The 103,715-nt window shown below is 35.8% G+C and overlaps 2 protein-coding genes across 13 annotated transcripts; one reads left to right on the forward strand and one right to left on the reverse strand.

The window, feature by feature from the left end:
* The first annotated feature begins 3,179 nt into the window (after nucleotides 1-3,179).
* On the forward strand, nucleotides 3,180-41,404 carry LOC129257118 (peregrin-like). 8 transcript variants are annotated; one of them, XM_064097225.1, is made up of 12 exons: nucleotides 3,180-3,614; nucleotides 11,721-13,371; nucleotides 15,675-15,837; nucleotides 16,738-16,866; nucleotides 18,099-18,227; nucleotides 19,557-19,745; nucleotides 20,951-21,071; nucleotides 22,146-22,400; nucleotides 24,109-25,002; nucleotides 31,957-32,063; nucleotides 34,637-34,779; nucleotides 37,905-41,404. In XM_064097225.1, the coding sequence occupies exons 2-12, from the start codon at nucleotides 11,822-11,824 to the stop codon at nucleotides 38,107-38,109; spliced, it is 3,885 nt and encodes a 1,294-aa protein (XP_063953295.1). In that variant the 5' UTR covers nucleotides 3,180-3,614; nucleotides 11,721-11,821; the 3' UTR covers nucleotides 38,110-41,404. The 8 variants fall into 8 exon arrangements, with proteins under 8 accessions (XP_063953295.1, XP_063953292.1, XP_063953293.1 ...); XM_064097222.1 differs by having other exon boundaries at nucleotides 3,181-3,614; nucleotides 24,109-25,035; XM_064097223.1 differs by having other exon boundaries at nucleotides 3,181-3,614; nucleotides 15,675-15,831; nucleotides 24,109-25,035.
* Nucleotides 41,405-45,134: 3,730 nt separating this feature from the next.
* LOC129257117 (hepatocyte growth factor receptor-like) lies at nucleotides 45,135-96,240 on the reverse strand. Of its 5 annotated transcripts, none has more exons than XM_064097218.1 (19): nucleotides 95,708-96,240; nucleotides 78,422-79,322; nucleotides 75,188-75,519; nucleotides 74,770-74,958; nucleotides 66,819-66,971; nucleotides 66,254-66,475; nucleotides 65,589-65,746; nucleotides 64,463-64,601; nucleotides 63,277-63,413; nucleotides 55,751-55,915; nucleotides 53,966-54,074; nucleotides 53,120-53,416; nucleotides 52,393-52,551; nucleotides 51,614-51,887; nucleotides 50,682-50,834; nucleotides 50,023-50,282; nucleotides 48,891-49,163; nucleotides 48,166-48,302; nucleotides 45,135-47,277 (listed from the first exon to the last, which is right to left on the reverse strand). In XM_064097218.1, the coding sequence occupies exons 2-19, from the start codon at nucleotides 79,266-79,268 to the stop codon at nucleotides 47,115-47,117; spliced, it is 4,167 nt and encodes a 1,388-aa protein (XP_063953288.1). In that variant the 5' UTR covers nucleotides 79,269-79,322; nucleotides 95,708-96,240; the 3' UTR covers nucleotides 45,135-47,114. The 5 variants fall into 5 exon arrangements, with proteins under 5 accessions (XP_063953288.1, XP_063953289.1, XP_063953290.1 ...); XM_064097219.1 differs by lacking the exon at nucleotides 95,708-96,240 and adding an exon at nucleotides 79,686-79,932; XM_064097220.1 differs by lacking the exon at nucleotides 95,708-96,240 and adding an exon at nucleotides 79,730-79,914.
* Nucleotides 96,241-103,715: the final 7,475 nt, after the last annotated feature.

Raw genomic sequence — 103,715 nt, forward strand, 5'->3', positions numbered from 1 at the left:
TCCGCCAAGAAGAGGGGGGGGGGCGGGCCCCTCACCCCCCCTGGTCCGCCTAAGGGGCGGAAAAATTTGACAAGCAAAAAAAAAGGTTATCATCCCAAAAGTAAGGTCATCTCGTCCCATACTCGTCCCCAAATACATGTTTTATTTCGATTTAGAATGATGTATTTCTTACCATCATAAAAGACCAAAAATAGTAGGGGGGACATTTGATATTGTGTCCCCCCTACTATTTTGAGTAGGGGGGACACGTCCCCCCTGTCCCCCCTGGGATTTCCGCCCATGGGGTGAAGGATGGGTTATTTCTCTGTAGTCGCTCGTATACCGTATGTTTGAGACATATTTAGAAAATGATATTATATTTCACTTTCTCTCTTCCATTTTCAAGCGCCCCCAATCCCCCATCATAATGCCACTGATTATCGTGGTCAGGCAGAACACGTTGATTTGGGATCGTTCGGGCCGATAGGCAGTGACGTGTGGGGTAATAGCAACGTTTTTTAATTAATAAAAACGTATTCCTGGTTGAAACACTTACACTTGCGGCTTTACAGAGGTATTGTTACATTCGCTTAATTTAGTTTAATGTGGACTTATTGGCAAAAATCGAACGATATTCAAAGCCTGCAGTATACCCCTTTTCAATGGTGTTTATTTTCTTTCCATACCTGTGCTCACTGGATCTCAGCGTGTATTCGTTTTAATACAGAATATTAAGACAGGGGTGGATCCAGCTTTCGCCAATGGGGGGGGGGGGGGGGGGCGAATTTTTTCACTCAATTCCCTGATCGGCCGCCCAAATTGATTTTGAAGGGTTAGTCCTAACAGTCAACAGCTTTATTAATTAAAAACAACAATAATCTCATAAGCCCTATTTAAATAGTGCGAGCGCGAAGCGCGAGCTAAGATTTTTGCAAATTTCATGCATTTTCCCCTGAAAATTGAACATTCTGGGTAATGTTTGTGATCCTGACCATTTGCGTATATGTAAACTATATAATACTGCTAGCGCGAAGAAAACTTTCTGCTCGCGCTTCGGGAGCAGAAAGTTTTAATATACTGTACATTCAGCCTGATCGAAAGGGGACCAGTTAAGGACTGTTTGCAGTTAGCCATGAAGACAAGAAATATTTCAACAATAAAAAAATGCGAGGGCGAAGCGTAAGCTGATTTTTTTATTATGTTCTGACCTACAATTGGAACTGTAAGCACTTTTTTATAATCATGAACAGGATAGGTATATTTAACTACACGATTGATGCGAGCGTGAAGCGCGAGCGGAAAAAAAAGAGATTTAGACATAAAAACGGGACACTTTATTCATGCTTTGTAAATATTGAAAACTGGTGGGCAATTGGGTATTTTCCTATGGCCAACATACATGTACATAATGCGAGCGCGAAGAGCGAGCAGAAAGTTTTTGATATTCTGATCTGAAACTTGATACCATGTTTTAAATAAAGAACAAGTAGCGTATCTCAATAAACATGCGTGCCCGTGTTCTACATTATAGACCTAGAATCTGCATGGGCATTCTAAATACATTATTTATCATGAAAATCAATAATGCGAGCGCGAAGCAAGAGCTGAAAACATTTAATATTCCGATTTGAATAAGGGTCAATTTAATCACTATTTCAAGAACGGTGTATGAAAATTGTGAAGTGGATATGGATTGCACTTAATAAATGATGTGAGCGCGAAGTGCGAGCTGATATTTTTTCATTATTATGAAACTTTTCCATTCTGAAAAAGACACTTAATTATATAGGAGTTAATAAAAATATTATTATCTTATTCATGAATCTAATAAGCATAATGAGAGCGCGAAATTTGTTGATAATAAGGCCTGAAAAGTGGACATTTTAAACACTTTTGTAATTATGAATAGGATGCATGGGTAAAAATATATTTCCATCAATTAATGCAAGCGCAAAATCACGAGCCGAAATTATTTATTGATAAGCTAGCTGTCATGAAAAGGTGATTTTAAGAAGTTTGTTATAGAATTATAAAGATATACATAACTCAATCAAAAGAGCGCGCAGCGCTAGCTAATACGTTTTGACAATCAGACCTGAAAAGGGATATTGCTTTATGGAATCGAAGAGGATATGTACTTGACAAATCAAATAATGCGAGCGCGCAGCGCGAGCTGAAAATGTTAATATTCAGACCGTATAAACCGACATTTTACAAAGCACTTTTTTCAAATTAATTTGTAAATCAAACAAAATAATGAAAGTTTGATGTCCGAGTTGAAATATGTTTTTATATATTGACTTCAAACTTTATATTTTAAGCCCTATATCAGCCCATTTAGCAAGATTTGTATCTTCGATCAGGCAATGCGAGTGCGAAGCGAGAGCGAAAATTTTTTAAAGTGACAATGAAGATTTTCCAAGTCTTCCCCTCATCTTATTTCATTCACTGGTCTTCCTCCTCTTATTTTCTTTTCCCCTCTCTTTTACCCCCTTTATATACCCTTTCCCCCCTTTTTTTTTCTTTCTCCTTTTTTTTTTCCCCTGGTATTTGATTATACAAAAATTCACCTATACTGTAATACGCATATACATAGAATGCTATTTTTATCTCTCGCTGTGGTTGCCTTCGTTCACATAAATCTGCAGACAATCTTAAAATAGATGTGTAGCAATGTAGCATAGTTTCGAAAGCAAACAAATGCAATTAGTGAGATGACCGAAAAATATCTAGGCCTTCTGGAAGACAATCATGAATATAAGACAAATATAGACTAGGTCTACACCCCCGTCTCTTCATAGATTGATTAATTGATAATGATCAATTATTACTAATAAAACAATTTTCATCAGAAAAGTATTTTTATATGCCATAACAAAATGTGGTTTATTTGCTCGCTCACAAATATATCATTTATTTTCATTAAAACTTCATTCCCACTAGGTCATGGTGAATAAATGGTCTATTTAGTGTGCACGAGGGGAATGGGTTAGAGAGTTCACAACATGCAGAATAATTTTCGGCACCAGCGATAATGAATTGTGAGCAAATTAAGGACAAACATCGCTATTTACACCCTCTATCTAAACATCCTCACAACTCTCCGGTCAAAATCTTTTGAAAAAAAAAAAAACATTTCCACATTTTCTCGAATTCCAACTAAAGATGGCGTTAGAGCATAGCGTAATTTTTGAAAAGCTAGGGGGGCGCTTTTCGTACCTTCGAAAAGATGTCTGAAAATGAGCGGAGGGTAGCCCGTCGAGTGCGTATCAGGACAGTACAATCGTCAAAATTTGGCTTCGAATATCTCGTTAAATGCGTAACTTTTTGCACCATTGTCTTCTGGAATATATCAAGCAGAGTCTGGACTATCATACTGTGAATTTTCATGACGCGCTTTGGACGAATTCATGGTTTAAATTAAGCAAGGCATTGTTCGTGCGTCTTTGTTCGGACAGATATTTTCGAAAAGCCTTGCTATGTGCTGTATGTATGAGAGCACAAGTGATTTGAGCTAAGCTGTGTGTTCAACGGGACATAACCGTGTCTTCTCCGCTCCCCGCCTACAACACTGCATATAGCATGGAGCGTGCGTACAACTGGCTCAGCTCAGCAGCCGATTGCAGCTAGAACAGGTCGGTAATGTGATAAGTTAGCTTTCGATTTGTACCTTGCTCAGTCCGGATTTAGCTTTTTTTTTTTACCCCAACATACGTCATTTAAATACTTTGGGGGAAATTTTAGTCATGAAAGTGCTATGAAATTCTATTTTAAAGAGGTGGGCCCATTTTTACAGGGCGTGCACAATTTTTTTTCGAGTTCGTCACGTTGGGCATGAGCATGAATATTCATGAGTCACTAAAACATTTGAACGAGCGCGGCTAGCTTGCTAGAAAGATCTCTATCAAGCCGGATATGTCTCCTTTGTTATGTACTTGTATTTTGTAGTTCAGTATGCTATCTTTCTTGTGTCTTGGAAGTTGGAACTTTGGAAGGTCCAATGAAATTGTATTTTCAAATAAAGCAAAGGAAACTATTTTGTAGAGATTTTTACTCGCACTATTCATCTGGGCACTTGACAAGCACAACGAGTACGATAATATGCCAAGGCCATAGGAAGAAGAACTATGCTTGTTGAGAGAATGAATGTGTAACTGTAAAATGTGACGTGTGTCTGTCAATACTTTTGCATTTTTTAAAATATGAAATGAAGACTGAAAATGAAGTTGATATTCTTCTGTCTAACTTTGACTTGAGTTTGATTGAGTCTTATTTTAATCATTATTTTAAAATACAAGTTTGTGAAAAGGGTAGAATCTACAGTCTTAGATCCAAGTCTATTTATGGTGGTCAAAACTACTGTACATGTACCTGTACTACCTGTAGCCACTTCCTTGATCACTGCAACCACTCTGCCTTAGCTGTTACTAGTGTTAGCTGTGGGGAATTGGAAACTACATACAGAGACCTACATGTATGCAGTAGACCTCTACAAACACATTAAAAAAAAATCATTAAAATATCACTTTTGAAACCAATGATACTGATTTCAATACAGTTGCAATTTATTTTTTATTAGTAACTTCGGGATTATTTTTGTATTCACCAGAGCGCTCAAAAACTTGAATTTTGGGCATATTTTTGTGTAGGCCCTCTATTGGTGGAAAGTAAAATTGCAAGAAAATTGTCATTCAACAATCTATTTTTAATTTAGAAAAAATAATAATTGAAATCATTTAAGTTGCCTAAGAGCCAAGTTATATGGTGAATAGATCTAGTTGTAATGGAGGAAACTGACAATAAAATCAAGCATTTGTCCCAAAGAAGAAGAGAAAATTACGCCAAACATTGCCAACGTTATTTCCCCCACCCAGTGACTACATGTATCATAACCTTGTTCATTAGATGAGTGCCTGTAGCCTACTTCTTAAAGTTCATGTCTACCCAAAGTGTAATACTGTGTTTTAGGGGCCTGCCAATGATGATCACTTTTTCCATTTTATAATGTGGTACTTTTTATGGTAGTGATTTCATGATACAAAATCAGATTAAAGAAAAAAAAAAGGAATTGATATTTCATATTAATTAATTATTTACATGTAGAGTACAAACTTAAAAAATAGTGCATTGCATATGGTCGCATGTCATAAGGTGGTCCAATTTCGCGAACAGGGTAAAAATGGTCCAAAAAATTATTTTTTGGATGTTACAGGTATTACCATTCTTAGTGAAAAAGTGTTAAGTCTCAAATACCTTTTTTTTTCTTAAAATGACTAATTAACAACTAATTATTACATAGACCTCAATGTAACAGGGCCCTGTCCACGTAGGATTATATTATTGTTACTGGGGGTGCTGAGCATTGTCACAGCACCACCAGTAACAATAGATAATCCTCTGTGGAAAGGGTTTATGCAATGTAAATATGAATTTTGAAATGTGTTTGGTGTCAAAAGTTAATGCAACATTGGATCACCCTAGTATTTAGCAGTATTAATCTTGTAACATCAATAATTAAATCTGTAACAAAAAATGAATAATTATCTGTTATTGTATGCATATTAAAGGTCAAGTCCACCACAGGAAAATGTTTTTATTTTATTAGAATAAATAGAGAAAAGTCAAACTACATGTACTGTAGCATAACACTGACAATTTCATCAAAATCGGATGTAAAATAACAAAGCTATGACATTTTTAAGTTTCGCTTATTAAAAAAAAACACCCATGCATAACTCAGTGACATGCAAATGAGACAGTTGATGATGTCCCTCACTCACTATTTGTTTGGTTTTTTTTATTGTTTGAATTATACAATATTTTTTTTTTTTTTTAATGTGACAATATGGACCAACTTGACTAAACCATACAGTATTAAACAATGCTAATTCCATATGTTCAGGGAGGAATTATTGTTGTTTCACTTGACAATGAGGAGGAAATTAGAATATTTCATATAATAAAATACTAAAGAAATAGTGAGTGGATGACGTCATCAGTCTCCTCATTTGCATACCAAACAGGATGTGCATATAACTGTTTTGTGAAATTAAGCGAAACTTTAAAATGTCATAACTTTTTTGTTTCACATCCGATTTTGATGAAATTTTCAGTTTTATGCTTGTTGGATTTTTCTCTTTTTATTCAAATCAACTTTTGTTGGGGTGGACTTGTCCTTTAATTACACTAATTAACAATATTCAATTTCACATTTTTGCCCCCAAAATGCCTGTCGCTGTTTATAAGCTTGGCAAAATGACTACATCATGAATAGAAATGTTTGTTGCAATGATATACAACATTTGTACGAAAAAATAAGATTACAAATGAGATAATTCTCCAGTTTACTAATTGATTGGGTTGGAGATCATTGCTGACATACTCATGTATTTCATTCCTGCATATTTTCAAAATTGTCAAATTTTTATAACATTTATTTGTTCCCTGCTTTTAAACTGCCTAGAACTATGAGGCCAAAATTCATATCACAGTTTGTAGTAAGTTGTTAATTAAGTTTAATTAACATTTTATCATTCACCGCATCCACCGGCTCCGCCACACCTGTGACTTCAAACTTAATGTGCTATAGTTTTAGTTCCTGATATTGTATTGATATACTTTATAGTAATATATTTAGCCTATAGTTCTAGCTTCAAAATGAGATCTTACTCAATAAATTTGGTCAAGATGCTGTGATGTAGCAACAATTTATCAATGGCACCATGTGGAAAATTGTTATCCGCCACCCTTTGCATACCCAACTTATGAAATGCAACCATATACAATGTATGTGTAATCCATCTCAAATTGCAAACTGACCTACATGATGTAGAATTAGATACCTTGCGCATAGTCATTTATCTGAGTTAAAAGCCTGTTCAATAGGAAGATCTTTAAAATCTGACATCAACAACATGAAAAGTAGCCTAAATTTACCTTATTTACATTAATTAATGTAAATTTCTTTTGGATGAAATCATAATTCATGAAAATATTGGTAAAATATAAACAAATTTGTCACCATTTGTGCCCATTCGGCATTCTGAATAAAAATGACACTTTCTAGCAAGCCTCAGGAAATAACTATTTTGAGCTTGATTTTTTTGTTTAAACCTTCACAAAACTTTTGTGCACGAAATAAAGTCATGCTTTTTCAGAACAGTTTTCCAGCACAGCTTGCAATTGTTGATACAGGTACATGTAGGTATAGAATTTGGGGACAGTGAGATCTGCGAAACCCCTTGACCTACAGTACATGTACATTTTTGTCAATGTCATGTCAAGTCATCCCATGCAATGCAATCATCCCTTCTTCAGTTCGGGAGCTATAATTTGGATTGGTGTTACAAAGTTGGCCTACATATTTTGTGAATGAATTTCAGCCCAATGAATATTTTTAGAATAATAATAATAATATTAGTAATAATGTTGGCTATGTACTTAGTACATATACTTACGTGTATATAGTGCACAGGTCCACCTTTCGGTGCTCATGGCGCTTTAAAAAAGGCCCTGCTATTATCATTACCCCGGCTAAGCTAGGCAACCGATTAAGGCGCAACTTTTTTAAGGAATTCCTGCCAGTACCCATTTACATCACCTGGGTCGAGTGCAGCACACAGTGGATGAATTCCTTGCTGAAGGAAATAACGCCATGGCTGGGATATCAACCCATGATCCTCTGTTTCAAAGTCTGGAGACTAATCCACTGGGCCACAACGCTCCACTACGCAAATGTTTGCAAACTTTGGACACCCCATCATGAGTTATTAAGTTAAAGTTAAACCATTATGCTTTTCACACTGCATTTCCTGTTCCCCATTCTATCCTTAAACCCGGACTATATGTATCCTTAACCCATTCTATCTTTTTTTCGATTCACACTGTCTTTCTTAACCCCATACTAATAGCTTAGCCGGGGTTAACGCCTTAACCCTGGACTATCACACAGCTCATGAATATTGATGATTATGTCATACAAAGCGTGATTACATGTAACGTGCAATTTCAACATCTGTGATTGGCTAATGCTTAGCCCCACTTTTCCTTAGCCCTGTTTCGTTTCACACTGCATCTCTTAGCACCGCAATTGTGGTGCTACATGTAAGCCGGCTAACCCTGCTTTCTTGCAGGGCCAGGTACTATTTACCGTGCTATAACGTGTGAAAACGAAGTGGGCTATAAGCTTTACCCCGGGAAATAGGTGGGGCCAAGACCCCCCCTTAGCCCCACCAATTTCTTGGGGTTAAGGACAAAAAGTGCAGTGTGAAAAGCATACAGTTAAACCCTTTGAAATGTACAGTGCGATGATGACCCATACCCTGAATTATTTGCACGTATCAACCACATCCACAAACTGCCATGATTCGGGCCCAACGGCATCTTCCCCCTGCTAGTACCCTGACCAGGCAGGCTGAAGTTGTTTAGCTTCTCATAGACCTAGTCTACATGTACAAACATCGCAAACAGAAATATCAACTCAACTTTAGTGTCTGTTTTGACTAAAGTCAGATTTATCAATAGCTTCCCCATAGTCAGCACGTGCCTCGCCGCGCATTACACCGTGTATTACCGCACATGCCACACGAGCCACTGCTGTAGAGTGGCATATACTGGCCATTTTTTAGGCTAAAATCTTCCGAAATCAATACCAATCTTGACAGAAATGATCGACTAAATATCCCGTACCAGAAAGATGACGTCATCTTGATGATGTTATCTTTAAAAGATCACCTGATATTTATTATTTTATAACCTATGTTTTTTAAGTCACATGGCTTCAGGCCTATCGGGTATACATGTATGTGCATTCACTGGTAGGCTGGAATACCGGTTCAAAGGGTTAAAGATGCTATTTTATTGGATTTTGATGGAATTTTCAGCACTATACTAATTGCTTTTCTGATTCCCCCCCCCTACTTGTTTAAAACAACTTGTTTGTGTGGACCAAAAGCCTTGTCCAGGGCCCATTTCATAGAGAGTTGCAACTATGGTACTGGTAACTTTGCCATCATTGCAACTAGTTTGGTAACTTGGCTTAGCAGTCAGCAGCCAATCAAAATCAAGAGTGTCTCACAAATATGTGCTCAAAAATTAGTGCTCAGGGGAATGAGAAAATAATAGCCAAGGTAATTCAAGTACATACAGTAGGGGGTTGGGGTGGACATGTCCTTTTAATGGGGGCCTTTCGGAGAATAATTCGAATTAAATCCTGTGAAACTCGTTCAGTGATTGTATCAAACCAACTGAACTATTTTTACTTTGAATATAGTGACACAAACTAGTTTTTAATCAAAGGGCCTCATTTGCCCCACTTTGATGGGGCAAATAAGGCCACCTACATGTAACAACAATGTTTAATGGTCATTGATATGCAAATGAGGTTGATTACATGTAGTTTTCATATTTCTGTTGGATATTGTTGGTCTACTGTAGACCTCACATTAGACATCTATTCACATTTCTGCGGGTATGCTTTAAAAAAGATATGAATGGGATTATGAAAAAGGTGGCCTTATTTTACCCCACTCGTCCTTACATGTACAGTATAAGATGAAGAAAAAACGGGAAAAGCTGTCATGTGGTTAGGTGTTTTTGGAACAAGTAACTACATGTAATGCTGATTTTGAGACTTTGATTTTGAAACTTATCTGTTTTGTGTTTCATAGAGTTGATACAGACTTGTTCAATACGGATGCTAGTAGAAAGGACTTAGCCTAAACTAACACGTACATGTAAGCCAACAAGCATTATCTTGCTTCATTGAGCATTGAAGGTGCTGTGGTCAAGTGGTCTAAGGCGCCTGCTAGACACAAGAAAGTCCTGGGTTCGATCCCAGCCACGGCACTAATGCCTTTGAGCTGCAAGACATTAATCCACATTGCTATTTTATCCTATATTCATATAAACGGAAATGCTGTTAACAGTCTTTTTAACGATGTGTGGACCTTTTTTCAATTACAGAGCCATATTGACAAGGGTCAAATTCCCTTTTTGGTCATAAGTCCTCTGCCCAGATGTTCTCAAACTTGGAATGGTTTCATAGTGCAAATTCTAGTTTTAGTTTGAACTGAAACAAAACTTGTATTGAAATTCATTTAATTGATGGAAACACCTTGCATTTGGATGTTAATTTTTGGCAGCTAAAGGAATGTTGATAAAAGGGGAAACAATATAATTTTCATGCATGCTGCAGACAGGTGTCAATGGGGGTATCTCCAGACTGATCAATTGAAAAAATTGAAAATTATCTCACATGTCAATTGTGCAGGTGTTCATTTTGGACATGCTGTGGAATTATGTGTATTCTTAAATATTTTTTTACTTTATTTTTTTTATTTATTTATTCATTTATTTATTCATTTATTTATTTGTTATAAATAAATCAATCAATCAAAAAATAAGAAAAAAATAAAAATGAAAATAAAAACAAAAACAAATTTATTTATTCATATACATGTATATATATTTTTTAAATAATTATTTTATGATTGATTGATTGATTCCTTTTTTGGGGTTGGGGTGGGGTTCTAGTCATCCTAGTGGTGATGCTGCACAGTATTAGTGTTAGTTTTTTGTTTGTCTTTAAAATAGTATGTAATGTTTCCCATTAACCATAATATCCATCATAATAATCTGAACAGGTGATTGGTCTACTCTAAACCCAGTCATGTGACCAAAATACATGTAGTTCCAACCAATGTCACGAAATTGGCAAAAATACCATGAATCTCTACATCTGACATCACTAAATGTACCAGGGAATAGTACAGTACCTCGAGCCATGATATCAAACATAAATGATTAAAAATCTATTAAGGGGTATGGGCAGGGCTTAAACAAATTATGCTTTAAGCACCAAATGCACGAGCGAGTACAAATGTATAATGCACATACATGTATGTGATCAAGGGGATCAATTATCTCCATGGCAAAGCTGATGAATGAATAAATGAATTTTTCTCTCAAAGACTGTTATTCAATTAGTTCTACCTTTCTATCTGATGTATATAATTCTGATGAGGGATTTATACATGTAAACAAAATATATACATGTAAATGTACAGCCTTCAGTCAGAGGTTTGGTGAAAATACATGTATGATCCCCAAGCAGTGACCTTTGGGGCTGCACCCATCATGCGCCCCTCAGGGAAACATTGGGGTGTCACTTTGGGAACCATACTGTACATGTAGTTCCAACCACCTCCTCTGGCAGCCGTACATGTATTTTTTGTTCATTAACCCATGAATTTCCCCTACATTATACAGTGTACATGTAGAGTATTTTTTTCAGCATTTCATTTGTAGCCGCCATATACATGTATATGTATTCAGTCAATGTTTGAAAAATCAAATATTTTTTTTTGAAAAATCGTTTCTTGAAGGCCATTAAAAAAGGGAAGCTGTACATGTACATACATTTTTAATTGAACTACATGTACATGTTAAATGTACATGTAGTATGTTGGCGTCCTGGCGATCTTACATGTAAGTGTGAGCGTTTTTCAAATTAAATTAAAATTGATTTTATTATTTTACTCCTGGTTGCTTTAACCTTACATACATCTTTGTGTTTGAAATTTGTTGTTCATACATGTGATATGTACATGTATAAATTCTGAAATTTCTATTCATTTCTTTTTTGTTATTTTTTTTCTTCCTATAACATGTACATGTACTTCTACCACTCTGTATCTTACCATGTTCTTCTCTTTCTTATCTTTCTATAACAAATACTGCAGGTCTGGTGAAAGGCAATAGACATGTGATTCATGTGTTTCTTCTGTGCAATAGCTTCAACTCATTCAATTTACCCTAAGCTGACATGCCAAAGTGAGCTTTCATGAGACCTTTACTGATAAAACCTAGGACAATGCCCGCTCTAAATTTTGATGTGAAGACGTTCTGTCACAATCTTCGGGCAACCAAGCCTCCTTATGAGTGCCCAGTTAATGATTGTGGCAAAGTCTACAAATCTCTAAATGGAATAGAATTTCACCTGTTTCACTATGACCATGACAATCCTAATGGTAATGGCTATGCAACACCTGTCAAGAAAGGTGGCTGGAGAAAATCAAGAGTGAATAACCGGCCAAATCAGCGTGCTCCATCACCCCAGTTGATTCGTTCTCCGGCCAGAGAGGGCCTCACCTATGCCCAGGCCCAACGCCTTGTGGAGGTCGACCTGGATGGACAGACAATGAGGCTTAATATTTATGAAAACATTGATGTAATGACAGAAGACGAGTTTGAGAGTGAGACGAGTGAAGAGGAAAAGATTGAGAAGGCCCCAGTAAATAAAGGAACTAAAGCTGTGGACCAAGGACAGAAGCCTCAGAAAGAGAAGCCAGCCGTTGGTGCTTCACTCAAGTTACCTGAGGCTTCTTTCACAGTTTTGACTGATTATGAGGAGCCCCCTGATATTCCTAACAGACCAAATTCTTACTTCAGGTACATTGAAAAGACAGCTGAGGAGCTGGATGATGATGTTGAGTATGACATGGATGAAGAAGACTATGTATGGCTAGATGTAATCAATAAAAAGAGAGAAAGTGCAAACATGAATCCAGTTCCACAAGAGATATTTGAGTTGTTGATGGACAGACTGGAGAAAGAGTCACATTTTCAGAGTCAATCTTCTGGGAAACCAGACAATCATCAGTTCATTGACGAAGATGCAGTTTGTTGCATATGCAATGATGGAGAATGCCAAAACAGTAATGTTATATTATTCTGTGATATGTGTAATCTAGCCGTGCACCAAGAATGCTATGGGGTGCCGTACATTCCAGAGGGGCAATGGTTGTGCCGTCGCTGCCTCCAATCGCCCTCCAGAGCAGTTGACTGTGCCCTTTGTCCAAATAAAGGTGGGGCCTTTAAGCAAACTGATGATGGGAGGTGGGCCCATGTCGTGTGTGCTTTGTGGATCCCAGAAGTAGGTTTTGCCAACACAGTATTCCTTGAGCCTATAGACAGTATAGCCCATATTCCTCCAGCCAGATGGAAACTGACATGTTATATCTGCAAGCAGCGAGGTGTGGGGGCTTGCATTCAGTGTCACAAAACAAACTGCTACACAGCTTTCCATGTCACATGTGCCCAACAGGCTACCCTTTTCATGAAAATGGAACCAATTCGAGAAACGGGTATCAATGGGACGTCCATTAGCATCCGAAAGACTGCATTCTGTGACATTCATACTCCAGCTGAAGCAGAGAAGAAACCCCTTATGAAGAATGACAAGGTGATCGAGATGGATGCTGCTGAGAAGGGCTGGTCAGCAAAGAAGGCCAAGGCAATATCCAGGAAAAACATGAGGAAAGCTCGTAAGATTCTAGCCGAAAAGAGAGCAGCCGTGCCAGTGGTATCCATTCCATGCATTCCACAACAAAGGTAAACACATATAGTGTTTCAGGGACTCAGTTTTATAATTGTGAGGGGAGCAATAAAAAGCTCTCCTAGAACTTTTAAGGAGAGCGGTAGAGGAGCACTGCAAAAAGCTCTTCTTCAACATACAAGGGGAGCTTTTTGTCCAATTAACAAAACAGATGGAGGAAATATATGTATTAAGTTACAATCAACAACCAAAGGAAGGAAACAATCGAATATGCAAGCAATATTTATAATTGTTTTACAATGTATTGTAATTAGATTGTAAAACCTGTTTGAGTGAGGTTTTGACTTTGGCTAAAAGTTAAGTCACTGACAATTTTTTTTTTTCGGGGGCTCCATTTTTTTATCTTTTGGTAAAATTTTGGGGCTAATTTTGCATTTCGGGGGCTCTTTTTAAATGCTACTTTTTTGTATTTTCAGGAATACCTGTTCACCTATTATTTATTAATGAATTATTACTTTTTGTTAAATATTGTATGATTTTTAAAGTTATTTTTTCATGCTTAGAATCTTGGATGTGGGTGTGTGTGGGTGTGTGGCACTGTGCGTGTGTGTGTGACTGTGAGTTGGACTTGGATATAAATGAATTCAATATCTAATTTCTACTCCGTCTATTCCAGTACAATACCCTGTACTCGGCCATGTACATGTTTCATGCTTAGAATCTTGGATGTGGGTGTGTGTGGGTGTGTGGCACTGTGTGTGTGTGTGTGACTGTGAGTTGGACTTGGATATAAATGAATTCAATATCTAATTTCTACTCCGTCTATTCCAGTACAATACCCTGTACTCGGCCATGTACATGTAATAAAGGCCCACATACCCTAACTTTTCCTGAAGTTCTTTGAAAACGCAGATCTCCACGAAAATTGCATTTCTCTATGGGGGAGTCTAAATTCGGTGAGAATGTATTCATTAAGAACTTAAATATACATGACAATGAAGAAATCATCAAACTTTATTGGCAGTTTTGAATAATATACCTGAAATGTAAACTCTGTCTGAAACAGAAAATCACCATCATTGAGGCCTTTACTGAGCGAATTGTCCCCCAGAGCTCTGGCAGAGAGACAGAGCTCCGACTGGCTACATGCGCCAATGCGTTCGTGCGTGAGCCTGCCGCCGGCCTTGTAAAATAGATGGAGCTTTGCCTTTGTTTGATGATTTATTTTCTGATATTTACCTCATCCCCTAGAAAAAGAAAATAAATGATTTTTTAGTTATAATTAATAAATAAGGTACTTATTTTGGATGTTAATAGGCCGTTTTGAAAAGCAAAGCCGAATGACAACTCACCAATGCTAGGTTACTAGACTCTGAATTGTGATATCTGTAGGGGAAACATGTGCATTAGAAATTGCACATGGTGCGTGGTAGTCATAATGGACCCTATATACATGCAACTGTTTCCCGACCGTTGCGTTGATTTTTTTTTTCCATACCTGGTATGGTACCATGTGTATGGAAATACGTGGTACAGAAAAAAAGACGCAACTTCGGAATTTGAAACTGCGCTCCTCGCTATTTTCAAGGCTTATTCATGAATTTGAGTGTGGATATTGGATGATTTTTAAATGGTAAGCGGATCTCGAACATGGCCGTTGAGTTGTTATCACTCGGCAATGATTTTGGGTGATTTCGAGGGGGACTTTAGGCATTTCTGCGCAGCTCAGCGATCGCGAGGCGCGCTATTAATCGCGCTACCTAAAATGGATTAAGGCGCGCATGTAGCGCGCGATCGCTCTCGCGCGCCTTAAAATCGAGTCCCTGGTGTTTTGTAAGCATTTCAGTTTTCAGCATCATACTTTTCACATTTACGCTATACAGTGTGCGATTTGACTATGAATCTTTTCATTTCCAGTGAGATTGTATTATATAATGTAATACTCTTTTACACATCTCCCAAACTGACTAAATTTGATTCAAAGGTAAAAAGAGATAATTTTGTAATGAGTTATACATGTATTGTGAAGAACATAAAAATAAATAAAAACAGTAACATGGACAATGACATAAATATACATGTAATTGTACAGTATAATGTACACACTTTTTAATACAATTGTGCTCTGTGAATAACCTCCATGTTTAGCATCAATATAAGAGATGATGCTACATTAAATTAATGTATTATTTCATAATTTCTCTTCTTTTTCTGTCAGTTTATAGAAGTACCGGTATGTGCTACAGTACATGTACATGTTGTACACTGTAAATCTTTGAGATGGACAAAATTTCAACCTTTTTGTAATGTTTATTAACTATCTTTCTTGTGCATTCATTACTAACCTGCATCCTATCAGGATATCCAAGATACTAAAAAAGGTATCTCTGCAGAAGAAACAGCACTTCATGCAAAGACTTGTCAGCTATTGGACACTCAAACGACAGTCTCGGCATGGGGTGCCTCTACTGAGGCGATTGCAAGCGCACCACCAATCACAGCGCAACAAGGATTCGGTTAGTGTAAGCATTGTAACCAGTTTCACGTATAGTATTGCACTTTCATTATCCTTCTGTAGTTACCTAGCACGTAGAAAGTAGAGTACCGACATGTATCTAGTGGTGTACTTCTGACATGTTTAATAGTTGCATGGTTCCACAAGTATCATTAGTCAGCATGTTAAATGCTTCCATGATGCCTCTACTACACTACATGTATACCTTCTTGTTGATGATATTTGTATTCATGTATGGTTGTGTTTATTTTGTAAATTAGAATGCAGTATTTGTTATTTTGCTCTTTTTTGCATGTTTATCGAACATGTTGATGTACAATTCATCATTTTTGCATAATTGCTGTTTGTCACCATAAATTGGAAAAAGTAATTCACTACTGCTAATTTTAGATTTAGAACATTCAAAAGAAGGTAAAAGGCTCAAAAGCTTGTTAATTGTAATTTTGTTTTTATCCAGAGCTATGGTATGATATATATATTTAGTTTAGTCAGATACAGAAATTTATGCTTATTTAATCTTAATTATACATTTCAGTTAGAGAATGCACTAAAGATAACTTCCAGAAATGATGCAAGTACATGTAACTCTAAAAGCTTGCTCAGATAAAACAGTATTGTTTGCACCATTAATTAATTGCAAAAGTCTACATGAAGAGTAATAACTTTCAAACATTATTACTTGTGTATTTATGGATGTCATATAAGTCTTTATTACCGGTATATGTGTTTGATACAAAAAAGAGAAATATAAGACCTCTCAATTTCTATGATGTGAAAATCCAGCTTCAGTTTACATTGTACATGTAGTCATAACCAATTATTAGTTTGGAGAAACATTGTTTTAGAATTCAATTCATATGATCTTATCTTTTAATGATATTTGTGTTTTATTTTTTGGGGGGTATAGCGTGAGAGCCAGAAGGCTAACAGACTCAAAGAGCAGCTGAAGTACTGGCAGAGGTTACGGCATGACTTGGAACGTGCAAGGCTACTGGTGGAACTCATACGCAAGAGAGAAAAGTTGAAGAGAGAGCAGGTAATGAGATGACCTGTACAAGTTTTACATGTACCATGCAAACATTTCATGTATTCAAGTTGTGATTTTAGATGTTCATGAAGTCCTAAGGCCCAAATTCACAAGTGGTTTTGAAATCATGGTGTATGCTTATTTCAAATATTGATTACCGTACATGTATTTCATCTTGTACATACTGTATATCTAAAGAAAAAGAATGCATAAAAGCATGCATTCATTATTGCACTCTTGATATACATGCACATGATGAAATAAGCTATGCTTTAAACTCATCTTTTTATGTGCCCGTCTAGACAGGACGTATTATGGTATCACGCTCGGTGTCCGTCCGTCTGTCTGTCCCTCCGTCCGTTAACTTTTCCTTGTAAACGCGATAACTTCAGTTTACATGTAAGTTAACCTAGGCTCATATAATTTGATGTGTATGATACTAGCATGGATCCCAGGAAGCCTATTGATTTTGAGGTCAAAAGTTCAAGGTCACAATGACATGTTTTCATCTTACCTTTCTGAAGTCCTTGTTAACGCGATAACTTTAGTTTAACTTAACCTATAGGCTCATATAATTTGATGTGTATGATACTAGCATAAATCCCAGGAATTCTTAACTGCTTAGAGGCAATTTGTGAATTTGCAGTATATAAAATTCTTATTATTATTATTATTATACAGGTAATTATTTAATGATATCTGCATAAACCATGGTTCAAAACCTCTGATTTGAAGTCACCTTTGGGAATTTTTGCCGAAAATGTAACACGATGAATGATTTCTTGAAATTATTGCTTTACTTTGGTAGGGGCTGCGGAATGGTTTTGAAAGTGGGGGGGGGGCAGACCATGCAAAAAATTGAAATCAAATGGTAATTTTTATGTTTGTGTACGCGATTTGGGGGGAAAAATGGGGGGCTGAAGCCCACCCAGTCCCCCCCTGTTTCTTGGGCCCCTGTTTGGCACATTCTTACATGGTATCCATTCATAAATATCAAGTTTTCAACTTTTTAAGTAAAAAATGATTTATGTTGGTATTCTAGGAATATTGATGATAAAGTCTCGAATATAAAATTTCTAATTCTGTAAATAATTAGATATGTCCCTTGAATATGCTTGGATTGGTTTGAGAGTGTTTTTAGTCTTGATATCCTCCATTTTTTCCCCACATAATGTTATAACTTGACATAAAGTTATTACTTTACATAAATTTATTACTTTATTTCTTCCCTAACCTGTCAGCTCAAACTGAGCCAGAAGGCAACTGATATGCAGCTACAGCCATTCAACATCTTGCTCCAGAGAACACTAGCCAAACTAGAGGAAAAGGACCCCTTGAACATCTTTTCAGAACCTGTGTCTGTTGAGGAGGTAATGTACTGTTTTGTAATAATAATAACAATCAGATCTTGTATACCACATATCACAATACATTTGATTGCTCTATGTACTTCCAAAGGGACTGGGATATCATTACCTTGGCTTTAGCCTTGAAAGCCCTTTTACAGTGCACAATTATTTAAAGGAGTAAATTCCTGCCAGATACTCATTTACCTCACCTGGGTTGAGTGCAGCATGATGTGGATCAATTTCTTGCTGATGGACATTTCACCATGGCTGGGATTCAAACTTCTGTTCGAAGTCGCGAGACTAATCCACTGGTCCACAATGCTCCTCTCCATTCATTCTTGTTACGAGTTTTAAAAAAAATTATCAAAATTAACTGCAAACCTTTGAATTAGATAGAGTCATTTCAATGTACACTGTATGCCTAACAGCCTTGGGGGGGGGGGGGGGGTCAACCCACTTACCCTCAGTCAATGAAAGGAACAAGTACAATAGTTGAAAGAAGCTGTTTGATAATTAGCATTCAATAGAGAATCTGGGATTTCATACTTTATGTTTACCATAGATCCTAGACAACTCGGCCTGCTTAAAAAATTGTGGTTAAGTTTTCCAAAAGGGTGTGAATCAACCAGATAACATGTCCCAAGCATGGAATGTACTGAAATACAACTACATGTTTGTAAGTCACACTAATAGAATAGCTCCAAATATCACTCTTTACATTCTACAAGAAAATTCTAAAAGAAAATGATTTAAGTTAATATAACTCTCATTTAACAAAACCACACTCCATAAGTGAGATTTATTGAGAGTCTACATGCAATACAAACATTGCTAAAAACTTTGATTCATACCCTTTGGACAATTGGTTTCTGATTTTATAGCAGTTGGGTGAAAATTAAAGCTGTTCGTAAGTTAAGAGTGACTTTAAGAACAATGAGTGAACCTTTCTTATGCGCTGAATAATCACCAATGAACATCTAATGGTGAATTTTATTTACCACAAGAAGGGATCACCAGTCATTGTTAAAGTCACTTTTAACTTACAAATGACTTTATGTAACGGCCCCCATGGCTGCTTTGTTTTTTTTGTTGTCGCCTGTATTCCAAATAGTTTTAAATGTGTAACAGTAAATGATCAAACATGTAGGAGCATGGAGCTCATCAAGGTTCCCTTTCTTTTTTCCTTTTGATTCCTGAACATGTAATACCGAATAACCTTACACTGTATTTCATATTTAAGCAAGTTCATAGAAGAGACATCTGCATGTTTTTTTTATTTGCCAGAAAAATTGGAAAAATGATGTGACTTAAATCATTTATGATCAGATATCGCTATGTCTATTTCTACAGGCTCCTGACTATTATGAAGTCATCAAGAAACCTATGGACTTCTCTACCATGAGTAATAAAGTGGAGGGTCACAAGTACAAGGGGCTGGACCAGATGGAAGAGGACTTCAACCAAATGATAGAGAATTGTATGAACTACAATAGTAAGGACACCAAGTACTACAGGGCAGCTGTCAAGATCAGAGATCTGGTAAGACTGATATGTTTCAAAATTTGCAACATAATAGAAGGGGACGATTAGGGTTCAATAATAATAGTCCATAAAAATGTTACAATGGATTCAGATTATTCACTACTTTGAGATTGATCCTCACTGTGTTATAAAGATATTGAGATCAGGTAAACCTCAAATTTGTGATCAATCTGATTACTGGTTGATTGCTACTTCATTAAATGGTTCCATCGGATTGATTTTATTTTATTCATATATATATATATATATATATATACATCATTTTCAACATTACATAACATTCATATTAGTATAATCATTCATATTATATATATATATACATGAGTGGAGCATCATAAGCTCTATGAGCTTGAGAACCTAAATTTTTATAAACTTCCCATATTTTAGGAAAGTTGATTTTAACCAGTATGTGGGCAATAATTGTCTGCTTCCAAGCAAAAATAGTAATAGTATCCTTGGAGTGTCATGTATTTGAAATGTTTGGTAGGCCTAATGAGTGTTTTAATCCGAAAAGGACTGGGCTACTAAGTATTTGAGATGTATTGATGACGGGGGGGGCATGATGGTTCCCCCTTCTGATCTCGGCCGCCATTTGCGCGATTGCTTCAAAATTTTGCATGCACATTTTTTACCACATAAACTACAAGCCAGTATAATAAAAAATCTGAAAATAATTTTTTTTATTTTTATTATGAATAAAATATGCAAATTTATTTGTGAAAAACATTTGCATATTCATCACCCAATTTCTATTGGCTAATGTGATTTGCCTTTTATCAACAATGAGATTACTGTACTTTCATACGATAGATCCTTGCACATTTAAATTGTATCAGCAGAATGCAATATGAGAAATTATTGTGTCTAAGGCACACCTTTTCCCCTATGCAGAGTCATGCAGCTTGCCCTAAGTAAGAACCTCATTAACACTCAAAAAGTACAAACATGTAGTGGTTACACAAACTACATGTTTCATTCAGGAATCCTCTTGATAACTTTTCACATCTTCAAGTTAATTGTTATTAATGTACAAATATAATCCTGGAAGCAACTATTTTCTTAAGATTCAAATGTTGAAAATTAATATTTTTACTAAAAAGGTATTGATAAATCTTTCCAATGCATGTACATGTAATTGTAATCAATTGTTAAATGTTGTTTGGCAGTATATCTGAATAAGGTTTAATTTGTATTTTTTTCAGGGAGGTGCTATTCTTAGACATGCAAAGAGGCAATCAGAGAAGGCAGGCTATGATCCTGAGACAGGACTACATCTAGAGAAAGCTCCTAACTATGAAGAAACACAAATCAAACTAGGAGACAGTAAGTTGATTGGTATTGATATGACTGCCTTTTATTTGCTTCATCAACATGTCATTATTCTTTGGATCAGCCATGCCGTAATTAGGGTTGGATGATTGTTTCACCCTTTATTAATGCATCTGCTCCAAAGAGTTCTGGTTGCTGGGGTTCCTTGTCAATTTGTACAAATATATATATTGATCAGTGGATCATGTTGTGAAGGTATCTCATGAATTCCTGAAAATGGCTTGTTCTCATGACATTTAGCCTTTAAACCAGGTGGAGGCTGCAGCCATATCTTTGCTGTTACATTAAACACAAGTGATGTGTCTGATGCAGCAAGACTACATACAGAGGATGCTTCATACAGAGGATGCGTAAATATTCATATCTGAATGACACGCGCCTCTAAACCCAAGATAACAACAACATAACAACATTCACCGCTCACACCCTCTTGTCTTGTTTACATTTTTGACTGATTCTGTGAGGGTTTTCCTACAAAAATCTGCATACAGATTTTCATCAGAAATCAACGACTAAAGCAAGGAGAGAGAGTATGAAGTCTCGCTGCATCAGACGCGTTGTTTGCATTTAGCATTACAGCCAAGATTGAGTTTTATAGATAATAGGCTATATGATTCTGTGATGGATCGACTTCAAACTTAACTCTTTAGGTGTATGGAATCAACATTACCCTTAAAAATAGATTTAGGCATAAGATTGAAATTAAACTTTGATATTATTTGAATAACTTCATATCGATTGGCAGGCAAGAATTAATATGCAAATTAAAACACAAAATCTGCAGCGGTTCTGATAGGGAACTGATACAGCTGGGGTTTAAATTTAACTTCGAAGTTTAATAAAAATAAACAAATATGCATAAATGCATAAATCATCAGTAAAGAAATAACAAGGGTATACATGAAAGTTTGATAGGACCTCTATGAGGGAAGGCTTGTGAGTTAGGCCTTTCCAACAACAAAAAGAAAGAGAGCAATTGTTACGTGTATATAATGTTGGCCTGTTGTCTCCCAAGAGAATATTCCATTGGATGCATAGAATTGATTGTTTTATACCCTTCTCCCCCAGTTGACTCAGTACTTCAAGCAGAGAATAGAGCAGATATGACGTTGGAGGACCAATTACATGAACTCCTTGAGAAGCTGGATGCGACTTGTGGCATCAAGCATAGTGCTGCACGCTCCAAACGTTCAAAGCAGCTGAAGCGGGAGATAAACGTTATTCGACGGCGACTGGCCATTCAGAAAGGCAAAGACAAACAACAGAATGGTGGAGATGCCAGTTCTCACAATGTTGAATTGACTACTGAGGATTCTTCATCAAGTATGTATTCATTGTTGCTCTTTCTTTTTGGTGTATATATATAGAATTACAAACTGTTATTTCAAAATAGCCTGCATGAATGTCCTTTACCGGTGAATAAATTACGTCTCTATGATCAAATATCGCTACTAGGTTGGCAAAACCTTTAATTACAAAAATCTAAATGTTAGGTGAATGAAAAATATGGCTGTCATAAGACTTTCACATGGCATAGCAGCTTTTCGTTTTTAGATTGAAAACTTGAATTGGACAGGACATTATTGCATTCTTCCTCTTCTCGGGTCACTACACAACCCTGTCCAGTGGAGGGTTCAAGATCTAGCTTTGGGGTTACAAGGCTCCTGATCTTTGGCAGTGCACAGCTCTGGTAGGAGGGGGCAAACCAAAAGGTGTTGCATCGTCTATACTCCCCGCAGTCGCAGGCAGTGTCTCCATCCCTGCCCTAGCCCCATTTCTGCATAAGGACTTTGCACCGTTCTGTTCCAGTCCGTAGGCAATTAAGACATTACTGCATAGCTTACCTGCTCATTTAAACAGTCCCCCAAAACTGAGATATAAGGCCTTAATACCCTAGCAACAATATGAGGCATAGTGACTGGGTGTGACACAAAATTGCATGTATCTTGAAAATACAGATATCTTAAAGGACAAGTCCACCCCAACAAACTACTGATTTGAATAAAAAGATAAAAATTTAACAAGCATAACACTGCAAATTTCATCAAAAGCACCAAAATCGTAAAATAAGAAAGTTATGACCCACTCACTATTTCTTTTGTATTCTATTATATGAAATATGAAATATTCTGATTTTCTCCCCTTTGTCATGTGAAATTGAGTTTTATTTCTGTATTTCTGTAATGTCCTTTTGTTCAATTTACCGCAGGCTCAGTTACATAAGCTTCAGAATGCAGCTGCTCGCATTGTCACTTTGTCAAATAAACGCTCTCATATCACTCCCATCTTGAATTTGCTGCACTGGCTCCCTATAAAAAATCTGATTATTTTAAAGATTTTGTTGCTGGCTTTTCATAGTATTCTTGGATCAGCACCACAATACAGTCTTTCATTTATCAATTACTACAGACCAAGCAGGTCTTTGCGCTCATCCACTTCTGGCCTCCTTGTTATTCCTAAAGTTTCGAAAACTTGGGGGGAAAGATAGATCATTTGCTTTTGCATGCCCCACTTTGTGGAATAGCCTTCCTGAAGACATAAAAATATGTACCTCTGTCGAAACTTTTAAAAATCTTCTAAAAACTTTTTTATTTAACTCTTAGCTCTTTATGCGCCTTGAGCACTCTACAGAGTGGATTTGGCGCTTTATAAGTCACATTATTATTATTATTCCTCCCTGAACATGTGGAATTAACATTTTTTAACATTGTGTGGTTCAGTCAAGTTTTACTTTATTGTCAATTCTGTAAAATTGAAAAATTGTGAGTGATGGACATTACAGACTCTCATTTGAATATAACTGAGTTGTGCCTATAACTGTTTTGAGAAAAATAAGCGAAACTTTAAAATGTCATAACTTTCTTATTTTACATCCAATTTTGATGACATTTTTAGTGTGATGCTTGTTAGATTTTTTTTCTACTGATTCAAATCAACATTTTCTGGGGTGGACTTTACCTTTAACAAGTGCTTGATCATTATCTTCTTCTTATAGTGTTACTATTATCTTCTCCTTATGTTCCTTGCCCAGGTGAATCAAGTGAAATCACATCCCAGAGTGACTCAGCCCCACCAAAGCTTTCACCAGCTAGGCCTCTGCCTATAACAAGTCGAAGCAGGTCATCTCCATCCAGACCCTCTCCAGGAAAAGCCATGGGCTCTCCAGGTAGAGGGCGAGGAAGAGGGAGGGGACGTGGCCGATCTGTACGAACTATGTCTGATCCTCAGCCTGGTGCTTCTGTGGATTCCATTCCCACCCTTTCAGCAAATGATACCGCAGAAACCCCAAAGACAAAGAGTCCAACACAGGCAGATAAGACTGCATCTCCTTCTGGCGTTGGTAGGAGAACATCAGTACTGTTCAGTAGTAAAGGAGGAAAGCAGGGCAATCCGAGCCCCAGGAAACCTGGCAGACCTCCAAAGAGGTCATTATCAGTAGATCAATCAAGTTCACCCAATAAACCTGCACATCGGGTCAGCCAGAGTGGAAGCCTTCATGTAGAAACTGAATACGAAGGCAACGTCCCAGCCCCCAACAATGACTCTGGTGCAAGCCCTCCTGCTAAGCGAGCTCGTAGTGTGAGCATGAGCACAATTGGACAGCGTAGCCCAAGTAGGAGGATGACATCCCCATCAAAGGACCTTCCAAATGGTTTTGAGAGTGGAACCCCGAACAATGAAAGCTTTTCTAAATACCGTTCAGGCCATGTACGACCAAGGACCAGTTCCGAATCAGACAGCAGCAGTTCATCTACAAGCACTTCCAATGAATCCATATCGGAGATGAGCTCATCCATGGGGGAGAACGGAGGACCAGGTGGGCGTAGCCTGCTTCAGGCTAACAGGAATCCATTCACTGATGACAGCAGTGGAGACACTTCTTGTGGAGAGAGTACCAGTACTACCAGCAGACCCATTCCTACAGGTGCGACTGGGCCTGTGCTCAGGGACAGGAGAGGTAGGGTGACTGTGCACACAACACTTTTATCCTCTACATTACACAAAAAAAAGGATAAGAAACCAAAAAGTCAATTCTAAAATAAAAACCTTGGGCTCATCTGCAGAGTTGCTTTTCCTATGAACTTTCATTTTGTTTTGCTTGTTTCTGTAAATTAAGGAAGTCATGTTCTTTTTCATCATTTTATTTTTTATCTTTATCAAAATCATTTTGCTTTCTTTCTGATGGGTTTGCTCTTTCAGTTGGTCCTTTCTCTTTCCTTCTAAAAACATTTCTTATGTTTGTTCAAGCTTGACTTGTTTGTTCTTTCTTCTAACTAGTATCCATTCTTGTTCATATTTGTTATTTTTGCTTTCATTTTGATTGGGCTTCAAAGAAAAAAAATCTAGCAACCTGACATCCATATCTGTTTTTACATGCAGATTGATCATTAAAGTGATTTCATCATGGGAAAGATTTGAAATGAAACATTTAAAAACTTGGAAGAAAAAAGAGTGGCACTGTCTCCCTATCTCTTTGATGTTCATATTGAGACCAGGTGTACATGTTGATGTAATGTGATGTTGACTTTTTTTTTCTGTGTGTGTGTTATGTGCGTGAACATACCATCCACTTGCATGTCTGTACCTGTTGCATGATTACTAACACATTTGTAATGCATGTCTAATTCTCATGGAAATATCCATTCTATTTTCATTTTCACCACATTGGGCAAAGCCTCCTGAATATTATCTGTCCAGCAAAATATTTCATATGCTAATCAATTTAAAAAACTTAAGATGTAGGCTGCAACAGAAATTTCTGAAAGTAAGGTATAGGCAGTAAAACATGTCCTTCTTTACTGTAGATTGAACTCATCATTACTGACAAAAAGACCTAAAATCCCCTCATGTTATTGACTGAGGCATGAACCGAATAACAGGAAAATTGTCAGTCTGGGAATGGGACTAACATTGCAGTAAATGGAGATTATATGATATTGTAGGATGCGTAAAATATACCTACAGTATAGGTTTGAGACAAAGCAGGTACTGGTAATCAGATTTTCCAAATGGATTTAAACACATCAGTGGCAGAACACCAATTTCCAAAAGACATAAGAATATGTAAAAAATAACAAAAAATTCTATATCACAGCAGGTGGTGATTTTTTGTTTGAATTGACCACCCATTTCCTTTAAAAGGAAAGAAGTTACCAATATCCTTTGATCTCAGTCAAAGACAAGATGATGTAAATGAGACACTGCTTTGAGGAAATCAATGCAAGTTTCATATCCATGGCCCCATGGTAGACCAACATATTGTTGAATTGACCTTAGAATAAATAAATACATGTAGATGTCTGTCTTTCACTGTGATCCAGTCATATTGCTGAATGGAAGCACTGCTTTGGTTACTGCACTTGTTATCTACATAAAATGTATGTTGAAGGTTGCAGAGAACCCACCCACCCCCTTCCCGTGATGTACAGTTTATATTGTACATATACATGTTTAGTACACAAACATAGTTGATAGAATCGTGCACTCATTGTTATCCATTCTAATAGAGAATTGTTCCCATATCATGCATGAGTATCGTGGCTTGCAACAAAAAGTTGTTAATTTCTGATGCATTTTTCATTTTTGATGGTAGGCAGTTGTTATGATGATTTTGGTTAACTTGTTGAAAGAAAATATATGTGTGATTACCTGTGAACAAAGCTCACAGTGTACTCACAATGTTTGTTTTTGTGTTGTAAACTATGTGTTGAAAATAAGGTAACGTACTGAATAAAAACCCAGTTGTAAACTATTACTATACATAATATCCCATTTTTATTTATTATTTTTTTATATAATCATATAGAAATTTTGACACTGGTCAAACGATAAAGAAGCAGTTATTTTGTTGATTTCTCACATTGATACTAATCCTAATTACAAGCCATCCCTTTCAACTGCAATTTATAAGCTTTCACTACATAACAATCTTTTTAATATTGTTTCATTCTCATGCTAACCATGTAACCCACTGACGCATTTCCCTTTTTAGCCATTTTGCAAAAAACAAAACTTTTAAAGGCTATGCACAGATATCACTTTGATGAAAGAGAATGAATTAATCCACTCTATACATATATATATATGAAAGAAAAAAAAATAAGAGGGAAAACAAAATATTGTCATGATGATTGCTTAAGAAGTGCATCATATACATGTACATGTATATGATGCATAACAAGTGTGTTTTTGTGTGTTACCCTATGCAGATGTGTATCATATATTATGGAAATGGCTTCCCAAAAGCCATGATCAACCTTTAGTCTCTGATTGCTTTCAAAGCCATAATCTCCACTTTACATTGAATTTAGCGGTGTATGTATAAGTCACATTCAAAATTAGAGAAACGGTTTAGTCATGGTAGAAAAATGAAAATTGACATGAAAATTATTAGAAATGTTCTCATATTGTCAGACTTCCCTTGAAACATCTGTGTCAGAGATTCAATAATTCACTTTGTGTATTCTGGTGTTTTAGTGAAAAAAAAATACATGCCTGTATCAACTATGACTACAAATGTATGTACACACACCATAAACATGCGTGCAGCTCTCTGCACAAATGTACAGAGCTGCACGCATAGAAAGGATATCACATTGGTTTTACTGTTCATTAAGATGACTGTCAAAATGTCATCGCAAACTACTCAGTGCTTATATATTTTAGCCATCTTTACCAAATGTGCTCCAATATATCTATCATCTAAATTTATCATGTATGGAATTCAACATACATGTACGTAGTAATTTTCATTCCAGCTGATTAAATACAGTTAAGTCATTTCTTTTATTTTGTATTTCTATCAACTTTCAATAATATTACATACAAACAAGCGTAAAGATTATCATATTTATGCAGATTGTGTTACTGATTGTTACAAAATATTACTCATATGACATATCACCTCTTCTAGACATTGATCAAATCAAAGCAGCACCACATAAGATTAAAGGGGAATCCAACCCAAATAAAAACTTTTTTTTTATAAGGAAAAGAAAAATCAGACAAGTTGAAAGGTGAAAGTTTGAACAATATTGGACAAACAACAAGAAAGTTATGAATTTTTAAAAGTTTTAAATATTGGTAATCACTATACCCATGGAGACTTCAAATTGGCCGCATATGGGATGTCATAGTGATGTAAGGCAAGGACTACTCTTCCATGTATTCCAATACATATTATGGCTAAAATATCATTTTCCCCAAAAGTTTTATTTCAAATTATATTTTTCTTTCATGAGGACATAAAACAATATACTACTTGGGTTATGTTTAGATTATTGCCCCAGGGGAATGGGTACTTAGGAGAAAACCACAAATCCTTGATAATAAAGTACATGGCCTATGGGAAAGTTGTCCTTGCCCCTTGTCATAATTTACTTACCCAGTTGCCAATTTGAAATCTACATAGTATTAGTGATCTCAATTTTAAAGCAGCTATAACTTTCTTATTGCTTGTCCGATTTCTTTCAAACTTTCACCATTCTGTTTAATTTATTTTTCTCCTTCCCAACACAACATTTGTGGCCAAGGCTGGTTTCGCCTTTAAAGATCACAAACATTAATTTACACTTAAAAAAAACCTCAGCATTATTTTGTGTTGCCTTATACATAGCATTAGTTTTATTTTGTCGCTTTATGACACCTGTAATACCACTTATCACTCTAAAATTCACTGCAATTGATATTTGAACCTTCATGAGTTCTATTGCTCATAACCCGGTTAATGGCTCTGTATTTAAAGGACAAGTCCAATCCAACAAAAAGGTGATTTGAATAAAAAGAGAAAAAAATCCAACAAGCATAACACTGAAAAGGTCATCAAAATCGGATGTAAAATAAGAAAGTGATGACATTTTAAAGTTTCACTTCACAAAACAGTTATATGCACATCCTGGTCAGTATGCAAATGAGGAGACTGATGACATCATCCACTCACAATTTCTTTAGTATTTCATTATATGAAAATATTCTAATTTTCTCCTCATTGTCGAGTGAAACAACAATTAATTCCTCCCTGAACATGTGGAATTAGCATTGTTTGTTACAAACTTACTATATGGTTCAATCAAGTGGTTCTTTTTGTCAAATTGGTAAAAAATGAAATATTGTTTAATTTAAACAATAAAAAACAAAAGAAACAGTGAGGGACATCATCGAATGTCTCATTTGCATGTCACTGAGTTATGCATATCACTGTTTTGTAAAAAATTAGCAAAACTTCAAAATGTCATTACTTATTTTACGTCTGATTTTAATGAAATTTTCAGCGTTAGGCTAGTTAGATTTTTCTCTTTATTTAAAAAAACATTTTTCTGGGGTGGACTTGACCTTTAAGCACATACAGATCACTTTACAACTGCACGTTTTTATTCCCTAAAAATGTGGGGGGGGGGAACAATGATTTTTTTTTTTGGGGGGGGGTGAAACTGAAATAAAAATGAGACTAGTTTAAATAATTATCTTATTGATAAAGCATTTTGGCATCTATGTTTAGTTCAATGTGCTACTCAACAATTTATTTAATAACAGTGGCTTGGACATGACTTTTAGTTTGATAGTTACTCTCATGTGCACAATTTGTTAATATTTTGTAATGCTTAAGATTTTATTTTGCTGAAGTACTAAAAAAAGCTGTTCAGCTGTGGCCCAGTGGATTAGTCTCTGGACTTTGAAACAGAGGGTCATGGGTTCGAATCTCAGCAATGGCGTAATTTCCTTCGGCAAGAAATTTATCCACATTGTGCTGCACTCGACCCAGGTGAGATGACTGGGTACCCAGTAGGATTTATTCCTTGAACACTTTAGCGCCTATTGATATGGCGGCTCAGCTACAGCCGGGGTAATAATATGATACCAAGTATCAAAGCGCAGTTGAGTATATGCACATATATAGTAATTGCGCTATTTAAATGGACATATTATTATTATTAATATCAGGTCAGCCAGTGAGCAGAACAAATGAGTTCAAAAGATACAAAAATATAAGTCTGGAAGAAGGTTATTTAATTTGAATTACCAGTAAAAAACAAAATCAAGATTACAATTAGTCTTTTATGAATGGAGCAATTGCACACCATCAACAACCAATTGCTATACTTCTATGGATACTCGCTTTATACAAGCTGCAAGATATCAATGTGTATGCTGACCAAAGTAATACAAATACAAACTTAATCTAAACTGAATTATAATCATGGTTTTGAATATTAAGTGGTAACTATTTCTACATATTACAAATGTCATTAATTCAGTAAAAATATTTCTTGAATAATGAAAAGTAATATAATTTTAATAGTCTTATTAGTGTGACAAAGGACAACTAGCTTTGCACTTAATACAAATCCCACAATTTGCCACTCTATTTCAATGCACACAACATATGATTCCATCAACAATACATACTATCCCAAATAATTTTTTTATAGCTAAAGTTTATGTACATGTAAGTGTATGTGCGTATCACATGTGACGTGCGTTCTTCTAACAATGTGTTCAAGAGCACTTTCATGCCATCACTTTCAATGTTGTTAAACTAACAATTATTTACACTCATCTCTATAAAGCATGGTACCAGTCGCAGATGATAATAAAGCTGTCTTCCATAAGAAGCCATTATTTGAAACCATGAAACATTACTTTTTGTATTGATGCTAATTTTTCACATTTATGATTTCAAATTCCACAGTTTATATATAAATTGAAGCAGTCACCTAATTAAGTATCGTAAATAAGTCATCTGAAGTAATATTGTAAAGATGAAACACAAAGAGGTTGGATTCCAGATTTTCAATCTCTATTTATCTTTGCATACATAGTCCAAATTTAATTTTTTTTTTTCAAACTTGACTTATAATAACAATTTAAAGACACAGTGACTTTACTCCCTGTATGAGAAGATCTCTTCTCATAATAAAGTTAGGTTGTTCATGAGCGAGCCAAGCTTTGTCATGCATTATGTCCAGTCATGTAGGTTAATTCTAAACTACATGTACATGGCCTTTTCCCTGTATGGACTGATAATAACAATCTACGATGTACACTTTGTACAATATCCTTTCTAAATCACAAAATGTCATTTTTTACCAAGAAAAAGAAAGAAACCGGCAAAAGAAAGGCATTCAGTCATGAACCAGATTTTTAAGGATAAAATTGAAGATGTATTTGCACTTCTTTTGTAAATTTGATATTCCAATATATTAGTCTTAATATCGAATATGTTGCCCCAAAATAAGCTGATTTGCTTACTAGTATTATATCATTTTTACCTTGCATACTTGAAATTCACATTTGTACAGAATTAATTGTGAGGTGTGCAACTGGAAAAAAAAAATCAGTGGGACATTAAATTGATTATTCAATTGATTATAAAATCAGATCTATTCAGGACAAACATGGAAAAGAAAAACAAATGGAAGTTTACTTTAGAATCACTAATTTGCTATGATCATTAATGTAAAATTGCATCCGAGTACTTTCTTGTATTCATTGTCTATGCTTTTCATAAAAAGAAAATAGATTCCTGCTGCTATGATTTGACCTAGTAAATTTTATGCAACGCAAAATGCTTGAAACCACGTGACTTGACTTCACTGCAATTCTGTTTTATTTGCAATTAATATGCTTAAGGGAAAAGGGGCTACTGATATTAGCAGTTGGAAATGAAGGATAGCTTTCTAGCAGTCAAGTATATGTACATGCAGGAAATATTCAACAGGATTTTACAGATCTGACCTCACTTTTACAACCGTGTCAAGAGAGAAAATACAGAAATGTGATGTATAATTATTTGAGGAGATTTGTAAGGCAGTAGAAGATATTGGAGTTAGTGATTACTTGGGGCACCCCTAACGTACCCACCCCCATGTGTGTCGTGCAGGCAAGCTAAGGAGCCACCACTGGGGTTCTGATGAAGAGGAGATCCCACTCAATCCATTGGACATGGTCTGGGCCAAGTGCAGAGGCTATCCATCCTATCCTGCTTTGGTACGTACTTCACCTGTCATCACATTCCAAGATCTTCAACCGCGGGTGTCCAACCTATTCACCTTAACCAACCATAGTTGGAAGAAATCTCAAGATCAACAGCAGCTCCTCTCTCTCTCTCTCTCTTGTCTATCACGCACCTCTCTCTGTACCAGCTTGGCCTGGACTGCATCAGAGACAACAGCACAGGTTGTAGCTCTTAAGAGTAGTATTAAGTCAAAAGAGCTGCCTAAATATGGAGTAGGTGTAGTTCTCTAGCTGTGTTTCATCATTCATCTCCAGTTACTGCTTTGAACATCACTTTCTTTTTGAGATGAGAGGATCGTGTTGCATCTGTGCATTCTCCAATTCTATGGCCAGTTGGGTGATAGGTTGGACACCCCCGATTCAATATTCAATCCAGAATAATTGTGAGAAATATCCATGTGAATGTAGTTTTTTAGTCGAGGAGTTCTGAATTCAACACATTACATAACAATCTACACTAGATAGCCAAATGACAGCACATGCAATCATCACCAATCAATATTTACATGTAGGAGTAGCCAAACCATGTATTTCATTTCATTACAGAAATTTAGGAGATTAGTGGTAGAATTCATGATTTCATTCCTATTTCATCGCTTTCATGCTTCACTTACCTTCCCTCTCACGCTTCTTCCTTAACAAATATTAGAATCATCCCCTTCCATTCTGTATTTAGTTATCAATTTTTTAATTTATATATTCATAATTTGTCATCATATTTATTTAATTTTTGGAAAATTATGATGCAGTTGTGAACATAATGGGTATGCTGCTTCATGTTCATAGGGAACCATATTTTTTCAATTGAATATTTTGCAGCTTTCGTTCTGTGTTGCTTTTAACGCTTCCATATATGGTATATCAAAGGACAAAATGTAATACTAAACAGATACTTTGAAAAAAAAATCAGTATTCTTTATATATTCTATTTTGGATTACTTTTAAAATCAATTGTTGATATTATAATGATTAATTATTTAGTACTATTAGTTCATATGTTTGTTTGTGATATATTTGGCATGTTTTCTTAACCTACCCAGTAGTTGCATGGTAATGCTTTCAACAATTATGAAATATAACAACATAACATGTATAATGGCTTCCAAAAATGTACAGGAATAGAGGAAATTGATTTTCTAGATACTAATCATACTATACATGCTTTTTTTCACTCTTTTATTGACGGTAACTTATTTAGAGATTCATGAATACTAAATGCAAAATAGATCTAATGAAATTCTATAAATTAGGTATGTACTTTTCAAAATCAGTGAATTTTGATTGTACTGTAAATGATGGAAAATTCTCGAATGAGTGAAATGAAAATTCAGCAATCTGGAGTTCTCAACATAAATCAATTACACCTTGATATACATATAAATACTACTTAATATGTTGATTTATATATGATTATATATACCTCTTGCTTTGTACTTTGTTATTTGAATTTTTCATACCAAATTACCATATTCATAAGGAGGGGAACTTATTAGGTAAAGGTACACTTGGTAGATTATGTATTTCATAAGGTGCTATTAATAAATATTTTCTGCTTCATAACCCACTGCAGCTCTATTCTTGCTATGAATTCATCTTTCTTATTTGTTGTCATGTTATACCAGCTTAATCATAATGGTCATCATTGAGACAAAGAGAAAGGGAGTGAAATACATTTATATTTGAACAAAGATAGCTAAGTTAGACTTTAAGCCTTTTTTGGACACATAGATATGTTAGCACTCTGTTGCACACAGTGAAATGGTTTATTATTGTATCACATCTACAGACCTTCACCCTATCACTGGTAGCTATTGTGGCATGATATTAGGTATACAATTAGTGAATGTTTTCCACATATTAAGAAGATATGATTAAATTTTACTAATTTACTTGCATGTTGTCTCACCTGATAACTGAAGTCATAAACGCTTTGATCAAGAGCACAACATTGATGTTTATTTTGAGACTACATAATGACCCTGCTGAAGAATGAATGACATAGACTCTGTTGCATAAATATAGTGATGAATACTTATGATATAGTAATTGGCTAATTGGATTTGTGGTTTAATGAGCATTTTGTTTGCCATTTTTGCAATCACCAAATCAGAATTGAGATTTTGAAATTTGCAAATAAATGCGAATCTTTGTTATTTATTGTTTTTGTTTTACAGAGCCCAAATCTATTCTCAAACAAAGCCTGTCCTTCAGTGTACCCCTTTGATCTTATGTAAAATATTTGTCACATATTCATGATGAATGAATTTGTGAAGGGTTTGTCTCATAAATTGTCAGTCCTATCAGACCATGTAAATAACCACAGCAATATTCTCTGCTTTATGATTTTAAGATTTGCTATGTATTTTCCATCAATTTTTATAATGTGATAAAATGATAATATGGACTCCATCAGAAATATTTCAACTATTAAATCACGTTAATTCTCAAGTGATCTCGAAACATGTACTGTAAATTGCGTGCCAGTCTGTCAATCTGTCTATTCTTTTGTTTTATTTTATTCATGTCTTTTCTTTGACTGTTTGTAGATTATCGACCCCAAGATGCCACGGTCTGGAACGTTCCACAACGGCGTGCCCATCCCAGTGCCCACCACGGAGGTGCTCAACCAACGTCTCAACTCGGATGACATGCTCTATCTCGTTCTTTTCTTTGACAACAAACGCACATGGTTAGTTGGAGTGACTACTTTTTTTCCTTCACAGTTTTTCTCAGAGTGGTTTCCTCAATATTAAATACTGATTTAATCCTTTTATAATAGATTAATAGTATGCACTAAATTCCAGATTCTTTTCTACTCCAGGTTATTTCGTCAGTGATCTTACAAAACAGCTCTAATCTCGGTTGGTCTCCAAAACATGATTTTGAGATAATTCAAAGTTTGGATGTTTTTCAGCTGCACATAACTTCGCACTTTGAAAGAAACCAGATCAATTATTTATACCAATTTAACCCTAATTCTGTCGAGGGGGGGGGGGTGAATCTACCCCCCTCAACATTTTCCGCGACCATTTTGCTGCGCGAAATTTTTCTACTGCACCACTCACTGACTTTACTGTCGAGTCTTAGGGTTATAGCATAAAATACAAAATTTTGTCCGCAATTCGTATTCATTCTTTCAATATTTGAAATGAAGCCCATGTATGCATTTCAGAAGCTAGTATTTAAAAAAAGAAACAGGGGGTTTGAGTCACTTCATAAAATCATGCGCATGTTTTTTAGAAGCACAAACCACATACGCGCAGCATCTAGGTTGGGTCTTTGACCTTTGCGCGCCATCCCAGAGACTTTACAGTACACAAAGTATGGTTTGAGCCAGTTTGTAAAATCAAAGGAGGGTTTTAGCCAGTTCGTAAGAAATTTAAATATGCTCTTATTCTTTAAATAGTATGGATTTTTATCTTAAATTAAGCAAATCAATAGAGTGAATCACAGGCTTTAAGAATATGCAACAAATTTTTTAAATTTTTAATTTGACCGAAAATTAGGTTTGAGCCGGTTCGTAAAATCACTGACAATTTGAATAACCCAACATAGTAAAAACAAGGGGGGGGGGTAAGGAAGAGGTTGGAGCAATAAAAATAAAGATGAGATGAGGTAGGGGCAGTGGCAGCTTATGTTAAATGGTTTGTCTAAGTTCAGTACTTAGATGTGCAATTCAAAAGAATTTGTACATGTATGCAGTTAAACAATAAAATGATGCCATATTGGGTGCGTATCTTGACTAGTATAGAATGTATACTTGAAATGATATCTGAATATGCTTTAGAGTGTAAACACCTCATAGAATGAATATAATGGTATTCGTGTAATTCTCAAACCTGGCAAAGTTTATGTTACCTGTTACCTATCCAAATGCCTAGTGGCACATAGGGCCTCCACCAAACGTCTCCACCTTTGCCTATCAGAGGTTACAGCTCTGGCTTCTGTCCACGTCTTCCATCCAGCCGGGGTCCTTTCTTTTTCTACTGTTCGCCGCCAAGTTGTTTTGGTCCTGTCCCTTTTCCTTTTCCCTTCTGGTGCCCAGGGGCGGTATTCTGAGGTCATTTTATCTTTAAAATATTTTATTTTTTGGTATTCTGAGATGACATTTTATTTCTCAGATAAAATTCAAAATTTTATCTTGCGTATCTATGTTGACACGCAACAGAGCAGTGGCTGCGTAGACATACCCATCACGTATCTGGCCATTGCAACGCGGGTGACGTGCTTGCGCCCAAGTTACTTTGAAGAAAAAATTAAACAAACTTAAAAGAGGGTAGGGGCTATTTTATTTCCGCGACGTTGATTTCGTCAATATTTGTAGGTGAATTAACTCCAACTGTTGACATGAAAATGAAGAAAAAAGATATTATATTTATTGAGATCAACACCTTAACGTTATTCCTGTACAATCAGGAAGTATTTCATAAGACTTTTTTTGACTAATATTGTCTTTGAAATGATGCTTGAAAAGATGTGATATAGACTTCGAAAAAAGATGAGAGTATTGTCATTTTTGTTAAAGGTCAAGTCCACCCCAGAAAATGTAGATTTGAATAAATAAAGAAAAATCAAACTAGCATAATTTCGAAAATTTTATCAAACTCGGACATAAAATAAGAAAGTTATGAAATTTTAAAGTTTCGCTTATTTTTCGCAAAACAGTGATATGCACAACTCAGTGACATGCAAATGAGACGGATGATGATGTCCCTCATTCACTATTTCTTTTGTTTTTTATTGTTTGAATTATACAATATTTCGTTTTTTACAGATTTGAAAATAAGGACCATCTTGACTGAAGCATATAGTATTAAACAATGCTAATTCCACATGTTTAGGGAGAAATTAATTGTTGTTTCACTTGACAATAAGGATAAAATTAGAATATTTCATATTTCATATAATAAAATACAAAAGAGAAAGTCAAAAAGGGGCCTAAGCTTTCGATCCTAGCAGAATCTTCGTCGGAGGCAAAATACAAAAGAAATAGTGAGTGGATGACGTCATCAGTCTCCTCGTTTGCATACCGACCAGGATGTGCATAAAACTGTTTTGTTAAATTAAGCAAAACTTTGAAATGTCTTAACTTTCTTATTTTACATCCGATTTCGATGAAATTTTCAGTGTTGTGCTTGTTGGATTTTTCTCTTTTTATTCAAATATACTTTATGTTTGGGTGGACTTGTCCTTTAAAAAGAAATCTCTGTAAGACGCGCAAGCTACAGTGCAAGCGTATTTGAAGTCAATACATCGACGCAATCTCACTCCTTCGCCACTCCTCCTAGCGGAATGGATTTCCATTGGTTGAGTTATATGAGAGAGCTATAAAAGCGCGTTTCTAATTGGATATTGATTAAAAAAATAGGTGTGTCTTACAGAGATAAAATGAAGATAAAATTGTTCTCAGAATACCGATTCGGAGAGATTTTAAGGGTATTTTATCTCACTGATTTTAATGGAGATAAAATATTTTATTTTCTGAGATAAAATGGATCTCAGAATACCACCCCAGGTCAATGCTGTGTTGCAGATGCTTGCAGGTTCCCCCCTTAGTGTGTGCCCAATAAATTTCCTCCATCTCATTATTGTCGTGCTCAGTTTCTCCATTTAGGTCTTATTTATGGAGTTTAATGAAAAATCTAAATCATAAGTCAAACTTATCTATTCCATTATGGTAATAAATAATATTAATGTTCTGTTTTTAGCATTTATATCACGTTAGTGCTTGATATTATTCATTACTGAGGTTATCAGTTTTTGGTTTGTCAAGACCTCTACTCCTATATCTTTAAATACCTGTTGATTTTGTAGGCAATGGCTTCCAAGGACCAAACTGGAACCCCTCGGTGTTGACTCTGGCTTGGACAATGTCAAGCTCATGGAGGGACGCAAGTCAACTGTCCGCAAGAACGTGCAAATTGCATACGATCGTGCTCTCCATCACCGACGCAGAGTGACAGGCGAGGGCACTGAACCATTTACAAGCGATACAAGCGAGGCCCATGATACTGCATGAGGCTCGATGTGTTTGTCTTTCTCGTTTTCATTTTTTCACTCATTTTCTCTTCATCTATTGTGTTCTGTTTGCACTACTTTATTGTCTGTGTATTTCTCATACATTATCTCTCCAACTCCTGACCTCACTCATACATTTCTTAATTTTTCCTCATTTTCCATCATTTTCTCTTGTGCACTTCTGTTTAATGCATTTTTAATGTGTGGTGATAAAATACAACTGGAATCAATTTGGTTGGTGTATTATATAGAGACTCTAAGAGGAAGAAATTATATTAAGTTTTAACAGTACATGAATGTAGCACTACTTCAACATGTTCATCATTTTCTTTTCCATAATCATTCTTTGAACCATTTTTTGTCAATTAAAGATTATCAATAACTTTAGGGACTTACTCAATCTAACAGGATGACACTTATCAGATAAGTGCATGTATCACTCTTCACTTAAGAAATATAACAATGTTTTAACTTATCTTATGTATACAATTTGTATTTGAGGAGCCAAGATTGGAATAAGGATTTTAATATTCTTTGTGATTGATGGTGCAAACCTATGTCAAATGCTATCAAGGACAGAGAATTCAGATTTTACATTACTCTTATTATGACATCATTCAATTTTGCCCCCGAGGCATCTAAATTTTGTCTTGTTAGGGGACTGGTCAACTAAGCTCAGCATCTTTTTTGTGTACATGGCATCAAATTATATGTTGGTGAAGCAAGGAATTTGCTCTGTAATACAATAACCTTTGGACCGTTCAAATAAAAAAAAAGAGAAATAAGCACAAAATAATTTTCTGGAGTTGGACAGAATACTCAAGATATATCATAGCATGACAGGGCATTGAATGTGATGTCTTAATCAAATAATTAAAACTTTGATTCGAGAGTTGATAATATGACGTACAAAAATAACTTTAGTGTTTTGTCTCGTATTTGAACGCAAGAAATGTGGTTAAGCTTTTAGGGTCTCGTGTGAAGATTGCTGCTAAATATCGTAAACTGTGACAATGTATACAAATCGAGCCTTTGTAACATGAACGACCTCCTCTAGGAAATTCCTGAAACACAGATTAAAGGTCAAGTCCACCCCAGAAAGATGTTGATTTGAATAAATAGAGAAATATCAAACTAGCATAATGCTGAAAATTTCTTCAAAATCGGATGTAAAATAAGAAGTTATGACATTTTAAAGTTTCGCTTATTTTTCATAAAACAGTTATATACACAAATCGGTGACATGCAAATGTGACAGTTGATGATGCCCCTTACTATTTATTTTGTTTTTTATTATTTGAATTAAATAATATTTCTATTTTTACAGATTTGACAATAAGGATAAAACTGACTGAACCATATGGTATTAACACGATGCTAATTCCACTTGTTCAGGGAGGAAATAATCTTTGTTTCACTTGACAATGAGGAGAAAATAAGAATATTTCATATAATGAAATACAAAAGAAATAGTGAGTGGATGACATCATTCTCCTCATTTGCATACCGACCAGGTTGTGCATTAAACTTTTTTGTGAAATTGAGCGTTACTTTAAAATGTCATAACTTTTTTTATTTTACATCTGATTTTGATGAAATTTTCAAAGTTATTCTTGTTGGGTTTTCTCTTTTTATTCAAATCAACTTTTTGTTGGGGTGGACTAGTCCTTTAAAGTAATGAACTTGGGAGATAATCTCAGTCACACATTTTCTGTACCTGAAGTACATTTTGTGATTTTTTTTAAAATCGACCCTTCGGAAAAGAAAATCTGCAAACAGGCCGATTTAATGATCGGTTGATTATATTATATTGTCTGCTTTGTCATAGGGTGTGTAGACCAGTTAATTGAGCAATGAAATTTATGGTACTTAAAATAAAGTGTTATAGCAGTAAGGGATTAAGCTATAATTCTTAATGTACACTTGCAGTGTTCAGGGTATATTCGAGCATTTCTTTTTCTAAAATAATACATTAGCCCCCTGCTTCAGTATGTCAGTTGCTTGTGAATATGTTTTTATTTCTTCTATAATTTACATACAATTCCATTCTTTTATCTTTATCTCACAAATCATTTTCTCTTCTTTTTCTCTATTTAGAAAAGATTCCTCATTCCATGTTATTATTATTTTTTTTTGTTAATACATGTCATATTGTGCAGCAAGTTAGCTTTCAATACAGAGTCTGTAATTTTTAATTAAAAATAATTGAATTTGATAATATCCTGAAGGTATCCATATAGATGTTGATGATTATTATTATTTGTTTGGTGTCACCTGTGCCTGGGAGGCGAAAAGCGAACTGAATCACTATGACCCACATGTCTCTCTTCCCGATATAACTGATTGGGTGGAGTGCAGGTTGACCACTACACCGGGTTTCCCCCTACTCTTATACGAATAGTGCAGTGGGTTCTTAACGTGCAAAGGTGATGACTCTCCTCTACACGGGACCTCCATTTAACGTCCTATCCGAGGGACGGAGTGTTTTCCACTGTAACAACCTGCATCTATGGAACAGTCTCCAGTCATCCGACGGGGTTGGACTCGAACACATGACCTTTGGTTCGACAGGCAGACGCTTTGTTATAAAACAAAGCTCTTTTTAAACTTAAATTTTGTTAGGTCTTTGTCCTTAATTGGTACACCTTTTTTCGGTAGGCTATCACTCATTGAATTAAATTGAAAAAATCCTGGATTGAAAATGAGCTAATTGTGTTATCAATTTGGTTTTAAAAAATTTATTTCACAAATAGAAGGGATATGCATTACATTTTTGCCAGTCCTGATTACCGGTATCTGTCATATTAGGGATTGTTGAAAGAATATATACTTACGAGAATTTCTATTTGAAATGAAATTTCTTGGATTTGCCTGTAAATATGATTGAAAACTATGGCAGTTAATGTGAACTAGAGGAGTATTGATGAGTAAAAGGTAAATGAAATATTTTAAATTATATACTCTGATTATTCTGAGGAGAGAATTAAATTTGTCTAGGCTATATATTCTTGGTTATTATTGATTTGGAATAGATTTTAATATGAATGTATATAGTGTAAAGTAGCAATCAATTGTAAATTTACATGTTCATATCTTCTAGTTTGGTAGGGCTAATTGATATGGAGGACTATTTATATGTAGATCTCTGTTGCCTTAATACAAAGAAAGTACATTGTTTTATTTGTCCAGTTGCATGCCGAAAGAGTTGATTTTTTTCTTTTCTTTTCTTAAAGACTTGGAAATGTTGTATTGTAACTGTTTGTTTCCAATCAATAAATTGTTAGTAAAAATGCAAATTCATACAATTTTTTTTTTGTGGTGGTGTAAAGTCCCCCCCCCCTTTCAGGCTCTTATTTTTATTCAACAGAAAGAGAGGAAGAGCAATAGAATAAATTCATATAGAAAAGTATATAATGCCATTTATTTTCCAATGCAAAGTGTCAATAAGACGAGGATCAGCAAAACAATTCATCAGTAATGTATACAACACAAATAAACTCCCTAAAATTACTTTCTAGGGTGCAATGAAGCAAGTGTGTATATTATGCATTTATAGATATAACAAAAATGTTATCAAACTACATAAGATACTGCACCAAATCATGATGACAAGATTGAGGCATAAATATATCACATAAATACAAAATATCATTGTGGAATGTTTACACAATTCAAACATCTAAAACAGAGATTCCTGCTATAATGAATTAATTGTGAACCACTTCCATTTTTGAAGGCCTGCTTTGGAACAAAACAATTTTGTCATTCTCTAGTTTTGGATGTATTCCAACAATAAATATGATCTTATAAATGTTGGCAAGATAAGAGATAGTAACAGAATGTGGAATGAATTTCCTGGCAAGAAGAAAATATATTACCAATAGACCATGGAGCTATAACTCCATTAATAGACTTTGCTTTACTACTACTCTACTACAATTTAATACATATTTCATTTAGTGGTGCAAAATGATTAATATTGTGAAGAGAAGTTGTGAACATCAGTACTGGGTGTAAGTAAATGCTTCATCTCTCTTTTGAAAACTGAAGTTCTAAAAATACGGTTAAATTACTGGTTGGAAGATTTCAAGGTACATGATGTACATCACTTATTTTGAAGCTTTGGTAATCAACTTGTACCCAATAAACTTCTGGGTATTTCATAAAGCTCTTTATAAAGTTATTTCTTGATTTAGAGCAACATTCTGATTCCATGCATAAATTATGCATACACTAACATCATAAAAACAAGGCAAACGCCAAGCGTTGTCTCGCCTGCATATTGCAGTCATGAAGAGACTGCATGTCAAAACTACATGTATGCTATATGACTTAGATGGACCTCTGTTACGAGTTTGGCGATCCCACCTCGAAGCTATAGAAAGTTATTGTGTGTACAGCACAGCACAGTGCCAGTCATGGAAAGTTTATTGACCTTTGACCTTATTCAAATTCGGCTCACATTTGAACTTGGCCTGTACCTTCAAGAGATGGACGTCTGTTATGAATTTGGCGATCTCACCTCGAAGCTATAGAAATTTATTGTGTGTACAACACGGCACAGTGCCAGTCATGGAAAGTTCTTTGACCTTATTCAAATTCGACTCATATTCAAACTTGACCTGTGCCTTCAGGAGATGGACCTCTGGTATGAATTTGGTGATCCCACCTCGAAGATATAGAAAGTTATTATGTGTACAACACAGCACAGTGCCAGTCATGGAAAGTTCATTGACCTTTGACCTTATTCAAATTTGACTCGTATTCGAACTTGACCTGTGCCTTTAGGAGATGAACCTCTGGTATGAATTTGGTGATCCCACCTCGAAGCTATAGAAAGTTATTGGGTGTACAACACAGGCGAGACAAAAATCACACAAGTTTATGAAAAACTGAAAATTTTTAGGATATGCCATGGTGGACATGTCTGCCAAGTTTCAGTGGTCGGTAAGATCCTGACCCAGGCTCTATAATATACCAAATGCACACAAGTAGGTTTTCATTCTTATTTTTCAGATATGTTTTATGCTATTGCTAGTATACATTTGTAAGTTTGGTAAGAATTTAAGTTATAAATTTAAGAATCTAAATTTCAATTTTTGATTGTTGGAAATTCAGTTCCATATTGCTATGAAAATGTCAGAAATATTTTAAGCATTCACTTTGCCTTTGAAGCACATGGAACATAATGAAACAAGCCCTGATTTAATTAAAAAAAGACATTTACTAACCACACCCAGTAGCACCAGCATACATAAATCTAAATATATAATAGTACTTTCAAATCTTCTTTACTCCATAGTGAAAACAGAATAAAGCTAAGCCTAATTAAAAAAAAAATGACTGATCATTCTACTTGCATTTTTTTCATTAGAACATATAATTGCACAAACGTTAAAAAAAATGATATATAATACTACTTGGTAACTTGGTAATCAGTATCAGTTATTAAGATTGCCCCTCTTATGGAAAACACAGAATCTGACTTTTTGATTACCAACCTTTTTCATGTTACACATTCAGATTAAAAAAAAAGAGCAATATTTGCACCATTTGCAGGTTTTGTTTAATGAACAACTATCATCCCTCATTTACATTACAATGTGATTTCCCTATGATTAAAACTATAACCCCTTTTGAGTTTAAGTTATATATCTTTTTGTTAAAATATATATCTGAAGTTGTGCTCACTGAACCATAAAAGAGGTGAAAGGTTTGAGAAGAGGTGTAACACAGGTCATTGATAGATGAACAAAAACATCACACAGAATTTGTCAAAATCCACTAACACAAATACCCCTGTTCACCCAAATGACTTGAAAAGTGATTGAAATACATGCTCACTCATGCCTGGTTTGATGGATCAATATCATTTTCAAATGGGCGTACTCAACAAGTGTTTGATCTCTCCTGAAATAATTTGCTCAAACCCTCTCCATATAGATCTGTTTAAAAAAAGGATGAGTTACCTTTTTGTTTTATAATCAATGTTATCTACAAAAAGAAATATAATACACATATCATATCTTACATTGGTTATTCAGATTCACAATCTTACAACTGAATTTTTTTTTACTAATTCATTCTGATACATATGTCGCCTGATCTTTAGGGATCCAACTTACAATTTATCCTAAATTTCACAGATTTATGAAATGTCACTGAAAATAAAGGAAACATGATTTCTTGGGATATCAGTATTCATATTGATTACAAAAATTTACAGATGGGATAGTACTTACAAGTTTAGTAGATTCATTCTCAACAAGAATTTTTTATACATTAAAAAAAATGTTTATATCCCTGAGATATTGTAATTCGATACTAAACTGAAACCTGTGTATTATGTACTATTTCTCATAAAACTAGTCAAAATAATGCAGATCCCATGATAAATTGTGCTTTTTCCCCATAATTGTGCTTTATACCATTGTCCATTTCAGATGGAATGTAAAAGGAACATAACATCTACAGTAGAAAATGGAAAATGAAAGAACTATACAGTGCATATAAAAAAGGGACAGTTTTGAAAAGTCTATCAAAATTTTGTTTCAAATTATGATGTCTATATTTTTATGTTAAAAGATGCTCTATGGTGTTATCTTTCAAATGCCACTATAAAACTTGAGTTTCGTTCATGCTTGAGCGAACATGAAACATTTTTGTCGGGTTCAAAAAAAGGCTTGCGCCAAATGGCATAAAATATTGATCATCAGACTTCTCGCAAATTGCTTATTCATTGTTCTGTTGGAAATAAATCTGAATCTCATCAGCAAACCTCCTTTTAATCTTTTCATTATCTTTGCCATAATTTCGAATTCTATTCATTTTGAAATCTATTCATTTACTTGAATTTTTCTGTTTTTTTTAATATGGTATCTTTCCGCAGTGATTTTTGTTATAAGTAAAAGCTAAAGAATTGTCGACCCAAATGCGCATTATTAATAGGAGAGCTTGTTATTTAATCAAATATTTTAATTATGTGCTGCAAAGGCTATGGTGCCTTTGAAAGACATGAATCCTTCCGTTAGTATTAACATTGTCCTGTCGAGCACACAATTGAACTTGTTCAAGAAATCAATGTCCCATTGACAATAGGATTCATGCCTTTTAAAGGCACCATAACCTTTGTTGCACATAATAATAGAATATGCATAAATTACAAGCTTTCCACATTAATAATGGAAATCTCCTTGCTTAAGTTGACAAAAAAGTTATTTTTTTCTTACTTATCAAATAATATTCAATGCTAAAAAATGACATTTAAATGAAACAAGGTGGTTTGCGAACCATGAGTCTCGCCTGATTTTGCGATAATTAAAATATGCAATATAATATTTTGACCCCTAGATGACCTTCGACCCCATCATCTTCATGGATACACATACAGTATTACCCAAGGATCATATGTACTAAGTATGAACATGATTGATGCAGAAATTAACAAATGAGAGCAAGTTGAACAAAAAAGGATGGACATGACCAAATATAATTTGACCTTCAACCTCATCATCCTCAGACATATTACTCAAGGATCGTATTTACCAAGTATGAACATAATTTATGCAGAAATTAAGAAATGAGAACAAGTTGAATAAAAACTAGCAAGAAGTCTCGTGATCAATATTTTCTTATTTTATGCCATTTGGCGCAAGCCTTTTTTTGAACCCCTGACAAAAACGTTTCGTGTTTGCTCAAGCATGAGCGAAACTCATTTTTTTTAATGGCATTTGAAAAATAAGACATGAGAGCATCTATCAACATCAAAATATAGACATAATAATTTGAAACAAAATTTTGATAGACTTCAAAATCGTCCCGTTTTTTTATACGCACTGTATAGCTCGAACCTACCTTTACAAAAATGGAACATTTTCTTTAACTCTGCAACTGATCGTAATTTCTGGGTAGTGTGAGGTAAGTAAACTTGACCCCATACCACTACCAGTATGACATCAACAGACAATAGACCATATAACACAGTACTTATCCAAAAATTTTCACTGAGGAGATGTCCAGTTTAAAAAAGATGTAAAGTAAGTTGGGATACCAGTAGGGGTGATCAATTGGTGATAATTTCTCCACTGACTTGCACTGATCCATATGATGCAAGGCTTCTTCATGTAAATTGCAGGTTGGACCCTCTTGGAATTTTTATGATTATTTCTTATTTTTTCATTTAGCAAGGTGTTTCAAATAAATTTTCTCTCTCATAATGGAGAAACCATATACAGGGATGCCTGTCAATTGTACTCCAAACTGACAAACAGAACATGTTTAAGCCTCATTGGGGCTGTACAATATAAAGGCCTGAAATGTGAAGTTGTCATTGCTTGTAATAAGGCAAAAAGTTGAAGAATAACTTCTCAGCATCATATCTTTAGTCAGTTAAGACAATTTTGATAGCAGGGTAATCCCACAGGGCCCATTTTTTACCTAAACTTTCATAATATACATGCATTTTTTTTTATTTCTTGCCTTCTCTTTCTTGATTACCTAAACTCTTTTATTGAACTTGTATTCATGACATTGTGGTTTCTAAAATGGTAACAGCATAACCAGAAAATAGAGCCTTTGTGTTTTTGGAAGAATTATGCCATAAAATGTCTTACCATGGTGCAATTCTTGTTTTTATAAGCTTAATTTAATCAAAGTATGAGTTTCTTTTTCTACTTTAAATATGAAATGAGGTGATTGTTTTTCTCACGTTGACTTTCCCAGCATTTCCCATCATAATCAATTGAGATATGAATGGGTATGACTTCCGATGATCAATGTCGGCATTTGTACCATTTACAGGTGATATGAATTGCATTGTCAATTGTTACCTTTTATAGATACAGTATTACCTACAATGGCAAAGTTACCATTATCGTTAAAGTTTATATAAAACTGGCTTCTGAGGTTTTTTTTTTCTTCTAAAATACTTGTATGAACAAAGTCTGTTGAGCAATTTGACCGTTGCTGACTTGGTACTATCCAGCGTAAGGAACTTAACTCTTAAGACTATGAAGCTGCTCCGGGAATGTTGATGTAAGTATCCGTTTTCTCCTGATCACCTGTGTCTTCTTGCTTGACCATCAGGATACCATCTAGGTTGTCCACCAGCAGGCAGAAGCTTGGACGGTCAATGGGACTTACTGACCAGCAACTCAACATCACCTCATACCTGTGAGGGAAAATCACATTCAAGAATAGATAGATGATTCTACTTTATCTCATCAATCAGTGACCACACCAAATGTGACTGGCCTGCTAAACAAAAATGCTATGTTGGCAAAATTCAGAGAGTAAATAGCTTGGAAAAAAAAACTTTGCAAGAATATGGGGTTTGTCTGAATTTAACAACATTTACTCATATAACTACTTATTCAGTGATTATGAATATCACAGTGATTAAAATAGAAGAAACATGGTATGAGTTTTGAGGATCATCCAAGCAAGACAAGTGTGCTTAATCATTAATGGACAAGATCTGCTAAAATGCGTAGAATACAGAAAACCTTAAGTGGTATTCTGAAAATGTTCTTATCTCTGTTATTACCTTTTCTTATCTCACCGAGCAAGGAAGACGCTAAAACATTCAGAATACCACATGCAGAATATGTACTTATCCTTTTAGTGTGCATTGGTATTATATATGCAAGTTATAGATTTACGCGCTCAGCATAGGTTGTAAAAAGACAAATGATAGGAGAAGGATAAGAATGTCTTTAAAATACCAATTTGAGATCATGATATAGATATGAACTGTTTTCAAAATACCACCCCTAGTCTTAAAGAAATTATTTTATCTTCTTTTTTCCCAAAACTTTTAACTTTGAGGGTACTTATGCTTTTAATTGAATAATGATAATTACACTGGATTGCTCTTCTTCATGGGATAACAGAAATGTTCAACTTGTTAGGTCCAATATTGCAGTCATCTCTGATTTATGCAACATTGTCTTTGGTGTTCAGAATGGCACCCAATTATGAACTATCGAATATAAAATGATTGTTGCCATGATTTCTATAATTACAAATGAATGTAAAGACTTGTTGTTCTTGTACTCACACATGGTCCGGGCAATGCTCAGGTTGAGAAAGCCGTCGACCACCATGAAGGTATTTTAAGATGTCCACATTGTCAATGGCAGGGTATGGCACCACTCCTCTGGTTAACAACTCCCACATTACAACACCAAAGGACCACTATAAAACAAAGGTTAGAAGTAAATATGACAATAGGGTGATCAAACCAAGAAATATAACAGTTTAAAATGCTAGCATACAAAATCAAGAAAAGTTTACATTAACCGGTGTGTTGGCTCAGTTGGTAGAGCATCTGTCTCACAACTGGGAGGTCGGGGGTTCAAACCCCGGCCGCGTCAGACCAAAGACGTTATTAAAGATGGGAGTTGCTGCTACCCTGTTTGGCGTTCAACTATAGAGCCTCGTTGATCTGGCGCTGCACAGCGGCTGCCGGGCCCACGATCAATTGGGCAAAGCAAATTTTTGGAGTATTTCATTTCATGTCTATTTTGAACAATAAAATATGGATTTTCATCATTAGCAAATTAAAAAGTGGATTGTGACAAAAACCTATGCAGGGCAACTTGCCTTGAATAAAATAAATATCATTAATATGTTTTTTTCCTGCAGGCTTCTACTTGTTCAAAAATATAACTAAAATTATAATAATAATCATAAAAGTATTTGTTCTCTGTCTACTGTAACTTGGACATATGTTTATTAAGTATGAGGAAAATGTGTAATTCCTAAATCAACAGGCTCACTTACCACGTCTGTCCTGGTGTTATAGATGTTTCTCTCCAAACACTCCATAGCCATCCATCTAACAGGCAGTTTAGCTGTCCTGTCCTTAGCACTGTAGTAGTCCCTCTCATAGATATCCCTGGACAGTCCAAAGTCTGCTACCTTGACCACCATGTCTTCATCCAACATACAGTTACGTGCAGCTAGATCACGGTGGACGAACTTGAGACCAGACAGGTACATCATCCCTTCTGCGATCTGACGACAGAACTCAAGCAGCTGTCTAGCTGTCAACTCCTGTCAAGAGTAAAAATTTGTCCTTGTTAATTTCTTTCCTCTTTCGGTATCTGACATTTGCTCCTGCAACAGTTTCACAAGTCTTAACCCCTCAGATACATAGGATTAGGGTTATGAAATAGTTTTGGTTCAGGAAAGTGTGGCGATTGTGTGGTGTGGTGAAATTTGGGATGAGGTTTAGGTTTGGCTTTGATATACAGGTTTTCTACTGGAGCTATTGTTGCTGAAGGAAGTATCATGGAATCTCCTCTTCTTATTTTCCATATACTTCCTGTCTATTCTTCTTTATTATTAGTTTTATTGTGCACCGCCCCTGTCTGGTGATTTCTACCTGTATATATGTAGTTATGCTCTTGGGGGAAGAAATATCTACATTTTATTTTATTTTATCATAGAGCATTTTTTATCCTCTTATGGGAGAATCTAAGACAAATTTGCTGGAGCTGAATAGCACTTGACCTGATCAAAAAATCAATCTTTGACCTAAAAAACCAAGACAAACTTATATGATAAACAAACAAACACAAAAAGTCCCAATCACTTTTGCATACATGTATATAAGGCCTCATTCAGAATTGGTGCGAAAAAGCTCAGCAACATTTGATGTACACAGTCAATAGGATATTAGGCATAAAAAAAAATCTGCCTGCACATCAACTCATGACATCAAAAATCATGGCTCATTCCATCGTAATAAACTCAATAAGATGTAGTATAACATGGCTTATGAGATGTCATGAATTTGTCGGCACGATTGAAGCTTGTATATTATCATATGTGATTTTTCTCATTTTGTCTGTTCACTTTTTAAAAAGAAATTTGCTGAGCTTTATCTTATGAGGAGATCATGATGACTTACATTAGAGGGATCCCGGACAAACGTCAAGATGTCACCGTTCTTCATGAAAGGGAGGATGACATAAGGCATGTTGGTATCACTGATGATACAGACCCCTATAAGAGCCAACACATTGCGATGTTTGAAGTCCTTCATCATGATCCCTTCACGAAGGAAGTTACTGATCTCATTGAGAGTACCTTGGTGAAGAGACTTAACAGCCACCTGCTGCTCTTCACCATCTTGATGAAGCTTACCAGCAAACACACAACCAAAGTGACCTATGGGATAAACACATCAACAATGAGAATCTTGGATAGAAAACCATTCATAAAGCAAGTTTCATTTAAAAAAATTAAGGACAGAAAAGCAAAAGGTTTCAAAGTTAATGGAGCTATGGACTATGCTGACAATTAAAATAGAAATGGCAGATAACATACCAGTTGATACAAAATTGAATACTTAAAAAACACTCTTTAGTGAGCAAATAATGGGTCATAGCTGTGCATACACACATATCAAAATAATGAACAACGTTGTAGCTTTCTTCTTTTTCATTGAAATTTGTAGGCACTGAGAAACAAAAACATTTTATAAAAGGCAAAATGTATGATATGACCATCACGATGATGCAAAATTATCTGGAATTATGAGAAAGAGATATAACCAAATCACCATACCTTGGCCCAAAACCTTTCCCAGAGCAATCTTCTCTTCATGTATCAAGACTTGACTAATCTCTGCAGCTAACTCATTATTTATCTGCTCCAGTAGAGGGGCATGGGTGAGAGGCATTGCTCCATTAGCTGGGGTACCAGGGTTAGTCAAGTATGCTGCAAGGAAAATTTAGAAGATGATTACATCTTTGACTGACATTGATCGGAAACTGATCTAAAAGGCTCAAATCATCTGCCTTTAACATAAAGATATGAATACAGAATTATCTGATGATCAACTCGTGATTTACACAGAATTTTCTGAAAAAGTGTTTTGACCTACAGTATGCTCGGAAAATTCACCCCTGTTTTTTTTTCCAGATGCAATACCATACTGATTTGTAGTTTGGGGGCAAGACTGCTTTATATTAAGCTACTTGTTCAAACTGATTTAAAAATACAAACAAATAATATCTCATTGTACCTTTGTGAGAAGCAGATATGTCATATTTTCTTTATTAGATCACGTATCAGGTTCTTAAAGTGTTGTGAGAGCATAGCTTACAACAGAAGAGTGTACTTTATTGATCTTTGCAAGACAATATTGTGCACTCCACACTAATCACATTTATCAATCTGCAATAGAAATCTTTCATCAAGCTAACCCCATTGCCTTTGAACATACAGCAATGTGGTATCAAACAGGCACATATATGCATTCCATAAGGGCACTCAATTAAACTGGTAATAAGAAATCCATGAATGCAAATTCATTCCTAAAAGCAATGCTACCTGCATATGATCATTGTTTTAAAAGAAAGAATTCTAACAATTGACACAGATTGACTAACAAACCCACACCCTCATGTGATTTTCATGCACACATCTAAAATATGAAAACCATGAACAGAGATTGGAACACCGCCACTGTCATCATTCCAATTAGTCCTACTTACTGTTATTCCTATGCAAACCCTGGCCACCTTGCAAACGGACCTCCTCTGTCCCTGACATCTGATTGAAAGCCACATGTGCGTCATCGATGGGTAATCTCTCTCCTCTCTTGGATTTCTTGTACCTCCTGATGCCAATCACAATGATGAGAATAATAACAGCAAGCAGGATCAGGGTGCTGATGATGATGATCGCTACTGGAGTCTTACCTATACCCTGTGGAGGGGGCACTTGAAGGAGGCCAACGCTGTATGCCTCTTTGTTTCCCACTGTAACCTTCAGGGCATTACACATCAAAGAACATGAGAAATGCTTGTAAATGCTATCACTTGTTACTCTCTAAAACATGCAGTTTATAACAATTATGGATCCAGGATTCAATAATAAGCAGCATAACGTATCTAATCATTGAACACATTTATCTCTCAAATGATGATAGGACTTGAATAGGTCAGGATAGCAGCTACACAAGGAAATAAACTAATATATTCATTATGCCACTGCAATTGAACCTACATATTCACAAATATGAAAAAACAATTTAGTTTTTTTTTTATAATATAGCACTCCTAATATCTCGTGCTGTGTCATTAAAGTTAGAATCGATGGAGAGTTTCTACCAAAAAAATGGGGAAACTTCTGAAATTAAGTTATTTGACTGGAGCAAATTTACAAAAGAATCATATGATTTGTTATCAATTAAAAAGAAATCATGAAACAGGGCCATATGATATCACAACATAGTCAAGGTTTCACCAATAAAGATAAACAATCAACATACCTTGACTTCATATATACCAGATCCATCGCCTGATTTATAAAGAGAGGAAGGAATCTGGCATGCTATGTAAGTGGATTCTAACTCTTCAATAGCACAAGGATAAGAGCCGATCATGACTGAAACATCTTCCTTTCGGCTAACAAGGTCTAAATATTCACCCTTTAAAAAGATTGAAAAAAAATACATTTAAGTATAAAGTCATTAATGAATAGAACAATGATAATCAGTCTTTGAGTATAGATATGATCTCTCTCAATTCAAGATGGACGAAGATTATTAAAAAATTCAATTCAATTAAAAATGGTCTTTATTGATGATCACACATGTTTGTAACTGTCACACATGAAAAAACAGCAGGAACTGGAAAATTCAGGTTTACAAGTTTGTATTAGCACAATAAATTTCATATAAGTAGTAACAAAATGTAGAAAAATGCATTCAAAAGGCTATACATTAAAAAAGCTACATGTAATGCAATTTTAGGTTAAGCATAAAAGACAATGAATGCAACATGACATAAATGGTATATTTATTATTTAATAATGACTGAGTTGAAGGAGAGGAGAAGCTGAATATCAATGGCATTGGGCCAAATTAAAAAAAGTTAGTTAATGGATGAACTATCAACCATGAACCAAATCTTAGAAAAAATGTTTTAGAAAAGTCTGCAAGCACCTCAAAAATATCTCACACCTGGGCGACTAAGAGCCAAGTTCAAAATACTCACATGAATGATAACAGAAGTGGAATCAGGTTCCAACTTGTACACGTGCTCATCAAATCTATCAAGAATAGGATCAGGATAGTAGAGAATCTCCCACATTGGCAGTTCAATCTGACCATCTTGGGACATGGGCACCAGGACAATCTTGTTGAACTTGATGGTGACATTGGCAATGAAAGGCTGACTTGGAGTGGGGTTTATCCCAGCATCACTCAAGTCTGGAGTGGTACAGGTAAGACTGTTCTCGGTCACACCACTTGGTATGGTATTGTCAAATGGGTGCCATGGCACAGTGCATCCCTAGAATGTACAAAATAAAAGCAAAATGATGGTTTAGGACTTTATTTAGATTAGATCATTTTGAGGAGAAAGTATAAAGACAAATATTCTGTTAGTTATTCAAATTCTGTTTCCTTAGTGCAATAGCAGTAGATGCTTCTCTGATAAAATGGTATTAAGTTCTGGAAATTGAAATTACAGCTTACAGAATTGTACAGTTATTCATTGATGTTGAAAGGACACTTCAGGAGTTATTAATAGACAATAAAGCTTTGCTCAGATAAGAGGTCTGCAACATATTCTTTAGTATATCTTGCAGGTGTAGACAAATTGTCCCATTTTAATGCACATGCAATAAAAGCCCCTCCCAAACAACACTGTCCAAAGTTGTGAATACATACTCATAAAATCAGAATTATTTCATTACGAAAAATCTCCCTTGTTTTTTTTTATATTATACAGGTATCCTATCTCATCACCTTTGCAAACAAAATGTTACTCAAAGAGCTTTGTATCTTTGTGGCATGCTGTCTAAAGAGAAATAATAAGGAATGTCTATATTTGACCAACCTGTGATTTGACCACCCGATGGCCAGAGTCAGTTAAGGCAGAAACCTCTAACTGAACATGCTGACCAAGATGTAGATTAAAACCCCAGATCTGGAGATTGTTGCCTCCACTACTCATCAGAACATATATATATGACAGAGGTCAGGTGCAGGAGAGGAAGGCCAAAGGTCACACATTTGGTAGAAGGTGCAAGCAGAATAAGTCCAAGTATATATCCACAAGCATACAGGAAAGGAAGGAAAGTATAAACACATGACATCAACAGATACAGGATGTACACAGACACAATACCACTGCTGGACTTTAAACACTATTTCAAATATTATAAGCAAGCGTAGACATATACACACATGTGATGTGCAAAGTTCACAAGAGAAGCAGAGGAATACATGTACATTTATATATCAAATGTCAAGTCCACCCCAGGAAACTGTTGATTTGAATCAATAGAGAAATATCTAACAAGATAACGCTTAAAATTTCATTGAAATTGGATGTAAAATAAGAAAGCTATGGCATTTTTGAAGTTTTGCTTATTTTTCACAAAACAGTTTTGATGCACAACTGACATGCAAATGAGAGTCACTGATGTCCATCACTCACTATTTCTTTTGTTTTTATTGTTTTGATTATACAAAATTTCAAATTTTCATTTGCATACCGACCTGGATGTGCATATAACTGTTTTGTAAAATTAAACGAAACTTAAAAATGTCATAACTTTCTTATTTTACACCCGATTTTGATGAAATTTTCAGTGGTTTGCTTCTTTCGTTTTTCTCTTTTTATTCAAATCAACTTTTTGTTGGGGTGGACTTGTCCTTTAAATAGTTCATGATGAACACACCAATATTCGCAAACTTAAGTTACACTTAAGAATATATGGGATAACATAAAGACACTCATGAAAAAAAGAGAAGTAATTAAAAAAAAACCTTGAAAATTCTTAACTTATCCATCTGTGCCATAGGTTTGAAATGAAATTGAAATTGAACTGTATATCCGATGTTAGACATTTTAATTTAACAGCAATTTTTCAGGATTTTTACAAAAACTGGATGGTTTAGATAATGATTCATTCATGGATGGATGGCCATATTGAGATACTGGCTTGCACATTTTGTGTAATTACATATGGACATGGAGCAAAGATTACAACAAAAACAATGTTAAAGAATGAAATTTTAAAATATTCTGGCCCTCTCAATCTCTAAATCAATCTGCCTGACTAAAATATTTGGTCACTGTGTCCTTGCCATGGACAAAATTCTTCTTCCTTTATAACAGTCAACTAGTATACATCCTGTCTAGTCCATTCATAACAAAAGGATCAGTTTATATTCATGGTTGACCAATAACCCTTTTATGACAATCAGGTGAAACAGGTAGAAACCTATTTCACAGAGTGCAAAATAACAAAGTCAGGTTTATGAAAACGTTACAGACTTATTCATTATGATTAAATAAGAGTTTATGGTAGGTCTATTATAGTGTGGATATTAAATATTTGGTTCTTTTCAGAAATAAGGAAAGTGAACAACTGCTTCAACAAGATATAAGCAACCACAAAAATGCATGATAAAATCTATTCAGCAAAGCTTGTCTTATCATGACAATTAGCATACTATTCACTCATTTCAAAGATGGAACACTTTTAGCATCTTACCATGACTACCACAAAAAAGACACATGACAAAATGAAAAGGCGTTACATTGACCCTAAAACGTATAGCATGATGCAACAGATTATATATTCAAAATCATAAAATATGAATATCATCTTACCTTAGGTAGCTCTTTGAAGGAGAGAAATGTGTGATGTATGGGTTCTCTGTGTAAATAAAATCTAATGTGCTGTTGAGTTGAAGTCTGTCTAGTTTGAGAACAACAGGACCTGATGTCAGCATACTGGAATTTCTTGTTATGCAATGAATCTTCGTAGACGTCACGCTGAATTTGGCAAGAAATAAAAACCAAGAAAAAATTTGATTTGACAGTAATCAAGATGAAAATTTGCTTTTGCAAAATGAATTATCAAACATTTTCTCTGTTTATTCACCATTTCAATATTAAAATTCATGGCTGAAATTAATATTTATGTACAAGCTTCATGGAGTTCAAACAAATAAGATAAAATGACATAATACCACATTCATTGACCATAAATGACATTTGAACGGTGACTTAAGACTCGTCAACTACACCCATGTCCACATTTCATTCACTCTATCCATAAACTTTCAAAGTTATGATGGCAATTCAACAATTACCCCAACATGGCCTAAGTTTATTGACCTTAACTGACCTTTGACCTTGGTTTTGTGACCTGAAACTCACAGGGGATGTTCAGTGATACTTGATTACTCTTATATCCCAAGTTTTATGAACTAGATCCATAAACTTTCAGAGTTAGGATGGTAATTCAACAAATACCCCCCAACACGGTCAAAGTTCATTGACCTTTAATGACCTTTGACCATGGTCATGTGACCTGAAACTCGTACAGGATGTTCAGTGATACTTGATTACTCTTATGTCCAAGTTTTATGAACTAGATCCATAAACATTCAGAGTTAGGATGGTAATTCAACAATTACCCCCAACTTGGCCAAAGTTCATTGACCCTAAATGACCTTTGACCTTGGTCATGTGACCTGAAACTCAAGCAGGATGTTCACTAATACTTGATTAACCTTATGCCCAAGTTTCATGAACTAGGTCCATATACTTTCTAAGTTGTGATGTCATTTCAAAAACTTAACCTTAGGTTAAGATTTGATGTTGACGCCGCTGTCGGAAAAGCAAACCTATATAGTCCGGGGGCTGGGAGAGTTTATTCAGCTGATCGGGTACAAAAGGTTTGATGGTCCCATCATGTTGGCATGAAGGCAGTGATCAAGGAAAAGTGTTGCTGCCGGGCCATATCCTGTACGGAAGACCCTGATGGCCCCAAATAGGGGCCCCAAAAATGAGTTTATTCAGCTGAAAAGGTACATGGCTAATTCTTTTTGCAATGGACCGGTATACATTGAGATTTTCAAAAATACCAATGCCAGCAACTTTATCCTGTATGGGGGCCCAGACAGTAGGCCAAAAGGGCCCCCAAAAATGGGTTTATTTAGCTGAAAAGGTACATGGCTAATTATTTTTGCAATGGACCGAGTATACATCGGGATTTCCCAAAATACCCATGCCAGCAACTTCATTCTGTACGGGGGCCCAGACAGTAGCCCCAAAGTGCCCTGTATATGTCCCACAACTAATTTATTAAGTTAAAAATGTACATGGATAATTCCTTTTGCAATGGAGGCAGTATACATTGGGATTTTCAAAAATACCCATGCCAGCAATTTTATCCTGTACAGGGGCCCAGACAGTAGGCCCGAAGGGCCCCCGAAAATGGGTTTATTCAGCTGAAAAGGTACATGGCTATTTTTTTTTTCAATGGACCGAGTATATATTGGGATTTCCCAAAATACCCATGCCAGTAACTTTATCCTGTACGGGGGCCCAGACAGTAGCCCCAAAGGGCCCATATATGTCCCACAGCTAATTTATTCAGCTGAAAATATACGTGGATGATTCCTTTTGAAATGGAGGCAGTATACAATGCGATTTAAAAAGAAAAACCCATGCTAGCAACTTTATCCTGTATAGGGGCCCAGACAGTAGGCCCCAAGGGCCCCCGAAAATGGGGATATTCAACTGAATGAGGTACATGACTAATTCTTTTTAAAATAGAATCTGCATACTTTAAGGATCACAAAACTACCCATGCCAGCAACTTTACCCTGCCATGGGCAGCATTTTACCTGTGTGGGGTCCAAGACAGAATTCATGCAGGGCCCATTAGAATTATCTATATATATATATATATATTTTTTTTTGGGGGGGGGATACAAAAGATCATGAAGGCCTCCACTGATAACAATTTAAGGGATGGGAGTGTTCAGGAATATCCACGCGGATTAAACAAAATAGTTTGAGGGGCCGACTACTGTGCAAAAACAATATGGCCCCTGAAATGATATTGTGGCTAATCTAGCTCCACGCCCTGAGCTTCTTTTTATTGGGATTGTCTGACATTACATAATGGCAACAGCCGCCTATTCTGATTTGCCTTCAACTACTTGTCAGTGCTTCCAGAATACTGTACATCGTGGCTTCCACAACTCAGGTGAGAAATGTTAATTGTACTCATAATTTTAGTCAAACCGATATGACTGATTAAACTATCTGTTGAACATAATAATGATCAAGCATCATCCATTAGTTATCAACAATAAAAGTTTGTGCATATTTCATTAATGTCTATATACTTCATAATTAATCAATCATTACTTGTTGCTCAAAACGACCAATTAAATGATACAGTAGATGATACCAGTTGATGTAATAAAAAGATTACAGCAAACGGAGAGTAGCACTTAGGGATGACCTTGAAGGTGGCAGCAGGGCCGAATGCAAAAAAATGAAATGTTTTTTATTCCAATTTTCTCCAAACATTTATTGCATTAATTGTGGTATAATAGTCAACATGCATGCAAATTTTATGATCACAACTGCCCTCACTTGCCAGATACAATGTCCCGCCATGCGTGGATCCAGTGGGCCTTAAATGCCCCCCCTCCTCCCCTCAAAAGAGGGGGATAAAAAGGAGAATAGGGAAATGGGAATGGGACTGAGGGAGAAGAGAAAGAGAGAGCGGAAAGGATAGGAGGTGGAAAGGAGAGAAAATGGTGAAGGGTTGGGAAAGAAAGGGAGGAAATAGAAAAAAATGAAGGGAACAGGGGAGGGGAGAGAAAAAGAAGGGGAGGTAAGATAGAAAAATGAGAAGGGGAGAGAGATAGGGAGGGAAAGGTAAGGGGAAAAGAGAAAAGGAAGCAGGGAGAGAAAAGCAAGGGGAGGGTGAACACAAATGGAGGATAGGGTGAGAGAGGGAAGGGGAAGGGAAGAGAAAGAGGAAATATAAAAACTAATATAGATTGAGAAATAACAGAATAGAAGATAGAGAAGGGGAGAAAAATGATAACTGGATAAAGGAAAGTAATTGAGGAAACAAACTGATATAGAGGCGATCATATAAAAGGGGAAAAGGAAAGGATAATAAAGAGAAGAAATATATTTTTGTTTGACAAAAGCCCTTGCCGTCTCATATAAAATAAAAAAAAAGAATAAAAGGGAATTGGAAAATATAGTTGGGTCTTGGAGGCTGAAGCAGCCTCGTCGCTTAAATGGCGACGCACAGGATTATAAATTTTAGAAGTTTTAAAAATACATAAACTTGGAAATAGAAAGAAAAGTAACAAAATGAGAGAAAGGGGAGAATTGGCAAATACCACACCTTTCAGGTTAATAATTCAAAATAATATTTTATTTCGGCCTTTAACTATATATTATCACCCAAAGTAATAAATGTTAGTATTAGGCACACGGCAATATACTCCCGTATCCATAGCCCTTGTTGTGATAATTACAAACCACTTGACAGATAATTACAAACCACCTTGCTTGGCTCGCCCACATACTAATATTATACCGACTTCAGTTACTAAGAAAACTGTTATAATATAGGTATTTAAAAATCGTCATAGGCTTCAAGAGAAAGATGGTAATATTAGCTAGGTACACGCTTATAATATCCCTATTTTTGGTGTCCCCCAAAGTTTGAATTTTCATCTCAATATTTCTATGATCACCCACTGCTAGGCCGGATCTACGTCACTGTGGTATATGAGAGGAAATAAGAAGGAAAAGAAGAGAGGGGAAGAGGGAGGGAAAAAAGGGAAAAGGTGAGGGGCTATGGGAAAAGGGAGCCGGAGAGGAAAGAAGTGAAGGGAAAAGAGGGGGGAAAAGAGAAAGGGAGAAGGGACATAAGGGGGAAGGGAATGGGACTGAGGGAGAAGAGAAAGAGAGCGGAAAGGACAGGAAGTGGAAACGAAAGAAAAAAGTAAAGGAGGAAGAAATGGAGGAAATAGAAAACGAAAAGAGATTAGAGGAGGGGAGAGAAAAGGAAGGGGGAAAAAAGAGAGAAAATGAGGAGGGGAATATAGATGGTAGAGAGAGTGAAGGGGACAAAGAGAAAGAATGAGAAAGAAAGAACGAAGAGGGGAGAGAAAAGGAATGGGGAAGAGAAAAACGAGAAATGAGAGAGAGATCCGGAGAGAAAAGGAAGGAAGCTGAGACTAAAGAAAAGGGAGAGTGAACAAAATAGAGGAGATAAGGAAAGGGGAGGGAAGTGTGAGAGGAAATATAAAAACTAAGAGAGATAGAGGAAGGACAGCATAAAAGATTAATGAGAAAAAGGATATCTGGATTAAGGAAAGTGATTGAGGAAACAGAAGGATACAGAGACGATAATAATAATAGGGAAAAGAGAAAGGAATAATATTAAATGGAAGAAATGAATTTTTTAAACAAAAGCCCTTGCCGTCTCGTACAAAATAAAAAAAAATGAAAAGGGAAATATATGGGAAGATGTAGTTGGATTTTGGAAGCTGAGGAAGCCTCGTACCTTTGATGGCGACATAAAAGATTATGAGGGATAAAATAGGAAAATAACAAGAAAGGAGGAAGAAGAAATGCATAGAAGTGGAAATGGAAAGAAAAATAACCAAAATGAGAGGAAGAGAGGTCCTCTCTTCCTTGGCAAATATCACACCTTTCAGGTTAATAAATCAAAATACAATTCTACTATATTCGGGCCTTTAACTGTAATCACCAAAAGGGATAGATGTTAGCATTAGGCACACGGCAATATACTCCCATATCCATAGCCCTTGTGATAATTACAAACCACTTGACAGAGGTTTTTGGGGACACGCCATTCTGCGCGCTCGCTGATGCTACTGTCATTATATCAGTTCAAGAAAGATTATGCATGTTTCAATCTATTTTGTAAGCCCTCACTTATAATGTAATTATGTAAATAGGCCTAACTACCCCTCTATGTCTTCAGCCCAGTAAATCAAGTGTAGGCATTTCCGCCAGTTCCAAGCATATATTCGTTATCCCAAATTGAAACTATAGGCCTATATATTGCACACTGGGCCCCTTTTAGGCATATATTACTGGAAATGAAGACCAAGGTATACTGATTACATTACAAAATTAATTATCCATGTATACTTATTATCCTTGGGGCTTTTGGGGTCGACTGCATGTCTGGTCCTCATACATAATAAACTTGATGGCATTGGTATTTTTAGAAACCTTAGCTAAGTGCATACAAATTCCATCCAAAAAAATTATATCCATGCATCACTTCTGCCAAACAAATTAGTTGTTAGACATCTGTTCCCTTTTTGGCTGCTATCTGGGCCCCCATACATGGTAAATCAGCTGGAATTGACATTTATATAACCCCAAAGTATATGCAAGTTCCATTGCAAAAACAATCACCCATGTCTGTCTTCAGCCTAAAATACACTTTTTGGGGAGGGGCACAATTGGGCTACTGTCTGGGCCCCCGTGCAGAATGAAGTTGCTGGCATGGGTATTTTTGAAAATCCCATTGTATGCTGCCTCCATTTCAAAAGGAATTATCCGTGTACATTTTTAGCTGAATAAATTAGTTGTGGGGCATATGGGCACTTTGGGGCTACTGTCTGGGCCCCCATACAAGGTAAATTTGCTGGCATGGGTAGTTTTGTGAGCCTTAAAGTATGCAGATTCAATTTTAAACAGAATTAGCCATGTACCTTTTCAGCTAAATAACCCCATTTTCGGGGGCCCTTCGGGCCTTCTGTCTGGGCCCCTATACAGGATAAAGTTGCTGGCAAGAGTTTTCTTTTTAAATCGCATTGTATACTGCCTCCATTGCAAAAGGAATCATCCACGTACATTTTCAGCTGAATACATTAGTTGTGGGACATATATGGGCCCTTTGGGGCTACTGTCTGGGCCCCTGTACAGGATAAAGTTGCTGGCATGGGAATTTTGGGAAATCCCAATATATACTCGGTCCATTGAAAAAAAAATTAGCCATGTACCTTTTCAGCTGAATAAACCCATTTTCGGGGGGCCCTTCGGGCCTACTGTCTGGGCCCCTGTACAGGATAAAATTGCTGGCATGGGTATTTTTGAAAATCCCAATGTATACTGCCTCCATTGCAAAAGGAATTATCCATGTACATTTATAGCTTAATAAATTAGTTGTGGGACATATACAGGATATATGGGCACTTTGGGGTTACTGTCTGGGCCCCCGTACAGGATAAAGTTGCTGGCATGGGTATTTTGGGAAATCCCGATGTATACTCGGTCCATTGCAAAAATAATTAGCCATGTACCTTTTCAGCTGAATAAACCCATTTTCGGGGGCCCTTTGGGCCTACTGTCTGGGCCCCTGTACAGGATAAAATTGCTGGCATGGGTATTTTTGAAAATCCCAATGTATACTGCCTCCATTGCAAAAGGAATTATCCATGTACATTTATAGCTTAATAAATTAGTTGTGGGACATATATGGGCCCTTTGGGGCTACTGTCTGGGCCCCTGTACAGAATAAAGTTGCTGGCATGGGAATTTTGGGAAATCCCAATATATACTCGGTCCATTGAAAAAAAAATTAGCCATGTACCTTTTCAGCTGAATAAACCCATTTTCGGGGGGCCCTTCGGGCCTACTGTCTGGGCCCCTGTACAGGATAAAATTGCTGGCATGGGTATTTTTGAAAATCCCAATGTATACTGCCTCCATTGCAAAAGGAATTATCCATGTACATTTATAGCTTAATAAATTAGTTGTGGGACATATACAGGATATATGGGCACTTTGGGGTTACTGTCTGGGCCCCCGTACAGGATAAAGTTGCTGGCATGGGTATTTTGGGAAATCCCGATGTATACTCGGTCCATTGCAAAAATAATTAGCCATGTACCTTTTCAGCTGAATAAACCCATTTTCGGGGGCCCTTTGGGCCTACTGTCTGGGCCCCCGTACAGGATAAAGTTGCTGGCATGGGTATTTTTGAAAATCTCAATGTATACTCGGTCCATTGCAAAAAGAATTAGCCATGTACCTTTTCAGCTGAATAAACTCATTTTTGGGGCCCCTATTTGGGGCCATCAGGGTCTTCTGTACAGGATATGGCCCGGCAGCAACACTTTTCCTTGATCACTGCCTTCATGCCAACATGATGGGACCATCAAACCTTTTGTACCCGATCAGCTGAATAAACTCTCCCAGCCCCCGGACTAATAGTCTCACTCAGCTATGCAGGCGAGACAAAAATGTTCCAAAAAGGACTTCAATTACTATGTCACAGGGTTGTGAAAAATCATCTTGGAAATTATAAAGCCGTAGTATACCTATGTATATGACAGGGCACACCAGCAACGGTTACTTCAGGTGTGTTACCAGCATGAAGGCCCTGACCAAATAGAGTTATTGTAGTCTTTCCAAACATCGGTCCAATCAGAGGGCTGAAGTGGCTGAAAACTGGCTCCTGGAAAGATAATATCAATTCACATGAAAGTCATCTTGATCATCGCTGTCAAGCACCATAAACAAATATCATGATCATAATCATCACTACCACAACTACTTTCAGCATACTTATCAAAATCAATACAAACATCCCCCACCACCATCATGAGACTTGTTTACCATAGCCAAAACCTTGCCCATACCAACCCTAAATTCTTTAATCTAAAGACTCTGAAAATGCCTGATATACTGGTAAATGTATACCAATGTGCAATATTTATGAATTTATGTATCCATAAATAATAACCAACTTCTATTGCTTCATAATTCCTACTGAACAGAAATATTCATGATATGCATTGCCACAATTTTCACTTTCCTTTAGCAAAAACTTCAACCTACCAAAATACATTTTTTTAAATAAAGGTCTTAAAGGTCCTTTAATTTGGAATGGATTACCAATTACAATAAGACAGAGTCCATGCTTAATAGTTTTGAAAGAAAAATGAAATCTTATCTATTACAAAAGTACCTCTTAATGTAACAGTTTGAAATTTTAAATAAAAATGTATGTGTGTGTATGCTTTAAATGTACTATTTTTAAAAATTAATTTTACTTTGCTACTTTTAATCAACAATTATTTTTTTTTAATTTACTGAACTTTATTGAGATTGGCTTTTAACACAAGGCTCTGCCTTTCTGCCTCTCCCAATACTTTAACTTCTACATTTGTTTTAGTTGTTTTGTATGTTTTCTTTATCCCTATGTTTAAACTCCTTTATATGTGTGTAATATCTATATTGTTATATGATTTTAATGACAGTATTGAATAAATGAAATGATGATGATGATCATCATCATTCATCATCATCATCATAGCCAATCAGCACCGTCATCACTAACTACAATCACTGATCATTACCACCACCATCACCCCCCCCCCAACTACCATCCCCGCTACCATCACTATAATCAACATCACCACCACAACATAATAACCACAACCATCATCATACTCATGATCACAATCTCTATCACCTTTGAAAGTAAATAGTGATAGTACCTACCACATATGAGAAGATGTATTGAGGTTCAGATGATACAAATCCTCCAATAGCAAATGTGAGGCTCGGATCATCAACTTCTACTTCAACAGTCACTGGGCCTGATACTGGCTTTTCAACAGAGGGAGTTACACAAATAATGCTATGAGAGAAAAATGACAACACACAAACCATCGATCCAATCATGCTCTCAATTATATCTGTCATATATTAGCATGAAATCGATCATCAAAAGGGAATGATTTTTTCTTTGAAATAAAGTTACATGTACAGTTAAATTAAACAATATATTTAACAATTTGTTGTGAACTAGACTGAAGGGTAAAAAATTGTGCAACAACAGCTTGAACTGTATAAACTTCATCAAGATATGACTTTGAAACTCAATCACTATTCAAAATTTAATAGATAACTCAGCAATGTAATATAGAAAATAAGGGCTATGTAATTATCATTCTATTCAACCATTGAAGTTTTGCATTAAACAATATTCAGGAAGCACAGTATATATACAATGCTCTTTGGGAAAATGATGAAAACAAATTCAGAAGGCCCCAATAAGGGAAGGGAATAGGATGAAGAGGAAGATGTAGAAAAGGTAAACTGAAATGAGGACGAGAGAGGGGGGGGGGGGGTGTGGAGACGAGGTGGGAAATGGGGTGGAGGGGGTGTGGAGACGAGGTGGGAAATGGGGTGGAGGAGGGGAAGGGGGTAGAATGGGGAGGAGGGCTGGGGAAGGAGGAGGGGTAGAAGCTTAGGGGAAAAGGAACTAGAGGAGGAAGAGGAGGAGGAGAAGGAGGATGGGAATGAGGAGGAGGAGGAGAAGAAGTAGGGGAAGGAGAGGTATAGCATTGGAAAATAAGGTGTACAATAAAATGAGACCAGAAATTACCACAATCAAGGTCCTTGAAACACAAAACAAAGTCTGTTTCCTTTTTTGTTTGTTTAAAGAGAACCCCAGTAAGTTTGTAATTTTTAAGGGTCAGGTGATCTCTCGTGAAGTCTATCTCCTCCATGAGTGATGTGCTCTATGAAAATCTTCACAGGAGAATTAATCTTAACCAAGGGAGTTGTGCTGCAACTACTTTTAGACAATGATCTTTACTGTCACAAAATATCAAGAACTCACTGCGAAATATTGCTTGAATTCATATCCACATGACATGGTTGTCCTGCTACAATCACTTCCAGGGTTGAGTTAGCACTCACTGCAGCATCAGCCACAAGACTATCACCAATGATATTTACAGATGTGTTCCCTTGGAGAGGACCAAACACTGGAGAAATCTTCAAAGTAGGGCAAATAAATAGGCAAGCCATACTAACTGACCAATAAAGAAAAGTCATTCATACCAAAGATACATGAAATACTGGTGATCTGTAAAGCACATCTAAAAACAACAAAAAATGGGATAATATCCCCTTTCATTGAAGCAGTAAATTATACAGATCAACTCCAAAAAAAATCCTTAAACAATGATTATTCTGTATATTCCTTTATTTTCTTTATCGCATCTATACTGGTTGTTAAATTGTGTAGTTTGATTTTCCTTTTAACAATGTGATATAATTCATAAATGATAATGGAGAAGATACTAAATGCTTGGTATGGTTATATCTAAAACCACATCAGAATCCTTTTGAAAATAGTAATTTAAATTAATTTTATCATTCAATTCAAACTATTTTACAGTGAATGCGCTTTATCCATTAATTAGCTTTTCCAAATTCAGGTTAGAATCATCAAGCAAACACTAGCTACAATTTTTTTTCTTGTTCGACATTAGTGCCTACCTCAAAAATAGCCGGGGCACAAGCATCTGTCACCCAGTCAGGACCATCCTCAGAATCAACTTCAGTATCTGGTAATTCACCAGATGGACCATCAGCACCATCGCATTCATCCTCCGTGGTACACACTCCACCACACCATCCACATCCATTAGGGTCACGAGAGGTCACACAGGTTGAACAGTGGATGTAGTGCTCACATGTCTTCATAGCTATCTTGTAAACCTAATTAGGAATACAAAGAGCATCTTTTTTGTTTGTTTTAACAACATTTATTTCCATTCAATTGAATGCTGACATGTATACATGTTAACCAAGCAATCATGTAATCTATGTTTCAAAAAGGCCTTAGTTTTTCATGTTTATATTACATCAAATCTCCAAGCATGCGACAAACAAATTGATTGTACTGATAATAATAGATTACATAGAAAATTAAGCCCCCCCCCCAAAAAAAAAAACAGCACTGTATTTTTGTTACAACTTCATACAAATCTGTTTGTTACAGAGAAAACAATTGAGTGCTTTTTTATTGTACATATATGAGATTTGAAGCATCTTCACTTACTTTGTATGGAGTCATAACAAAAATATGATCCTGGTTTGAATCCAGAATCATATCATGCAGAACAGGTCCTTCTGTATCCAGTGCAATATCCTTATAAGGTCTCAGAGGATAGTCTCTTCTCACATAGTCAATGGACAGAGGTTCCACTATAAACTACAATCAAATTAAATTAAATTTAAGATCATTTTGGGGGTAATGCAAATTTCCAATTGAATACCCATTGAATATTCTAATTTAATACCAATTAAATACCAATTGGCAATTGGTTTAAATTTGGAGTACATGGAAAGTGAAACAATGAATAAACATTGAAACCAATCGACTATTGGTCCCAATTGGAACCAATTGGTTTCGACTGGAAATAAAGCTAATTGTTCTCAATTGGTCTGGCCCAATTGGTTGGACACCAATTGAAACCAATTGCAGTAAATTGGTTTAAATTGGAAGTAAATGGAACTTTACACACAAGTAAACTTAGTAGAACAATATTATCTCAGGAAATGAGGAAATTCCACCAATATCTGCTCATGCTACTGCAGAAGCATACTGTCTGTCTGCATTTATATCAGTGTAAAGGGCAGAAGTATTGTGTAAACTTTTATTCCATCTATAGAAGAGCAGTTGCTTAAAGCATGTACATGTATCTTATTTGGTATGGTTTGGTTATGGTTAGTGTTCTACTAGTAAACTTTTAATCTATTGCAATTGAGCTGTTTATCATTTATGGGTATTTCATTGCTTGTTACTCATTCTTTACTTGTTTCTTAAACTAATGTATCACTGGAAAATGATTAAAAAAGTACATTGCAAAAACAATAAAATTGTATTTATGCAAATATTATACAAATAAGCTAATCACATGATCCCAATTGAATACCAATTGAAACCAATTGGTTAGTTGTCCCAACCAAATTGGCTATTGTACCCAACTAAATCCAATTCGGGGACCAAGTGGCTAAGTGGGTCCAATCAAAACGAGTCAGAAACCAAATGGGCATTTGCAGGGTCCCATTATAATTCCATTGGGTACCGATTGAAGTCCCATTGAAGACACATTGGGACCAATTGGCCCCATTAAACTTCAATTGGTCCCCATAATTCTAATGGGGCCAGTTTGCTCAATTGAGACCAATTGACCCTACAATAGGGACTCGACTGGTATCTAATTTGGACCCATTGGACCTACTGAAACCCATTGATACTAACTGAATCCAAATTGAAACCAATTGAAACCAATTGAAAATTCAATGGGTATTGGTCCTCAATTGGTCCCATTGAATTCTAATGGGGCTAGTTGGCCCAATTGAGACCAATTGACCCTACAGAGGACCTCAACTGGTATCTTATTTGGACCCATTGAAACCCCCTGATACCAATTGAATCCAAATTGAAACCAATTGAAAATTTACAGTGTTCAATGGTTTTCAATTGGAATTTTGTCCTGGGTGTGATGTTATATTCAAAATATTGCGAGAAGTAAAACATTACTCTGACCCCTCAGTGAGAAAATTTGCATCACGTTCATGTGAAATTACTCCCCCCCCCCATGCAGTTGCATTTTCCTTCTTGAAATCGCCATCAGGCATCTCAAAGCACTTAATATAAATCTGTAATAGAGTACCTAAGTGATGACTTTTTTGCATTTCAGCATATCATATTTTGGTAGCGCATAGTAAAAAACCCACTACCAAAATTTGGTGAGAATTGGTCTATGGGAGCCTGAGATATGACATGAATACGTAATTAGCCCCGTTGAAGTCAATGTATTATTGGCCTGGTTCCTAACTTTTAGATGATGAAAATGGACTTAACTCCGGGGGGAGGGGGGGGGGGCACTTCCATTGACGAGTGGATACCATGCGCGACCATGGGATCTCGAAAAGCACCCTAAACACGCATTTTCCATTTTCTGAAAATGCACCCCTTAACAAGTATTGGCGTGTGAAACCCTACCATTAACAAGTATTGGAAACAAAACATTACTCTTAGCAAGTTCCCTGAATTGACCCCTAAACAAGTACAGCAATATTTTTATTGTTATGTCACGCGGACATCGGTCGTCGGTTGTACCTTCACCTACATCATTGGGTTTGGTGCAGCCCCACCTCCCACATCTCATGCAAATCGTACTCTAAACATGTAGTGTTGACTCTTGGGGCAAAAGTTCATCCTTTATAAAACATTTTAGTCTGAATTTTTTACACCCTCACAAATTTGACCCTAAACACGTAGCTTTCCTAGCGAAAATAGATAACCTTTTTCATTATTTTAGTGTTTTTGACACCCTAATCACGTTACGTACGTAACGTGCCCTATCTTGAAAAAGACATCCTTTTTACGTTTTTTGGTCACGCATGGTATCAACTCGTCGATGTAAGTGCCCCCCCCCCCCCCCCGGGACTTAACTTCCATTATGTGGATGGTACAGAAAGTACCACTAAACCTTCATAAATGTAGGCTAAACCCTCATGTACCAAATACATTGCATGCAATCTTTCAAATGACTTCAGACTTTGTTCCAGTCCAATAAAAAGTATTGTGCTGGTTGCTCTTTGCATATTTAAAGATTGAATAAAAATGAGTTCTTGTTGGGCACACATAATATCAATAATACACACAGGGTACTACATAAGCACTTGCCCGATTGCCCGGGGCAAGTAAAAGTTAGAGTCGGGCAAGTGTTTTGAAGTAAAGACCAAAATTACTTGCCCAAATTGGGCAAGCAAAATTCTCACAGTAGAATGACCAAAATGAGGGTCAATATATCATAAAAATCACTTGGAAAAAGAAATGCAATAACAAAGTAGATCAGTTCATGTCAAAAGAGAGAAAAGAACAATGGTTTATAAAACCGCAAAATTTTCTTTTGAAGAGGTAAAACTTTTTTTTTCAAGGATTTTTTTGGGCAAGTGAAATAGATTTTTGGGCAAGTATATTCCAACTATTTAAAAATTTACTTGCCTGACTGGGCAGGTGCTTCTAAGAAGTTATGTAGCACCCTGATACATATTTTATAGATTGTGGGCCTTTTCTCTAGCATTTTCTTTGATATAGGATCAAAGCTCCACCGTTCCAAATCAGATTCTGCACAGTTAATTGATATGCTTAGATAAAATTCATTCAAAAGTATATATCTCAGACTGAGAGCAGGTTCTAAATAATCTTCATGATTTTCTTTTCACAGCACTACCTGTTATTTTATGAGTAAATAATACCAAAAAAAATGTTGATATCAACTAGTGAAATTGATAGCTTTGATTATAAAAAAGACAGTCAAATGTCCTCTTAACAAACTGAAAACAATACCTCAATGACCCACTATGGAGGATAAGTATCTTTTCTAGGCCTAATCTTTTCATACTGGTAATGTAATTAATGTGTCATGATACATTTTTTACTTGTTTCATGATTTTCTTTTCATATCACCTAGCTGTTATTTTATGAGAAAACTCATTCTAAAAATCTCATTTGGTATCAATTTTGCTTGACAAGATAATCAACTTGATGGCCTAGCTCTCTACATGCATGCAATCTGAAATCAATACCTCACGACCCACTATGGAGGATACAGTATATTTTCATACTGGTATGTCATAAATGTGTCATGAAAATTATACCTCTTCTAATATAACAAGTGGAACGCCTCTGGCAGTCTCGCCTGCATTACGCGATTTAATATAGCAGCAGTGCTAACTTTGAAAACTACTATAAAATAATCATTCACAAAAACACCATTCATATAATGACATAATACCATGTTCATTGACCATAAATGACATTTGAACGGTGACTTAACACTTGTCAACTACACCCATGTCCACATTTCATTCACTCTATAAACTTTCAAAGTTATGATGGCAATTCAACAATTACCCCAACATGGCCTAAGTTTATTGACCTTAACTGACCTTTGACCTTGGTTTTGTGACCTGAAACTCACAGGGGATGTTCAGTGATACTTGATTACTCTTATATCCCAAGTTTTATGAACTAGATCCGTAAACTTTCAGAGTTAGGATGGTAATTTAACAAATACCCCCAACACGGCCAAAGTTCATTGACCTTAAATGACCATTGACCATGGTCATGTGACATGAAACTCGCACAGGATATTCAGTGGTACTTGATTAACCTTATGTCCAAGTTTCATGAACTAGATCCATAAATTTTCAAAGTTATGATAGTAATTCAACAAATACCCCCAACTTGACCAAAGTTCATTGACCCTAAATGACCTTTGACCTTGGTCATGTGACCTGAAACTCGAGCAGGATGTTCACTAATACTTGATCAACCTTATGCCCAAGTTTCATGAACTAGGTCCATATACTTTCTAAGTTATGATGTCATTTCAAAAACTTAACCTTCGGTTAAGATTTTGAAAATAATTCTCCCAACATGGTCAAAGTTCATTGACCCTAAATGACCTTTGACCTTGGTCATGTGACCTGAAACTCAGGCAGGATGTTCAGTAATACTTGATTAACCTTATGTATAAGTTTCATGAACTAGGTCCATACACTTTCTAAGTTATGATGTCATTTCAAAAACTTAACCTTAGGTTAAGATTTGATGTTGACGCCGCCGCCGCCGTCGGAAAAGCGGCGCCTATAGTCTCGCTCTGCTATGCAGGCGAGACAATAAAAACTGATGGAAGTGAAAACAAGTAATGGGTATTTCACTTGAAATATATCCTTTATCAAAGTGGATGCATCTTTCTCTTATCTGCCCATTTGTTGGTTAATTGTTCTTATCAAACTGACCTACACATAGTATCTAAACCACTTTGGGTCACTTCCTTGTAAAAGCATACCTATGTTTCCTTGAAACAAGAGTGGAAATCACTCCTCCCATATTCAGAACCATGTAACATTTTAACCTCTTGACATTTTAACATCAAAGCTATCAAAGAAAAACAGAATGGCTCAAATCAATTTTTGGTAAATTTGAAATTTTGGTACCGTACCCAACACCATATGATTATGGATTTTAAAAAAATGAGACCCTATCTTTATTTATCTTCCTATTTTTCAGTATCTATATGCCTAAAAAAGACAAAACAACACTTTCACTATGCACATCTCAATAGATTAGCTTGATGATAACAAATTCAAAATATCCTTCTCTTTCTCAAAACCACTATGTTTTTAAAGGTCTTTTAACAAGTCTGAAATCCAACCCTCAAAGTGTAATGTAAGCCATGAGGAAGCCTTTTATGGGCGAGTATGACAATCACCCAAATTTGTTCAAAGCAGGAAATATCCCAACCTTGCTATCACAATGACACACTTCCTTGCAATACAGGGGATAGCATATCAAACGTGTTCCATCTTTCTAAATAACCAATAATCACCACATATGGCAAAACCAGACTGCAAATATTTACTTCATATATTGTAGTCTAAAACACCCAGAATGAGATTGTTAAGATCGACGGGGGAAGACAGGAAAGTGGTAGGACAGAAGCGGAAACTGAAGCTTGGTCTAACAACCTGTCAATTTGCAAGTCAGGAAATATTTGTATACAAGCATTCCATTTAATACCCCAAACAATCAGAGCTAGTAATTCATTGTTTTCAAATCAATAATTTATTTTTCTGATGCAACTTGCACTTTCATAATGTGGTTTCAAAAATAGTTTATGTGATTGCACTGTACAAAAAAATATGTATATAATTATTAAAGCTCAACAGAAATGGAAGTTTTGTCTATAAAATCTGTTCTATGACTGGGGTGAGGTGGGGGGGGGGGGGACCACCGTAATAATATAGACACCATGCTTGTACATAAACATGTACTGATCCTTTGATCTTTAATGAAATACCCGAAACAGTACAGAAATGGCAAGTCCAATGTTTAATGTATTGGGATTTTGTGTCCTTTCCTAAAAAACAGGCAAATAGTCTTTGACTATATTGACCATGATCATTTAATAGAATGTTCTGTAAAAACTATGAAACAGATAACATTGAGAAGTATTTTTCGTGATGTAAGGTGTAGCTAGTCCTTTACAAAAAGACTATATAAAATCATAGATTGATCATTTGAATGAGAGGAATTCTGGTGGCTGTGTGAGTGGAAGAAGAGTAGATATAAGTTGAGACACAGGGATGATCATGGCATGCCACAAGTGTAGCACATTCAAGGCATCAAATTTAAAGGACAAAATCAGATATAAAGGATATATGTTTGTGAGTAAAACAAATATGTTTTAGGGGTTATATACTTGTTTAGAAGACAAAATTGTTGAAAACGCAAGTGAAAAAGCTTCGATGTATTTGACCATTGGATATAACTTTTTAGGGTGGGTCATCTGTGAGTACAGTAATATCAGTGCCCCCCACCCAATTGAGATGAGAAGGCCTTATGTCCATCATCAGCAGTGACGTACAGTCAAACTGCCCAGAATATTAAGACACCTAAGCATTTTTTTTTCACTGCTCATTTACTCATCACTGCCAGGACTTCTCAAATCATCTCATCCAAATTATCATTCTTAGCTCGTTTTTAGTCCTTTCAAATGACTACACCTTTACAACATTGCCATTTATTTCCATCTCTATCACTCCCCCACCTTTCAGGACTAACTACATGGTGAATCGTTTACTGCTTGCATTTTATCTAGACCACCATGCAAACATTCAATGATTAACTGATAACCCTTTTCAGTATTAATTTCTTATTCACATTCAATGGTATTTTACTTGACTCTTAAAATAAAATTAGAACTTCTCAGAGTAGCATTTGCATTTACTTTTACGGAAAAGAAACATTAATACAAATGCCCTCATTTTCTAGACAAAATCTGCTGTTACACCATAATTTACATACTATCAGTTGCATTTTGTCTAGATTTTCATACAAAGCCAACCTGAACATTATATTGTTTGAATTGTAATTAATAATAATAATAATAATAGGCATTTATATAGCGCCATCTATCTAGAAATATTCTATTCCGAAGCGCATAGTTATTATTATTACCCCGGCTACAGCTCGAGCCACCTTTCAGTGCTCATGCATTCAAGGAATTAATCCTACCTGGTCCCCATTCACCTCACCTGGGTTGAGTGCAGCACAGTGTGGATGAATTTCTTGCTGAAGGAAATTACCCCATGGCTGGGATTCGAACCCAAGACCCTCTGTTTCAAAATCAGAAGACTAATCCACTGGGCCACAACTAATTAATTGTAGTAATAAGGTCCTTGAATTTACCTAAATGTGCATGATATCATTGTTTTTCCTTCATGGCATTGCAAACCTCAACTCTTAAGCTTTAAAATGGCACTAAACATGGTAACTTTAAACAAAAGATTTAATTTTATCTTTTTGACAGACATTTACCTTGCAATTGTCAAAAATTGAATAGATACCAACAATTTAGTACAGTTATAATACAGGCAATTAAGATTCAGGGCCTGTGTATTCATGCTTCATTTAGAGTGGTGACACCTCATTATCATTATAATTATCAGGACTGATAATTACCGTATCATCATCATCATCTTCACCACCACCACCACCATCATCATCATCATCACCACCACCACCATGATCTGTAAGGTGTCTAGGCATGGCAAAACCCACAAAAAGTTGCACTGTGTTATTATCAGGAGGACATGAATAGTGGTTTTGGTCATAATGGTCAAATCTCAGTTTTTAGTATTGCTTTAAAACAAAGACAATTTTTTTTCTATAATTTAACTGTAACAAATGGATGTATCAAAACAAACCTATACAGCTGTTTTGACTGCTTTATTTAGACCCATCATTTGTAATTTTTGGATTATGTTGCAATCTATTAATCTTCTGTTGAAAAACCAAAATATTTCCCTTTAACTAATAATTCATTTTTTGGTGACTTTTCATGGGTTTTGCCATGCCTGGTCACCTATTATCATTGTTACTATGTATATGATCAACATTATCACATATTTTGAATTGGTATTACCTTATGAATGCGGCCAGACCTGGTGCCCATGACAGCTACTGTATCTCTGCCCATGGTAAGAGTTGATATTGAGGTATAGTGACGGCCATGACCACCTCCACTAAGATAATCATACGCATTCAGTGTGTTCTGCGCTTGGATGGGATGCAGATCACCAGTCCCACAAAAAGATTTATCAACAGAACGAAACTGGGATAAAATTGAAAAAGAGATCATGAAAGTAAAATCTGTAGCATTAGCCATTCATATGTATTGTAATGCATTATAAGACTCATCACAATAAATTTCTAGACAATATCTCAATCCATCCCTTCATCTTTATTCATTTAATTAACTAGAAGTTTGCTTTTCTTTCTCTACCAAGATCATCCACAAGATTACAAGCATGACTGTGCCTTTGTACAAAACATAAACTTACTGTTGCAAAACTGCACATAAGATTGTCTGAGAAGTGCCTCAAACCTTGAGAGCCAAACCCATAGAAACAGTCCTGTACACCTTGAGTGACTTTCCTTATGATCTTTTTCAAAGTGAAGATACACAAGGCCATATTGCCAGTCGGTTGATCGGGTGCATCTGGGGAGCTCTCTGCAAATAGGCCAAACAAGGCCTTTTGCCCAGTCCTAAAGTTGAGTTCTCTGGCCAGATCTGCACCTACGGTTCCAAAATGAGCCGCCTGAAGCAGGTTGTAGGTACGGCCACTAGCATAGCTGTTGCACTCCAGTGGTATCTCAGTGTAAGAATAGTAAGCTGAAATATAAAGAAAACATTCAGTGGGTAATTTCTACAAACTATGCTATAAAGGTGATGTTGGGTCCAAGATGAGACTATTTTGCCCTGACAAAAATAAGAGGGCTAACACATACTATGCCCACCTGTTACGCGAAAAATTTAGTTATTGGTCAAGCAAGAAAAGTGAAAGGTGGCGACTTAACCTTTGACCTTTCGACCTAAAAAAATCAAAAGGCTTCCTGGGATCCATGCTAGTATCATACACACCAAATGATATGAGCCTAGGTAAAGTTAATCTGAAGTTATCGTGTTTAAAAGGACTGCAGATGGGTAAGATGAAAACATGTCACTGTGACCTTCACCTTTGAAATTTTGACCTTAAAATCGATAGGCTTCCTGAAATCAATGCTAGTATCAATGCTAGCTTGCACTAAAAAGTTGAAGGTATATTACACTAGCCTTTTGGAAATTTATGAGGGAGATAAAATTATAAATTGTTTTGTTTGTCAACTACTCAACTTCAGACTAAAACAAGAGTGTCGCTAAGGCGAGCACATAATACGCCCGCCTGTAATGTGGAAAATGGAGTTAATGGTCAAGCAAGAAAAGTCGAAGGTGGCGACTTCACCTTTGACTGTCTGACCTCAAAATCAATTGAATTCCTGGGATCTCTATTAGTATCATACGGTTACACTTCGTAATTCCAAAGATTCCTTATTCCAAAGGTTCGTAATTCCGAAACACATAAATTGCCTATACCTCAATGTTCATTTATCCGAACATGACTCCCCCCCCCCCCCCCCGGGGTAAATTGTAACATGCACCTGTAATCCAAGCTTCACGATAGAAGTTAAACAAAGTAATGCAGATGATCAGATCTAAGCCCTGATCATGTCTTTTGGGTGGTGACATGATCAGGGCTTTAATATAAAACTCAGGGCTTTAATATAAAACAAGTCGAGCACCTCTGGCAGTCTCGCCTGCATTATGTGATTCAATATAGCAGCAGTGCTGACTTTGAAAATGACTATAATCATTCACAAAAAACACCATTCATATGATGATAAAATACAATATATATCATGTGACCAAAGACTTGTGCAAGATGATCAGTGATACTTGATTACCCTTATGTCCACATTTAATGAACTAGATCCTAAACTTTCAAAGTTATGAAGGTAATTCAACAAATATTCCCAACACAGCCAAAGTTCAACCTTAAACTTTCAAAGTTATGAAGGTAATTCAACAAATATTCCCAACACAGCCAAAGTTCAACCTTAAACTTTCAAATTTATGAAGGTAATTCAACAAATATTCCCAACACAGCCAAAGTGCATTAAAAACCTTGGCCATGTGACCTGAAATTCGTGCAGGATGTTGACTGATGCTTGATTACTCTTATGTCAAAGTTTCATGAACTAGATCCATATACTTTCAGAGTTGACATTTAAAAAACTTAACCTTGGTTGAGATTTCATTTTGATTCCCCAACATAATCTAAGTTCATTGACCTAGATGACCTTTGATCTGGGTCATGTGACCTGAAACTCACAAAGGATGTTCAGTGATACTTGATTACTCTTATGTCCAAGTTTCATAAATCAGATCCATTTAAACTATCAAATTTATGATGGAAATCAACAAATACCCCCAACATGGCCAAAGTTCATTGACCCTAAATGACCTTTGACTTGGTCATGTGACCTGAAACTCAGGCAGAATGTTCAGTAATATTTGATTACCATTATGTACTAGTTTAATGAACTAGGTCCATACACTTTCTAAGCAATGACGACATTTCAAAAACCTAACCTTCAGTTAAGATTTTTATGTTGATGCCCCCAACATGGTCTAAGTTCATTGACCCTAAATGACATTTGACCTTGGTCATGTGACCTGAAACGCCAGCAGGATGTTCAGTAATACTTGGTAACCCTTCTGTCCAACTTTCATGAACTAGACCCCTTCTGTACAATTTTCAAGAACTAGGCCCATATACTGTTTAAGTTATGATGATATTTAAAAAAACTTAACCTTCAATGGTTAAGATTTGATGTTGATGACGCGCCGTCGCAAAAGCGGCACCTATAGTCTCGCTCTGCTATGCAGGCGAGACAAAAATCATTAAATACTGGATTTTGCAATTTTCCCACATCATTTTTAATCTCTTGTTTAATCTCACCCTTTTTTCAGAATAAATAATTCAATGATTATTGAGATGAAAGTACACAAATTGTATGCATTATTTGTTGTCTAGTCAAACAAACATGTCAATGTATTAATTGTCTATCTTCATTAGATGTGAAATTCTCCAGTCTGGCAGTCTCAGTTCTACCCATTAATTGATAGTCATTAAGTTGTTATGCAATAAATCAATACATCACATAAAAAATTGCAAGTGCCCTCTCGAAAACCAATAATTTTTAAGGCAAGCATGTTTGTTTGCAGCAGCTTGAAATAAAAAATAAGTTCAGCAAGTAGGCAAAATAGAACTGAATTGAAAAGTGCAAATTGAATCTCAGTTTACAAGGAAAATTGTTATTGTTCTTTCATACTTTTTTCTTAGCTGTTCTTTTCCTTTTTCATGCCTTTTTCCTCTGTTTTTGTTATTTTCTCACCTAAAAGTTCCCTTTTTTCCACCAAACTGAAAGTGGTTCCCGGGGTACATGCCCCCAGAAGCCATCTTAGATATGCCACTGCAGCTATTGACTAAGCCATATTTCAGGTCCCAATGAACAGATTCCGAAAAATTGGTGTATGGATAGTTTTCATCATGCTATTGTACTCTATAATGCCAGTGCCAGTTGAGTTCCTTAAAAAAAATCATGATTCATAAAATCGTTGTGCCAAAACTGACCAACCACTCACACTTTCAGTTTCAATTAAATATTTGATATAGAGTCTACTGTATACCCACCATCATCACGGTTGCAAATTCGAACAACCCGAGAATGATAGTATTCTGAATCAACATCTTCTCTCTGAACAGTGGTAAAGTAGCTAAATCCATCATGCTCAAATCCATTGATGTACTTTATTGGATAGTTATGAGTATATGTGTCCTTTATGTCTATGTAAGTGAAACGCCCAAATGACAAATCTTGATAGGCCAAGTCAAAAGTCCAGCGACTGTTCCTTTGCAGTAAACACTTAGTAGAAATGGCATGTTGGCGGATAAGTGTGTTGTTAAATAGAGGGTTAAAGCTTGCCCCAACAAACAGAGCAGTACTCATGGTTTCTTCTCCATTTGTGTTGACAACAGATTGTCCATAAAACGCTACTACAGAGTCACCAATCCCCAGTGAGGATTCCTCATGGTGAACCGGATCATGTACACGAGATTGGACGGTCGTGATGGAGTTGAGATGATGAAGCACACAAGTTCCATTGAAAGCGCTTCCACATGCGATTAAGAAATCATTTTCCTCATCGATCAACAGCACTTTATTTTCATTTTCCTCCCAATCCGGAGGGAGGATACATCCAGAGCCTCCAGCAGGACAGAAGTTAGTGATGTCTGCTGTGAGAGAGCTCTGCTCTGCCTTTAAAGAAAGGTCAGAGGTCAGATGGTAAATGTAATTGATCCCTCCTAAATAAACATCCCCAGTTTCTTTGTTCAAAATCATATGCTGAAGTGGTAGATTTGGTTCGAATGTTGTAACATTGTTGAGGCTGATATGACCAGTTGTCAAACTGATTACAGAGAAGAGAGCAGCATAAATGAAGTAGAACACTTGCAAGTGAGATCTAAGAAGGGCTGCCATTGCTATCAGGATCAAACATTTGGAGCCAGATGATCCTCACAAATTATGGGTGATCTGTAGAGCAATGATGTAAAAAAAAGTGGGAAAGTAATAATAGTAAGTATTAAATAAAATCAGCAAATTTTCAGCATGGTGATCAACCAGCATTTTGATTTGTCTAAATAGACTGAAAGAGCATCAATTTGCAAAAGACATAGATCACTGACATAGGAAGTCTTGAACAAACATACATTGAAATAAATGAAAGAAAACTGGAAAAAAATTCTCCATGAATATCTTTCACATAAATAGAAAATCTAATATATATGAGCAATATTAAAGCACACATTAAAACACCTATTTCACAGTGAAAGATCTTGGTTATACAGAAAAAAAACAATGAGTACAATGATACAACTTTCATAATGATCCACCCACTTGATTTCACTTACGACACCAATCATCAGCTCCCTGAGACGTACATGTATATTGCCAAAGTGATCACTTTAGAAACACAGGATGTAGGTTATGTGACACCCCAATACAAGGTTGAACTTATATGTATAAATCTGTCTCTTTCTTTTTCAGTCTTGCTGCATGCTCTGTCTTTCAAATTGTTGAACTAATTTAAATACACATACACACAAATATCCACACAATCTTTCATTCAGTGTTTCTGTATTTCTCTAGCAATGGCTCTTCCTCAATAAAAAAAAGTCAGGAAGGATTTGAGCAGCAGAGTTTCCTGCTAGCTACCAGCTCCCTACTTTAGAAAAAAAAAACCTGCATACTTGTATGACCCAATTTTACTCTAACTGCAGTGAAGTTTTGAAAGTTTATACTGTAAAATTTCTGCTGATCCATTTAACTTTCACTATTATTTTGGGTCTTTCCCACTTTTCTTTTTGTATTCAATAGTTTGTTTAATCCTATTTCTCTTCCGCTGAATTTGCTCAGACTAGTATGCTTTTGTCTTTGGCCACTGAACTTTTTGTTATGTATCTCAATCTATCCTGTTATTTCCCAGAGTTTGTAATTCCAAACTTATATGAGGTTATCTTATTTTCTGCACAGTTTCTTCACTCCTCTTGAGACATTGCATGGGGGGAGGGGGTGGGGCAGGAATTAGGGGGTAGAATGCATTACGTGGCAGCTCATCGTAATTGTCAAACCCCCATCGTAGCAAAAAGCTAGATCCGCCCCTGCTAATAAGACCGATATTAGAATATGGCCATTCTGTTTGGTCAACTGTCAGAATAGGAGATAAAAAATGGCTAGAAAGTCCCGGGGGGGGGGGGGGGCAGTCAAATATATTGCTGTACACACGCGTGACCAAAAAACATGTTTAAAGGGGTGTTTTTTCAGTCTTGGATGCGGGCCGCGTATGCACTCATTAAGGGTATCAATAACACTGATTTTCAAAAAAAGGGGTAGTTTTGAAAGACTGGTCAATGGTCAATCGCAGGGTCAAACGTATTTGGGGTATTTTTTTTCCAAAGCTTTTTTTTAAGACTAGCCAAATGTGTTTAGGTTTTTTTTTTCCCCCGGGGTCATATTCTGGCGATAACTTGTTTAGGGGCCATAATGTGTAAATAAAGCCCGTTTAGGGGGTGTTTGGAAATAATTTGGCCAGTGGGTGTACAGCAATACATATAACTTTTATATTTTCCTAAATGCTGCGATGCCACAATTAGCAAAACAACTTTTATATTTATGAAACCTCTGCTCCTGGAAAATTAGAAAAAGACGGAAAAGGTTATTATTGTAGTTTAGTCAAATTAATTACTTACATACGATGTTATTTAAGGAACTCTGCACTTCAAACATTTTCTTGTTTATGCTTTAATAGTTCCTACTTTGTATTATATGTAACATTATATTCAGTTCATAGTCTGAAACTTTTATATTTTCCTAAATGCTGCGATGCCACAATTAGCAAAACAACTTTTAAATTTATGAAACCTCCTCTGCTCTTGGTAAAATTAGAAAAAGACGGAAAAGGGTATTATTGTAGTTTTAGTATTGAATTCATTTTTGTTCTGGTTTCTGTGAATGCGTATTTTGAGCCATGTTTAGTCAAATGAATTACTTACATACGATGTTATTTAAGGAACTCTGCACTTCAAACATTTTATTGTTTATGCTTTAATAGTTCCTACTTTGTATTATATGTAACATTATATTCAGTTCATAGTCTGAAACTTTTATATTTTCCTAAATGCTGCGATGCCACAATTAGCAAAACAACTTTTAAATTTATGAAACCTCCTCTGCTCTTGGTAAAATTAGAAAAAGACGGAAAAGGGTATTATTGTAGTTTTAGTATTGAATTCATTTTTGTTCTGGTTTCTGTGAATGCGTATTTTGAGCCATGTTTAGTCAAATGAATTACTTACATACGATGTTATTTGAGGAACTCTGCACTTCAAACATTTTCTTGTTTATGCTTTAATAGTTCCTACTTTGTATTATATGTAACATTATATTCAGTCAATTTATTTCTTGTTATGCATGGAGAAAAATAAAAAAATGCAATGCATTTTACATGCAATAACGTTCTGGTAACGAAAGCCTAACCCCATTGGGAGCCTGTCGAAGGTACTCCACACCCCTTTCTCAATATTAAGAGTTATATAATTTTTATTCGAAATTATCGCTATAATTTCCACCGATCTTTTGAAAAAGACAGAGGATACATTGTTCTAAAGGTTGCATTAAAAGACGTCCTGGTACGTTGAAGCCTATACCCTTTACTAATTTACGTTGCTTGTCAAAGTAGCCCCATCACTTTCCTTAAGACTATATTATTCTATTTAAAATATCCTTTTGATAACGCCCCTGCTGTAAAAGGGGGGCTTTTGCTGAAAATTAAATCAGCTTCTATTTTCATTAACGTTCTAAGATAAAGGAGGCATAAGGATTAAGTGAAGAAAAATCATGACAAATTAAATCCTCTCCCCATCGAAACCTATAAGAAGTTGCACGACTAATTATCTTATTAATTACATTTCTGCAAATTCTGCTACACGGTAAAACCACTTCAATACTTAATGTTCTCTTAGATAAGAAATAGAAGACCCTACTCTACTGGTTAGTAACCAGTAGAGCATGTAACCAGTGGTTACATTAGCATTTGGAACATCAAAGCCTTTCCCAATGGGAGCCCCCATGGCATTTCTAGTACACGAGCACGCATCAAAATATATTATTGTTCGTTACATGTATTATTTCATTTAGTTCGTTTTTGTTTTTGTTCCTGCTTAAAACTAAGTTTTTTATTGTTTGAATTAAGATGTTTATCAATAAGCATCCTTCCACCACCACATGTGTTTGTATTTTTTTTATTACTTCATCTTTTCCTTTTAGTATACATAATATATTAAGTTGCATTATATTTTCGTCATCATTTCAAGTTTGATGTTTTTAAATCTGTACACTCTATGTATATATGCCTGTAAATTGTACGCAATTCAGCCTTTTGGCTGCAAAGTGCAATAATTTCAATAAAACCTTTTCAATTTCAATTTCAATTTCAATTTAGATGGGTATTTATACATTTTCCACTATCTTCTTGTAATGTAATACAAAATATGAAGATTTTCCATTGGAAAAGATGCCTTTACTATAATTAGCTAGCCGTGGAAAATATTAAAAAGTAAGAGGAATGTTTTTTGCCCCAAAGGGGGTTAAAAAGTGCAGTATGGAAAAGAGTGGGGAACCATGAAGGTACGCTCTGTACCATGAATTTTCTACATGCAACTTGTGAAATGATGCTTCCTATATTTACCTAAAATAATATGTAGAATTGTGGGGAGGGGGTACTTCGACAGGCACACAATGTTGGATATGCTTCAATGTGCCGGATTTTCTCTGCCTGTAACTTGGCAGACAGGCAGAGGGTCCCCTCTATGTTTAAAAAAATCAATAAAAAAATGGAAGTGGCTTTTCCACGTAGAAAAAAAATGACGTTTTGTCCCGATTGAGAGTTCCAAAAGGATGCTAGTTCAAACAGAGTCAATGCGGAATGAGATGTGATACTTTCGACAGGCAGGCTCCTTTGTGGAATAGGATCTAATGAACTTAATAACATGAAATCAACAGAGCAACGTCTCCTCTATCTATTAAACAGAGGTTCCATAAAACTGAACTTTGCTTTACTAGGTGTTAAAGACGCCTTTTTGCCACCGTGGGGGCTACAAACACATGAAATATTTCAATATTGTCAAAATATGGAAAGGGATGGGGAAATAGCCCCCTTAGAAGTAGGCTTTAATTTGCCTGAATTTCTTATTTATATAGCCTGTGAACAATGCCTCCTCCTGGGCACTGTGAACGATTTTTACAGGGGGTGCTGATGTAAATTTGAAAAGCAAAAAAGGTTCAATATAAAATGAAGGTCATTTTGGTCCCAAGAAATTTAACAAGCAAAGAAACAAAAAGGATTGCACTACAAAATGAAGGTTATTTTGGTAACTTTTTGTTTTCGTTTTGTCACATCTGCCGGAATTCCAGGGGGTGCTGTCTATGAAGAATAATACACGCAGCACCCCCCCCCCCCCCCCGAAAATCTTGCGGGTGCTTCAGCCCATGCTTCCCAGTGCCAGGGCCTCCTCTATATAATGTAGATGATGCTGTAATAATAAGTGCCCTTTTCCAGATGAGGGCTCGATTAGACGATATTTTCAATACATATTGTCAAAACAAAATAAAGGGTGGGGCAACTTCGACAGGCCCCGTCATGTATATACAGGGACTTATTTCCATGCGATATAAAACAATGCCTTCTCTGTTGTTGTTTTTTTTCCAAGAGGAGAATGTAAAGCGGCTTTACTGTGTAGTAGAAATGCATCTTTCTTCCGATGGGGCACTAAAAATATTTTATTTCAACATAGAGTGGAATCAATAAAGAGGTTTGGGTAGTTTAGAGCTTATGTGTGGCTGTTCTTCAATGTACCACAGCTCCTCTACATGTTACTTGTAGAGTATTTTCTCCTCAATCTATTCCAAGATATCAATACAAACAAAAGTAATCTTTTTGGAGTTCTAAAGACAATAAATTATTTTTAAATACATAAAACCAAAAGGGGAAAGGGTACCCTAGGCATGCTCCTGTTGGGTTATAGCATCTACTGTGCTAGAGCATTATTACAAACTGCAGAACAATATCCCCTCTAAATAAAAGAGGTTCCCTAAATATAAAAGTTGCTTTACCAAAAACGCGATTTGCCTTGCCTTTGGCTTTAAAACACGATATCTTTATATAGTGTCGAAATACAGAGAGGGTTGGGAGTAAATTCGGTGGGCTGCCGTGGGCGTAGGCTTAAATAAACCTAAAACTTTCTTCAGGAAACATGTTGACTGATGTCTCATACATCTGTCTTTTCTTAGTCGATAATACATCTCAAACTGACTTTGTAAAGTAGCGGGAATGCAGATTTGCCACTTCGGGGTCTCCAAAAGATAGATATTTTAATAAAGTTAAAATATGGATCGAGGTGGGGTACATTCGTCATGACTCATGTGTTTATATTTTTGATGTGCCAGAGCTTCATTAAAGTAACCTACAAAGCAAGGTCTCCTCTAAATTTTCCAAGAGAAACAAACTAGAAACAAATAAAAAAAAATTGTGTTTTACCGATACCGAAATGCATTTTGACCGTATATACCATATATATTACGTTGTGGCAGACACACCAATAAAAGCGATACGAGAAGCCGATGGAAGCTGTTGTGTTATCTCGAATGACATACCATTGATCGCTTTATAGCGGATTCGTGAGTGTGACTGTGACATAGAGGTTTGTTTTGGCCTCGTTTTAGCGCAATATCACGTAATACATTTTGACATATTTTCCCTCTTTTCTAAGCAAATCAAGACACTAATACTGTCATGAAGCATATCTATGTTTTCTCTAATATATTCTCTTTCCTGTAGAATGTTGACATTGTGCATTAATTGCTGTTATTTAAAAAACATTTCAAGATTCATGAAACAAATACCCTGTTTTAAATTATAATTTGCATAATTCATGTAAATTAGTTAATAGTAAACAAGGATATCCCAATCATTTTATGACAAGTTTCTTTCCTTTCTTACCCTAAGTCTTTGTTTCCAATTTTGGAGCAGTTCTTGTTAAATATATACTCTTAAATACTTGTTTTCACTATATCTACATAATATGCAAATTTATGCAAATTACTTGCATATTTGCATAGAGACAGCGTGTCTCTTTGGATGAATCTTTTTCTTTTGACTCAAGGAACATTTGTGCCAAGTGGGACACTTGTACTCAAAAATGCAGCGTTCAACCTCTTAACAAGTCTACTAGTACCAGAAAATGTTGCATCACCACCTTCAGTAAATTCTCTTAATAGGCAAGTATGATAATAACTGGAGGAATATTGCTTTTGTGTACAGGTATTATACATGTATTTGAATAATATCTTTTCTGGCTTGCCACTATGCAACTACTTGCCACAAGCAACTGCTTGAAATGAAACTGATAGTGTAACTGTGGAGCATACAGTATATTTCTATTGATCAATTAACAGGCATGCTCCTACAAGCACCATTGGATTAAAGTAAGGTAAAATATTTAATGACATCAGCATTTTCTTTCTTTACATGATAAACAAATGATATTAATAGTAAAATTATGCACAGCTTTCATCCATCAAACAAAATCAGGGAACTGTGAATTGTAGACATGTATACAAAAAAAAAGGGAGGCACATTCACCCCACACCCATCCTGTCTGGTACATGTTATATAGATTTCCTATTTCATTGTCAAAGTGCTCTTGATGTATTGAGGAAAAACAAAACATGCAAAAAGTAGGTGTGGTAGGATATTAGCTTAAAGAAAGCGTTTGAAATTTTAATTGCAAAGGGAAAAACTTACAAAATTTACAATAGCCTATATAGTGAGGTCCAGATTTGAGAAAAGTAGACTGCCTTAGGCAAATCGTGTTAATGCTAAATTGAGAAATTTTTAGCATAATTTGAGGGCGCTGAGTCCATATATGCTGTTTGCCAACCTTGATTTTGATGTTAAAATGACTTGTATTCAATGGTGTATAGGGGTAAAAGGAAAAAGTGAACATACATGTAAGCACTCCAGCATGCCTGAAAATCCAAGATTGCGTAAAAATGGCTGCCATGGCCTAAAAATTTACAATTTATCTATCAACTATTTTAATGCCTTAGCGGTTTTTTTTTATTGGTGATTTCAAGGGTCAAGTAGTAAACTGGTACAAGTTACAAGGACAGTCAACGGTCCACTATGTCCAAAAATCCAAGATGGCTTTCAAAATTTGAGTCTAAAATAGCTGTTGTTATCTAAAAACCCTAAAACCCGAGATAGTTTAATATCTGCCTTGGGGATATGATGATGGTGCCTAACACATGGTCTAGTGGGTCAAAAAATACGTTGGAACAAGGAACAAAGGCAGTCTGTGTTCCTCCATGTCCCAAAATCCAAGATGGTTTGCAAAAATGGAGTATAAAATGTCTGTCGTTAATTACACACCGACACAGTTTCTTTAATAACCGCCTGGAGAATATGATTTTTTAGTATAACCCATGGTTTAAAGGGTCAAGTATTACATTTGGACAAGTTACAAGGACAGTTAGTGGTTCCATGCAGCATATCCAAAAATCCAAAATGACTAAAATAGATTCTGTAATGGCTGTTCTTACCGAAAAACTGCCATAGTTTGTTTAAAATCAGCCTAGGGTATATGATTTTGGTGTTTAACCCATGGCTTAAAGGGTCAAATAATAAATTAGGACAAGTTAGTAGGACAGTCAGAGGTCCAGCATGTCCTAGAATCCAAAATTGGAGTCTAAAATGGCTATTGTTACCTTAAAACTGACATGGTTTGTTTAATATCTGTCTGGGGTATAATTAGGTGGTCTGTCTATGACAGATCACCTCTTAATTTCGTCAGAATTTTCTTTATTATTTATTTATTATTTATTTTTAGCACCTATGTTTGTCGCCAACTTTTCTCCGAATTGGCTGAATCAATTTGGCTGATTTTTCTGTCATATATAGAGTCTATAATATAAACGGCAAAATAAGCTTTTTAAGGTCATCTGGTCATGATGACGTCATCTACGCGCCATTTTGTAAAATTCTCAACTTGATCATATCAACATAACAGATCATCAATAATCAACCATATTCACATCAAATAAACTTTACGTCAAAGGTCGTCTGTCAAGGTCATCAAAGGTCATGACGCGCGCGTATGCGCGCGTCAAAGCCAAAAAAATTCTCCAAATGGCCTATAAAAAATTTTGGGTACGTTCCAGGTCATTTTAAGCATTTCAAAAATTTGCGCACGCGTTTCCGCGCGTAACTCCTTAACGCAACGCAGAAACACCGTTATTTTTATACCATTGCATTGATGATATAATTCTGAGCAATTTAATACCTTGATTAAACTTCTACAACCATTAATAACGAAATTAACACCCGTTAAAGTTTGCAGCACGTGTGCGCGCGAGCTCTCACTACAGGCCATATATGGGCAAAAACATGTCTATTGAAAATTCACTGTAGCTCTTTAAATAGTCCGTTGACCCCAATTTTTTTGTTCATGTATCGATAGAGTATGAGTTGTAGATTTGATTTCATGTCACCATTGTCCCTCAATTTGGTCATGACGTCATCAAATTTGCGCCTAAACTGAAAATTTCATTTTTTCAAAAATGACGTCATCAAATTTATGTAAATTTGATCAAAACTCTGTAAATATTGATTGTTTTTCGCCCAGATTTCGATATGTTGTAGTTTAGAATGTATTCTTTCTCCTCAGTAATCATGAATTTTCATTTTGAAAAATGCATCATGGCGTAAAACAGCGATGAAAAGAGGCATGTCATTTTTCCTCATTTTGCGTGTAATCTCTATGGGACATGACTTTTTCTGAAAACTAGATTCTACATTCCTCTATTTCGTGAGCTATATCTCCATTTTTTCTTATTAGTTATCCCTGAGCTATTAGTATGTTGTAGCTGAGATTCTAAGCTTTCGGTTGTGCGCCTTCCATTTTTTAATCAGATGCCGGGATCATGCCCGTTTTTCGCTTGCAAAATTGGATTTGCAATTCTCAAATTTCCTTACGTGTAATCTCTATGGGAACGTATAATTACTATGGGGAGTATCGTGGCTCAATGGATAACGCACTTGACTAGCGTCCTCGGGGGCGCAGGTTCGATTCCTGGGGTGAACAAGATGATTTTTTTTCCCTTTTTTTTTCTTTTTACCACCTCGTACATGATCCTTTATGACAATTAAAAGGTATAAAAGTTAAAATTTAGCAAGATAAAACAGATTATACTTTTTTCATACTTCAATTGTCAGTCGGACCTTTTTCACAGTGCTTTATCATCTCCCCTCATCTCCCGTCTTTCACAACTATTCCATCCATAATGAACATTCCGTTGTCATCATGATGATCATATTGATCTACATGAACATGGAGATAGTGATCATGATGCCGACAATAAGGACAGACCACCTAATTCGTCCGCATGACGAATTAAATTCTAGTTTATGATTATGTTGTCTAACCCTTGGTTTAAAGGATCAAGTAATACATTAGGATAAGTTACAAGGGCAATCAATGGTCCTGTATGTCCAAAATCCAAGATGACTTCCAATAAAGGAGTTTAAATGGCTGTTGATACTTAAAAATTTACATAATCCATTTAGAATCCATCTGGGAGATATGATTTTGGTGTCTACAGTACACTATGGTTTTAAGTGTTAAATAATACTTTTGGATTACGGTAGTTACAATGCTGTGAAGCTGTCCATTTTGCCTATTATTCAAATAAGGCTTTCAAAATGAGTCTAAAAAGACTTCCATCAATTAAACATCATAATTAGGTGGACAAAATCTACACTATTGTGGCCTGCAAGGCTGAAATAACAAATCGGGACAAATAACAAGGATGGTCAGCTGTCCTTCTTGTTGTAAAAAGTCCAAAGCGACTTCTAAAATTGTGTAAAAATGACTGTTGTCCCCTAATCATGAAACCATATCATAGTCCGAAGCACTAAAATGGTGTGTCTTGAAATACTTATCAGTGAATTATGGTACTTTTTAGGTGAAAGTGTACCTTATTTCTTAAAGTTTGTTTTCGGATGTTTATTTATTGTTGCACCACCATCTAATTATGTCACTAACTCTTGTAAAACATATTTTTATGAGTCTTAAAAACATATAGGCATTAAAATATTGGCGCTAGATGGGATATGAAGTATTGCCATTTTTGTATCAATGTTGGCCAATTCGAATGCAATTTTTGGAGCGTTCTTCAATTTTTTGACAAAATGGAAAACAGCGTATTCCTGTAATTTGTCTTCACCTACATTAGTTGACCCTTGAAATCATGAGAAAGACACAAAAATGTCTCTAGGTGTATAGTATATGCACTTTGCAATATTTTTTTTAAGAAATAGCAACCATTTTTTAAGCCATCATGATTTTTTTTTGCAAAACAGCACCAATGATAAACCTAGAAATTTTTCCAATGTAATTTTCCCCCTTGGAACCATGATATTTTATGTTTTATTTTTTTTCTCGGTAGACCCCAAAGTTATAGCTACCAGGTGGATATTATATGAATTTGGACCATTTCAAAGTTACAACGTTCATTATAGACGCCATTTTGAAAGGTCATCTTGGATTCTCTGACACATTCACTGACTATCTTGTAAACATGTCCTGATTCATTATTTGCCTTGAAAGCTTTTTGATGATTTACTCTAATTTTTGGAGTTGATGGTACAATTAACGACTGCCGTTTTGGACGCTATGCCCCCAAATCATCATATTTGGCCATATTATTTATCAATCAGCAGCTGTGAATTATGTCAGCCATCTTTAATTCCAAGATGCATTATGTTTACAACCCAGGGTATCAAAAATAAGGCATAGACCCCAATTTCTGAAATAAAATCACCCATAAAAATTGTTTAATATGGGAAACTGCATTCAAAATGCCGCCATTTTGTTTTTTGCCGATTTGAGAATGATAACGTCGGAATCAAGCTTGGCAAACAGCATTTTTGGATTCAGCACACCTGAATTACCTTAAAACAATCAATAAATCAGCATTAACACAAAATGCCTAAAGCACTTTTTCAGAGATGCCAAGTTCTAAAAAATGTTATGCGTGAGATTTTCATGACTCTGCGCGCGCGCGGCCAGTACTTACACTTGTACGTATTTCGAAAAAGGCGCGCGCGAGATATTGGTTTCATCATGAAATTGATCCATACTACAAAACCATGCGATGCACGCACGCGATTCATCGTATCATAATCACGTATAACTCTATGAATGATCACGTACTAGCTGTGCGCTGACTGCACTCTCGATTCGTCTCACCTGCCGGGGTAGATGCGACGGCGTGCGAAGGTGTATAATCTAGCGAATAATGCTACTTTTTTTCTTTTTTTCTGTCGGGTCCCGATGCGTGAGATAATGTGTGCCACGCGTGAGATCGTGAGACGGACCCTGGATGCGTGAGTCTCACGCACAATGCGTGAGACTTGCTCTCTGCTTTTTCTGAGCACATTTATTAAAATCTGGACCTGACTAATATTGCATATTTTTTTCATGAACCATAGTAAGATATGTAACATGTCATAAAGAGGTGGTTCCATAAAACACTTTGTTTTGAAATATTGTTTTGAAATATATTTCAAAAAGATTTTTTTTTTAATTAATCACAACCCTGCCAGATAAATTCAAATAATATGATGAAACAAAAACAAAACAAAACAAAAACACCTGTTTCAAGTCAAATGCTGAGGTGTTATGAAACCACAGTAAACATACGTGTAATCACTCCGGCCCCCAACCACTCTAAACCCTTTTAAAGCCAATAAGATAAACTTATCAAGAAATTGTTTTCAGAGCTCACTTCTACATTAGTGTAGTTGTTTTTTGTTCTGTTTAGTGATTTTTGATTGACTGTTATTTGTTTATTGGCTTTTGGGAACTTAATTAAATTGCTTCCCTAGCTTTCCTGGTTATGCATGTATCTGCACAAACATTAATAAAGTTTCTGTTTATTTCATACACCAGTTTTAATTTCCTATTTCACTTTTCAATTTCAGATTTATAAAAGCTTAATAAAGTTTTCACTTTAAAAAATATTACAATTTAGTTCTGGTGTGTAAATTGCTAAATAGGATCTACATGTACAGGCTTGAGGTTTTTTAACAATTATTTTGATCATTCTATTTTTCATATCATCTTATTCTTATGTCTTATGATTAATACCTAACTTCATCTACCAGTATTACCAAGTTAGTAGGTCCTACATTCTTCCCATTTCCTAATTTTTTGACAGACTTTGTAAAATTATGCCAAGGAGCTCCTTGAACTTGAAGTCAGGGCAGGGTGACCAGACGTCCCGTATTTCCAGGGATTGTCCCGTATGTTACTCCTTTGTCCCGCCGTCCTGACAAACCCTTCCCGGGACGCCTATTTGTCCGGTATTCAGAATATTGAACGAAACATAATTAATACATAGAAAGTGAAGAATTTTCATAAAATAAAGGGCAAATAACCAACAGATGACGAGCAGAGATACTCAATAAAATCGATTACTGTACACTTTTGCAAGTTCTGCGGTGATTTTCTTGCTACCCAACATTTTCTTCGATCTTAACACAAACACACATACACGCAAAGTCAACATGTACACTAGCTTCTGCATGCAGCTTCCTGCCTATGTGTGGCAGGCTACTAGCTAGGCGTAGGATTGATCGGAGCAGATTCTCAATGGTGCAAACAATCTCACATGATAAACAGTTTTTCCACCAATATAATCACAAAATTGGCGGGAAATCTTTGTACATATATTATGTATTCTCAGATTACTTATTTGGTGATGTAATCGGAGGAGCAATTTATTGAATTTTCATAACTAGATCTAGTTGTTTCAGCTTTCGTTTTAAGTCTTGTTGTGATCTTGTAATGGGATTAAAGATGCTTGTGTGTGATGCCGTGATGTTTCATCTAATATTTATGCTTTACAATGTTTCACTTTGAAATTTTATTCATTTCTAAAACATTTTAGTTTTCAAAAAAAATTTAGAATATACTTTAAAAAGGTCAAGTCCACCTCAATAAAATGTTGATTTGAATCAATAGAGAAAAATCAGACAAGCAAAATGCTGAAAATTTCATCAAAATCGGATGTAAAATAAGAAAGTTATGACATTTCAAAGTTTCGCATATTTTTCACAAAATAGTTATATGAACGAGTCAGTTACATCCAAATGAGAGAGTTGATGTCACTCACTCACTATTTCTTTTGTTTTTTATTGTTTGAATTATGCAATATTTCAATTTTTTACGAATTTGACAATTAGGACCTCCTTTGCCTGAACCACAAAATGTTAAAATAATGGAATTCCACGTGTTCAGGGAGGAATGAAACTTCATTTCACATGACAATGACGAGAAAATAAAACTATTTCATATAATAAAATATAAAAGAAATAGTGAGTGAGTGATGTCATTAGTTCCCTCATTTGCATACCGACTGAGATGTGCATATTCAGTGTTTTGTGAAATGAAGCGAAACTTTAAAATGTCATAACTTTCTTATTTTACATCCGATTTTGATGAAATTTTCAGCGTTATGCTTGTTGGATTTTTCTCTTTTTATTCAAATCAAGTTTTTGTTGGGGTGGACTTGTCCTTTAAAAACCCGAAATATCATTAAAATTTTTGTTAGATGATTAGACTTGTTTGGTTGCTTGAAGTTTGAAGGTTTTTCCTTTATTTCTTTCCTTATTTCTTACTTTTCTATTCTTCTTTCTTCATCCTTCTATCCTTCCTGCTTGCCTATTGTGTTCCATCTATCTGTATTTCCAATCTTTCCTAGTTTCCTTACTGATCCTTTTCTCCCTCTGTTCATTTATTTTTCTTTCCTTCTTTCTCTTACTTTCCTTTTTTTTAATTTCCTTTATTTTATTTCTTTAATTATTTTTCCTTATTTTTTTCCTTCTTTCTCTCTTCCTCTTCTTTTCATTCTTCTTCTGCTTCCATTATTTTCTTTCTTTTTTCATTCTCTCCTCCCCAGGGTGACCAGACGTCCCGTATATCCCGGGATCGTCCCGTATTTTGCTCCTTTGTCCTGGCGTCCCGACAAACCCTTTCCAGGACGCCTATTTGTCCCGTATTTCAGAATATTGAACAAAGTATAATTAATGCACAGAAAAGTGAAGAATTGTCATCAAATAACCAACAGATGACGAAGCAGAGATAACAATAAAATCGATAAATGTTAACTTTTGCAAGTTCTGCGGTGATTTTCTTGCTACCCAATACATTGCAAACGAACTGGCCTCCTGCCTGTGTGTGGCAGGCTACTGTAGGCATGTAGGATCGGAGCTGATTCTCAATGGTGCAAAAAATCTCACATGATAAACAGTTTTTTCACCAAAATAATCACAAAATCGGCAGGAAATTTTTATAATCACATTATAGATTCTCAGATTACTGATTGGGTGATGTAATTGGAGGAGAAAGTTATTGAGTTTTCATAACTAGATCTAGATCTAATTGTTTCAGCTTTTGTTTTTAGTCTTGTTATGATCGGTGCGAACTTGTAATGGGATGAGAGATGCCTGTGTGTGATGCTGTGAAGTTTGACACTGTTTTATTTTGAATTTTATTCATTTCTGAAACATCTTAGTTTTTCAAATGTTTTTAAATATATTTTAAACACCCAAATATTATAGATTTTTGCTAAAATGATTGGATTTTTTTGCTTGAAGTTTAAACTTTTCCTCTTTCATTTTTTCTTTCTTTTCTATGATCCTTCTTTCTTCATCCTTATATCCTTTAAATACTGCTTGCCCTTTTTTTGTTCCATCTACCTTTATTTCCAATCTTTGTTTTTGTGATCCTTTCTCTCTCTGTTCATATTTCTTTCTTTCCTTCTTTTTTAAATTTCCTTTTTTTATTCCTTCATTCTTTCTTTCCTTAAACTTTTCTTTGCTTCCTTCTCCACCTTCCTTTTTTCTTTTTGTTCTTTCTCTCCTTCCATTATTTTCTTTTTTTTTTCATTCTTTCCTCCCTCTCTTTGATTCATCCTTTCTTTCATTCATTCTTTATTTTATTTTTTCCTTCCAATTCTTTTCCTCGAACTTTCTTTCCCTTTTTTCCTCCTCTCTTCCTGTTTTCTTCTCTTTCATTGTTTCTTTCTGTCAAGGAATGAAAGAAACATTTTTTTCCCTTCATTTTTTAATAATTTCTTCTTACTTTCTTTTTTTCATTTCTCTCCTGTATTTTTTTCTTTCACAAATTAATTCTCTTCCTTTCTTTCTTTATTCATTTCAAAGAATTCATCCTTCTCTTATTATAACTTTTTTTTACAAATTTTTACTTGTTTCCTTCATTTTCCTCTTCATTATTCTTTCTTTCCTCTTAATAACATGTAATCTCTTTTCTTTCTCTCCTTCATTCTTTCATTCAGCCTCCCTTCCTTTTCTTTATATTTTTTTTTGCAAGTCTAACACTGTGTAGCCTTATTTGTTGATTTTTTTTTATTAAGACCTAGCTCGATCGATCTGCTCGTGCAGCGTGCTTTGTCGATTGTCCCGTATTTCATTTTGTGAAATCTGGTCACCCTGCTCCTCCCTTCATTCTTCCTTCCCTCTCTTTCATCCTTTCTTTAATTCTTTATTTTATTTTTTCCCTTCTTATTCTTTCTTTCCCTTATTTGCTTCCTGTTTTTCTTCTTTCTTTGTTTCTTTCAAAGAATGAAGGAAACATATTTTCTTTCCTTCATTCTTTTTTTCTCACTTTCATTTTTCTTTTCTCTCATTTATTTGTTTCTTTCACGCATTCATTCATCTTCCCTTCCTTTCTTCGTTCATTTCAAATGACAGAACCCCCTTTTTTTCTTTCATCGATCCTTCTTTCATTCTAACTTTCTTTCTTTTATTTTTTCCTACCTTTTCCCCCTTCATTTTTTTCTTTCTTTCCTCTCAATTCATCTCTTTTCTTCCCTTTCCTCTTTGCTTTCTCTCCTTCATTCTTTCATTCAATCTCCCTTCCTTTTCTTTATATACTTTTTAACATTGTGTAGCCTTCTTTGATTTTTGTTTAATTAAGACCTGGCTCGGTCTGATCCAGCTTGGTCGATCCGTTCGTGCATCATGCTTTGATGATGGTCCCGTACCGTATTTCATTTTGTGAAATCTGGTCACCCTGCTTGAACTTGAAGTCCTTGACTGTTTACTAGTTTCAGTTAACATTTTTTTTTTCTTAGCATATCTTTTCCCAGGCCTGTCATCAGTACGTCTACTCAGACTTGTGGTAATCATAATGAAATTGTGAACACCGAGGCCGATGATTTGAAATCATCTTCGTGTGAAATTGCATGGAACCCATTCTCTCACTTTCAGTCCTACTTACGTTTTTGCGACACGCCCATAGGGGGAGATCAGCGGCCCTAGGGCCTAGACCGGGATTCATCAACCGCTCTTGAAGTTAGGCTCCCGCTAGCGCCTATAGGCTCTTGTCTTCGCTCCCCGCGATAGATCTCATGTCCCAGCTTGACTTTCACTCGCGGCTCCAATATCGCAGCGTTACAATTAAGGTACCGGTAGTCATTAATTCTGTTCTCTCAGCATTTATATCGGTTTCTTCCAAAGACTTGGTGATTAATCATTTAATAAACCGGTACTCTGACATTGACATTGAATAAAAACATACGTGACCTTGCTTATTTATCGTCCATCTCAATATGAAGTTGAGCTTGCTTGCGCGATATGTACCGTAGACCACGTCGTACACGTACACGGTATAGGTACCGGTACTTCGAGCTCGCTAGCGCTGAGAATTTTCCGGAAATCCGATTCCGGTATTTCTTATCTTGTGAAGTCGTTCCCCGCGCCGCGCCCGCGTATTAAACCAACACCGAACCGTGACAAAAAAAATGTTGGATCGAAACTGAAAAAAATAAATAAAAAATAGGCCTATTATATGAAGAAGATCAATTGATAGAATTATAGATATTTTGTCCCCGCTATAGAAATTGGAATGGGAGGTTGGGGCGCTGCTTTATTTCTCTCCGATCGGATTTTTCTCGACATCATAATAAGAGTTTAGTTGCAAAATGAAATATTAGGTCCACTAGCTTTGGACCATTCCGAGAAAAACCATGTTTTTATCGGGGGGGGGGGGGCACTTCCATTGACGAGTGGATATGCGCGACCATATATGCATGGGGTCTCGAAAAGCACCCTAAACACGTATTTTCCATATTCTGAAAATGCACCCCTTAACAAGTATTGCATGGCGTGTGAAACCCTACCCTTAACAATTAGTATATTGGAAACAAAACGTTACACTTGGCAAGTATTCCCTGAATTGATCCCCTAAACAAGTACAGCGATAGTTTCTTATGTCATGGACGTCGGTCTTCGGTTTTACCTTTACTTACCATCATTGGATTTCATGGTTTAGTACAGCCTCACCTCCCACCTCTCGCGCAAATCGTACTCTAACACATCGTGTTGACCCGGGGTGTTGACTCTTCTTGGGGCAAAAAGTACATCCTTTATAAAACATTTTAGTCTTAATTTTTTACACCATCGCAAATTTGACCCTAAACACGTAGCTTTCCTAGCGAAAATAGCCCGGAAAATAGATACCCTTAATTTTTTCATTATTTTAGTGTTTTTGACACCCTTAATACGTTACGTACGTAACCGTGCCCTATCTTGAAAAATAAGAGGAGAAAGGCTAGTGAATAAAAATAATGTGAGGGGAAGAATTGCAAAAAAAAGACAAATCTTTCATGTTACAATATAACATTTTCGCTTGCGCTTCGCGCCAGAATTGCCTGTTCGATGAGATTCATATCTTGCTCAATAGGCTGATATGGAGCTTAAAATATCAAGTTTTCGAGCTTTCATTATTTTTTTCATTTACAAATTTAAGTGCTCTGAAAAATGTCCATTTTATGGTCTACATAATTATAAACATTTTAAGCTCACGCTGTTTGGTCGCTTGTTTGATTTGCCAAGTTCATATTGTCTTCGTGTATTCCATAAAATTATAAAAATATCAATTTTCAGATGTGATTGTCAAACGTAGGCCTATATGTTAGCGCTGCACTCACTCGCATTTTGAATGGTGAGTACTCTTTATCAGTTCTATAACCAAACAAGCTCCCCTTTTCATTACATTTTATTAAAAACAAAATAAAGCTCGCGATTTGCGCTAGAATTAATTGTTATAAAATAATGTATTAACTATTGTAATGCGTATTCGTAATTACAAAATGCTTAAAATTTCCAGTTTTTAAGCCTTAAAAACTACAACTTCCACGCTGTCATTACGCATATTAGATTAACAAATAAGAAAATAACATTTTCATGAATTCCTAATAACTAAATTGGGTCTTTTCAGAAGGGAATATCGACAAGCTTAGGAATAATAGGAAGATAGTCATCATTCTTATAATGATGACACAATTTCCTTGTACCGGTCCTTTGTTAAAATAATAACAAAAAATATCAGCTCTCGCTTCACGCTCGCATCATTCATTAAGTGTGATCCACATCCACTTCACAATTTTCCTACACAGTGCTTGAAATAGTGTTTAAATTGACCTTTTTCAGATCGGAATATCAAATGTTTTCAGCTCGTGCTTGCATTATTGATCTTCATGATTAAACAAATGTATTTAGAATGCCCAGATTCTATAGGCCTAAATCTAATTGACATGAGCGATAGCCTGCATGTTCTTTATTTAAAATGTGCTTAAATTATCCAGTTTCAGATCAGAATATCAATAATTGTCTGCTCACGCTTCACGATCGCATTATTAATGATACCCAATTAATCATATCCTATTCAAGATTTACAAAATATGAATAGAGTGTCACGCTTTTAGGTGTAACATCTAAATTTTCTTCCTTTCGCGCTCGCATCAATTGTTTAGTTACATACCTATCCCTTTTATGATTACAAAAAGTGCTTAGAATGACCATTTTTTAGGTCGGAATGTCAAAAATTTTAGCTCGCGCTTCGCGCTCCCATTATTAATATACATACCGTCTTCGTGGGTAACTGTAAACAGTCCTTAACAGGTCCCGTTTCGATCATGCTAAAACAGTTATAAAAAAAATCTGCTCGCGCTAGGCGTTCGCAGTAATTATTTAGTTACATAGGCCTACGTATCTTGTTCAGGATCACAAAATTACATTACAAAATACATGAAAGTTCAAAAAAATCGCTCGCGCTTCGAGCTCGCACTTTTTATATAGGGCTAGAGATTATTTCATATTTATGTTGTTTTATAAGAATAAAGCTAAGAAGCTTCCGATCGGGGAAAATATAGGTGAAGATAAAATTTCGGGCCCCACCCCCTATTGGCGAAAGTCGGATCCGCCCTTAAATTATTGTGACACATACACACACACAGAATGTTGCCCCCCCCCCCGAAAAAGCAAGGACCCCCCCCCCCGTGCCCCCCAGGAAAAAAATCCTAGATACGCCACTGAAATTATCATTGTGGACCTAACCCCCTTTGCAAGCAAATTGAAATGAATCCAATCTCTTTTGATTAAAAAAGTGATTTTTCTTTGCCACTTTCATTCACGTTTTCATTTGAATTTCAAATTTTTTTTGGTATCATCAGAGCGACAAAAAAATTAAAGGTTTAGAGACAGAAAACAATAACATTTATGAAAAATGGACCTAACCCCTTTTGAAAAATTAGTTCTTCAGAAGAGTTTGGTTGCAAAAGGGGTTAGGTCCACTCCAAGCAAATTATTTTCTTAATTCTCCCATATTGCAATATTCTTATCACTGAAGTTATGCGAAACTTAATTTTCATGTACTATGAGAACATAATTGGGTATAAAAGAAATCTACCTGTCTTCATATTTTTTTAGATATTCTTTTCCAAAAACCCTTTTGCAACTAAACTGAAATGGACCTTACCCCTTTTAAAAAAAAAAAGAAGATTTTTCTTTGCCATTTTAGTTCACTTTTTTAATGGGAATTTCAACTTTTCTTTGGTATCATCTTATAGAGCTACTAAAAATCTATACATTGAGACCTAAAAATCAAATTTGATGAAAAATGGACCTAACTCCTTTTGCAAGTGAGCTCTTAGAATGAGGGGGAACGATTTGGCTAAATTGTCACCGACTTGGCGTCTCTCTTCCATCCTCCCCTAATTCTCTCACTTTGTTTCTTTCTCTAGCTCTCACCCTCTCTGTTACTTTCTTACTCTTCTGATCCTAACCCTTTCCCTCCCCCAGGGGCGGATCCAGCTTCCGCCAATAGGGGGGGGGGGGGGGGGGCGGCGGATTTTTTTTCTGCCACATTTTCCCCGATCGGCCTCTCGAAGTTAATTTTTGTTTGTTTCTTTGAAGGCAGGGGCGGATCCAGCTTCCGCCAATAGGGGGGGGGGCGAAATTTTTTTTACCCATATTTTCCCCGATCAACCGCTCAAAGTTGATTTTTGTTTGTTTGTATGAAGGGGTTGGCCCAGTGGCGTAATGAGCCAAACATTCTTAGGGGGCTCGATATGGCGAATTGTGTAAAGTTGATAAGAAGTTAGCGAGCAAAAATTTTGAAATTTTTATTACAAAAATCCAAGTTTGTGATAGATTTTGACATAACATTTGGAAAATAATATAATATTTCACCCTTATCCCTTTTCTTTTCTCTTTTTTTCTTGGTCGTGAAAAATGGGGGGTGGGGGCAAAACGCCAATGTCCTAACAGTAATTTCTTAGCTTTATTCTTATAAAATAAAGCTAAGCCCTATTCAAATAGTGCGAACGCGAAGCGCGAGCTAAATTTTTTTGGAATTTCATTTTTTTTGTCCTGAAAATTGAACATTCTGGGCAATGTTTGTGAACCTGAACAAGATGCGCATGTAACTATAGATAATTACTGCGGTCTGGCCTGATCGAAAAGGGACCTGTTAAGGACGATTTGCAGTTAAACATTAAGACGATACATATTTCAACGATTAAATTATGCGAGCGCGAAGCGCGAGCTGAAATTTTTTAACATTCCGACCTAAAAATATGACATTCTCAGCACTTTTTGTAATCATTAACGGTATAGGAAATAACCGAACAATTGATGCGAGCGCTTCGAGCGGAGCAAAAATGAGATTTCTGACCTAAAAACGGGAAACTCTATGCATGTTTTGTAAATCATGAAAAAGGATAGGTAATTTGGTATTTTAATTTCTACATTGATAATGCGAGCACAAAGCGCGAGCAGAAAATTTTTGATATTTTGATCAGAAACTGGATAATTTTAGCACGTTTTGAATAAAGATCAAGCTGCGTGTCTAAATAAACAAGCGTGCGCGTGTTTTAGAGTTAGACAGAATCGGGGCATCGTTTCTAAATACATTTCATTTTTTTATTATGAAAATCAATAATCCGAGCGTGAAGCGCGAGCTGAAAATATTTGATATTCCGGTATAAAAAGGGTAAAATTTAAGCACTATTTAAAGCACTGTGTAGGGAAATTGTGAAGTGGATAGCACTTTATAAATGATGCGAGCGTGAAGCGCGAGCTAATTTTTTAAATATCATTTTGACCTAGGACTGGGACATTCTAGGCCTAAGAACATTTTGTCATTATATAAAAATGATGACTATCTTTCCATTCCTCTTCCTATAAGCGCAATATGAACCTTGTCGACAGTGGCGTACCTAGGATTTTCCACGGGGGGGGGGGGCAAAATCGGCCGCCAAAAAAATTGACAAGCAAAAAAAAAAAAAAAAAAAAAAAAAAAAAAAAGGTCTTCAAGCTCATCAGGGAGGGGGGCAATAAAGGTCTTCAAGCTCGTCAGGGGGGGGGGGGCAAAAGAGGTCTTTTAAGCTCGTCAGGGGGGGGGGGCAGGTATATGTCTTTTGTATGGGTTGTGGCTCGTCAGGGGGGGCAGAGTGCCCCCCCTGCCCCCCCCCCCCCGTAGGTACGCTAGTGCTTGTCGATATTCCTTTCTGAAAAAGGGAATTTAGTTAATAGGAAATCATGAAAATGTTATTATCATATTTATTAATCTAATAAGCCTATAATGAGTGCGTGATATTTGTTAACGTTGAGGCATGAAAACTGAATATTTTAAGCACTTTTGTATTCATGAATAGGATTCATGGGTCGATATATCTTTAAAAATAATTAATAAGAGCGCAAATCGCGAGCCGAAATTTTTAAACAATTAATGTACACTGTTAAAAAAGGGGGATTTTAAGTAGTTTGAATTATTAAAGAGGTATGCAGAACTCATCAATCAAAATGCGAGCGCGCAAGCGCGCTAGCTGATAGGCCTTTGTTTTTGACAATCACACGGTTCACACCTGAAAAGGGATATTTGATAATCTTATGGAATACACAAAGACAATAGGTAGGCCTACTTGATAAATCAAATAATGCGAGCGCACACAGCGCAAGCATGAAAATGTTGATATTCACACCATAAAACGGACATTTTGCAGAGTACTTAAAAAAAATCAATTTGTAAATTAAACAAAATAATGAAAGCTCGATGTCCGAGCTGATCGATATATGTTTTGTATATTGACTTCAAAACTTGATTTTTAAGGTACATATCAGCCTATTGAGCAAGAATTGTATCTCATCGAACAGGCAATTCAATATAGTGATATGAAATACTGTTTAAAATTATTTTTCCAAGTCTTCTGACCTTATTTTATTCACTCGTCTCCCCCTCTTATTATTCCCCTATTTTCCTCTCCTTTTTTTCCCTCCTTTCTTTCCCCTTCTTTTTTTCCTTACTTTCCCCTTTTTTTCCATTTTTTTGCTCCGCCAATGACGGGGGGGGGGGGGGGGGGGGGGCTCGGGCCCCCCTGGATCCGCCTATGGAAGGGATAGTCTTACACTCTAAATTACAGGGATTTAAAACAAGTCCACATGGACTGTAGTTAGGGACCAATCGAATTCCGGATTTAGTTTGAATCCTTAAGATTCATTTTTAAATCTCGAAAGATTTAAATTTAAATCATTTGAGATTTAAATTTAAGTCGTTAGGATTAAAACTAAATTCAGAAATCGATTGGTCCCTAGCTACAGTCCATCTGGACTTATTTTAAATCCCTGTAATTTAGAGTGTAAGTAGTCACTTCTAAGCCTTATTCTTATAAATCAACATAAACATATAATAATCTCATAAGCCTTATTTTAATAGTGCGAGCGCGAAGCGCGAGCTATTTTTTATTATATGTATTTTGTCCTAAAATTTAAACATGATTCTGGGCAATGTTTGTGATCCTAAACAAGATGTGTATCCAACTAAATAACTACTGTGAGCGCCAAGCGCGAGCAGAAATTTTTAATATACGTTTTGATCTGATAAAAAAGGATCTGTTCATGGCTGCTTGCAGTTATCCATGAAGACGTTACATATTTCGACAATCAAATAATGCGAGCGCGAAGCGCGAGCTAAAAAAAATTGACATTTCTACCTTAAGAATGGAAATTCTCACCACTTATTGTAATCGAGAAAAGGATGAATAGACTTACATAACTAAACAATATTATTGATACGAGGGTGAAGCGCGAGCAGAAGAATTCAAGATTTACACAAAAAAATGGGACACTCTATTCATGTTTTGTAAATCACGAAAAGGATGAGTAATTAGAAAGCTTCCTATATTAATAATGCGAGCAGAAATTGTTTACATATCGGGATCTGAAACTGGATAATGATTTAAATAGAAAACAAGCTGCGTCTCTGAATAAACATGCGCGCGCGTGTATCAGATTTCGACCTAGAATCTGGGCATTCTAAATACCCTTTTTTTATCACTAAAATCAATAAAGCGAGCGCGAGCTTAAAATATTTGATAGAAACTTGTCGATATTCCATTCTGAAAAAGGGACAATTTGAATTTTTAATTAATATCTTATTTATTAATCTAATAAGCCTAATATATTTCGACAATCAATGCGAGCGCAAATCGCAAGCCGAAATTTTTGATAAACTGTCATGAAATGGGGATTTTAAGTAGTTTGTTATAGAATTAATATTGAGATATACATAACGCCCCAATCAAGCGTACAGCGCTAGCTGATACGTTTTGACAATCTGATACGTTTTGACTATAGGGATATTTTGAGAAATTTATGGAATACAGGAAAATAATAATTACCTGACAAATCAAAATTTGCAAGCGCGCAGCGCGAGCAGAAAATGTTAATATTCAGACCATTAAACATAAATTTGTACAGAGCTCTTTTTAAAAATCAATTTGTAAATGAAACAAAACAATGAAAGTTTGATTTCCGAGCTGAAATGCGTTTTGTATATTGACTTCAAAATTTGATATTTTAAGCTCATATTTAGCAAGATATATAAATCACCTAAAAGGCATTACGAGCGAGAAGCGCGAGCGAAAATTTTATAAAGTGACATGAAA

Source organism: Lytechinus pictus, chromosome 3 (genome assembly GCF_037042905.1).
Source record: "Lytechinus pictus isolate F3 Inbred chromosome 3, Lp3.0, whole genome shotgun sequence".
Lineage (NCBI taxonomy): Eukaryota > Metazoa > Echinodermata > Echinoidea > Temnopleuroida > Toxopneustidae > Lytechinus > Lytechinus pictus.

What these genes read in the sequence shown, in the direction of transcription:
- LOC129257118 (XM_064097222.1), top strand. Translation starts at nt 11,822, where the DNA reads ATGAGACCTTTACTGATAAAACCTAGGACAATGCCCGCTCTAAATTTT. An exon ending in AAAAGTTGAAGAGAGAGCAG is followed by an intron (nt 16,867 to 18,098) that starts GTAATGAGATGA and finishes CTAACCTGTCAG; the next exon opens with CTCAAACTGAGCCAGAAGGC. An exon ending in TTTGACAACAAACGCACATG is followed by an intron (nt 34,780 to 37,904) that starts GTTAGTTGGAGT and finishes TTGATTTTGTAG; the next exon opens with GCAATGGCTTCCAAGGACCA.
- LOC129257117 (XM_064097218.1), bottom strand. Translation starts at nt 79,268, where the DNA reads ATGGCAGCCCTTCTTAGATCTCACTTGCAAGTGTTCTACTTCATTTAT. An exon ending in GTGCCCCGGCTATTTTTGAG is followed by an intron (nt 65,747 to 66,253) that starts GTAGGCACTAAT and finishes CCTACTTTGAAG; the next exon opens with ATTTCTCCAGTGTTTGGTCC. An exon ending in AATACATCTTCTCATATGTG is followed by an intron (nt 63,414 to 64,462) that starts GTAGGTACTATC and finishes TTATCTTTCCAG; the next exon opens with GAGCCAGTTTTCAGCCACTT.